This window comes from Onychomys torridus, chromosome 3 (assembly GCF_903995425.1).
Source record: "Onychomys torridus chromosome 3, mOncTor1.1, whole genome shotgun sequence".
In the NCBI taxonomy this organism is placed as follows: Eukaryota; Metazoa; Chordata; class Mammalia; order Rodentia; family Cricetidae; genus Onychomys; species Onychomys torridus.
In genome coordinates, this window is record NC_050445.1 from 115947149 (window position 1) to 116073542 (window position 126394).

A 126394-nucleotide genomic window follows, 5' to 3' on the forward strand; every position below is an offset into this window, starting at 1 on the left:
GCCTTTAATCCCAAGAAGTGAGCCTTTAATCCCAGGAAGTGAGGGCAGAAAGAAGAAAGGTATATAAGGCGTGAAAACCAGGAACTAGGCTGGTTAAGCTTTTAGGTTTTTTTGAGTAGCAGTTCAGCTGAGAGGCATCCAGTCTGAGGAAACAGATCAGCTGAGGAATTGGCAAGACGAGCTGGCTGTGGTTTGTTCTGTTTCTCTGATCATTCAGCGTTCACCCCAATACTTGGCCCTGGGTTTATTTTTATTAATAAGACCATTTAAGATTCATGCTCCATTTTTCTGTTCGTATGTCAAACAATTCCCATTTTGCTTAACCTGGCTTGAGTTGAAACACAATAATCCTATGACATCACTAAAGAAGACTCCGTCCCTATAACACTGGCTACATATCTTTATAGCCAGTGTTAATTTGCAATCACAAGCAGACAACCTAATTATGAAGCTTCCACTGAGACTAGCAGGAAGAAAAACGAAGAACGAACATAATGATATCATTGAGCCATTGCAGATCTTTACTAGTCTGAAGCTCACCCTACTTCTAGAATTACTGATGGGAGATGATACATATCTTTGTTTATATCAGGATCTTCTGTGACATAATCAGAAAGTATTCTGTGTTGTGGAATATTAGTTTAAGATGTATTACATTCATTTATTCTGTGGAATATTTGTTTAACAATACAAAGACGTATTGCATTCTTTTATGTCACATTTATTTAACTGTGTAAAGCTGTGTTACTTCACCTGCCTAAAACAGATTGGTCTAATAAAGAACCAAATGGCCAATAGCTAGGCAGGAGAGGGATAGGTAGGGCTGCCAGAAAGAAGAAATAGGAGGAGAAATATAGGCTCAAGAAAAGGGAGGATGGCAGGGGCCAGACACACATCCAGCCATGGAGTATGAAGAAAAGAAAGATATATAGAATAAAGAAAGGTAAAAGCCCATAGGCAAAACATAGTTAAAGAGAAATGGGATAATTTAAGTTAGAAAAGCTGGCTAAAAACAAGCCAAGCTAATATTGGGAATTCATAAGTAAGAATAAGTCTCTATGTATTTATTTGAGAGCTGGATGGCAGGCCCCAAATGAGTAAAATAAAAACAAAAAAACAAAAAAACAACTACACTGCTATGTTGCATAACTAGCTACTTGGAACATTTAACTCTTGCAGGAAACCACAATCTTCAGTTCAAGTCATCTGTGTGAAAGCAGCAGGTAAGACCAGAGTCTGCAGAGCAGTCTTTAGTGTCCTTAGAGTAACATGAACCTGAGTCAGTCACTAGCTTTGCTTGGCTCTAAAAGTTACAATTTCTGCCAAGCTAAATTAAGAAAGATCCAGGTCCCTCTGGTCAAGTTAAACAAAGGCAAATACAATTTGATAACGACCAGGTTTATAGAATGCACATTAGGAATGGAAGATGAGTAGACTGCTCCTTTTGACTTAACAGTGTCCTGAGACCTAGAGCAAAACTGGAGCCATTCAGAACACAGAGACAGCCCATTTCAAAGAGACAGAAGTGGCACTCAAATTCACTACTGATTTGGGGTATACTTATTCTAGAAGGCAGTTTAGTATAACAGAACCTTCTGGAAATGTCTCTGGCCTGATGCAGTAATTCTGTGGCTAGGAATTGAGCCTGAAAAATGAAGACAGCTAGCTATTTACATGGCCAGACTGGCAGTCGTGTCACCGCACAAACCCTTGGGCCTGTGTACAGGGCCAAAGGCAAAGCACTGAGGGTGCACCAGACAAAGAAACCAGTGTCTACCTTCATACATATTGGGCTGAGTGCAAACACTAAGCAGCAAGGACTCAGAAACTTGTTTGTTTGTTTTTTTTTTTTTTTTTTTTTTTTTTTTGCTTTTTTGAGACAGGTGTAGCCGTGGCTGTCCTAGAACTCATTTTGTAGACCAGGCTGGCCTCAAACTCACAGAGATCCTGACCTGACTCCCAAGTGCTGGGATTAAAAGCATGTACCACCACCATTGGCTCAAAAACTTATATGCCTTGACAGAGAAGTTTTGTGTCTGGGTTTTTTTCTAGAAAATTATTTTACTGTATTTCCCAAAAATATTGGTCTGTGAGCTGGGGAGATAGTTCTGTAGTACTTGCTGTTCAAGCCTGACTTGAGTTCAATCCCCAGCACTTTAAAAAAAAATAATAAAAGCCAGGTATGATAGCATAGGCTTGTAACCCAGTGCTCAGAACTGTAGAGGCAAGGACAAAAGGATCCTGGGTATTTTTCTAGTTTGCCAGCCTAGCCTAAACTTGCAAGCCACAGGCTAATGAGAGAGACTCTGTCTCAAAATATATGGTTGACAATTCCCAAGGAATAGCAGTGAAAGTTGTTCTCTAGATTCACACTTATTATATGCACTCATATACATACAAGTGCATAAATACATACTAGCATGAATAAATTTGTCTGAACTGGATTTTGTTTTTATATGGTCCTTTTCCACAGATACTTTCAGGCACACCTATAGAGAAGTTTTAAGAAGGGGTGCCTGACTGGATGCAAGGAAACTGGTCTGACCAAAGACAAAAGTACAGACTGGTATATTGGCAGTGAGGACACTAAGAAATGGACTAATGAGCTATTAGGAAGAAATGCAGTCTGATTTTGGTAGCACAACATCTGCAGGGAAGAGTGAAGAAAGTATCAAAGGTGCTTCCTCAGCTTATGGCTTACTTAGTGGGCAGAGAGTTGAGCCTTTTCATTTGATAGGCCACACTCATAGACTGTCAGGTTGAGGGAAGATTCGTTAACTCTATCATGCTTAGGTATAGAGAATCTGAAATGCCTTTGACACAAGGAAGCGCAAATGTAATGTAACTCATTTCATATAGTTTGTAAGTCATTGTTGGCTATAAGCCAGCGATGAAAATACTCAGGAAGAAAACACTGAGAAGATGTAGAGGCCGAGTACAGTGCTCAAGCAATACTTAATAACAATGAAACAAGGATTGATGTGCAGAAACAATAGAGGACAAACCACACAATTGTTTTATATCTATCTAATAAAATATTAACATTTTAGATGTGTAAGATAACTAATGAAGTTAAAATGTGTATGTTATTTTCTCATTTTCAAACAAAAGTCATATAAATGTAATTATATATTTCTAGGTCCATATAAAATGTCTGGTGTTAATGGGGGAACACGGAGGGGATTTTCCCTACATTCTTTTTGTTTCTACTTTCTCATTCTTTGTACTGATCATATTTTTACCCTGTGGAAAAATCAAAGGTTTTTTTTTTTTTAAAATTTCCAACTTGTATGAATTGAAGTCTACAGTTCTTAGATTAAAAAATGAGAGGGGAGGTATCAATACCTTGCCCATGCTGGTTATGAACTCAAATGTTCTCATCACTTCAGCCTCTCAAAAGTAGGCATCACAGGCATATGTCACTCAACCTGGCTAGATTTTAAATTTTATTGGAAACATATAAAGCATAGCAAATAAGAACCCTCGAGTCATGGCTAAAGTTTGCCAGAGTCACCTAAGGATTCTTTGGAAACAAAATCTCTCAGGTATGCTAAATTTGAATGTGTTTTTAGCCTTCATCCCTATCTCAATATGGACTAGCTATATATAAGAAAATAATTTAGCCGGGCAGTGTGGCGCACACCTGTAATCCCAGCACTCGGGAGGCAGAGCCAGGTGGATCTCTGTGAGTTCGAGGCCAGCCTGGACTACCAAATGACTTCCAGGAAAGGCACAAAGCTACACTGAGAAACCCTGTCTCAAAAAACAAAAAACAAAAAACAAAAAAAAGAAAAGAAAAGAAAAGAATTTACAAAATTAGAAAAGCATGAATGCAGCACATTTCACACCCACCTGGTCAAGTACAATCTCAGCTTGACTCTTAGTAATAACTGCTCCAGATGCTGGTTCCAAGCAAGATTACATTCTGAGCTTCTAAATGACATGAATTCTGACACTATTCAGCCTACTGCACCTATTGTCTCTGCTTTTGTGGTTGCTGATGTTTTACAGTTTGTGGGTGATCCCACCTAATGAAGTAAGACAAGAAGGAAATAAAAAGGTATGAAGATCAGAAATAGGATCATCACTCTGCAGACGATTTGACCATCTATGTAGAAAACTTCAATCTACAGATGTGGAACTAGAATTGATAATATAATTTAATGAAGTATCTTAATAGAAGATTAAATCACAGCCAGCAAGATGGCTCAGTGGGTAAAGGAACTTGCTACCAAGCCTAAGAGTCTGAGCTAGGATTCAAAGGCGGAAGAAGAGAACCAAATCCTGCAAGTTGCTCTTAACTGCTGAGCCATCCCTCCAGCCCCAACAATTTCTTATACAATACTCAAGACAAGCTTTGGGTTGGGGATTTAGCTCAGTGGTAGAGCGCTTGCCTAGCAAGGGCAAGGTCCTGGGTTTGATCCTCAGCTTAAAAAAAAAAAAAAAAAAAAAAACTTCAAGGGATGTTAATGAACTTGACAATTTAGAAGTAAAATTATTTATTAAAACATATAAAATGTAATGAAAGCTGTATGTTATGCCATATAGGATAATATGAATTTATAAAGAACACATACAAATCAAAAAGAATGCATGAAACACCACAACATAAAACGGACAAAGTATTTGAGTAGGAATTTCACAGCCAAAGAAATAAAAAATGGCCAATAAAAATACAAACTGCCTCATTAAGAATCAAGAAAAGCAAATAAAATCTCAATGAAAATCAATTAAGTCAATAGATGATCACTGAAGTCTGCTATGGACATCCTACTTGCTGTAAATTCCAGGTATAACAGTGGGCTGGACCTGCAAACTCCCCATTTCCCACCACTTTCCCCTGCAGAAAAAGCAGTAAGTTTAGGGTGGAGGAAAGGGAGAAGGAGCATGGAGTTTTAAAGGGTTGGACAAGGCAGGACTCACAGACAACCAGAGGAGGTGAGAGAGAACACAATAGGGATCAGAGGGTACAGATCTGTGCTCATTAGTTTTCATCAAAGCTAAGGTCACCTCAACTGAAAAACTGTCTCCACTAGTTTGGCCTGTAAGCAAGCCTGTGGAACATTTCCCTGACAGATGTTTGGTGTGGAAGGGGTGCTAGCCCTGGCCAGGTGGCCCTGGGTCATATAGAAAGCAAACAGCAAGTCATGAAAAAGCAAGCCAATAAGCAGCACTCCTCCATGGCCTCTGCTTCAGTTCCTGCCTTCAGGTTCCTGCCATGCTTGAGTTTCTACCTCAGCTTCCCTCAATGATGGACTGTGATTGGGAAGTGTCAGCCACATAAACCCTTTTTTTGTTTTTGTTTTTGTTTTTGTTTTGTTCTTGAAGGAAATCAAGACAGGCACTCAGTCAGGAACCTGGAGGCAGGAGCTGACGCAGAGGCCATGGAGGGGTGCTGCTTAAGGCTTGCTCCTTGAGGCTTGCTCAGCCTGCCTTTGTATAGAACTTAGTACCACCAGCCCAAGGATGGCGCTACCCACAATGGGCTGGGCCCTCCCCCATCAATCACATGGGCTTCATCCCAGAGATGCAAGGGATGGTTCAACATATGAAAATTGATCAATCTAATCCATCATATAAACAAACTGAAAGATATTCATCTCACTAAATGCTTAAAAAGCATTTGACAAAATCTAACATCCCTTCATGATAAAAAAAAAAAAAAGTCTTGGAGAGATCAGGGATACAATGAGCATACCAAAATATAATAAAAGCAATATACAGCAAGACAATAGCCAACATCAAATTAAATGGAGAGAAATTAAAAACAATTCCACTAAAATCAGGAACAAGACAAGGCTGTCCACTCTCTCCATATCTATTCAATATAGTATTCAAAGTTCTAGCCAGAGCAATTAGACAACTAAAGGAAATCAAGGCAATACCAGTTGGAAAGAAGTCAAACTTTCATTATTTGCAGATGATACAATAGTATACATAAATGACCACAAAACTTCTACCAGGGAACTCCTACAGCCGATAAACACCTTTAGTGAAGTGGCTGGATACAAGATTAACTCAAAAAAAGAATCAGTAGCCTTCCTACATACAAATGATAAAGGGACAGAGAAAGAAATCAGGGAAACACCACCCTTCACAATAGCCACAAACAATAGAAAATATCTTGGGGTAACTCTAACCAAGCAAGTGAAAGGTCTGTATGACAAGAACTTCAAGTCTCTGAACAAGGAAATTGGAGAAGATATCAGAAAATGGACAGCTTCCCCATGCTCATGGATCAGTGGGATTAACATAGTAAAAATGACCATCTTACCAAAAGCAATCTACAGATTCAACCCAATCTCCATCAAAATTCCAACACAATTCTTTACAGACCTTGAAAGAACATACTCAACTTCATATGGAAAAACAAAAAACCCAGGATAGATAAAACAATCCTGTACAATAAAAGAACTTCTGGAGGCATCACCATTCCTGACTTCAAGCTCTACTACAGAGCTACTGTAATGAAAACAAAATGCTATTGGCACGAAAACAGAAACACTGACCAATGGAGTCAAATCAAAGACCCAGATGTAAATCCACACATCTATGGACACTTGATTTTTGACCAAGAACCTAAAACTATACAATGGAGAAAAGAAAGCATCTTCAGCAAATGGCGCTGGCATAAGTGGATGTCAGCATGTAGAAGAATGCAAATAGATCCATATCTGTCACCATGCACAAAACTCAAGCCCAAGTGGATCAAAGAGATCTCAACACAAAACCAGATACACTGAACCTGACAGAAGAGAAAGTGGGGCCAAGCCTTGAACACATTGGCACAGGATACAACTTCCTGACTAGAACATCAGTAGCACAGACACTAAGACCAACAATTAATAAATGGGACCTCATGAAACTTAAAAGCTTCTGTAAGGCAAAGGACACAGCCAGTAAGACAAAACAGAAGCCTATAGAATGGGAAAAGATCTCCACCAACATCACTTCCAACAGAGGGCTGGCTCTTGGGAACCCAGTCCTCATGCTGGGTTGCCTTGCCCAGCCTGAATGGGGGGTGGTGGTGGAGGGGTGCTTGGTCTTATGGCAGCTTGATATGCCATGCTTTGCTGATGTCCACAGGAGGCCTACCCCTTTCTGGGCAGATAAGAAGGAGGGATGGATTGAGGTGTGTATGTGGGGGTGGGGACAGGGGCAAGGTGTTGGGAGGGAATGGGAGGAGAAGAGGGAGGAGAGGCTGCAGTCTGGAGGTAAAATAAAATTTTAAACAAGGAAAGAAAATGCCTTCCAGGCTTGCTTCCAGGCCCATCTCATGGAGGCATTTTCTTAAACGAGGCTCCTTCTTCTCAGATGACTCCAGCTGTGTCAAGTTGACGTAAAACTATCGGGCACACCAGGTGTGGCGCACACAGAGGCAAGCAGATCTTGGTGAGTTCCAGGCCACCCAGATTACACTGTGAGACCCTGTCTCGAAACAAACAAGCAAGCAAACAAACAACAACAAAAATCCCTAAAAGACATGGAAGTGGGAGGGAGGGGTCAGGGTTGATGGGAGGAGTAGAAGGGGGAGTTAAAGACAGGTGCTCCAGACAGTGATGGCACACACTCAGGAGGCAGAGGCAGGGGGATTTCTCAGTTCAAGGCCAAATAGTCTATAGAGCAAGTTCCAGGACAGCCAGGGCTACACAGATAAACCCCTTCTAGAAAAAGAGGGGTGGGGGAAGTTGAGTATGGTCAAATGCATCATATACATGTATAAAACTATCAAAGAGTAAATTTTTTTTTTTAAAAAAAAGACACAAAAAGTGTTCTTAATGACACTGGTTTCAATGGCAAAGTTAAAGGCTTTCTTGATTTAATACCATTTTCTAGGACAGAGTTACGGCAACATAGACGATATATTCATATACCACCAGAGTGCAGTCTAACTGAATGAGTTCTAGTTAAAATCTCTAAGTGGATGAACATCAGGAATACAATGCTGACTTTTAAACCATCACAGTGAGGGGCAAAAGAAATGGTTCAGTGGCTAAGAGCACTTGCTGCTTTTGCAGAGGGAGGAAGCAGGTTCTGTTCCCAGAAACCACATGGCTGTTCACAATCATTTGTAACTCCAGTTCCATGGTATCAAACACACCCTCTTCTGCCTTCCATGGGCACAAGTTATGTATGGTACATAGGCAAACACTCATACACATAAAATAAAATTTAAAAAAATTAAAATTGCCAGGCAGTGGTGGCACACGCCTTTAATCCCAGCACACAAGAGACAGAGGCAGGAGGATCTCTGTGAGTTCGAGGCCAGCCTGGGCTACAGAGTGAGTTCCAGGAAAGGTGCCAAAGCTACACAGAGAAACCCTGTCTCGAAAAACAAAACCAAACCCAAAATATTACAACATTCTTGTCTCAGCCTCTGGAGAACTAAGATAACAAGCATGTGTCACCACACCCAGCTTGGACTTATGTGTGTTTGTGTGTCTGTTGGTATGTGTGCACTGGCCAGAGGTCAGTCTTAGGCATGTCATCCTCAAGAGTACTCCACCCTGTCTTTTGAGACAGAGTCTTCCATTGGCCTGGAGCTCACCAATTAAATCAAGTCCCAAGGGTCTGCCTGTCTCTTTCTCCCTAGTATTGGGCTTGTAAGTGTACACCCACCACACCCAGCCTTTTTATATGGACCCAGGATCAAACTCATGTCCTCATATTTGCAGAGCAAGCACTTTACTAAGCTATTTCCTCAATTCCCTAAACTTAATTTTTTTCCATCTAAATAAAAGGTATCATAGTGTCAGAACGATTTAAGGGAGTGTGTTCTCTCCTCCCACCGTGTAGGGCCGAGGGACTGAACTCAGGTTATTGTCAGGCTTGGCAGCAAGTGCCTTAATAAACTCACTGAGCCATCTCACTAGCCCCAGGCTTTTCTTTTTTCTTACGTCAGGATCTCACCACCATGTAGACCTGGCCTAGAACTTGCTATATAGACCAGGCTAGCCTCATATTCAGAGATCTGCCTGCCTCTGTCTCCCACACGCTGGAATTAAAGGCATGCACCATTACACCCAGCTCTAGATTTCTGTTTTGTTTTGTTTTGTTTTTCCAAGACAAAGTTTCTCTATATAACAGTCCTGGATATCCTGGAATTCACTCTGTAGACCAGGCTGGCCTCAAACTCACAGAGATGCACCTTCCTCTGCCTCCCGAGTGCTGGGATTAAAGGCGTGCACTACCTCCACCTGGCTAGACCTTTTTTTTAATCATAGAAAACCTTCAGCAGTCCATTCATCTGGTGAAAAAAATCAGTTGAGGTAACTCTATACATGAATAGAAAAAACTTAAATTTTAATTCCACAAAATGTTACATTTCATGAGGTGCATTCACACTTTTTCACTCACCTAACCCTGAGAATAATCCAGTATAAGGGGCACTATTATCTCCACTTACAGAGAGAGGAACTAGACGCCAAAGGGAGTGATTTGCTGAACACCACACAGTAGCTACGGGCTCCCTTACCCACTGCATTACACTGCCTTCCTTGGTTTATGAAGGTTTTTTTTCTTCAAGATTAAATCTAAAAAAAATTTTATTGATTGAGATTATAATTATATCATTTCCCTTCCTTTTCTTTCCTCCAAACCCTCTTATATACCCTTCCTTACATGTCTGCATGAGTATATGTGCACCACATGCATGTAGGAACCCAAGGAGTCCCGAAGATGGGGTTGGATTCTCTGGAGCTGCAAAGAGCAAATAAGCATTCTTAACTGCTGATCCATTCTCCAGCCCTATGTTCTGAAGTTTTGTTGGCAGGGATCAGGGACTAGAGGTCATAAAATAAATATAAAGGGGTTGGAGAGATGGCTCAGTGGTTAAGAGCACTGGTTGCTTTTCCAGAGGACCTGGGTTCAATTCCTGGCACCCACATGGTGGCTCAAATCTGTCTATAACTTCAGTTCCAGAGCTTGACACCCTCACACAGACATACATGCAGGCAAAACATCAGTGATTATAAAATAAAAAAAAATAATTAAGTCAATATAAAAATATATTTTTAAAAAAGAGAGATGTAGAGAGAGCAAAGAGCTAAGGAGGCAATACCTGCTAGAACCCAAGAGACAGACATCAAACTCACCCAGCAACACTGCTCTTTAGCAGTGTTATTTACTGAAACAGTCTTGCAAAAACTAGCCAGAGAGCAATGGAACTAATGCATAAATTCTGCAAGGAGGCAGTGGTGGCGCACGCCTTTAATCCTGGCACTCGGGAGGCAGAGCCAGGTGGATCTCTGAGTTCGAGGCCAGCCTGGACTACCAAGTGAGTTCCAGGAAAGGCGCAAAGCTACACAGAGAAACTGTCTCGAAAGACAAAAACAAAACAAAATCTGCAAGGAACATTCTTAAACTTTTACTTTCCTCAGATCTTTTCCAAAACTCGTTTTTAAAAGTATTTTAGAGTTCTGTCGCCATCTTGTGGACATTCGAAGTGTTGTACTGAAAGCTTCATCTCCACTAGCCTGGGGCGGGGGTGGGGGGGAATCAAAGCCAATTGCTAAAACCGGTGTTTGATCTGTTTTTCAGATAAATTGTGGTCTGTAGCAGAATTGTTAGAAGTTCTTATTAATAAAATCAAACCTGAGGCCAGTTATTGGGGTGAATGATGGAAGATCAGAGACACAGAACAAGCCACAGTTTCCTCACCTCGCCAGTTCCTCAGCTGGTCTTGTTTCATCAGACTGCAAGCTTCTGAGTCCTCATCCCAATGGCTCTCAGCTCAAAAGCCTAAAAGCCTGAATGCTTAACCAGCCAAATGCTTCTAGTTTCTGGTCTTCACGATTTATATAATCTTTCCCTTTCTACCTCCACTCCCTGAGATTAAAGGTTGGGTTTCTGGGATTAAGGGCGTGTGTCACCATGCCTGGCTGTTTCCAATGTGGCCTTGAACTCACAGAGATCCACCTGGCTCTGCCTCCCAAGTGCTGGGTTTAAAGGCGTGCACCACCACTGCCCAGCTTCTGCTATGGCTTACTCTTCCCATTTTCTAGCCACCATGTGATGCTCTGTATCTAGTGGCTGTCTGCTCTCTGACCCCAGATAAGTTTATTACCTGCACAATACTTTTGGGAACACAATACCACAGTGGTCTATTGGTATTCTATTGGTATGTGAGTGTATCTACATCATTTTAAAAGCAAAGTGACAAAAACTGGGACACATCCCAGTCTATTATTGAAATACCAGGCCAGGACTGGCTACTCCAGGTTCCTTCTTAGAGGATGTCTGTGTGACTTTTCTGTTACTATCTGAAAACTGTCTAGTTTTTTAAGATTAGAGGTGTGTGTGTGTGTGTGTGTGTGTGTGTGTGTGTCTTATTGCATAGGTGAGAACTTTCTTTAGAGATTGGAGGGAGCCCTGAGTGAATTAAGTCCTGAGTGAATGTTTGCTGTTGGCATGCCATATCAAGTACCTCATTGCCTAGGGCTCAGAGGGATGGCAAAGCCTTCCTCAGGAGACCATGGGCTAGTGTTGACAGTGTGTGCAGAAAATGTCCACTATGCCTTCTCCTAACCTAGGATATTTACAACCTGAAGATTGGTCTCCTGCCTAGATTAGCTAAACTTGTCTCCTTGATGCAGCTATATACCCTAAACCCCACCTCCTTGTTTATCAGTATGTAACAGCCCCAACTCCTTGTCCAATTGTGTTCAATAACCTCGTGTTTCTGTTAAACTGTATATAATAAACATGCTAAGCTTCCATGGTACTGCACTTTCTCCATTAGAGCCCACCACCCAACCCCAGATATTCTGTGCATACCTGTGTCCATCTGTCTGTTTTTTCTTCATTCCCTCACCACCCCAGTCAGATATATCCCTGGAGTCATGCAAAGAACATGGTAACCTTCTACACCATTCTTGGTTGTGATCTCATAGGAAAAGCATCCAGGCTGGAGAGATGGTCTAGTCAGTAAAGCACTTTCTTGCAAGTATGAGGACCTACCTTAAATAGCCATGTGTGGTGGTAATCTTATAATTCCAGCAATGGGGAAGCCAAAAGGATCACTGGAGCTCATGGCCAGCCAGTCTAGCCTAATTGGTGAGCCTTCTCTCAATGGCAGATACTGTTTCTAGGGGTAGCCTGTGTTCTGAAAATGATACACAAGGCTGTTCTCTAGCCTTCACATATACCTGTGTGAGCACACACACACACACACACACACACACACACACACACACACACACGTGCGCGCACATGAAACAAGCATCCAGTATTTTACCATTCAGTATAGTGTTAGCTGTAGAATTTTTTTTTGTGGATTCATCTTAACAAGTTGGGAAAGTTCTCTCTTCCCATTGTTTCATTCAGGCCTAAATTTAAATTTTGTGTATTCTTTTTCTACCTTTTCTAATCACAGAAGTGCTAACTTTTTAACTTCAAAGGGAAAACATCTTATTATCTCAATGCAAAAAATCATACTTGATTAAATTTTTCATCTTTTCAAGATAAAAATGCTCAACAAAGCTAAGAATAAAAGCAAACTGCCTCAACATAATGAAGGCCATAGTTGAAAAGCTCATAGCTAATGTGTCACCCAAAGATGTAAGATAGGAACAAGAAAAGTATGCTCACATCTACCACTTCTATTTGACATAGTAGGTGAAGTTCTATCCAGAGTAATACACAAGAAAAATAATTTAAAAGCATCCAAATTCTAAATAAAAAGTAAAAGTATTTCTATTCCTAAATGATAGGATAGCATATAGAAAAATCCTAACGACCACACACCCTTCAACCCTCTACACCCTCCCCCCTGCCAGCACACATACCCATTCACCTGTAGAACTAATAAATTCACTAATCTTGCAAGATTTAAAAACATCAACACATAAAATCAACTGTATTCCTATACACTAAGAATAAGGAATTTGAAAAGAATTAAGAAAACGATGGCTTTGAATCTCTGCTTGGTGGATCACAAACTCAGGAGGCAGAGGCAAGTGGATCTCTAAGTTTGAGGCCAGCTGGGTTTACAGAGCAAGTTCCAGGATTGTCAGGGCTACACAGGGAAACCATGTCTCAAAAAAATCAGAGAAAACCAAAAGGAAAGAAAACAAGACTTTATAGGAGCATCAGAAAGAATACTTGAAGGCATGAACTTCAGCAATGAAGACAAAAAGTTGTACACTGAAAAATCACAAAACTCTGTTGAAAGAAATCAAAGACACAAATAAAAGGGAAGAAACGCCAAGTTTGTAGATTAGAAGATTTAATATTGTAATAGTAATACTACTCCAGGAAGGCTACATCAAAACCTATTTCCTCCAACATTTTACATATTTATTTGCCTGGTAGCATATATCATGGAAACTGCTTTCCCGTTTCTCTTATCTCTTGAAGAATCTTCAATGAAAAAATTTTTGTTAGAGCTTCGGGGTACATTTTGCTAGGGTGTGTTTGGACATGAAGAGATCAGCCAAGGCACCAGTCTGTGCTATACATATATATATATATATATATATATTTTTTAATAACACTCATTTTGGTGCTGCAGCACTGACATTCTGGTTCTGAGACAGATGTCTGCAGCCTGTGAGAAGCTGCCTTGTCCCCCTCCCCCGGCAGTGCTACCTTCCCCCTGGCAGTGCTACCCTCCCCCTGGCTCGGATGCAACTACAGCTCTGCCTTCTCAATTGTTCACTGTGTGCTGTCTTGTCATAAAAACATAGACTGGAGAGTCTGGCAAACTGTTGACCACAGAGCAAAAATCTAACTCCCTCCATGTAAAGTTCTCAAACACTTCCAAGAAAATGAAGAGGAACAAACTAGAATTATTTTTCTAAATCTTAATATGTAGATAGTGAATTACCACAGTTGATATATTTGGCCTTTTCCTTGCTCCTATTTGATCTTTTCCGGGATCAGGTAAGTATGGTGCAATTTACATTCCTCCTCTTCCTCCTCTTTTTCTGTTTGCTAGTCTCATTAGAAGAGAAACTGCTAGATCATGTGGTGATCCTATGCTTACTTTTTTTTAGTAACCATCATATTATTTTCTTTTTTAAAAAATCAATTTCAGCTGGGGTGGTGGTGGCACACACCTTTAATCCCAGCACTTGGGAGGCAGAGCCAGGCAGATCTCTGAGTTCAAGGCCAACCTGGTCTACAGAGTGAGATCCAGGACAAGTACCAAAACTACACAGAGAAACCCTGTCTCAAAAAAAAAAAAACCTCCACCTCTTGAGTTTTGGCATTACAGGTGTGTGTTTCCACACCTAGCTTACTCTGTTTTAGGAAGTTAGTAGTTTACATTTCCACCAGCAATTCCCAAGAGTTTCATTTATGACTATTTTATCCTAATTTCACAGTTTTAATTACTATAATTTCATAATAAGTTTTGAAATTATCAAGTGTGAATCCTTCAGCTTTGTTCTTTAAAATTCCTTAAACTGTGCAGGATTCCTTATGATTCCATATGAATTTTAGATGGATTTTTATTCCTATTTCTACCAAACTATCTACCTGCCTCTGCCTCCCAAGTACTGGGATTAAAGGTGTGTGCCACCTACCCAGACATCACTGAATTTTGATAGAGAGTACATAAAGTGGTATCCCATGGCATATGATACCAGACCAATAAATATGTAAAATGTTGAAACAAATAGACATTTTTCAAGTCTGTTTACTAAAACCACCATGATGAAATAATTTACCACAAGAAAATAGGTTTACTGCCCAAATTTAGAAAAAAAGGCAGAAATGTAATAGTAATTAAAATTATGTGATCACCACATTTTCATAGGCATCTGCATTGGTTAGTTTTATGTCAATTTGGCACAACCTAGAGTAATCTGAGAAGAGGAAACCTCAATTGAAAAACGTCTCCATCAGATTGGCCTGCAGGCAAGCTTGTGGGGCATTTTCTTGATTGATGATTGACATGGAAGGGTCCAGCCCACTGTAGGCGGTGCCCAACCGTGGGCAGGTGGTCCTAGGGTGTATATGCAGGCTGAGCAGGCCATGCAGAGAAAGCCAACAAGCAGTGTTCCTCCATGGCGCTTCAGTGTCTGCCTCCAGGTTCCTGCCTGAGTCCCTGCCTTGACTTCTGATGATGGACTGTGGTCTGTAAGCCAAATAAATCCTTTCCTCCCCCAAGTTGCTTCCGGTCATGAAGTTTTAGCAATAGAAAGCAAACTAAGACAACATCTTATCCAAGAATATAGCTAAGATTCTGTTATGCCTTCCATCAATGATGAGAGTCATAACATAAAAACATCCTGAGGAGCCACAGCAGTAAACCATATGACTGAAGTGACCAAGATAAAAGAAAACCCAGATGCCTAGAATCATGACACAGTTCAGACATGTCAGAGAACCAAGCATTTATAGTCATTCCTAAAACCTAAAATTTAAAAAAGTTAAAATTAATATCCAGACTGGGTGTGGTGGCTCAATTCCTATAATCCCCACACTGAGGAGTCTATAGCAAGAAGGTCACCTCTTGTACAAGGCCAGCCTGAGCTGTGAATTCCAGGCCAGCCAGGAATACATTGTGAGATCCTGTCTCAAAGAAAGCAAAATAGAAACCAGGACTAGCTCCTGATATCCTTGATCTAAAACAAAAAACCTGACATAATTTCCCTTTTATGAAGGCATCAGTGTGAACTCCTGTAGAGTTACATTGTATACAATTATACATTGCACAATGTATAATAGAGAATGCAGCACTGGGGTAATGAACTAAGAGTGATACACACACACACACACACACACACACACACACACACACACACATATATTGGGTTTTTTCGAGACAGGGTTTCTCTGTGCAGCTTTGCGCCTTTCCTGGATCTCGCTCTGTAGACCAGGCTGGCCTTGAATTCACAGAGATCCGCCTGGCTCTGCCTCCCGAGTGCTGGGATTAAGGGCGTGTGCCGCCACCGCTCGGCTAAGAGTAATATTTTTAAAACGGAGTTTCAGCCAGGTAGATGGTTCACTGGGTGAAAGCTCTTGCTATGTAAACCTAACTGCCTGAATTTGATCCCAGTATGTCATATACAATGCATTTATAATTCCAGCATTTTTACAATAAAGTAGGAGTCAGAGACAAGAAAAGCTAGAGCCTGAAGTCTAGCTAGCTTGGAGAATGCAGAGCAACAGTAGAAGACAGGTCTTGTCTCAAACTGAGAGAGAAGGAAAGAACTGAACAGAAACCTTACTGTGATACACACACACACACACACACACACACACACACACACACACACACACACACACGTTTGTTTGTTTACCCAAGTTTTATTTGAGAAAAGAACTGCTAACACAGATACTTTTTCAAACAAAGATGAAAGTTTGTCCGAGTTATTTTTTAAATTATAGAATTGTTTCAAAAACATCTATAAAATTCTGATGCTCTGTTAGGGATTTGAATAAGAAATGTCCCATATAGGTTCCTATGTTTGAGCACCAGTTGTTGGTGCTGTTTGGAGGGATTACAGAACCTTTAGGAGGTAGGGGCTTGCTGGAGGAGGTACATTATGGGAGTGGGGGGTACGGTTTTATAACCCAGTCCAATTTTCTGCTGTTTTTCTGCTTCCCGAGTGTGAATACAATAGTCGGCTTTCGCTGGGCGGTGGTGGGGCACACCTTTAATCCCAGCACTCGGGAGGCAGAGCCAGGCAGATCTCTGTGAGTTTGAGGCCACCCTGATCTCCAAAGTGAGATCCAGGACAGGCGCAAAACTACACAGAGAAACCCTGTCTCAAAAAACCAAAAAACGTCAGCTTTCTGTCCCTGCCACTGTGGCCCCACCCATGCCTTCCTGCCATGGTAAGCTATTAGGCTATATCCCCTCTAGAACTATAAGCCAAAAACTCTTTCAATCCTAAATTGCTTTTGTCAGGTTACATTGTTACAGTAACAGAAAAGTAACTAAGATGTGCTTTGGTGATAAAATATTTACTTTTTGGTGCCTTTACTTGTAAAGTTACATGCAATGGGTAATATAGATTCCACTCACATTATTATTGAGAATGCTGGTTCATTTTCATGAGATGTACAATCAGAGAGCCTGCTTTGGAACTCATTCTTTCGTTTGTTTGTTTATTTATTTGTTTTTCAAGACAGGGTTTCTCTGTGTACCTTTGAGCCTTTTTCCTGGAACTCACTTGGTAGCCCAGGCTGGCCTTGAACTCACAGAGATCCGCCTGGCTCTGCCTCCCAAGTGCTGGGATTAAAGACGTGTGCCACCGCCACCACCTGTCGGAAATCCATTCTTAAATCCTACCATTTTGAGAATAAAGTTAAGGCCATGATTTTTACTTCTGGGAACCATTTTGGACATACATACAAATGATTTATATTATTTCTTATTGAAATGTTTGCTCAAACATTTGTTTACTAGAAGTGAGAAAAATGGTTCATATAGATATGGCACTCATTATGAATGTTCCTTCTAAGAAATATCATCAGTATTTAGATAGGCTGTAATGTAAATGAAACACCATAAAGCTTCAAGCCATTCAACAAAGGTAAACTGAGGCAAAGAATGCTCAAATGTGTCTGGAGCACTGCACAAGGTCCCTCACATGGCAGGCTTAACTCTTCAACCTTTAAAAAGTATGCTTGAGCTGGGCTATGGTGATACACACCTTTAATCCCAACATTCAAGAGGCAGAGGCAGGTGGATCTGAGTTCAAGGCCAGCCTGGTCTACAACATGAGTTCCAAAACAGCAGGACTATTTATACTGAGAAACCCAGTCTCAAGATTTAAAAAAAAAAAAAAAAAAAAAACTTGAAGGTCAGCCCTTGGCTGATATCTTGAAACTCAGATTTCTGGAAGGTTTCCATTCCCAAAGAGAGAAGGATGGCTCACTGCCTCTAAACAGTATAAATCATAGACTATGTGTGAAATACCTGCGTTCTGGGAGTCCAGAATCCAGATACATACTACAGGTACCTACACTGCAGCCTCCAATATAAACCTTAGGCAGACGGCTTGTCACACCAATAGTCATATCCTGTGGAACTGCACTGAAGAACTTTTGAAAACTTGTGCCTTGTTTTTTTAAGGCTTCACTCCATGAATCTTTTCCTTTTGCCACATTTTCTCCACATTCTTTTACTGTTAAACATATTAGCTGGGAAAGAGTTTAGAATCCCACAAGTCCTCTTATGAATCTGAACACCAGGATGGTCATGGGGACTCTTAGCATATTCCCTTCAGTTGACCTGCTTCCAATATTGTATCCTGCACTCAGAGAACTGGAAGCTTCTCCCCAACAAAAACACCCTGAAAATTCAAAGAGTAAAAAGGATTTCAAATGACAGAAACAAAGAAATAAAAGAAAAATTAAAAATATAAAAATACAGTATTTTTTTTCCCAGACAGGGTTTCTCTGTGTATTCATGGCTGTCCTGGAACTAGCTTTGTAGGCCAGGTTGGCCTCAAACTCAGAGATCCACCTGCCTCTGCATCTACCTGCCCAAGTGCTAGGATTAAAGGCATAAGCCACCACCACCCATCAAGATACAGTATCTTTAAGGGCATAGAAAATATTCTACCCCTAAAATAAACACAAGATGCTATGAAAAAAAGAAGCAACCACAAAATATAAGAGAGTTCTACAAATTAAGACAATGATCAAAATGAAAATATTACAAGGACAATGATAGCATTTTAAAAAATAGCCTGGAGAATCTGGAAAACAATAAATATTAAGAGATAAAAAAAAACTGGAAGAATAAAAAATTTTGAATATTGATCCAATAGGTCAAAAATCCAACTTAAAAATAAAAGGCCAGAGTAAATGGAAAGGCAGATATTACACGGATGTCAATTTTAGCAAAGTACAGGAAAAGACAATGTTCTAGTTTGTTCTCTAGTCAATGATAAAACACGAAGCAAAACCGACATGGTGAGGAAAGGGCTTAGTTCTTCCCAGTGCATCAAGCTGACAATCAAACTAACTAGGACAAAGGGGATCTCAGAGTTGAAAGGACACCACCAAGTACAGAGCACTGTGAATAAAACAGAACAAAACACATGGTGCCTTCATACTTACACAATTTTATAAACCCAAAAAGGAGATACTAAATACTTGTTGAAAAGGAAATACAACCCATTGATAAAGGAGCAAAACCCACAAATACCAGATTTTTAACAGCAATACCAACAGCAGACACAGTGGAATTAATTCTTAAACATTCTGAAGAAAATTTAGACTTGGGCTCAACCAAACCATAATTCAAGTATAAAGGTAGAATAAAAAAACATTTTTAAGGGTTGGGGAGATAGGAAGAGGGAACCTCAGTTGAAGAATTGCCTCCATCAGATGGTCTATGGGGTATTTTTTGATTGCTAATTTATGTAGGAGAGCTGAGCCCACTACGAATGGTTCCATCTCTAGCCAGGTGGATCTGAGCTGTAAAAGTATCTGCGGGTGGTGGTGGCCCACACCTTTAATTCCAACACTTGGGAGGCAGAGCCAGATAGATCTCTGTGATTTCGAGGCCAGCCTGAGCTACAGAGTGAGTTCCATGATAAGCATCAAAACTATAGAGAAACCCTGTCTTGAACCCCACCCCACCCCCAAAAAGGGAAGTATCTGAAGGTGGGACTGGAAGTAAGCCAGTAAGTAGCATTCCTCTATTGTCTCTGCTTCATCTCCTGCCTTGAGATCCTACCCTGGCTTTAAAGATGGACTGTAATTTGTAAACTGAAAACGACTCTCTATGTGTCTTATTTAGGTTTCTATTGCTGTGAAGAGACACCATGACCATGGCAACTCTTACAAAAAAAACATTTAATTGTGGTGGCTCACTTATAGTTTCAGAGGTTCAGTTCATTATTACTGTGGCAAGGAGTATGGTGGCACACAGGCAGACATGGTGCTGGAGAGGTAGCTGAGAGTCCTACATCTTGCAGGCAACAGAAACTGGTCTAATTGTCACACTAAGGGAAGCTTGAGCAAAAGAGACCTCAAAGCTCACCCCCACACAGTAACACACTTCCTCCAACAAAGCCATACCTCCTAATAGTGCCACTCCCTATAAGATTAAGGGGGCCAATTACATTCAAACTACTACACTAAGCAAACATGAGGACCTGAATTTTATTCTCCAGAATTCTGTTGGGGAATATTATTTTAAGGTGCTGTGGATAACGCTCTGTGTAAATAAAGTTCTGATTGGCCAGTGGCCAGGCAGGAAGTATAGGCGGGACAAGAGAGAAGAGAATTCTGGGAGGTGGAAGGCTGGGTGGAAAAAGACACCGCCAGCCGCCGCCATGACAAGATGTAAGGTACTGGTAAGCCACAAGCCATGTGGCAAAGTATAGACTAAGGGAAATGGGTTAATTTAAGATAGAAGAAGTAGATAACAAGCAGCCTGCCATGGCAATACAGTTTGTAAGCAATATAAGTCTCTGTGTGCTTTCTTGGTTGGGTCTGAGCAACTATGGGACTGGCGGGTAAGAGAGATTTGTCCTGAATGGGCCAGGCAGGAACACTCTTAACTACATTAAGGTGTGTTACTTTTGTTTTTGTTGCATTTGTTTAACTCTGAAGCTGTGATACTTTGACAGTCTAAAACACCTGATAGTCTAATAAAGAACTGAATGGCCAATAGCAGAGAAGAAGTAGCCAGAGAAGGAGGAGGACTCCAGGGGCCAGCCACCCAGCTACCCAGCTAGCCATGGAGTAAGAGTAAGGTTTACAGAAGTAAGAGAACAGGGAAAGCCCAGAGGCAAAAGGTAGATGAGATCATTTAAGTTAAGGAAAGCTGGCAAGAAACAAGCCAAGCTAAGACTGGGCATTTATAAGTAAGAATAAACCTCCATGTGTGATTTATTTGGGAGCTGGGGGTGGGCCCTCTAAAGACCAAAAGCAAACAACAACATTTTGGCATCCAATGTGTAGATAGAGTAAAAGAGAAGCCAACAACATTTTGGCATACCATCGTGTTGTTTGAATATCCCTAGGGCCTGAAAAGCTGAAAAGAAAAAGAAAAAAGACATGGCTTCTTTAAGAGGCATTGCTGTTTAGTCAGCAGGCCAGAGAAATGTCAAGCTAAGCTAAGACTGCTTGTGGCAGCAAGTACAGGCTTCCACAGCTAGGAAGGTTGAATACAGTCCTTGGTCACCTACCTCTGACCTGGCCGAGAGTTTTAGGCTTGACTTTCACAACCTGAGAAGCTGGCAGAGGCAGCTGAGGAGCCGCTGTGTGGAGGATTTAAGTGTAGCTCAGCGGTTTAAAGGTTTGGTCACATGATCAAAAAAGGCTGAAGATGCCAGGAGGTAGTGATGCATGCCTTTAATCCCAGCACTGGGAGGCAGAGGGGTGTGGGAGGCTTTGGTTATTTTGTGGGTTATAGATGTTTGTTATCGTTTAGGGGAATATAGCATACTGATACAAATTTAAAGTTATTTTTGGCTGGGTGGTGGTGGCACTTGCCTTTAATCCCAGCACTCAGGAGGTAGAGCCAGGCAGATCTCTGTGAGTTCCAGGCCAGCCTGGTCTACAGAGCAAGATCCAGGACAGGCACCAAAGCTACACAGAGAAACCCTGTCTCAGAAAAAAAAAAAAAAAAAGTTATTTTTGTTACACTGTATATATGTTTCTACTCTTGTTTAAAGGTTTTTTTTTTGTATATTGATGCAAATATAAGGTTGTTTTTGTTACCACATATTGTATACATGTTTCTACACTTGTTTAAAGTATTGTACCTATGCAGTTCATTTAAAAATGTAAAGAAAAGTTCTAGTTTTTGAAAACTACTGTTATAAACTATATAGGGCAATCAAGAAACATAGGTCAGTCATTTATAACAAATTTGTAGGTATGTTAGGTATGTTTTCTAGGTTAAATAGATATATTTTTAGATAGATGGTTTTCAAATACTTCAAAGACTTATAGAATATGGTATTTAAAATGTTTTGTTAACTTAAAGTTTTTCATGACAATGAGACACATCTGCTCCTGGCAGCACCAATTTACTTCAGAGAAGATGATGGGCAATAAAGCAATTCCTTATGGAGTTTGCTTTCATTGTGGCAAGGTTAGCCACCAGGCAAAGAAACGGTTCTTGCCTTTGACTGCTAACAATGTACTGTGCAGACCGAACATTCAGGACACACAGGAAAAAGACTGCTGAACTTTGCCAAAACAAGGTAGGACAGTCCTTCAAATTTCCTGCTTTACTGAAAAGTTTGCCAGATATTTTGGGCCTGTAGGCTAAAGATGGATGCTCCAACATTGCAGAGGAACTTTGGGTGACTGTCCAGGCAGTCAGATGTCTCTGTCATTTCTAGAGTTTTTGGAAGTTATTTACAATGCAATTTTTGTTTACTTAAATAATATTACATCCTTCTGGGACCTTTGATGGAGTTGAAGACTAGGTATTTATAGTTGCAGTTTTCCTTAGATATGATAGAAAGTAAATTAGGTATAAAATTTTGGATTTACTAAGATAGGATAGATTATGGAATATTTTCTTTAAATTTACCAGACACAATGAATTGGAATTTGGTACACTATGGAATGTAATCCTTACTGGATAATTTTTCTTATTGTATACAGTCTTACTATGTTAAAGTTAAAACCTTTCATTTTTGTTTAGAAAAAAATGAGGAAATGTTGGGGAATATTATTTTAAGGTATGTCACTTTTGTTTATGTTGCATTTGTTTAACTCTGAAGCTGTGATACTTTGCCTGTCTAAAACACTTTTTTTTTTTTTTTTTGGTTTTTTTTTTTTTTTTATTATGTGTTTTAATCTTATACATCAGCCATGGGTTCCCCTGTCCTCCCCCCTCCCGCCCTCACCCCTACTTTCCCCCCAGCCCCTCCCCTCCATTCCCATGTCCTCCAGGACCAAGACACCCCTGGGGACTCATTTAAACCTGGTGGATTCAGTACAGGCAGGTCCAGTCCCCTCCTTCCAGGCTAAGCATGTGTCCCTGTGTAAGCCCAAGGTTCCAAACAGCCAGCTCATGCACTAAGGATAGGTCCTGGTCCCACAGCCTGGATGCCTCCCAAACAGTTCAAGCTATTCAATTGTCTCACTTATCCAGAGGGCTTGATCCAGCTGGGGGCTCCACAGCCGTTGGTTCATAATTCATGTGCTTCCATTTGATTGGCTATTTGTCCCTGTGCTTTTTGCAATCTTGGATTCAACAATTCACGCTCTTGCAGTCCCTCCTCCTTCTCGACAGTTGGACACCTGGAGCTCCACCTGGGGCCTGGCTGAGATCTCTGCGTCCACTTCCATCAGTTATTGGACGAGAGTTCCAAGACGACTGCTAGGGCTAAAACACTTGGTGGTCTAATAAAGAACTGAATGGCCAATAGCAAGGCAGGAGAAAGGATAGGCAGGGCTGGCAGGCAGGGAGAATATGTAAAAGGAAAAATCTTGGAGGAAGAAGAAAAAGGAAGTAGCCAGAGGAGGAGGACTCCAGGGGCCAGCCACCCAGCTACACAACAAGCCATGGAGTAAGAGTAAGATTTACAGAAGTAAGAGAATAGGAAAATCCAAGAGGCAAAAGGTAGATAGGATAATTTAAGTTGGCAAGAAACAAGCCAAACTAAGGTTAGGCATTTATAAATAAGAATAAGCCTCCATGTGTGATTTATTTGGGAGCTGGGTGGTGAACCTCCTAAAAGAAAACAACCAACAACATAACCCTTTAAAAAGGAGGTACTGTAATACCTCTGGGGATGCAAGAATAGACAAACCCCTGGTGTATATTGGCAAGCTTACCTAATCAATGAACCCCAAGTTCTAATGGGAGACCCTGTCTCAGAAATCAAGGTGAACAGTTCCCGAGAAACAACACAGAGGTCAACTTATGCCTCCACAAATACATCCAGGTGCATACACATGTGCATTCACACATACAAACATTTTTAAGACATGCAAGGACTAAGGAAAAACTATCTTTTCTTAGAAAGTAATGGGACTAAATGCTTCACCAAAACTAATGAACTAGGAATAGTGAGACAGATCAGTATTTGTCACACAACCCTGACAGTCTGAGATCGGTCTCCAGAACCCACAGTAGAAGAGAATTGACTCCAAAAGTTATTCTCTGACCTTCCTATATATGTGCACAAATACATACAAAATAATAAACAAATAAACAACAACAACAAAAATAAACAAACAAATGAGTAAACCAGCCAAGCATGATGACACATGCCTTTAATGCCAGCACTCAGGAGGCAATATCAAGTGGATCTCTGTGAGTTTGAGGCGAGTCTGGACTACAGAGTGAATTCCAGGTCAGCCAGGAAGTCACAGTGAAACCCTGTTTAAGACAAAACAAGCAAACAACAACAACAACAAAAAACCCCAGGATCAGGGGTTGGGGATTCAGCTCAGTGGTAGAGCGCTTGCCTAGCAAGCACAAGGCCCTGGGTTCAGTCCTCAGCTCCGGCAACAAACAAAACAAAACAAAACAAAACAAAAAACCCAGAATCTAACAGCAAAGGAATCATATCAGGAATGATGACAAGAACAACCCAAGACTCGGGCAGTAGAGACAGTTCAGTAGTTAAAAACATTTGCATGCTGTCCTTACAGAAAACTGAGCTCAGTTCCCAGCACCAACTCACAGCTCACAATGGTCTATAACTCCATTTCCAGGAGATCTGATGCCCTCTTCTGGCTTCATGCAAACACTGCATGTATGTGGTACATTTATAAGAATGCAGATAAAACACTCATACACACAAAACAAAAATAAACGTTTAAAAAGGAAGACACAGAACTATGGCTATGCTTCAAACCTAGACAACATTATTTTCTAGTCTTTTCATTCAGAATTCTGTTTTGATTTCCTAGAACTCTTGCTCTGTTGATTTCTTTCCATACTGCTCTATTGTACAAATCTATTTTCTTATCTCTTTAAAGATATTTGTCTTGAAAGAGCAGTCAAGAGTGTAAAGATGGGAGACATGAAGAAGCACTCTTTTAAAAAATGAAAACTGACAGAGCCCTGCATTTCCTGGCCTATTTGATGGCATTAAAACATTTGGAGGGGAAAATCAAAGAATGATGGAAAGTTAAATGAACAAAAGAAGCAGTCTCAGTTTATCATTTGACTCTAAAGCTAACCATAGTTACCTAGTCATAATAACAGAAAATCTGAATAAGCTTCTCATTTAACCAAACACCGAGTCTCTAGTGGTACTAACACTTCAGTGGAGAAAAACTGAAATCTTAATACAACCTATCAGGCTTTCCATCCACTCACCCCTAAAATTGCATATTCCATACTATTACCATTCCACAATTGAAAGCTGAGCATGTAGCTGTGGGTGAAAGCAAGCTGAAGGCAACTGTAAAAATAATAATGATCCTTCAAAACTGAGTACTGAAAGCATTAGTGTCCTAGTTAGCTTTGATTGTCAGTGACAGCTTACAGTCATCTGACCAGAGTGCCTCAGCTGAGGAACTACCTAGATCAGATTGGTCGGTGGGCATGTCTGTGAAGGAATGTCTGCAGTATTAACTGATGTAGGAGGGTCCAGCTCACTAAGGGTGGAATCATCCCTAGGCAGGTGGATTATATGAGAAGGTTAACTATTCATGAGCCTTTGAGCAAGCTAGAAAGCAAGACAGCCATCATGGTTCCTCCATAGTTCCTGCCTTGAGCTCCTGCTCTGACTTTCTTCAATGATAGACTACGACCTGGGGGTGTAAGCCAAATGAACCCTTTTCTCCCCAAATTATTTTTGGTCAGAGTGTTTATCATAGGAACAGTAAGGAACTAGAGCAACCAGGTATTTTTCATTTTTTGTATTTTTGCAATATTTCTTTAATGAAAGATAATAATACATTACCAAAAATATGAGAGCTCAAACTTACTATTTGGTAAACAAAAGTGAAAATGTTGCATTCCAGTGATTATCCTGACATTCAAAATTATTTTGGATGAGATACAGCATACTCTGTTATTCTACAAATCATAGTACATGTTTTAAAAACATCCAACTTAATATATTCTTTTTAAAAATTTAATTTTTAAAAATTTTATATACATTGGTGTGAGGGTGTTGGATCCCCTGGAGCTGGAGTTACAGACAGTTGTGAACTGCTATGTAGATGCTGGAAATTGAACCCAGGTCTTCTGGAAGAGCCGCCAGTACTCTTAACCACTAAACCATCTCTTCAGTATTGAAAAAGAGTATCAAGATGTAATTCTGGCTGTCCTGGAACTCACTATGTAGAGTAGGTTGGCCTTGAACTCACAGAGATCCTCTTGCCTCTGCCTCGCAAGTGCTGGAATTAAAGGCATGAGCTGCCACTGCCCAGTGACTTTTGCTTTTTTTTTTTGTTGGGGGGGGGGGATAGGGTTTCTCTGTGTAGCCCTGGATGTCCTGGAACTCACCCTGTAGACCAGGCTGGTCTCCAACTCACACAGATCCATCTGCCTCTGCCTCTTGAGTGCTGGGATTAAAGGCATGTGCCACTACACCCAGCTAAATACTTTTTTTTTTGGGGGGGGGGGGGTTGAGACAGAGTTTCCCTGTGTAGCTTTGTGCCTTTCCTGGAACTCACTTGGTAGCCCAGGCTGGCCTCGAACTCACAGAGATCCTCCTGGCTCTGCCTCCCAAGTGCTGGGATTAAAGGCGTGCGCCACCACCGCCCGGCTAGATTTACTTATTTTATATGTCTGTTTTGTAAGAGGATATGTATGTGTACCATGTGCCTGCCTGGTAACTGCAGAAGCCAGAAAAGAGCACCAGGTCCCCTGGAACTGGAGTTATGGATAGTTTTAAGCCACCATGTGGATGCTGGGAACCAAAATCAAGTTTTCCCAAAAGCAACAAGTGCTCTGAACTTCTGAGCCATCTCTTCAGTCCTATATTCTTTAAGTCATTCTATTCTCGTAAAACATTACTAAGCTTTCCTGATCACTGTAAACCATTCTCAGAAGCAAAGGTAAGAACATACTACATTTTATAACCTCCCTTTCTAAAATATGCTTAATTTAAATAGTAAGACACTAAAAATCTTGACAAGTAGGGACAGCAAAACATGATCTTTAAGCCTATGAGAAAGTTAGTTGAACAGAAAATATAAATCAAGAGGGGTCTTAGTTATGGTTTTATTGCCGTGAAGAGATACCATTGCCAAGACAACTTTAAAAAGAAAGCATTTAACTGTGGGCTTGCTTACAGTTACAAAGTTAGTTCATTATCATCACGGTGGGCAATAAACAGTCATGGTGCTAGGGCAGCAGATGAGAGCTTTATATGCCGGTCAGCAGGCAGCAGGCACAGATAAAGAGACTGGGCCTTGTGTGGGCTTTTGAAACTTCACAGCCTGTTCCCAGTGACAATACACCTCCAATAAAGCCACATCTTCTAATCCTTCCTAAACAGTCCACCAACTGGAGACTAAGAATGCAAATGTGTGAGGCTATGTGGCCATTCCCATTCAAACCTCCCTGAGAGAGCATGTTAATTTTGCAAGTAAATTCTGCTAAGGCAAGATTGGTTTTGAAAGGGTGCATTCAAAGTACTTAGTTTTTCCTACTTACTGAATAAAACTAGTGTTTGTACATTCCAGCTCCCCCCATAAGAACAATAACTGTAGTATTCCACAATCTCCAATATGCACTCATTTTAAAAGCCCATACTACCCTTTGAAGACTTCAGATTAAGTTACAGCACAAACAAACAAAAAACAAAACCCACCTAAGTAAGCAGTGGACTTCTCTGGTCCTTACTGGATAAGAATAGTCACTCCTTTTCACTCAGACCAACCCAGGGGCCTGAGAAAGGGCAAAACAGACTGAAACAGCGTCACCAGAACGTGACTCAAAAAACTGGTGCCAAGGATGACACAACACGAAAGCATCCCTTTCTCCACAATGCCTGTCATTCTCTCCATTCCCAAGAACTCACACAAAACCCTCCAAGTCTGGGAGAGCGCAATAGGATACTGTTCATCACCCCCAGCGTTCATTCAGCCAGCTCCATCCAGAAAAATCAAAGGAGATTCCAGCCAGAAGGGTAAACACAGGAGCTGACGCTTCCATTTAGTGCCCCCAACGCCTGCATGCAAGCAGTGTCCCTCGCGACTCAAGGGACACGCCAGTCGCTGCCCTGATTCGCCTCTGCTATGCTGAGTAGAGGGTCAGCTACTCCAACTACCAGGTGCCTCCCACTTTCCTCCGCTGGTGGGGGAGGGGGCGCTACTAAACACTCAGAATTCAAAGCTGGGTGAGTGGCAGTGGGTGAAGTAACACAAGAGGAAAAACAAAAACAGCCTTTCATGAACGTCCCAAATAATTGCATGGCTCCTTTGATTTTTTTTTTCCCATTCAATGTGTGTGTGTGTGTGTGTGTGTGTGTGTGTGTGTGTGTGTGTGTGTGTTAAAATGCTGAGGATGAAATTCAAGGAGCTTTGCGGACTAGGCAAGCGCTCCACCACCGAGATTCCACAGCAGGCCCCCAGAACTTACTTTGATGACAGAAGCCTGTTACTAACCAAATAAGAAAGCTCGAAAGTTTCTCTTTTCGAGGGGGGGGGGGGGGATGTGTCGGTCGGTCTTGCATTCGAACGTCTACAGTCTTGAGATCAAAAACTATTTTGGGATGAGCCACAGCAAGTTATGCAAGTGTCTTTTTTTTTTTTTTTTTTTTTTTTTAAGAGCAAGCTTTTCAAAGCCGAGCTCATCCCAGTCACCTCGCTGCACTGACGCTGCACGGCCACCCCTCCACCCGTCCTCTCCATCCCACCTCCCTTCCTCTGTCACGTGCGCTCCTTCGCAGAACCAAGGGCTTCGCGCTGAGCCGGTCCGGACTGGCCAGGGAGTGTGGCCGCGCCGGGGGGCCAAGGGCCTGTGCAGCAGCACAGCGGGTGGTGTCGCCAAGGGCGCAGGCCTTGACGTCCCCCGCTTTTAACTGAGAGCCACCTCCTACACACCCAGCGCTCGGCGCTGCAGCCAAGGAATGACTGACAGTTACAGGGCACCTGGCGGCCCGTCCCCTGAAGCCCTAGCGCAGGCGACTAGGGGCACCAGGGACGTGGGGAGCGCTCACCGCCTCAGGGAGTCCGACACCTGCAGCGCCCCGGGGGCCCCGGACGAGGGGCTGGGCGTCGCTGTGGGAACGCCGGCCCCGGGCATCTCAGTCCGCGCAGTTCCCAGCGCCTCCTTCACCTCCCTCGCCTCTGCCGCGTCCTCAGGCATTGAGCTCCGGGCAGGGGTCCGCCTACCAACAAGGCAGCCAATGGGCACCGAGCGCGGGAAGCCCGGGGCGGGGCCTGGCCAGCCGGGATCTCCTAAGTCGCCCATGGCTCACGGAATTTCAGGCTGGAGCTGACCAGCAGAGGTTTTAAAAAGATCTGTGTTAGCAACAGGCTTCTGACTGGAGGGCGCTTTCCTTTTTAGACAAATAGGTCTTGACTGCGTGATGATGGTTCATACTCGACAGGATCTAGAATCACCCAGGAGACCAACCTCTGGGCACACCTGTGAGGGGGTTTCTAGACAAGGTAAGCCGAGGGGATGCGACCCATCCTGACTGTGGGCAGCAGTGTCCCCAGAGCCCGGGGTCCTGGACTGAAAAGGAGAAACGGAACCGAACCCTAACTAGCATTATTCATGGCTCTGCTTCCCGAGAGAGGGTGAAATGTGACCTCATGCTCCGGATGCCTTGACCTCCATCACGACCTTCAAACTGTGAATCAAAATAAGTTCCTCCATAACTTGGCTTTGTCAGGCATTTATTAATTTTGAAAGATGTATTTGTTTTTCTATGTGTGAGCGTTTGCTTGCAATTACGTGCCCACAATCATGTCTTTATGTAGTATACCAACTTTCTGTCTGCTCACTGCTTTGGCTTATTTTTCTTTTTTAGTTCGGTATGGCTGAAGATTGTAAATGTCCCCCTAAAGCTCAAATGGAAGGCCTGGCTTCCAGCAGGTGACATTAGGAACTTTCCATCACAGTGCCCTCTCGGAAGTAGGAGGTCTTGACAGCCGCACCCTCCGAAGGTATTCTGGAACTGCTTCGGCCAGGGCTGCCATTCTCAGCACGGAGCCTAAGGCCACCAGAGCAAGTGAACATGAACCGGAGTTCTGACATCACAACCAAATAAACCTTCTCCTCTTTGATTTGTCTCCGGGACAAACATACACAAATCAATGTATGAGGGTGTCCGTTTCATCACATCTTTTAATCTTTTAATGAAATTTATCTACTTGTGTGGGTTTCCAAACACACATGCACATGTGCACAGGTACCACAGCATTTGTGTAGAGATCACCATGCTGAACTCAGGTTGTGAGGCTTGGTAGCAGGTGCCTTTTCCCACCTAGGCATCTCACCAGTCCACATTTTTGGGGGGTTTTTATTATTTAATTTTATTTTTGTGGGAGGGTACATATGTGTGTAGATTCTCATGTATGTGCGTGCAGATGTGTGGAGGCTCGACGTCACCCTTGGCTATCATCCCTCTGAAACTGATTACCTAATTTTTTGACCCAAGTTTTCTCACCAGACCTGGAGCTTGCTGATTCAGCTAGACTGACTGCCCAGCAAGCCCTGGGGATCCCCCTGTCTGCCTCCCCATCACTAGGACACACTATACACATATATATGTAAAAATTAGTCCATTGTGAATAAATTACCTATCTTTTACCCGTCTTATTTTTTGGCTCAATTTACTATATTTTGGCAAATGACTGTTTTCATTTTCACCTACTTATACTAATTGACTTTAAAATGTTTTTAGAATTTTTTTGTTTTTAACTTTTCTTAGAAAGTCTGTCATGGTTATTTAAAAAAACAGGACACAAAGATCTGGGAGGAGTTAGGAGAAGTTTGAAGTGAATATGATCAAAATATATTCAATGCATGTATGAAATTCTCCATGAATTAATTAAAATATTATATTTTGAAAAAGTCTATCACTACTCCCAAGATTCAGAAAAAGTATCCTATGGTTAATCTCCCAATAATCAATAATACATATTACCTGTAATAGAAATAATATGTGACAGTGCAAAGAAATAAATAGAGCAAAGGATATAAATGGATAATTGTAGATGTAACCATCTTGTTAAATAAGAAACACAGAGCCAATTGCAGAGTTAAAAGCCAAAAGGTCAGAGTAATAGCTGAGAGCTGAAAACCTTACCCTTCACTGCTGCTCTGTCTTTCCTCTCTGCAAGAGACCTACTTCCTGTGTTTTTCTCTTTTTTATTGACTTTCTGTTCTACCTTCTCGGTTGTAAACCCAACCACATGACCTCCTCGTCACTGCCTGTCTGTACAGACCTCCAGGTCGTCTATGGTTGGTATTGAGATTAAAGGCGTGTGTTGCCATGCTGGCTGTATCCTTGAACACACAGAGTTCCGCCGAGCTCTGCCTCCCAAGTGCTGGGATTAAAGGCATGCACCTCCACCGCCCAGCTTCTGCTATGACTTGCTCTGACCACAAGGCAACTTTATTAATATACAAATAAAATCACATTTCAGTACAAATAAAATATCACTATAGATAATCCTCTAGAGAAGATATACAAATGCCAATAAGCACATAAAATATGCTTAACGTTAGTAGCTGCTATGAAATATGCCCTATAGGTCCTCAAGTATTGAAGCAGTGTTTCAGAGGTGGGGAAATTGGAGAAGTGACTGACACAATTCACAGGCTGAACAATCAGGAAGTGGTACAACTGTGGAAGTGGGTACCTGGTTAAAAGCACTGGGTTCCTGAGGATGTTTTAGAAAGCTGTCTTTCCCTAACCCCTTCCTACCTCTTTTCTGCTTCCCAGCCATATGAGGTGAAGAATTCCCTGCTGCTGTAGTGTGCTGCCATGGTGTGCTGCCCCAGCTCATGGAGTCCAGGAACCATGGACTGAAGCTCCTGAAACCCTGACCCCGAACAAATTCCTCTTCTGAATTGTTAGTCAGGTTCTTTCCCACAGTAACAAAGAAAAATCAAAACAGTAGCCTTCAAGCAATGCAAATCAAAACTGTATCACCCACGGTGCATTGTATATCATTTTACATATACATAATATATAATAAAAAGATAACAATGTCATAGTGTATTTAATTTAGAAAATGTTGTAACAAGTGTCAAGTGTTATGGACTGAATTGTATGTTCTAACATTAGATATTGAAGCTTTAACCCCTGCCATGTGACTGTATTTGAGAAAAGGTATTAAGAGAGGTAATTAAGGTTAAATGACATCATAAAGCAGAGTCCCAACCCAATATGACAGCTGTTCTTATGAGAGGAGGAAGAGATAGACATAGGTGCACACAAAGAGAAGGCCATGTGATGTGAGGGTCGGCACAGTGATGCACACCTGTAAACCCATCTTCAGAGAGGCTGAGACAGAAAGATTGCCATGAGTGTGAGGCCATCCTGGTTATATAGGGAGACCATCATTCAAACAAACAGACACAAACAAATGAAACCATGTCATCTGCTGACAACCATCTTGAATGTCTACCCTCTAGACCTGTGAGAAAATAAAGTTCTCATGTTTAAGCCACTCAGTCTGTGGTGTTTTGTTTGGATAGTTCTAGCCAGTTAATACAACATATATGTGAATAAACTGGAGCTGATACATACTGGTATCTACTGATGATAAGAATGTACAATGGGATAGCTATTTTTCAAGGCACTGTAGTCTTTACTAGCACAGTTACAGAGTTACCAGATGACCCAGCATTTGCACTCTTACGTATATACACAATAAAGGCAGCACAGGTCCCCACAAAAACTGAATAGTCATAGCAGTATCGTGGACAAAAAGTGATGATGTTTCACACACCCATCCACTAGTACATGGGTAATAAAACATGTCTACATGGTGGAATATTGTTCAGTAATAGCAAGGACTGAAATACTGATGTGCTACAACATGGATGAACCTTGAGGACATGTGCTAAGTCATTCAGTAAAAATCACATATTGTATAATTCTACTTATAAGAAGCCTCAACACTGGCTGCTCTTCCAAATGATCTGGGTTTGATTCCCAGCACCCATACGGTGATTTACAACTGTCTGTAATTCCAGTTCTAGGGAATTTGATGCCTTCTGGCTTCTATGGGCATTAGACACACACATGGTGCACAGACACACATGCAAGCCCTTGTACATATAAAAAAGAAAATAATTTATTTAAAAAAAAAACAACAAAAAAAGAAGGCTCAAAACAGACCCAACTATAGAAAAAAGGTTAGCAATTGTTTAAGACCAGAAAAGGGGGGAACTGGGAAGAATTAAGACTAGAATATGGGGGTGAAGGGTTGTTTTGGTGTGTGTGTGAGTGTGAGTGAGTGTGTGTGTGTGTGTGTGTGTGTGTGTGTGTGGTGTTTTTTTTTTAGTTTAGTTTGCTTTGGTTTTTGCTTTCTGAGGGGAAATGATGATTAATCGTTCTAAGATTGCCTGTGGTGATAGTTGCACAACTCAAAATATACTAAAATTTGTTTAATTAAATATTTCACTGGAAGAACTAACAGTATTGTTTTAAGCAAAATTAACAGTCAGATTCTCTGGACAAGAGTCAAGGTTTGGACCAAAGAATTTGCAGAAGAAAACCCCAGAGAGGTAAACCTTGGAGAAAGTTTTTAACCTTGATGCAATGCTAACTGGACAGTATAAGAAAGACCATTGATGAAGCTAAGAAAAATGGATAAACACATACTGAAACAATTATTTAGCAGAATAACCATTTTTGAGACTGCTGTAGCAAAGTACAAGATCTATGAAATTACTCACCTGATCTATATTGGGAATACACCTACTCAAAATAACCCAAATGAAAGAAATCTATTTTTACACAATGCTTATAGCAGAACTATTCATAATGCAAAACAAGCTAAAACTGGAAACAATCTGCATATCTAATAATTGAGAAGATGTGTATTAAAGTAGCTTGCATGGACTACATTTATTAATGAAGAAATATACATAAAATAATAAACATGTAAAAATTGGTTTGGGTAGTGCAGTGGTGGCGCACTCCTTTAATCCCAGCACTTGGGAGGCAGAGGCAGGTGGATCTTTGTGAGTTTGAGGCCAGCCTGGTCTACAAAGGGAGTTCTAGAACAGCCAGGGCTATACAGAGAAACCTTGTCTCAAAAAACAAAAACAAAAACAAAAAAAAAAAAAAAGTTAGTTTGGAAATGTAGATGAGTGTACACTTTCATATAATGAGGGGAAATTTTAGTAACATAATAGCAGTATTCCTCTTATGGGCAAAAACTATCTTTGGGAAAATCCTCTGTTAAGCCATTTGGGAAAGAAAATGAGACTACATCAGTATGGGTATGGGAAATCCTAGCAATTTATGAAAAATTTACGTGCATGAAAACTTTAGAGAGGAGTTACCTTTGTTCCAGTAAGAAGGGGATTGGAGACACAAGGACAATGAGGAGCCTGGGTGTGTGTCGAGTGAGGGGCTCATAGGAAATCATTGGGGATAGAATAGGGAAATAGAATTTAAAGTTATCTCCCTTAACCTTAAAACTTCAGTGAAGCTTTGTGTAAATGGATTTTCCTTTTGAAAACACAGAAGAAACTGAAGTTGAAGCCACTGGAACAAGAAAAAGACACCTCACATGCAAACAGGCTCAGGTAGAAAAAATGGAAGACAATAATCCTCATTGGGGGTATGGTGCAGCCTTGTAAGCCCATCATTTGGGGCGTAGAAGCAGGAGGATCAAAAGTTCAGGGTCATTCTTGCCTGCATAGAGAGTTTTGGAATAGCGTAGGCTTCATGAGACCCTGATGAGACCCTGCCCTCCCCCAACAAAAAAAAAAAAGAAAAAAAAGAAGACCCCAATTAATTATTAGTAATTGGGGGTTGGAGAAATGGCTCAGCATTTAAAAATGTACCCACATCTGGTAGTTCACAACTACCTCTAACTCCGGCTCCAGGGCATCTGATGACTTTTTCTGGCCTCCTCAGACACCATATACATGTAGCAGATACATACACCTAAATAAAAATAAACCTTTTTAAAATAAAAAGCATGTAATCATGGGAAAGGATGGTCGACACCCAAGTTGGATGTTTGGGGTGAGTTCGGTTAGACTGCAAGATGAGATGTTGTAGCTGAAACTCGCATTACATGAAGAAAAGAAAATGGCATAATATAGATGTTTTTTTAAGGTCACCAGTCTTAAATATATGACTTTAACATCTTATTTGTTACAGACAATATTGATCCCCATCCACTGACTAACAATACAGGAATAAATCCGCAAAACTCAAAATCCAGTGTAAGCAATGAGTCCAAGTGCACCCTAGATAAAGACAGAGAGAAATGGAAATGAAGGTGTGAGATGGAAAATTTTCATTCCCACCCACCCACCCCCCTTAGTTTGAGAGAGGCTAGGACAGTCAAGTTTAATAGCCTCACCACATTGTGTCCTCTGAAGAAGTGATACTAGAGCAAAAGCATCAACTGTTCAAGAAGGCTGCTCTGTGAGAAAAGTTCAGAAGAATAAATGTGCAGGTGGTACTGTTAGGGAGCATCTTTAAGTTCTTCACCACCAACCTCCAGAAGTCAGGACTCCACTGACTCGGCCAGAGGAAGGTCACTAACCAGCCCTGATTTACAGATGGCAGGTTGGTGGCACAGGGCCTGGGAGTGATTTTCCCAAGGTTAGAAAGCAAGCCAGAGGGTGAGCTGAAAATAGCCTCGGAGCTCACACTCCCATGCAGGCTATACGATAACTTGTGTACTGTCAGCAAAGAATTGAGGGGTGAATGTCCTGGAGAGGTTAGCACATTTCTATGCCCAAAGAAGACTTGCTCAACAGTCACAAATGCTGCTTGGCATCAACAAAATGCCTGCCTAATAAAATTTTTATTAACTGTAATGTCCTGGACACATAAATACAAGTCTTAGTAAAACAAAATTCCTCTTCGATTAAAAAGAAGAATTCAAGTACAGCCTCACTACATAAAGCCATACTTCTGTAAGGCTTAAAACCCCACAGATAGTAACTATTCAATTCTGTGTTAACAGCAAGCTTATAGGACCTTGCAGGTGTGTCTAAATACTTTCGTAAATGCAGACTTTTCTAGACTCTTGGGCCCTCAACTGTAACTTTCTGTAAGTCTCTTTACTGAACTTACAGACCTGGAAAACTGAATGACAGTCCAAAAGATTTCACAAGACAGGGACTAAATTGACTTCTCGAGGTACCCAAGCCATGGAGATGGATCATCTAGCTCTTATGTTCATACCTGGTGATGTTTTAGGAAAATAACAAAAGTTGAGCCCACTGATAGGCAGATGTCCTCTGGAATAGTTTCCTATATTGCAATGATTTTGTCAACAGAGAGGATTCTTTTTGATGGTGGCTGTTTAAGGTGAGGTAATACTTCCTGGCCAGCCTTAAGTGGGAATATTAGCCTAGACTCTGGACTCTGGACTGCCTATTCCCTCCCATTTTTCTAAAGGGCCACTGTTACTGATTCTGCCCAGTTCTTTACAATTGTATTTTCTGCGAGGTCCCAGACAGAAAAAAATTTAACTGGACAGTAGAAGGAAGTGATGTACCCATTAGCTGCTCACGAGTTCTCACTTACCTGGTAGATGCCAAGCTTTTCCACAGCATAGCATGGTATCTGAGGAGCAGGACCCAGCTACGTGGACAAAACGTATGTTAAAAAGCATCCAAGTTACTAAGTTTTCTTCCCCAGGGTGTTATGGAGTAATTTTTAGATAACAATAACTACTGCAAAGGGGTAACATACACCTTGCAGAATTACTGTGGGGTTTAGGATGCACATGGAGATCAGAGAGGCACTGTACATCAGCGGTTGTCAACGTGTGGGTCACAAGCCCTCAACAAGTCTCCAGCAAAAAAAAAAAAAAAATTACATTCAGTTCATAACGGTAGCAAATTACAGTTATGAAGTAGCAATAAAATAATTTTATGGTTAGGGGGAAATCACCACAACATGAGGAACTGTATTAAAGGGTCCCAGCAACAGGAGGTTGAGAACTACTGCTGTAGACCAGGGCAGGGCGTTTACAGGATAGATGACCTTATGTTATGGCTCAGAATCTGGTAGAAATGCTACTGTAAAGAAAACACTTTTAGTTTTTTGTTTGTTTGTTTGTTTTGTTTTGTTTTTTGATACAGGGTTTCTCTGTGTAGCTTTGCACCTTTCCTGGAACTCACTTGGTAACCCAGGCTGGCCTCAAACTCATACAGATCCGCCTGGCTCTGCCTCCCGAGTGCTGGGATTAAAGGCGTGTGCCACCACTGCCTGGCTCACTTTTAGTTCTTAACCCCAGGGGAGTACCAGAGATGAGACATGAGGAGAAGGTGCCATGTTCTTCACTCAGCCCCCTCAGATGGTCTGACTCTGATAGAAAGGAGCTTGTCAGAAAGAAAGAAGAAGAATTAAAAAAAAAAAAAACCTGAAGTGTCAGCTTTGTGAAACTGTGAACAAGAAATGTTGATTGAGGACCCAGGTTACAAAGATTGACAGGAAGGTGAAAACAGACTTGTTCTCTCACTTTAGCTAAGATTAAAGTGTAACTATCCTTGTGTTTGTGGTTAGAGACTAAGAAAAAGGCTGCAGAGGAAGGAGCTTAAGTGGAGTTGATTCCCTGCAGCTTCTAAGAGCGAAGGCCAAGGACAAATATCAGTGTCAGCCAGCGGGATAGGTTACTGGCATCTCAACAGTTTTGACAGTTAAAGAAAGATAGGCATTCTAAGGGCAAAGCACAGCGAAGAACCAGAACAGTGGGGCCTGCAAGATGGCTCAATGGGAAAAGGAGCTTGCATCCAAGCCTGATAACCTGAGTTTGATCCCCAGGACCAGCACCTTGGAAAGAGAAAACTGACTTCCACAAGTTATCATCTGATGTCCACCACAATCCCTCTCTCTCTCTCTCTCTCTCTCTCTCTCTCTCTCTCTCTCTCTCTCTCTCTCTCACACACACACACACACACACACACACACACACACACACCATACGAGAGAGAAAGAGGGAGGGAAGGAGGGAGGTGGGAGGGAGGGAGAGACAGACAGAGACAGAGAAAATGAATATATTAAATGAAAATCTAGTAAAACTATTTTAAAAGATTTAGGACCATGAAAAAAGTCACTTTCTTCAGGAAAAGCAAGTGGTCTTATGTTAGGTAGAAAAAAGCATACAAATTGGTTAATTCTTCCAGGTCTGATTCAGTTCCCAGAACAATTATTCTCAAAATTCTTAGTGTTAATTTCTTTTCTGTGTCTTTAAAAACTGGGCTGAGGTTACAGCTTACTTAGTAGGATACGAAGCCCTGGGCCCAGTCTCTAGCACTCCAGAAGCAGAGTGTGGTGGCATAGGCTCATGCTCCTAGCACTTGGGCAGTAGAAGCAGGAGAATCAGAAACTCAAAGTCATCCTTGGCTACATACTCAGTTCAAAGTCAGCTTGGGCTCTATGAAACCCCGTCTAAAGCAAAAATTGCTACCTCCAAGAGCTTTGTTTACGCAGATAACATCTTTCAAATATTTTCCACATTCAAATTTTAAACACCAAAACCTAAAACATTTAGTTTTCATTTATCTAAAATAACAAAAATCCATCCATTAAATATTAGCATGAACAACACATCATATATATATATAAACTATAGCTTTAAAAACATAACAAAACTACATGAAAAGCATGATTCTTTTACACTGTGAAAAAACAAAACCTCTTTCATGTCCAACTTCATTAAAAAGTAGCTGGATTTTCATGCTAGTCTCTGTAGCATTCAGTTTGCAGTATCACTAAAAAGCTTCACTATACAGTTAGGAGAAAGTTGGTGAGAGTGTAAAGGCTAACTACGCCTTTGTGTTGTGAATTTATTTACCTCTCAGACTACAGGAAAGAGCCTCTGGAACCCCAGGGTCCCCAGATCACACTCTGGACATTGCTGCTAACCAGAGGCTGTTGGTATCACCAGGGAGATGCCAGAGTGTACAGGCATCCCGGTGATGCGAGCTTCGTAGTAGTATCTTGTGTCTTGTGTCTTGTGTGTTCTCCTAAGAACGTCACAAACACAGCAAGCAAAGCCTGACTTCCCAACTTCCCACAGCAAGTCAGCAGCCTGGCTCCAAAGCCTGGCAGATGACCATTCTGCCTTCCTGCCTCCCTAAGAGACAAAAGCCTGCAGTACACTCAACAAAGGCCCAAGTCATCCTGCTGGCCCGCCCCTTCTCCATCTTCTCCCTGCCTTTTCAGATTTCAATGCTCTTTTCTCTCCCTCCTGGTTTCTGAACTCATGTTTCTTTTCACTGTGCAGTGAGTCCTTGTCCACTTTCTGTTGTCCATTATTCCCAGCACTCCATAGAAACTGCTCTCTCCAGAGGCACCAGGGCCTTACAATGATGGGATTCAATGGCGCTTTGCAGTTTCCATCCTCCTTGCTCTTTGAGATGTGGGCTATTGACTACTGTCATTTTGATTAACAATTCTCCCCTTGCTTGGGTTATTCTGATACCGAATACTTCTGGGTAGTTGTTTTGTTCCACCTTTGAGATGTCTTTTCAGAAAAGCCTTTACCGGGCTCCTCTCCCTTGGCCTGTCTGCTGGTTTCTGGCCCTAGGCCATTCCTGTCTTTCATTCTATGTTTTCTTCTATAATCACACCATTCCTATGCATGACTTTAATTATTGGATACATACTACTGACGTAAAAAAATGCTATTTATAGACCAATCAGTTCTGTCAGGTGTGTTCAGCTGGCCTAGTCATTTCCTTGATACCCTAAAGATCAAATTACTTATCATCCAATTGTATAGAAAAATATGAACAGAAGGACAAATGAGCCCAGAAATATCACAACCCAGAGATAATCCATTATTGCTTTTTCCCATGCTTTTCTCTTTGACTACACTTGTACACATGCACACAGATGGAATTGTTTTTTCTGTTTTTTGTTTTTTTTCGAGACAAGGTTTCTCTGTGTAGCTTTGTGCCTTTCCTGGGACTCACTTGGTAGCCCAGGTTGCTCTCACAGAGATCCACCTGGCTCTGCTTCCCAAGTGCTGGGATTAAAGGCATGTGCCGCCGCCGCCGCCGCCGCCGCCGCCGCCTGGCACACAGATGGAATTTTTATACATGATGTTCATGTTTGAAAAGATGTCTTAGACACTTTGCATGCTAATATATCTAGACTATCATCTGTGTGCATATTATACACATGTGTATGCATCCATGTACACATGTCTCTGTGGTCTTTGCTTGTATATATAGAGAAACAAGAGGACAACATATATATATGGAAGAGGTGTATTCCTCTGTCACTTTCCACTTTTTTTTGGAGCTGAGGATCAAACCCAGGGCCTTGTGCTTGCTAGGCAAGCGCTCTACCACTGAGCTAAATGCCCAACCCATCCACCTTATTTTTTAAGACAAGATCTCTTACTGAATCTGGAACTCACAGATTCAGCTTGGATGGATGGCCAATGAACTCAAGGGATCCACCTGTCTCTACCTCCCTAGTGCACGGTTAACAGGCTGTGCCACCATGCCTCTCTTTTTTAGTGAGTTGGGGCTTAAACTCAGGGCCTTACAATTGCATGACAAGCACCTTACTAACTAAGCTAATGTCTCATCCCCAGAAAGGACAATTCTTTTTTTCTTTTGTTTGAGATCTTTGTTTTGCTTTCTTTGGGGGAGTGTATATGCATGTGGGGGCTAGAGGTCACTGCCAGACATCTTCCTTCATTGCTCTCCACCCCCCTCACCCTCCACCCGAGCCGAGACAGGGTTTCTCTGTGTAGTCCTGGCTCTCCTGGAACTCACTCTGTAGACCAGGCTGGCCTCAAACTCACAGAGATCCTCTTACCTCTGCTTCCCACGAGCTGGGATCAAAGGCATGTGCCACCCCGCCCAGCTTCCACCTTCTTTTGAGACAGTCTCACTGAACACAGTGCTCACAGTGTTGGCTAGGCTGGTTGGCCAGTGAACTCCAGGATCTGCTTGCCTCTACCCATTGTGTGCGAGGGTTACAGAAATGAGCTGCAACCATTCCTGGCTTTTGTACTGTGTGTTGGGGATCCAAATGCAGGTCCAGCACTTTACTGACTGAGCCATCCCTCTGGACCCAGGGATGACCATTTGACTGGGAGTGTCCCTCTCTTTCTCCCCTCTTCTTCCTCTTAGTCTTCACAAGCCTAGAAGTCTCCTCCTATTAATTCTCTCTGTCCGCCAGCCCTGCCTATCCCTCTTCTGCTTAGGTATTGGCCAATCAGCTTTTTATTAGACCAATCGGGGACCTCAGGCAAGGTAAAACAGCAGCACATTTGTTCATAATTAAACAAATGGAGCATAAACAAAAGTGACACATCCTTATATCATTAAACAAATGCAACAGAAACAAATGTAACACACCTTAACACACTTAAAGCAACATTCCACAGCATAACCAAATGACACATCTTTTCATATTTAAATATTACACAACAGGAAACGGTTGTATGACAAAACACACATGTCTACTCACCCCAGATAGGAAACCCAGGACATACAAAAGTACAGATACCACCAAAGTCCAATTTGACAAACCAATGAGTTTTACTGGGGTTACTTTATAGGAATATGGGTGCAGGATTACTTACAGTGCCAGAAATTACTCAAAGCTGCATCACCAAAGCCTACTCCAGCATGGGTTGGAAGGGTCCAAGAAAACGCTGAAGGAAGACCCCAGACTCAAATAGTATGCAAGAACAAAGAGCGTTTATCACCTGTACAATATGGTGATGACCCTGAGAGGAACGTGCAGGCCTCTTTGAAGCCCAGCTACGGGAATTTCAGGGACAGTTAGGCCATCTCAAACACAATTGGTTAAGCAAGCAGCAGTTATATTAGCATATTTTTAATTGGCTGAGGTTCAGTTTTACCATTTTTGGACATACTTGAGCAAGTTTGGGCAAATTGGGACATGACTCAGAAGGGGGCGGGAGCTGGAGGATTTGTGCTTGAGACATTGTAGGGCTGAGTCAGGCCTTGTGCTCTCTCCCTCATCCCTGAATGTGAGCGTATTGTTGTTAAATGGCTCTTTGTTGGGCCCCTCCTAGAGAACTGAAACCTAATTCAGTTATAAAAGCAGGAAAGTGGGAAAGTTTAAAGCCTTCAGGCTTCAGGTCACAAAAGCTGGGAACCTGGAGCACAATGCAAAAAGTCCGTTCAACAGACTAGAGAGTGTCCTTTCCAGGTGCCTCAGTTGGTCAGACTTTCCCAGCAGCTCAGCTCGGGTCTAGTCTTGGAGTCTTCTTTGCAGCTCAGCATCACCTCCTCTGAGAGGGACTCTCAATGTTTATTATTTACTCGGCAGGGCAGGCAGGTGGTGGCTAGTGAATCTGGTCAGTTTCAGGGACTTCCTAAAGCTATTTTGAGTTGTTTACCTTTCTGCTTAAGGAACTTCCCTGCTGGAAGGAATGTTTCAATCTCCAAACTGTTACACAATAGAAGAATTGAATGGCTAAGGCAGAGTAGCCTGAGCCCTTGGAGACCCTCAGACTTTCTTTTCTTTTATATTTGACTTTTTCCTAAACTATCTAGTTGAGACTTATGTTATTTGTCAGAATATATGACATATGAGTAGACACTTGGAAAATAACAAAGTATAGCTTTTGCCAGACCTGTTTGTTACCAAAATGTGGTGATATTTTATCTGTGTACCCCAATAAAGCTTATCTGAGGATCAGAAGAAAAAGCCATCCACTGTAGTAAACATAGAAGTCAGGCAATGGTAGCACATGCCTTTTATCCTAGCACTAACCATAAAGGTCTAGAGGTCTGTACAGACAGACAGGAAATGATGTAGCTGGGTGGAGAGGAAATGAGATGGCAGAAGAGAAAAACATATGTAGGTGTGGGTATACAGGAAGTAGGTCTCTTTGGAGACTGAGGTGTCGGTGAGGTGAGGTTGTCTGTGGTTTTTCCCTATTCCTCTGATCTCTCAGGTTTTTACTCCAATATCTGGCTCTGGATTTTTATTAATAAGACCATTTAGCAATTTGTCTTACACTTGTTTCTCCAGACCCTTAAGTCATAGCTCCGCCTGGGACAAATTCTCTCTCTCTCTCTCTCTCTCTCTCTCTCTATCTCTATCTCTATCTCTCTCTCTCTCCCTCCCCCTCCCTCCTTCCCACCTCTTTCTTTCTCTCTCCCTCCTTCCCTCTCCCTCTCTCTCCCCCCTTCCTTCCCCCTCTCTCCCCCTCTCCCTCTCTCCCATCCCTCTTGTTATCCCCCTTTCTCTTGCTCTCCTTTTCCTTCTCTCTTTGCAGCTCTAAGTGCTGAACAAACAGCCTATTTCCAGTGGGGAGAGAAGTTCTCAAGGAGCATTTGAGCTCTTGCAGTCCTGGCAGGGGAATGATACTATACAGTGAGAATCTACTTCCACAGCTGGAAAGGCCCCACTGGATTTTCCATGACAAGAGGGCTGAACTTAAAACCTAGAAGGGATCCTTGGCACTTCAGTTGTCAGAGTGTAATAGAACCCTTTCCATCTTCAGGGACTAGATGAGATTTGTGTTTAGTGTATATGATCTAATACTGTAAAAAGTAATGGTTTGCAAAGGATAAAGAGGTCATTAAAGTGTGCCCAATCTCCTGATGCCCTCTTCTGGCCTCCATGGGCACTGCGAGAGCGCACGCGCACACACACACACACACACACACACACACACACACACACACACCGAGAGAGAGAAAGAGAGAGAGAGAGAGAGAGAGAGAGAGAGAGAACACAGTGCTTCTCCTCAGCAGCTTTTGAAACATCCCTCTGAATCTTTCAGCTGCTTATCCTAACCAATTTAACCAGTGCCAATTTGGCCAACTATGTCATTGAGGTGTATATGGCCCCGTCAAGGGAGATGGGCATTTTTGCATTTAGCCCTTGGTGAGAGAGAGAAAGGAGCTCTCAAGCACCATTGATCTGCACTGCTCAGCTCGGTCATTCTCTCCTTGCCTCCTGAGGCTAATCACTGTCCCATGGACTCCCTGTCTCCCATGTCTCTGGGAGAGTCAAACTGAAGATTCACCGGACTATCCTTTTGGTGTTATACTCTAGGCTTCACTACAGAAAATTCTCTGCATTTTGGTTGTACTAGGGCAGTCTTAGTTCTGTTTTTTTTTTTTTTTTTTTTTTTTTTTTTTTTTTTTTTTTTTTTTTTTTTTTGTGTGTGTGTGTGTGTGTGTGTGTGTGTGTGTGTTTGAGCTGAGGATCGAACCCAGGGTGCTGTGGATATCGCTCTGTGTAAATAAAGTTCTGATTGGCCAATGGCCAGGCAGGAAGTATAGGCAGGACAAGAGAAAAGAGAATTCTGGGAAGTAGAAGGCTGGGGAGACACCGCCAGCCGCCGCCATGAAAAGCAACATGTAAAGACACTGGTAAGCCGCAAGCCATGTGGCAAAGTGTAGACTAACAGAAATGGGTTAATTTAAGATAAAAAAGGTAGATAACAAGCAGCCTGCCACGGCCATACAGTTTGTAAGCAATATAAGTCTCTATGTGCTTTCTTGGTTGGGTCTGAATGACTGTGGGACTGGAGGGTGAGAGAGATTTGTCTTGACTGTGGGCCAGGCAGAAAAACTCTAACTACAAATGGCGCCCAACGTGGGGCAAGAATTTCCACCTAAAACCTGAAAAAAAAGATTCTAAGACGGAGCTAAAAACAGCTTCCTAATTGTCTCTCTCAAGTTAGCGGCAGCCTGCAGGTTTGAGCTACTATGGCGGGTTCCTGGCGTGTGCGTCTGACCTGCAGTGTGGCGGGAATGAGGAGTCTACAAATGGCACTTTACTCTGCTGCGTGGTGGATTTAGCCTTTGCTAGTTAAAAAAAAAAAATAGATTTCTGAGCTATGCGCTGCTTTGATAGAACTGCTTCTGATAGTTGATGGTACACATGGCTCCAGACCCAGAGCTGGCAGTAAACTGTACCGCCACCATGTTGGGAAGCAGAGGTGGGCGGAGCCAGCAGCCACAGCGGTGTTTCAGTCTTTCAAAGATGTATATTACACAGAGAATCTGGTTTATATTGTCTTTGGGATTTTTAACTACAAAAAACGATTTGATCATAAAAGCTGTTGAGTTAAACAAATATGTAAATTTTAAAGACAGCTTGACTTCAAAATTTGGATATAAGGATATGTTGCTTTGGAAAGGAGTCTCTGCTTTTGTTTCTACAGAAAGCCAGAGGCTATGGATTTGTTCCAGATTAAGATATATCAGGTTTGATCAGCCAAGACCACCTGAAAGGTCTCCGATGACACCATGGCCCAGATGATCTGACATCCAAAATGGTTTCAAGGCAACTGGCTCAGAGGTTCACCTTAATGGACTACTCTATAATCCTAAAATTTTCTTTGTATCCCCATAAGATACAGCGCCCCCCCTCCAGCAGGAAATAGTAAGAGAAACTACGCCCACATTCCCAAAATTATCAAGCTGGCTTTGAAAATAAAATTGGCTCACTCCTTCTCTAAACCCAGACATATTGCTAAAAAAAAAGGTTAAGAGATTCTTGTGTTCCAAATCAAAAGAGCCCTCTGGTATGGGACAGAGAAAAACTAATATTTTTCTTTAAAGCAGGTTGATTATAAATGAGATCTAATTCTAAAGAAGAAAGGGGGATATGATATAGATATAAAGGATAAAAGGGTAGATTAAGGAACTTACTTCTAAAGAGCAACAACTTGTTTAAAATGTTTTACATTGGTATAGATTTTAGTCTATTGATACAAACTTAAAGTTAATTTTGTTATACTATGTATATATTTCTACTTGTGTTTAAGAAATTATGTTTGTATAGCTCATTTTAAATTGTAATGGATAATTAAAAATAGATTAATAAATAGTCATCTATGATAATCATACTTGTAGCCATGTTAGTTAAGTCTTCTAGATATACATAGATATATTTCAGATAGACAGGTAATCTTCAAATACTTCAAAGACCTACAGAATATGGCATGTAAAATACTTTTAAAATTTAGACTTTCTAGACAGTGAGACATATCTGCTCCTGGCAGCACCGATTTACTTCAGAGAGGAAGATGGGCATTGAAGACACTTAATGTGGAATTTATCTTCACCTTGACAAAAATAGCCATTTGGGCAAGAAACTGTTCTTGCCTGGACTGCTTGATCGACTGGACATACAGGACCCATAAAAAGGTGACCACTAAACTTTGCTTGACAAAATGGTCCTTCAGGTTCCTGCTTCACAGAGGAAACTGCCAGACGTTCTACAGGACACTGAGAGAAATGATCGAGAGACTCTAGCCCTGTGGGCTAACGACAGATGCCCCAACTTTACAAAGGAACATTAGGTGACTGTTCAGGCTGCCAGCTATCTCTGTCTACTCTTGCAAGACTCCCGAAAGTTGCTTGCATCCTTCTCCCTGTTCTCAGGTAATATTATATCCTTCTGAGGTCTTTGATGTGGTTAAAGACTAGATAGTTATAATTTCCTCAGTTATGATAAAAGATATGTTAGATATAAAACCTTAGACTCATAAATATAAGATAGATAGGATATCTTCTTTAATATTGTAACTGTAATTCTTGCTTGATAATTGTTTTGTTATATGTAATTGTACTATATAAAAGTTAAAACCTTCCTTAAAAAAAAAGAAAAGGGGAAGTGCTGTGGATATCGCTCTGTGTAAATAAAGTTCTGATTGGCCAATGGCCAGGCAGGAAGTATAGGCAGGACAAGAGAAAAGAGAATTCTGGGAAGTAGAAGGCTGGGGAGACACCGCCAGCCGCCGCCATGAAAAGCAACATGTAAAGACACTGGTAAGCCGCAAGCCATGTGGCAAAGTGTAGACTAACAGAAATGGGTTAATTTAAGATAAAAAAGGTAGATAACAAGCAGCCTGCCACGGCCATACAGTTTGTAAGCAATATAAGTCTCTATGTGCTTTCTTGGTTGGGTCTGAATGACTATGGGACTGGCGGGTGAGAGAGATTTGTCTTGACTGTGGGCCAGGCAGAAAAACTCTAACTACACCAGGGCCTGGTGCTTGCTAGGCAACTGAGCTAAATCCCTAACCCCACTCTTAGTTCTTAGGGTAACTATAAATGGCCAGATCTGGACATGCAGTCATCCAGGAATGCTAACAATCTGAAGGCCCATCAAAACAGCACATACATAGTTAGTCACTGTTCCTAGGCATGTCCAGGGGCGTACATTTCTTTAGAGGAGAAGGGGTACTATGTGGAGAAGCATAAAGAAAGACTACAGCTCCCTGAACCTGTATTTGCCTGACTCGGCAAAACAAAGCCTGAGATAAAATGAATCTACTCTTTGTAAAAGTTAGGAAGAAGAGGGAACAAGCATTGCTATGATTTGAGAAGGACAGAAAAGCACCAGAAAGCTATGGCACTCATATCGTCTGAGCTTTTTGGCTTCCCCAGCAGGAAGATCAATGGTCAAAGCACCTCCCAAAGTATACCTGCCTTCCAACCTGGATATCAGTTCTCCTGCTGTGTCAATCCCAGAGACTTCAGATGTACACTCATTTGAATCCCAGCCCTCTCCAGTATACATGTCTGCTTGACCCCTGTGCTAGACTTCCTGAAACTAACCAAGCAGCTGTCCTTCCTTCTCAGAGGTGGAAGTCTTTCTCACAGTCTATGTATCAATTCCTTATGTAGACCCCAGTGGCCTTTGTCAAAAGCTCCAGAAATGTCCATGATCACAGTATAGCACATCATCATATTAGGGACAGTGGATATTATTGGTGGTTCATTCACTCTTTTCCTCTTGTCAATACCATGAATAAACTCATTTAGAAGGGAGGGTTGATTGGTTTTGTTTTGTTTGAGATAGAGTTTTGTAGTGCATTCCTGCTGAGCTCCTGGCCTGGCTCCAGGGAGCAGCCCCTAGCCCTAATCCTTCCTTTGTTTAACCATACCTTTTGTTTCTCTTACCTTTTGTTTCTCTTATGTCCTATGTGAATCTTGTCTGAGAGTCAAGGATCAGAGAGTCCTCCAAGGATCAAAGGCCTGCGCAAAACTTGGTTCAGGAAACCCAGAAAACCGAGGTATATTTATTAAATGTAATTCGCACTTGGCATTTGGTCTCTGGGAGCTCCTTTTAGGTTGCTTTAAAGGTACAGAAATTAACTATCTAAACTGTAATAGAGAGTAATTAAATATGCCCTAGGTGAAGGGAAAGGCTTCAGTCCTTCGAGACTGGCCCCCCTGTAGCCATGAAAGGCTAGATTCATTCTTAAGATGCTTCTGAGTTTTCACTCCACGGACCTGTATGAACCCACACATCTGTGTCTTGACACAAAGATGTAGCCTTGGCTGTCCTGGAACTCACTCTGTAGACCAGGCTAGCCTTCAACTCAAGAGATCTGCCTGCCTCTGCCTTCTGAGTGCTGGGATTAAAGGTGTGTGCCGCCACCACCTTGCTGGGGGAATTGATTTTAAAATTTTTCTTAATTTTTTGTGTGTATGAGTGTTTTACCTGCATGTACATATTTATACCATTTGAATGTCTGGTTCCCTCAGAGACCAGAAGAGGGCGTCGGATCCCCCTTGTGAACCACCATATAGGTGCATAGGATCGAATCTGGGTCTTCTAGAACAGCCTTAACTGCTGAACCACCTTTGTAGCCCTGGCATGGTGATTTTTTTTTTTTTAATTTTATTATTATTATTTTTTTTAACGATCCCTCCAAGTTGCTCTATAATCCAGTCTGGAGGCTTTACCTTTCTCTTCTCTGAACTTGTCTGCACCAGTGTGGTGTTTTACAGACTGTAAGCTTGTACTAGTTACTTTTCTTTACTGTTGGGATCCCGTCAAAAAGTGGCGTAAAGGGAGGAAGTGTTTACTTTGGTTCATAATCCAAGGGGGATAGCCATAATTCAGGAAAGCGTGGCAGCTGGGGCTCTGGGATGCTGGGGGTGCCTGCAGGACTCCTTTACCGTCTCACATCTTAGAGGAATGGAAGGTAGACGGCAGACAGGAAATAATCCCTGGGCTATAACACCTCAAGTTCAGCCCCCAGTGGCCCTACTTCCTCCATTAAAGCTCCACCTCCTAAAAGTTCCATGACCTTACCAAACAGTACCATCAGCCGGGGAACTTGCTTAAATACAGGAACCTGTGGGGGGCACTTCACATTCAGACCACAAGCTCTAAGCTTGTAACAAAGTTTTAAGGGCAGTGGTATCCCAAAAGAACATTAAGTCTGTTGATGACAACTCTGGGGCCATTTCTCATGCAAACTAACCCTATCGGAGGTCACATACTATCCCAAGGCAGTATGGAGGTTAAAGCTTGTTGGTATTGTTCCTGAGGTCTCAGCAACGGAGGCTAGTTACACACATATCATTACAGGCTATGGCAGCTGCCCCACCTATGGCCTCTTCTTCACAACATGCCTCTTTCATGGTCAGAGTTTTCAGTCTTATGTATATTCTGCCCAAATGACCAGGTGGGCACTCTCCCAGAAGCTGAGGTACACGTGCCAGGGCTTCTGCTCCGTCACCGCGCTTCTTGACTAGTCTCCAATCGCAGCATCAAAAATGGACACCTTTCTGAGACTTCCACGCTGAAGGAAACTTGAAGAATTTTTGTATCATCTTTATTACCAGTACTTCCCTGGGTGTGTCTGACTCAACCCTCTAACAAGGTCATGTCCCATCCTAGCCAATGCTGTGGGTTGATTTCAAAATGTCCCCCTAACAGGCTCATGTTTTGAACACTCGGGCCCCAGCTGTTAGTGCTGTTAGGGGGAAGTTCTTGAAACTGGAGTCTAGCGAGAAGTAGGTCACAGGAGAGAAGGGGTCTTTGGGAGTGTCTTGTCTGTGGTCTCTTCCTGTCATGCTTACTACTTCCTGCTTACATGAACAGCTCTCCACCATAGCATGCTTCACCATGGGCCCAGGGTCAGTGGACCCCACCATGATGGACTAAACTCTCTGAAATGATGAACCAAAATAAAACCTTGCTCCTTGAAGGTGTTTCTGTCAGCTAGCCTGTCAAGGTGATGAGAAGTGACGGACACAGCCTCCAGCTGGACCTCTGTAATGACACATCCGGTCTTCCTCCACAGAAGTCTCCATCACTAGACTTCAGATCTGCTCTCTCACTCACCTCATGGTTTAGAAGGTGACATCTTTGGTCCATCTGAGTTCTGCCCACCACACACGGTGATGAAGAAAAGATCGTCTCACCCAAAGGCTCACATAGTGCTGCCATCGATGCTGTGCCTCCACGGAGCTCCTCACCACTCGGCCTACGCTCCACAGTCACCTCCTCTCTAGTCTGAGCACTTGTACCATGCTCCTACATTCCTCCTGCTACCACCCCAAAGTTCCGCTGACTCTTCAGTGGAGGGCTTCCAGCACGCCTTCCAAACCACCTGATCAGCCTGTGGATCAGAATGGACAGAACACTAAACACAAGTACGCTCAGTTCTTCCCTAGAAGCTGACAAGCGCTGCATTCTGTTCTCACAACCATCTAAATTTTCTCAGCTTTTAACTTAACAATGTCATCATTCGAGACTCTAATCCTGCTGCTGCTCTATGGATTTTCTTTCTTTCTTTCTCTTTCCTTTTTTGGGTGGTGGTGGTGGTGGTTTGGTTTGTTTTTTTTTCAAAATAGGGTTTCTCTGGGTAGCTCTGGCTGTCCTGGAACTCACTCTGTAGACCAGGCTGGCTTCAAACTCACAGAGATCCTCCTGCCTCTGCCTCCCAAGTGCTGGGATTAAAGGTGTGTACTACCGCCACCCGGCTGCTCTATGGGCATTCTAAATGAACTTGATTTTCTGGACTTGATCAAGTGCTTAAGGGCTATACATTGTGTTAACTTCTCTGGTCCTTAAGGACCTACGTCAGCCCTGTTGGGTTAGTAGTAAATAGTATATATCAACAGCCCAGAAACCTAAATACATGAGGTTACTATTGTCTGTCCATCTACATGACATATAGGGCCGCTCATTGTTTATCAGGGAATCCAGATTCTTGGAGACTCTATATCAACACCTGCTATGTGAAGGCTGTGCTAGGAAGTTGTGATATATGCTGGCCATGGTAGCTTTTACCCATAGTCCCAGCCCAAGGGAGACAGAGGCAGGAGGATTGCAACAACTTCTAGGCTAACCTGGTCTACATAGCGATTTCCAGTCTAGCCAAGGCTACAAAGTGAGGCCCTGTCCCAAGACATTAATTAGATAATTAATTAAATACCTCCTCAGAAAATAACGTATGTCTCTACTCACATTTTATGCTCATGCCTAACTTCAAGGAGGTAGGAAAGTACTGTGAGGTACAAAGTGGGCCCCACAAAGGGCAGTGCTGCTACCCATATCCTAAATGACAGTCGAGGCTCAGCTCAGGCTGGACTCCGATAGGGTAAAGAGGGTTATTACCTAAATTTAGCACTCCTCTGGAACCTTGTGAAGTGGGTTTCTGTTTGTGGTGAAAAACTATTACTAACCTTATCTGCCCCCTACAGCCAGCTACTTCCAGCATGGGCATCCAGTCACAGGTCAAAGTCACGGGCTGTTCTAGTTCACACACACACACACACACACACACACACACACACACACACACACTGCCCCTACCTGCTCTCCTAAACTGTCAAGGCTCTCCCCTTTCTGCTGTTCTCTCTGTCCGCTGACAGAGTCTGGCATTTTGATTCCCCAAGAATCCTTTCTTTCTACCCACAGGGTAGTTTAGTTCAGTAGTTGCATTGCACCTTTGCTTACAAGTACCACTTACTAGGAACAGAAAAACTGCTGGAAGGTTTGCAAATGGTCCAAATGAACAGGCACAGTAAGGCATGACCCACTACGTGAGCCACATCAGGGCCCACCCCAATGTCCGAGTCCTCTCTGCCACTCCTTGTTTCCTTTCTATTGCTGTGATAAAACACTCTGACCAAAAGCAATTTAGGGGAGGAAAGGGTTTCTTTGGTTCACACTTCAGATCACAGTTCATTCTTCAGAGAAACCAGGGCAGGAGCCAAACAGAAACCACGGAAGAACACTACTTGCTGGCAGCATTGTCAAGGCTCATGCTTAGCTAGCTTGCTTTTTTTCTTTTTATTTATTTATTTGGTTTTTCGAGGCAGGGTTTCTCTGTGTAGTTTTGCTCCTTTCCTGGATCTCGCTCGGTAGACCAGGCTGGCCTCGAACTCACAAAGATCTGCCTGCCTTTTCCTCCCAAGTGCTGGGATTAAAGGTGTGTGCCACCACTGCCCGGCTATTTTTGTTTTTTGAGACAAGGTTTCTCTGTGTAGCCCTGGCTGTCCTAGAACTCACTTTGTAGACCAGGCTGGCCTCTGAGAACTCAGAGATCTGCCTGCCTTTGGCTCCTGAGTGCTGGGATTAAAGGAGTGCGCCACCACTGATCAGTTTCACTGCCTTGCTTACACAGCCTAGGTCCATCTGCCCAGGGAAGAGTGCTGCCCAGAGTGGGTTGGGTCCTCCCACATCAATCAACAATAAAAAGAAGACCCCATAGACATACCGGCAGGCCAATTTGATCTAGGCAACTCCTTAATCAAGGCTTTCTTCTCAGATGACTTTAGGCTGTCTCAAAGCTAACTAAGACATTGTCTCTATACCTGGCTACTGCTCTTCCCATCAGTAACCAACTGTCTGTGTATGGTCTCTTTTCTAGCCTTTGATGCTGATCTCAACCCTCTGGCCCCATGCCATGAAAACATGGAAGAAGATATTTTTCTTTATAGGCCATGCCTGGAGCCCTTCAAAGCCAAGCTAGCTCTTCTTTAACCCCCATGTAATAGAGGAGACTTAGAGACTCCATGTTCAGGACTTATAAGTATAGAGGACAGATTCCAAGGCTCCGTCCAAGAGTGGACGCTGCTGAAGTGACTCTGCCAAACCAATCTGTCATGCAAGGAGCCAGAGGCAAGTAACAAGATCCTAAAACAAGGTCAGGGAGCTGGAAAACATGAGAGTGAATATTAGCAGAGAAGATCCTGCAGATAGAAACTCTGTAACCATCCCAGAGTCACACCTTGGTATTTCTCTATGGAATTGTATTTGGCCAAAGAAATAGGGGTAATTTGTAAAAATCAGTTGGCTTTATAAGGCCCATAATGAAAAATCACCAGTCTATTTCTTCTCCATGGAGGCAACTTTTTAAATATTTTTTAGCTGCTTCTTTTGATGATAGGTAGGTATATATATATATAGAGAGAGAGATAGATAGGTGATAAGTTGATAGGTGATAGACATTAGGTAGGTGACAGGTTGATATGTAGATAGATGATAGATAAACAGATGATACATAGATAAATGATTGATAGATCAATAGATGATTGATTGATAGAAGATATAAATATATATGATAGCTACATAGATAATAATAATAGGCAGATGATAGATAGATAGCCTCATACTTCAATAACATGTGTATATACTTACTGTTGTAATTGTTTTAGTTTTAAGCTACCTAATGTATCTATTGCCTTTCTGCAATGAACTATGTAAAGTGGGCTTTCTTATGCCACTCATAGTTTTCTATTCTCTATCCTCTCCATGTGGATAGCTCCAAGTTTTGTTATGTTCAATATGCACAAGATCACAATATGTAAACACTGCTACAGAGCATAGACAAGAAGAACTCTGGGCCTGGATGTCCTGATGGTCTGGCTTTTCCCCGGAGCTTCACATTGCATTTTGAGGGATGTTTGTGAAGAGATGACACATGCTGGGCCCCGAAACTGTGGAGATTTAACCAGCCAGTGTGGGGCAGACTTTGTATGTGTGCTTAAGTGTGGGGTTCTGAGCTGGAGAGATTATCTTGAGTTGTTGAGGGGGAGGAGGTCAGCAGCATCCTAAAAGTCCTTTCCAGAGGAAGGGAGAAGAGTCAGTCAAGAGGTATGAGGACAGGCAGATAGCAGAAGGTGAGAAGTCATTATATTTCTGTCCTTGAAGATGAAGGAAGAAGGCACAAGCCAAGGAATAGGAGGTAAACCCTAGATCGATGGTTCTCAACCGTTGGTTTGTGACCATTCAAGGGGGTCCACTGACCCTTTCACAGGAGTCACCTATCAGAAAACCTAGATATTTACATTATGATTCATGACAGTGGCAGAATTACAGTTAGCAATGAAAATAGTTTCATGGTTGGGGGTCACCACAACATGAGGGGCTGTATTAAAGGGTCACAGCATTAGGAAGGTTGAGATCTTGCCTTTAGAGGAAAGAACTGAGTTCTCTCTGAGAGCCTCTAGAAGGTATTCAGACCTGCCTTAACTTTAGCTCTTAGAACATTCCAAAAGCTGAGGATGTAGCTCAGTGATGGAGCGCCTGCCCAGCATGTATCAAGCCTTGAGTCCCACCACTATACTGAATGACAAACCCCAAAGCGTATGGATTTCTGCCTCTCAGACCTGTACAGGTGTGTTGTTTTAAACAACTCGGTGCTTCAAGAAGGAACTGGTGCACCGTGGGCTCTCTGTCAGGTGTATACCTTTACTCAGCCTCTGCGCTGAAGATTCCTTCAGCAAAATAAGCGGATAAGAGCGGTACACACGTTAATAAACTCAACACTTAGAACAGAAGGGCAGTGAGGGACTTGAGCCAGTAGTCCCAGCGTCAGGCAGAACAGGAGGATTGTACTGGGTTGAAGGCCAGCCTTACCTGTGTAATGATAACAGACCAGTCAGGGCTACACAGAGAGACCCTGTCTGGAAGAAAAGGGAATGCTTGGAGCTTGAGAGATCACCCAGCGGTTAAGAGTGCCTGTAGAGCACCTGGGTTTTCTTCCCCGCACCCATATGGCAGCTCACAACCTTCTGTAACTCCAGTTCTATAGCATCTAACACTCTCTTCTGGCCTCCAAGGATACACATGTTGCACATACATGCATGCACAAAAACATTCATGCACATAAAATAAAAATAATTAAGTATTTTTAAAGGAAATGTAGTTTCTCTCTTACCAGATTTTTTTCCAGTGTCACACATCACACTATACAGAGAATTAAAAATAGAGTCAATGTAATGGTATACATGAAGGGTCCCTGAGAGGTATATTCCCGGCTCCTTGCTTGTCGGGAAATGTCTTTATTTCACCCCCACCCTGCACTGATCAAGTGGTGCTCGGAAGAATCAACCCACAGAGTTTTGAAAGTATTCTCCCACTAGCTTCTGTCTTCCTGTTTTGGTTTCCTTCTGATTCCTGATCCTTTTTTTTTTTTTTTTAATTAAATTTTTGTTTTGATGTTTTAAGACAAGAGTCTTGCTATATGTCCCTGGCTGGCTTGGAACTTGGAAAGTAATGACACTGGCCTCAAACTGGCCACTGCAGTGGAGTGCTGACATTACAGGCATGTGACACCATGCCCAACCTGATTCATTTTTTTCATGTGGATGCATTTGTGCAGGTGTGTGCACACGTATGTAGATACACAGCTGTGCATGCCCACGTGGAGGATGTAAATTGACATCAGCTGTCTTTCTCAGCTTCTCTCCAACTTGAGTTTGTTTGTTTGTTTTTGAGTTAGTGCCTCTTACCAAACCTGGAATTCCTTGATTCAGCTAGACTGTCTGGCCAGCAAGTTCCAAGTTCCTCCCTCCCCAGGGCTGGGATTAGAGGTGCACACTAGCTTTTCCAAAGGTGCTAGGGATTTGAACTCAGGTCCTCAGTGCTTGTATAAGAAGCACTTTATGGAAGAAACCATTTTCCCCAGGCCCCCTGACTCATCTTTATTACACTGTTTCCTCTCTGGAAGCTTTATGAAGCTTTGACTTGAGTTGGAGCGACGAAGACTCTGACCCCTCTTACTCCCAAACAAGTAGGAAGTACTTCCCTTTATCCCTAACCCTCCCTCCTTCAGAGATTCTAATTTTGCAAGCATACCTATGAAAATCCTTGTGCAATTTCCATCTAAGCAGAATTAAACCTGAAGACAGTCACACGTCTTGTCCTCTCAGGGCATTTCTGATCTGCCTGGGAGCTTAGACACAGGAACTGTTGCTGGATTTATAGCACATCTCTCCATGCTTCTTGGTATGTGTGTAATTTCGTTAGTATGCTATCTGAATCCATTCCTCCTCTGTGGGAACACAGAGTGCCTTCAGCGGCATGATCTGTCTCAGCTTGGCTGTTTCTAAAGTGGACATCATCCAGCACTCCTTCTGTGGCTTTGAAGATGTAATGAGGTAATACATATTTAGTGCTTAAAGTCATATTTGACTGGTAGTTAAAACTGGTCAAGTATTGATCATTACTGATATAGGCCCTCTCAGCTCAAAATGTGTGGGTTTTGTTCGTCTGTTGCTTTGTATTTGAGACAAAGTCTCACTAGGTATTGCCTAGGATGACCTTGAACTCAAGATCCCCCTTTCTCGTGAGTTCTGGGTTTATAGTTGTGTGCCATCATACTGGACTTCTTATGGAGTTCATTTTAATAAGGGACTTAAGTTATTGTAGTTAAAAGATGTCTTCATTATAATTGTTATCCTTTCCTATTGGAAAGAAACTACTTTTTCCTACAACATTTCTCATAATGTCTCTCATATCTTCTGTGTAAGTTTTCATTTCCATTTTGCTCTGTGAGATCTTTAATCAACTTTATCTCCAAGTTTCAAGCTCTTTTGTTGTCTTCTACCCCCATTTTCCTCATTTTCCTTAATCGCTTGTTCTTAAATATTCCATTTTCTAGATTTCCTTGCAGCTAAGTTTGTTCATGATAACTAATTCTGGGTGATCTGTGGAAATGCAAGTTTCGAGTGAAACAGAGTTCTTAAAGTCACATCGTGTGTGTGTGTGTGTGTGTGTGTGTGTGTGTGTGTGTGTATTAAAGAGAGAGAGAGAGAGAAAGGTTCTCGTTCATTGCAGCCTGTCCTTGAACTTACTCACTATTCAGCCCAGGATGACTTTGAACTACTGATCTCCTTTTTCATCTTTACCTTACAACTACTGGGATTACAGATGTGTGCCACCATGCCTGGTCCAGGCAGTGCTGGAGGTGGAATCTAGGGCTTCACATAGCCTCCTTGTCTCTGTTGATGTGTAGGACATGGGAACGTGCTTTCTTCTTCGGAAGTCTTAGAGTAAAACAATGATCTAGATCCTGGGGAGTTTTCCAACTTCCAAGAACTCTTTGGTATTTTCTGAATGTTTTTCACCAAGAGCTTACTTTGTTGTCTTTAAAGAGTATAGAAGTTTGTCTCACCTTTTCATTGTTTCTGTTGGAGACAGAAAGACAGAATCTTTTTTTTTTTTTTTTTTTTTTTTTTGTGGAGCTGAGGATCGAGCCCAGGGCCTTGTGCTTGCTAGGCAAGTGCTCTACCACTGAGCTAAATCCCCAACCACAGAATCTTATATTGCTGTACAAAGCAGACTAGCTTTGAACTTGTGATCCTCCTGCCTCAAGCTCTCCGGTAACAGGAGTGAACCACCATGGCTAGGTTGTTACCATTTCCCCACACTGTCATGCTTTTATACACTGTTTCTGTCTCCACTGAGCTCATTTTTGTCTGTTTATCTATGCTTACCTTTGTCTTTCTGGTGATTGGTTTCCCTCAATTATCTGGCTGTCATTAACTATGTATATTATAGAATGGGGTACAAAGGGCTCCGGCATGTTCAGCAGAGCACCTACTTAGCATACATGAGACCAGAGTTTCAATCTCTAACAGTGAAAATAGAGCCAACAGGCATTATAAAAGTAAGTCTGTATAAAGAGGGTTGCTGACCCACTGACCTGTCTGTGAGGACTAAGGTGGCACCCAGGAGTTTATTGAAAAGCTCCAAATACTGCATCTCCAGGTCTTTTACATTGGCTTAGTCAATGTTGGTTAGTCAATGTCTCAGCAGGAAGATTCTGGTGGTAGAATCTTGACTGCCTAGACTTATCAGTGAGCAGATGAATGAATTATGGAACATCAAAAAGAAGTGTTGTAGGGAGTTGGAGAGATGGTTTAGTGGCTAAGAGTGCTTGCTGCTCTTACAGAGGTTCCAGGTTCTCTTTCTAACACGCACTACGCCCCCCCCACCATGCACTTCATGTGGCTCAAAACCAAGTGGAATGCCAATTTCAGGGAATATAATGCCTTAAGGACACCTGTATGCATGTGGAGCACATACAAATGCTCAGTTTCTTACACAAACATGTAATATCTCATAATAAAATTCTTTATTTAAAAAAGTTTATTAAAAACATATTCCCCCAGGGTTGGCAACCTGAGTTGTAATAGTCTTTTTGTTTTGAGTATGCAAGGGGGAAAAAAAAAAGGTCAAAAGGCTCTCCCTGGGAACCCACTACAAAGCCACATAATCTTGAGGATGTACTGCAAGGCCCCAGTGTGGCTGCACCTTATCCAGATCCAGTGAGCATCCATTCATGTCTTCATTTGACCTCTTGAGTTGATCTGATTTTCTACTAGGAATCTTGATGGATTGTGCAGCAGCCCAGTCCCCCCCTCCCCATGTGTGTGTGTGTGTGTGTGTGTGTGTGTGTGTGTGTGTGTGTGTATTTCTGAAATCCAGAGAGATTCTGGATTCTCCACTATAGTTTGAATCTTCATCTGGCTCAGCTATGCCGCTCCTGGGTACTGACCCCAAGAACTGCAAGTCAACACATCACAGACCCTTGCCCATCAATGCTCACTGCAGCACTATTCATCATAGCTAAGCTGTGGGAACAATCTAGATGTCCATCAACCGAGAAATGCATAAAGCAAATGTGGTATTCATACACAATGGCGTTTTGTCAGCTGTAAAAGAGAATGAAATTGTGTAGGAAAGTGGATAAACTGGGAGATCATCATATTAAACAAATTAGGTCAGTTGTAGGAAGGTAAATACCATATGCTTTCTCTATATGTGGTTCTTAGATTTTTATATAACCACATAAAATAATGCAGTTGTGTATGACATGAAAGCAGATGCAAAACTGTCTAGAGGACACAGGAGGCTATCTGGAGAGGGGGGTGGTAAGAAAGTAGGCAGGGGGAGGCTATGCTGGACATACATTATACACTTGTATGAAAATACCCTTGTGTAACACAGTATCATGTACAATGAATATATTACATGAAAACATTTGAAATCTTCATCAGGCTGTCAAATGGACCCTCAACTCTTAAGAGAGGGAGAAAAGCTCTGTCTCCACAGCAGGCTTCCCATGCCTTCCTCTGCTTCTTCCTTGGGTGCTTGTTGGTGTGTACTGAAAAAGGATGGTTTAGATGATCTCAGGCTCCCTGGGTCCACACAATCAGATACTTCTTAAACATTAAAGGCACTGTCAACAGACAAAAAAAAAAAATAAATAAATAAAGACAACCCAGCTAGGCATGATGCTACTGGCTTTTAATTACAGCACTCAGGGGACTGAGGCAGGAGAATTGTGAATTTGAGGATAACCTGGGAATATATAGTTAGACTCTGTTTCAAAAAAGGAAAAAGGGAGTGAAGGAAGGAATAAAGAAAGGGAAGATCAGGGCTACTCACAGAACAAAATATCTGCAAATAATGCATCTAAAAAGTAATAATATCTAGAATACATAAATAATTCTTAGGCAAGCATGGTGGCACACACCTTTAATCCCAGCACTCAGGAGGCAGAGGTAGGTGGATCTCTGAGTTCAAGGCTAGCCTAGTCTAAAGAATGAGTTCCAGGACAGCCAGGGCAACAGAAAGAAATCCTATTCTGAAAAACAAAACAAAATTTCTGAGTCAAAACAATCAGATTCTAAAGCAAACAAAGGATTTGAAACAAGAACGTCCATCATGGATATGAGCATTGCATCCAGCTTCGGAATACTGTTAAGCCTGAAAAGGGAGTGAACTACAAATACACGAACTTGGATGGCATTGAATTACAAAAGGACAAAGACCGAGTGATTTCACTTATATGAGATCTCCATGGTACTTAAGTTTACAGAAACAAGAAGTAGAATTGAGACAGCAAGCATGAGGCTAGTTTAGTATCTGCGACTCCACTTAGCTTGGGCTCTGCACACACCCCTCTTCTAACAACGCACCCAGGTGATGCCCTCTTTTAGCTTTGGTGGGCACCATACCTATGTGTACATAAACACACACATATATACACATAAGAGCAAGTTCTAGGACAGCCAGGGATATACAGAGAAACTCTGTCTTGAAAAACCTAGCTAGATAGACAGGCCAACAGACAGACAGACAGATCTTTTTTAAAGGAGTTAAGGTAATGGATTCCATGTACCCATGAAAACAGAGGGCCAACCTAAGGGACCTGTTCTAGCTTGCTTCCTGTGGCGGTGATAAAATACTATGGCCAAAAGCAACTTAGGGAAGGAAAGGATTTATTTAAAAAAAAAAAAAAAATTTATGTGTCTGAGTATTTTACCTGTGTACTATGTGCGTGCAGTACCATTGGAGACCAGAAGAGAGCGTCCGATCCCTGGAGCTGGAGTTAACGCCCGTTGTGAGCCACAATGTGTGTGCTAGAAATGGAAAATGCGTTGAACTGCTGATCCACCATTCCAGCCACCAATATTAAATTTCCTTCTCATGAACATAACTCAAGATTTGCATATCGTCAATCCAAAGGACAGACAAGGTTTTTTGTATGTAGATTGCCTTGTTTTTCTGAGACTTGGTCACATAATGTAGCTCAGGCTGGCCCAGTAATTTTTGATCCTCTTGCCTCAGCCTCGAGCCTGCTGGGACTAAAAAAGTCAAGTTTGTTTCTAAAAACGTGAAAGCGTCACTCTCCGTTCTTCCAGTTAGTCCCACTTCTTAATCTCGGGACCTAACACAGAGGCAAATCCCTGCTCTATAGCTTCTAAAACTCAGCTCAGCTAGTAGACAGCAGAGGAAATCCCTTAGAGACCCGCCTCCCTCTTCCTGAGTTACCGAAACAGGCGAGAATGACTGCCATCTTAGCCAATGGGCGAAGTAGAAGCCGAAGCCATTGTAAACAAACAAACCCGGAGTCGCTGCGTTCGGGCTCCTCCCCGACGTGCGGATGATTCATCCTAGGGTTGAAATCTAGGCGTGACCAGCGCTTTCTCAACCAATCAGAAATGGCAGTCTCCAGTGAGGGCGGAGCGAATGGACAGATGTTAAGACCAATCACAAGCTGGAACTTCTGAAATAGGTGGGCGGGCATTGTTTCACATTTAGACCAATCAAAACCAGGTCAATGAGCGGCATTCTCTGCTATCCAATAGGTGCATGGGGCGGTGTCCAGTAACCAATGACTGTCGCCAGGGGGCGGGGCGAGACGCGTGTGTGCGGCCGAGGTACCTTGAGCGTTTGTGCGCCGAGGCTCGCGCTCGGGGAAGGCGGCGCTGTGCTGTGATACAGACCTCGGGCCGGCGTTGTCCGCGCGGCCAGGTGGGTTCGTGCGTCAGGACTGGACCCTCGGCCGTCCGGGGACACGCACAGCCTCGCTCCTTTTGCGCCTCCCGGGAGCGCGCAAAGCCCCTGTCCCTCTCCCCGCCGGCTGTCCGAGAACGCGCAAAGCCCCTTTCCCGGCGCGGCCCGGGCCCAGCCCTCTAATGCTCTGGCGCTCGCCGGCCGGCTTCTCTCACCTCATCCTTTTCACCATCCTTGCTATGATCCTCCGCCTTCTCAGGCCGCTTCTCCTCTCTCCTGCCTTCCGTGATTGTCCCCCTCAACCTCGGGATTTCAGCCCCTTTTCCCCTGGAAACTAACGTCTCTCACTTTGCTTCTTGTAGGCACCTGGAAGGGTGAAGGCAAGAGAAGCAGATGACGACGCTGAACACTGGCTCTGCAAGGTATGGAACCGGAATGGGCTTGCTTGAACTACTTCTGCCTCCCTCCCTTGACATCGTCATTTGATCACTCTTCTCTTTTAGAATCTTTGTCCTCCGAAAGTGCTTTTGCTCAAAACTGCTGAAAATCCGGGTGAAAAGGCTTCCCAGCAGCAACCAATTTGAAATCTGTTACGTGGATGGAACTGGATTCTATTTGACAGAGCTAGCCAGAGCATGAATTTACCCTGTAAGGAAGGGCCTGGTCATCCAGGACGTCCATAAGATACAGGACATTTATCACACACAACCTCTGAGTGAATTACAACGGCTCAGAGACGACCTTCAGCATTGTCTTTTTACAGAGAATGTTTGCACCTTCATAGTATGGCAATGTTTGGTGTAGTTTGGTGGTAGTAGTTCTAGCCGTGTTTCTAGATGGTCTTTTACACTATCTTATACCCAAGTAAAATTATACCAGACATTTACTGGGGAAAAATTAGCTCATCACTCGTAATTTTGACTTGAGTTTTAGAAGCTGAAGAATACTGGGCAGTGAGGGTTTTATTTTGGAGCTGGAGGAAATTGAATATTGGAATGAGTGTCCAGTACCTTGGGCAGAGAGGGAAAATGAGAATATAAGTGTGTACAAAACTGCACTGTTCTCATGTCATTTCATGACTGTCTGGAGTTGTTTTTCTTAGCTCTCAAAAGAGAAGAATAAGCTGTGAATTTGGCATCAGAATCACTGTGTTTTGGAGTTTGTAGGCTTTTGTGGAAAAGGTTTACGGTTTTGCTTACCTGACTTGTAGCATACAACAATATAGTTCCTTGTGTTTTGCTGTGGTAAGATTTTAGTCTTAATAGAGAAAGAAGTAAGTCTGTTCCCGTGACTTAAAAGCAGTCTTTACTCTGAGGTGACAGCATTGTCTCATAAGCCATATGTCTGAGCCTTGTTAGTGAAACACACTGGAAGGGGCGGGATCTTATAACTGTTGTAATTCCTGTTAGTTGTGGTAGCTGTCAAAGTCATGGGCAAACAGCAGATCTCTGAGTTGGTCACTCTTGTACATTGTTGTAAGTCTGCAGTTGGAAACCAAATGTATGTGGCACGCGTCTGTACTTCGTGGTTACTTGTTTAGAGATTTAGATGGTAGCGTTTGCTTCCTTCCCAAAGATCTGACCTTGATCGTAGAGTTTAGTAGAAGGGAGACCTATAAGCCAAGGATTAAGTGCATAGAGGGTTCTGCAGTTCAGGTTGTGGGATGAGGGAGAAGTCCTATTCCTCTGTGTTCTAACTGCCTCTTTCATTGCTCTAGACTTCCTGAAGTGCATTTCCTTAACCTACCTAGCCCATGTGGATTTATAACCTTAAATCCTGGGAACCATTTTTCCTGCTAGATTTCTGTTCCCTGTATTTTACATAACAGGAAATGATTTTCAGAAGTGTGATTTGCCCACTAATAGGTGCCAGAGTTAAAACTCAAACTCTATCCGTTTAACCCCAAAACTACCCTCTACTGCCTCTGTCCTCCAGTTGTCTCTGTGTGAGCGCCAAACCAAGAAAGCCCAACCTTGCCTTACTGACCCAGTTTGGGACAAGCACAAAGAACAATAGACATGTGCTTCTATCCACATATCCATATGCATGACTTAGTTTTCTTTTTATGACAAATACCTAACAGAAACAGCTTAAGGAAGGGTTTGTTCTGGCTCACATATTGAGGGGTACAAGCCATCATAACAGCTGGAGCTGGAAGGAGCTGGTCCCATTGCATCCACAGTCAGTAAGCAGAGAAATGAATGCTCAGCTCACTTTTTTTTCTTCCCTAGTTTGGGATGTTGCTGCTCATTTTCAGGTTGTTCACATTTCCATGGTGATTCTAAATCTAGTCAAGATAACAATGAAAAATAACGATTACACCATGAATGACTTCAAAGGTACTACCAGTATTAGTTTGAGGATTACTTGCAAATTTTAGCAAGTAAAAAAATTTGCCCATAGAATTGTACTTGTGAATGATCCCTAGTCCTCATTTCATGGTATTCCATGCCTCCAAATCCATCTGGAACGATCCTTTGATGTATTGGGAATTTTCTCACTTATTCATTCAACAAATATTTATTAAGCACTTAATATAAGCTGTACTCTAGATGATAGCAAATGAGCAATAGATTAAGGTCATGTCCTCCAGATCTTGTATTTGAGTTAGAGAGAGAGACAGCTAAGGCTTGCATAGGTTGAAATTAGAGATTATCTCATCTGGGTTGATACCAAGTGTACTCTTTCCTGCTTCAAAGCCCAAGAGAAATTCCAGACCATTTCTACTCTTTTTCAGATTTTGAGCCTTTCTTCAGTAACCTGTATCTGTGTGTGTGTGTGTGTGTGTGTGTGTATGTGTGTGTATGCATGTATGCTGTGCACATGTGTGGGGGTGGAGGGGGGCGGTCTGTATGTGTGCATGTGATTATGAAGACCAGAGGTCAACCTTAGGTGTTCCTTAAGACCTTTTTGTGTGTAGGGAGGAAGCATAGGATTTCTTACTGGCCTGAAACTCACCAATTAGACTAGGTAGACTGGCCAGCTTGTTCCAGGGATCTGCCCAGCTGCCCCAGCAGGGCTGGTATTGCAAGCTCACACCACCATGCTTACCTTTTTAGGTGGGTTCTGGGGACCAGTAGCAGGTCCTTACGTTTCTAACACAAGTACTTTACTAACTAACCATCTTCTCACTTGTGGGATATAATGCTGACCTGTTCTTTGAAATCTGGATCTGCCATCTACTAAATGAACAGCTGTGGTACAACTTGGACTTTTGAACCTGTGTCCTAATTTCAAGATTGATGATGTGTAGACACTTTTACATTTCAAGGGAGAGGCATACACATGCTACCTGTGGTGATGGGGGATGAATATAGAGGAGAATGGGAAATCATTTCAGCATCCATATTGTCTAGACCTTAGTGCTTTCAAAACTGTAGAGTAGTGGTTCTTAACCTTCCTAATGGACCCTTAGTACAGTCCTCATGTTGTTGTGACCCCCAACCATAAAATTATTTTTGTTGTTGCTTCAAAACTGAAACATAGCTACTATTATGAATCATAATGTAAATATCTGATATGCAGGATATCCAAAATGTGACCTCTGTGAGTCATTTGACCTCCAAAGGGATTGTGACCCCCAGGTTGAGAAGCACTGATACAGAGCAACACCTTGGTGTTACTTAAGATGTTGTTTTAGTCCTGGATACCCACCTTCTCATGCTTTGCACACCTAACATTTTTATTTTCCAAAGGAGACTACCTGTTCTTTCATCTTCCAAAATGGAAGAGTCCAGTTGGGCAGAATTTGGAGTCAAGCCAGGTTCTTGGTTCCTGATCTCTAAGTTTAACCTTTTTGTCGTCTTTAGCTGAGATACTGAGTCCTGGTCTGGTCTCTCCTAGACAAAGAAAAGGGATTGTTTCGTGTATTTGTCCGTTTCACAAACTAGTATATTTGAATAGGGATTCTGGAGACAGGTACTTTTCTTCAGAGGGTAACTAAGGCGTCCTAGGATTTTGTGGGCTGTTTTGTTTTGTTTTGTTCTTGTTTTTCAAGACAGGGTTTCTCTGTAGCTTTGCGCCTTTCCTGGAACTCGCTTTGTAGCCCAGGCTGGCCTCAAACTCACAGAGATCCAGCTGGCTCTGCCTCCCGAGTGCTGGGATTAAAGGCGTGCACCACCACCGCCCGGCTTGTGGGCTTTTCTTTAGGCACTATCTTACATGATAATAGATACTGTTAGATAAAGCATCTAGCAAAATGGTTGGCACATGTCAAATATTCAATACATGTTCTTCCTCCTGGTGCTGCATCTAGTTGTATTGTGGTAGAACTACTTGTTCAGATGGCTGTCTTCCTTACTACCCTGTGAGCTCCCATAGCAGGCGCCACAGTTCCATCCTTCTGCCTTTGAGAATCTGATGTATGGCAACTGTTGCACAGGTGTCTGATCTGGGGACTTCTCAACTCCTGCCGAAAGGTTGGGGGGGGGGGGGCGGAAGGGAGCAGAGTTACAGGCTTCCCAGAAAAGGTGTCATGTAAATTGATTCCCCCCTCGTACTCAGCCACCTCTCCCAATCTTTTCTCCTTCGGCACATAGATCATCTTTCTCCTCTGCACTTCACAGAGTACTACGGTTTACATAGCCGTTTCCCTTTGGTGGATAACATTGTACTATTACAAGCAACCACACGTCCTGTTCAAGCTCAGACGCCCTTGGTGAAGCCTCTGGAATAGTTTAGATTAGATCCCCAACTGGTTATATGTTTACCTGGCTAAAAGATAGACCCATTCATAATTCTTATTATGTACAGAAACATGAAGCAAGACTTCTTCGGACAAAGCTTGTGTACACTTAATGGATGTTTATGTGTCTCATCAAAATGACTAAACACCAAAGATTAACCCATTTCTATTTTATAAGTGCATATATCTGTATGTAGACACATGAACATACAGAGCAAGTAGGACATAATTACTGTCTGAGGAAGGTGGCTCTATGTAGTGCTCTGTAGGCTCCCATCATTTTGTCTATCCTAATTTTTTGTGCTTTCCAATTTTTACAACAGTATGTGCTATTTCTGTACTATAAAACTGTAATTGGAAATACCGATTCCAGTGAAGTAGGACCCACTCCTCTTAACTGCATGTCTGTCTAGTACCTCTGCGTGCTCAAAGAGCGCTTCTCAGAAAGCGTCCCTCAGCAGTCTGCATGCTACTCATCATGCCTTCCCTTTAAGTTAGACTTCATTTCACTATTTCTTGTACTTCACATTACATGGTCAATCAGTTGTTTGTCTGTCTCTTGTTTGTCTGTCTCTTCGCTGGCTTGTAAGCTCTATGAGAATGTGTTTCATTATATTTTCACCACTTAAACAGTGTATGATGCATGGGAGATTCACAGGTAGTGAGCGAGTAAACACAATGTCACTGTGTTACAGACTGCAGAATTTAATGCCTGCATTAGTAAATTGTCACAGACCCTTCAGCCCCAACCACAGTTTTACATTCTCCCCCTAAAACTTGTATCTGTTGTAAGTTTTGGCAGTCATGGTTAATTCATTTGTACCATGCTCTCTGGCTGAGCCATTGCAGTTTTTTTTTCTCTTGAGTACATTTTCATTGTTTATTTTTTATTTTTATTGTGATTTGTTTCAATCTGCCAGCATGCTCAGGAAACTTCATCATCTTTTCATATCTGTGCCCCCTGCACCTGCTAGTCTCCTTGAAATGCTAATTCAGGGTTTTGTCTATCTAGAAAATGGTCCAGAAATAAGCTTGAGGGCTGAGTGCAGATCAGTGCTAGAGCTCACTTTCTTGTGTGTGTGTGTGTGTGTGTGTGTGTGTGTGTGTGTGTGTGTGTTTGTGTGTTTGTGTGTGTTTTAAAGTGGTTTGTCATTCCACTGAGTTGTAACAGTAAATCCTGAAAACCTTTTGAAACTAAAAATGGAACTCGAGGGAGGGCTCGGTGATTAAGAGCACTGGGTGTCTTCCAGAGAACCTGGGTTCAATTCTTAGCACCCACCTTGTGTCTCACAAATGTTAGTAACTCTACTTTCAGGACATCTAATGCCCTCTTCTACTCTCGGTGGCCATCAATCATGCATATGATGCACAGACATACATACAGAAATAATACAAGCACATATACAAATAAATAATTGAATATTCTTGAAAAGGAAAGAAAAAGTGAAAAATGAAGCCTAAGTCAGGCCTGACATAGAAGCTGGAAACTGGAGACATTACTTAAGGAGCGTGTGAGTGTGTGTTGCACACACACTGCATAAGTATATTATGTTTAGATACATAAATACTGTGTACATGTTTAAGTTTTTGTTTGTGGCTTGTTTTGAGATAGTCTCATGTAGCCCAAGCTTGCCTGGAACTCTGTGTTGCCAACATGTGCTAGGGTTGCATGTGTATGCCAGCACACCCAGCTGCAGATAGTTTTTAGATTCTTAGTGTTTGCCAGAGAAGATGGTACTGTCTGAACTGAGGCATCATATGCAGGATGTTTGGGTGAGGATAAGGGGAGCTCTGGAAGCCATACCTCTGTATAGAGAGTTTTGCTTCAGTGAGATTTTCTGGCCTGTCAGCTCTCTAATGTCTACTTACCTTCTTTCAGTCTCCCTTTTCAAATTAAGCAGCTAGGTCAACATGGACTGTGTGGACAAGTAGCTGCTATGCACAGTGGTTTGGTGCTTTCCTGAGAAAGCACATGCTCCCTTTGTTCCCTCCTCCCAGGGAACAGTTTGCGTGAGGAAAGGGAAGAGAGAATTAGATTCTATGCTAGCCACTATTCTGAAGTCTGGCAACACATCAGAAACAACACAGGCATTTTCTAAAAACCAGTGTAGGTTTCTGGGGCCTCTCCAGACTATCTGAGTTGTAATCCCTTAAGGTGGAGCCTCAGTGCCTACATTTTTAGAAACTTCAATAATTGTGTAAATGTGCCTGGATGTGTTTGTAGGCCACAGGTCAGCCGTTTGTTTGTTTGTTTGTTTACACAGTCTCTCTATGTAGCCCTGGCTGTCCTGGAACTTTCTGTGTAGATCCTGCTGGCCTAGATTTCACAGCAGTCCACTTTACATTTTGAGACAGCTCACACTCACTTTACATGGTTCTCACTGATTCCACTAGACTAGCAGTGAGTCCCCAGAGATCTTCCTATCTCTGCTTACCCAGTGCTGAGGTTAGTGGCATTTTACATAAGTTTTGGGGTTCATACTCAGGTCCTCATACTCAAGCACTTTGCCAACAGACTGCTCTTCCAGAGGACCTGGGTTCAATTCCCATCTCTTCAACCCATCGACCTAAAGTAATTTTATATAAATAAACATCTTAGTGCTAAATCTTGGGTCAGATGGTGCTAGTCTCTTGTGAACATTTTTACCAGCCTATAGAATAAGAAAAATGAGGACCTCAGAGTGCTTTTCATAAAACTAAATCATATGGCTTTTCAGATTGTTTTTTGCATTGAATTAAGGCTTCCCTACATTTTTCAATGCTAAATAGTCCCTTATAAAATGATATCAATGAGGAGATTTTTATATTTTGCAATGTAAAAAACTTGTAATCCTGTTTTACTAAAGATACTTCAATATTACTGGTTTTTGAGTTCCTGAAGATGGTAGAGTACCTCAGAAATGTAGTAACTCTCAGAAATGAGATCCTTTAGAAAGTGAATCTGTAGAGGCTCTGAAGCTTGTAAGGCCAGATGAGACTCAGTCTAGAAAGAAGTGACTTTGTGGTATATAATACTCTGCAGCTTCTTGGGCACCACTGTTAGATATGTTCATACTTCCGAGCAAACAAGAGTGTTTGTGCCAGGTGGGTAAATCAATGCCTCACATCAGTTGATCAGGTTTTACTACCAACTAAGTTCTGACATGAAACACATGGGGGAACAATTAAATTTTTGAAGCTTTTGGGATGTTAAGAGTTGCTTATAAAAGATTATAGGTGGGGGCTGGCAAGGTGGCTCAGCAGTTAAGAACACTGACTGCTCTTCCAGAGGACCTGGGTTCAATTCCCAGCACCCACATGGCAGTTCACAACTGCCTGTAATTCCAGTTCTAGGTGATCTGACACCTTCATACATACATACATACATGCAAGCAAAACACCAACACACATAAAATAAGAATAAATAAATCATTAAAAATGTTTTTTTTTAAAAGAGATGATAGGTATTCTGAAAGTATTAGCAAGCATCAGATTGAATGCAGCTTTGAATGTTTATGGTAAGGGATATTGTGTATTATAATTTAAACATACTAATGAGTAATGTGAGTATGTTCCTTTCAACTACCTCAATTCTCTTACCAAATAGCATTTTTCTTCAGCTCCTATTTCCTGGCCATTTGCAGTATTTGAAAAAAAAAATCAGTTTGTTTTTTATAGCTTTTCTGAAAGTAAATGGGTAGTTATTAAGAGCATAGGCTTATCAGGTGAGGTGATAACATGCAATTAATTCCAGATGCCCAGGAGGCTGAGGCAGGAGCATGGCAAGTTTTCGGCCAACGTGGACAACTTAACAAGACCCTGTCCAAAAAACAAAACAAGCCAGGTATGGTGTCTCAAAAAACAAAACAAGCCAGGTATGGTGGTGCATGTTTTTAATTCCTGCACTTGGGAGGCAAAGGCAGGCAAATCTCATTCAAGGCCAGCCTGGTCTACATAGTGAGGTCCAGGCCAGCCAGTGTTGACATACTGAGACTCTTAGGAGTTAAAAAAAGTACAAGTGAACGGAGCGTCAGTGTAGCTCCATGTAGGACACTTGTCTCCAGCGTGGGCTTCAGGAAAGAGAGGTCTAAGCTGAAGCCAGGTTCTGGCACTTCCGGGTGAATTAACCCCTTAGATAGCTGACCCTTAAAAGAGCCCGTGAGAAGAGGACAGTCGTCAAGTACCTGGAGGAGCTGCAACTCCATCCTTGTTCTGTCCCCGGATTTCGAGGGCCTGGCTTGGCTTTTGTTTGTTTGGTTTGGTTTTGTATATACTAAATTATTGGGAAGGGGCTTACTCTAAAAAGTCTAGTGCGGTGGTTCTCAACTTTCTTAATGCTTGTGACCCTTTATTACAGTTCCTCATGTTAATGGTGAACCCCCAACCATAAAATTATTTCATTGCTACTTCACAACTGTGATTTTGCTGCTCGTATGAATCATAATGTAAATATTTGATATGTGACCCAAAGGGGTTGAGACCCACAGGTTGAGAACTGCTGGTCTAGGGGAACTTGGATTAAATGCTTTCTTATTTCATAGTGATGTTAGTTCTGTTCCTACAGTTTACATATTCCAAAGCTCCTAAGCAGTTTTTCTCTCAAGTCCTGAGGTGTAGTTCACATTCCACCCCAGAAGCCTTTACCTCTCTAAAACCTGCCCATTCCTGACTGATCTTGTCTTCACTGTGCTGCAGCAGAGGGAAGCACCCTCCTCCTTCCCAGGGAGCAATTCTGCCCTGACCTTGGCCTCCTGAACAAGATTTCATCAGTAGTTAACTTTGAAAGTCTGTCCCACTTAAAATATGGCTCTTCCCAGGGAACGTGTGTGTGTGTGTGTGTGTGTGTGTGTGTGTGTGTGTGTGTGTGTGTCTGTCTGTCTGTCTGTCTGTATCTCCTACCTTTCTGTCTCATTATAATATATTTAGGCTCCCTTTTCCCCTCTTAGTTATGACAATCCTTTTTTTTCCCTCCCTCTCAAAATTGTATCAATACAATGGTTATTTGGTTGATCTTGGCAGTGTAGAATTCTTTTTGAGTTCAGATGATTCCACTGTGGTAGCTTTTATGTCTAGGTTTTAGCTCATGAGAAGATTATAGCCACTAATGTCATTGAGTGCTAAATAGTAAACAAAAACACAAACATTTCGTAAAAGTCAGCTTTAAGTAACTGAGTCTGTCAGAAACATTTGCATCAGTGTTGCAAAATGCAAAGTGATCAGATTCTTACCCTGAAAAGCACAGACATTCTTGAGAAGTCTAGAAATGACAGATTGTCTGCAAAATCATTTATTGAGGACCAGAAGGTGGGCGCACATATGTATGCTAGAAGCTGACTCTCAGGAAACCTTTAAAGTTACAAGCAGACTATTCCTAATACAAATAATTTGAGTCCTGTTTTCTCAGATGTGTGGTCAGATGTCAAATGGAGGTGATTACAGGGGAGATCCTTGGCAGAACTGTATCCAGACTTCTAAAGTGGGGAAGACCCCTGGCAGAGATGTTTCCAGACTTCTGTCCTATCATTTCTGACAATTCTGCTTTTGTTCTCAGTTGACAACATAAGAGACTTGGTAAGAAAAGTAACACATATTTTACATGTAATAACTGCCTCATTATTTTTTTATTTTTATTATTTCTTTATTTTGGTTTTTTCGAGACAGGGTTTCTCTGTGTAGCTTTAGTGCCTTTCCTGGAACTCACTCTGTAGCCCTGGCTGGCCTCAAACTCACAGAGATCCACCTAGCTCTGCCTTCTGAGTGCTGGGATTAAAGGTGTGCACCACCACCGCCCGGCTAAGAGTAATATTGGATGAGCTACAGTCACATCAAAACAGTAATAAATTAGTGGATAAAAATAAAAGAAATGACTAAAATACTAAAATTAGGAAGTATTTGTTAAATTGAACAAGACTTCTTAACTGTGTATTCCATGACTGTGTGTGTGCACATGTAAGCATATATAATTCCATGTGTGCACATGCAGAACTCAGAGGTCAACATTAGGTATCTTTCTCAATTGCTCTCTACCTTATTTTTTGAGACAGCATCTCTCTCTGAACCTGGAGCTCCTTGATTTCACAAGGCTGGCTTGCCAGCAAGCCTCCAAGATCCTCTTGTTTCCACTGCCCCAACCCTGGCATTATAGGTGCATAGCAGTGCATCTGGCTTCTTACATCGGTGGTAGGGATTGAATTCAGGTTCTGGCTTACACAGCAAGTGCTGTACCCATTGAGCCATCTCTCCAGCACTTACCTATGAAATTTTGTTTCAAAGTTTTCCTTAGACTAGTGTTTAAAGAATGTCAATTTGAGAATTGTTGTCAAAATTAGACTAATTAGAATTTCTGTTCCACATAGAATTTTGCCACTGTATTAAAGGAATGGTCTATAGTTCTCTTTAGTCTTTCTATCAGAATGATTTTTTGCAAATTAACAAGCAAAAATAAAAGTGTTGACTTAGACCTGACAAAGCAGAATGAGGAGGCCATGGAAATGCTTCCAGGTGTTACATTCCTAACAGAAAACCCTGGATTAGAATGTGCTTTCTTGATGCTTTTCAAATGCTTTTTTAAATTCTTTATGTTTTGTGTTCTTGGCCCTGCTCCAGGGGCAGAACTGATTGCTACCTTAAGCTTAAGGTGATGGTTCTTCCCAGAAGGTCTGCATCAGTCTGTCAATGTGGGGCTCTTTATAGATCTATAATAGGGTGGAGTGTAACATCAGCAAAATGGTTGTATTTCATTTACATTGTCTTTCTAATCTGGGAGTCTTCACTTTAAAAGCTGCCTCTGTAATTCTTTGTTTTTTGTTACATTATACTCTTAGGAATCACAAAAGTGATTTTTCTGTTTGTTGACTTTCTCATCCACTAGTAAGTAATTCTTTGTTGTTTGGGGATGTTGTGGTTTTGTATTGCTGTATGTATAAACCAAGCTAACCTGAAATTGGCTATCCTTATACCTCATCTTCTCTGGAGCTGGGATTACATTCATGTACCACCACAGATATCTTAACTAACGCGTTTTTGGAAGTTGTAGTTTTTTTATTTTGTTTTTTGTTCCTGTTTTTCAAGACAGAGTTTCTCTATGTAGCCCTGGCTGTCCTGGAACTTGATCTATAGACCAGGCTGGCCTTGAACTCAGAGATCCTCCTGGTTCTGCCTCCCAGGTGCTGGGATTAAAGTTGTGTTTTTAGTAATTCAGATTGAACCCAGGGCCTTTTACATGATAGACAAGGCTCTATCACTAAACTATATTCCCATTCCTCTTTATACTTTTTAAAAAAAATTTAGAGATGGTATCTCACTAAATTATTCAGTCTGATCTTGATGTCACTATAGTCCTGGCAGGCCTTGACTTCCCAATCCCCCTGCCTCAGCTTTCTTAATAGCTGGGTTACAGGCCAGTACCACAGGCCTGGTTTTGTCAACTTGTAATTACAGGACAACTGAGTTTCCTATGTTTTTGACAAGCACATTAACAGTGTGTTTGTAAGTGCTGTTTTGTATTAGGTGGAGGGTATTGGAGTATTTGTGTCTTGTGGTCAGCATAGGAAGGCCTAACAGGATAATTCCATACTTGTTTTCTGCTAAAGTCTAAGCAAGCTCTCATAAAAATGGAAATATGGAAGATAAAATCATTCTAATTAGAGGGTATTTGAGACTTGGTTTTTCGATCTCTGCATATATATTCTTCTGATCCTCCCCACCTACAGAAACAAGCCACCACTCCTGCTTTAGTCTTGCCTGGCCCCCACCAAATGAGGAGTTTGTATACTTAAGAAAGAAAGGTTTTGTCGAATATGATGAGAGAGAAATACACATAGTATGAAGTAAAATATCTTCTGCATAAAAGGCTTATGAAGTTGTGTGTTACTGTTTGTTTGAGACAGTGTCTCATTTTGTAGCACAGGCTTGCTTCAAACTTATGATCCTCCTGCTTCTACAGTGCTGGGATAACTGTGTAAGCCATCATACCAGGCTATAAATTTGTGTTTGTTGTTTTCTTTTAGTACCACAGATTGAACCCTATATAGTATAGTCTTTCACCAGAGAAGATGAAGCAGGTGAACTTCAAGTTCAAGGCCAGCTTGGGCTACATAGTAAGACCCTGTCTCAAAAAGAAAATGTGTGTCCATGCAAGCATGTATGTGGGTATGACCCTGGAAATAATTAGGAGAAACCAAAAGATAAGCAGGGAGCTGGAGTTTGATGGGGGCCTCTGGCAGCTGTGTAGCAGCACTACTGCCACAACTTGGAGTGTCTCGTGTGGCTCTATAGTAGATGATCTCTCTCTACATGCTCTTCCTCTTATTCTGATTCATTGCTCACCATGACACCATCTGTTACTAGTATGAATTCCAGGCATTTGGACTTTAGATCATAGGAATAGCTGAGCTATTCAAAAGTAACAGATGGGCCAAGCATGGTGGTATACACCTTTAATCCTAGCATAGCAGGGTAAGTTCAATGCCAGCCTGGTCTATATGGTGAGTTTCTGGCCAGTCAGAGCCACAGTAGTAATATTAATGATGATGATGATGATGATGATGATGATGATGATAATAATAGTAATAATAATTGTTGTTGTTGTTATTATTAGCAGCAGCAGCAGCACCATAGCTACCTCCTTTCCCAGGACCTAAACTATCTTTTATTTCTTCTTTCTCCATTAGAGCCTCTTACTGTCACTTAATATGCACTGCCGGACTTTACCAGCATGAAGGTAAAAGTTTCTGCCAACCTCTTGACCCTCTAGGTCCCACAAAGTCCTCCTTCCTTTGGCAGCTCCCTGCAGTTTGCTCCACCACCATCTGGCTTTGTCCTTTTCTCTCTTCTGAAGACTGCTCTCATTTAGGTCTTAAGCATCTGCATGTTCTTGCCTTCTATAGATACTCCTCAGCTGCTGCTTGTTCAACCTTTCAGCAGTCTTCAATATCCATAGGCACTTGACTGGGCATGTATTAGTGTCTTATAGCTGCTCTAACAAAACTACTATAAACTGGTGGCTTAAAACTGATTCTCAGGTTGGGGATTTAGCCCAGTGGTAGAGCATTTGCCTAGCAAGTGCAAGGCCCTGGGTTCGGTCTTCAGCTCCGGCAAAAAAAACAAAAACAAAACAACAACAACAACAAAACCTGATTCTCATAGTTCTAGAGGTGTGTAATCTGAAATCAGTGTATCTGAGCCCCACAGTCCTGATTCCTTCAGGTGCTGGCACACATCAGACCTTTTGCCGTCTACTTTGCTCTTTATCTTTAGATACTGTCTTTAATTACCATGTATATAAATGACTACTCCACCTGTATATAGCCAGGCCACATAACATCAGCACTCGAGTGGTTTAGAGGCATTGCAGATTTAACATGTCCAGTAGAGATCATCACATTTTGTAACTGGGCTCCCCCTCCCCCACCACCTCTCAAGAAAGCTTTGCTTTTCTCAGAGTTCTGTAGTCAGTGAATGACTACTGTCTACCTGGGTCTTTGGCAGTTCCCTCACCCTGACCTCCCACACCCAGTTCAATGCAGAAACTCCTCAGGTGGTTTGGGATCTGCTGCTTCTCCTTTTGTTGCCACCATTGTAGCCCAAGCAGCACCAGGGTCAGAGTGTTAGCTGTCTTCTGGGTCTCATCCTGTGCTCTCAGCTCTCCTCAGTGTCCACACAGCAAAACAGAATTTGAGCCATTTTACTTTGTGGTTAAGGATTCCTTATAGTGGCTTCTTTGGTTTTAAGATAAAGCCCTAGATATTTCTTTGGTCTCAGATCTTGTAAGTTCTAGCCATGTTTGCCTTTCCGTCTTGTCTCTTTCTTCTTATCCTCCTTCTGTGTGCACAGCTCTCTTCTTTGAGTTCTCAAAACTTCTCTCCTGGATGAGTCTTTGAACATGCTTTTCCCTGCTCTTCCTCATTGGTAACTAACTTATATTCTTAGGTATGAGTGAGATTGCCCACTCCCCAGATTGTATAACCCACCTTGAGTGTTCAGATAGACCTTTTTACTTCTCCTTTTACGGCACAAACTACAGTAATTCTTTTGTAGACAGAGTTTTGCTACAGGCTGGCCTGGCACTCATGGCCTTTCTTCCTCGACCTCCTGGGTGCTAGAATTGCAGGCATATGCCACCATACTTGACTCATAATTACTAGTTATTTACTCATTTCCCTCTTGAAAGAGTGTGAGTACCACTACAGGAGGAACTGCACACATTGCCAAGACAGTGAGGAGCCTAAATAGACTCAAATTTGAATGAATGAATGAATGAATGAAGCTACAAACTTGAACTGCTAAAATGTAATTTAAAAGGGTGTATTTGGAGCTAGGTGATGGTGGCCCACACCTTTCAACCCTGCATTCGGGAGGCAGAGGCAGGCAAATCTCTGTAAGTTTGAGGCTAGCCTGGTCTACAGAGTGAGTTCCAAGATATCCAGGGCTACACAGAGAAACCCTTCCTCAATTTTTTAAAAGTGTGTGTGTGTGTGTATGTGTATGTGTATGGAATGAAAGAGAGAGCAAGAAACACAAAATCTCACTGTGTATCTCTGGCTGGTCTAGAATTTGCTATGTCTTCTCTGCCCCTCCTTTCCTGGTCCTGTGCTGGGATTAAAAGCATACATCACTATGCCAACTCAAAATAAAATGTAGCTAGCTAGCCTGATTGGCGTAATGAAACTGGAAAATAGAATAACGTGTGTGCAAGTGCTAGTATGTGCACATGCATATACTTTGACATAGGCTCACATGCAACCCAGGCTGGCCTCAAATTTCCCAGATAGCCAAAGATTATCTTGAACTTCGAATTCTCCTATCTATCTCTTGAATACTGAATTTACAGATGCATACCACTGCACCTAGTTTTGTTTTATGTGATGCAGATATTAAGCCCAGGATGCTTAATATCACCCTGCATCTCCTGTGCTTTCCCAGTTTTCTCTGTAATGACAGGTACCATTTTCAGCATGTTTCCTTTGTTAGAAAATATGCTACTTTTATTAACTCTTTAGTACACTTCATTAATAGTAATTCATTCAAAAATCTTAAATATTCTTCACAGAGAAATTGTGAACATGGACATGATGCAGGCTATAGCTCCTGAAAAGCCAGGGACACTGCTCAGTTAGTACAGCATTTTACCTGGCATGTTAGAGGCCCTGGGTTTGTTTCTATAGTACCACATTATAGATGTGTTTGTGTATGTGTGTATATACATACACTAAATTTGGTTCAGAGAACAGCCAGATTTGGATGTTAACATATTGATCTGTGGGTTATATAAGTTCATAGTGTTGAACTGACAAAGCATGTATTTTTAAACGGTCCTAGATACATTAACAGTCCTGAAGCACATTATGGCTGGGAATTGAGACCCCTATTTAAACTCTTGACTGTGAGCATTCAGGTCTTGTGCAGCCTCCATGCTCCTGCCTCCTGTGGAGAAGGTTGCACACCCTGCATCTCCTGTGCTTTCCCAGTGGTCTCTGTAATGACAGGTACCATTTTCAGCATGTTTCCTGTTTGGTTTGAATGTAAAGTGTATTCCAAAAGGCGTGGTTGCAGAGTTGGTCTCCACCTGGTGTCACTGTTGAGGTCATTAGATCACCAGGATACTAACTTCATCAGTGAACTAATCCACTGTTGAGTTTACTGATCATTGGGCTGTTAGGGCTTAGAGGAAGTCAGTCACTAGAAGTGTGCCTTTAAAGGGTTTGTCTTAATCCCTGTACAACCCAACTTCTTTCTGTTGACTGGGTGCCATGAGGTGAGCAGCTTTCTTCAACCATGCCCTGCTTTGGTGTTTCTATTGTGGCATAGGCCTAAAAATAGTGGAGCCAATTGGCAGTGGATTGAAACCATGAGCCAAAATAAATCTTTACACTTCTAAGACATTTGTCAAATATATTGTGACTACATCAAAAAAACTAATGTATTTCTTCTGCCTATTTCAGATGCAGAGGAAGAGTAACTTTTAATATCATTCTTGGATTTCTGTAGTGCAGTGTAGACCCAGGCTGGACCTGAAATCTGATCTTGAAGCACTCTTCAAGCACTTTCCTGCTCCACACTTACTTGTTACCACATAGTACATAGGAATTAAAGCAGCAGGTATTTACTCTGTGGGTGAGGAATCTGGGAGCAGCCTAGCCCTGTGCCTCTGCCTAAGACTCTGTCATGAAGTTGCAGGAGGGCTGTCAGCTGGGGCTGTGCTTGGCAAAGCTTGATTGTGGAAAGATGTCCTTCCAAGCTCACAAACAAGCGGCTCACTTCCCTGTCACAGAGACATGTGGCATGGCAGATCTGACATCATGGCAGATACCCTAATTCTTAATCCTGTTTATGAAACTGAACATTTTTAAAAAAAACCTGACCCTCTAGATGTATTTTCTTCATCCGCACTACATTAGACTTTCAGAAGAAGTGCCTAGGTATGTGGAGAAAAGGGTCATGTTAGATACAGCAAACTGACAAGGTGGAATGACCAGAAGCAGCTCAGTGTTGAAGCATTTGGGTGGTAAGCTGGGGAAGAGCTGTGAACAGAATGTTACATAAAACTGGCTCAGAAGTCAGTGATGTTAAGGGGTAGTGATCCTCCATCATCACACATCTTCCCCACACTGAAACATCTATGTGCCTTCCAAGGAGCTGCCATCTCCAGCAGAATCTCCTGTTCCCAGCCAGCTACTAAACAAAGTTAGGGACACATTAAGGTACCAGTTCCCACTCACCCAACAGTGATTCTTAAACTAACCTGTAACACAGAAAAGTGCCTTAACTCCTCAGTCTGGTGCCCTCCCTGGCCATTTCGCTGTGTGATACTTTCTCTTACATTGCAGTTGAGGGCTGGAGTGGTAGCTTGTGGTAAGGGATCTATCCACCATACACAGGACCCTGGGTTCATTCTCCAGCTCTGAAAAAATATTAAATATTGCTGGATAGATTATGTCTAGTCAATCAGAATATAGATTTGATAGTACTTCATTTGTTTTTTAACACTATACAGTTGCATGGTTGTGTTATATAGTTATATAGATTGCTGCTGTTTGGAAAAGACAACTTTGCACTTAGTGGAAGCTGCAGGTTGAATGTAAAGTACAGATCAGTACTGTAGAATTGCAAGAATTGTTTCTGTGTTTTCCATTTTTTTGAAGTATTTATACTTAGTTCTATAGCCTGATGATACTACAGGAAAACGAACCCAGTTTCTACTACTGTGTGTTTGCAGCAGAGATCACCTCTTTGATCTCAAAGTGTGTGTGCTTGTCTCCCTCTAGAAAGTAGTCTTCTTTGTAGTAGAAACCAGTTGGGCAGTTTAATTCTGGCACTGTCTGCCAAGAAGTAATGTCAGGTTCCACAGATTGAGAGCACAGTCCCAACACATAGCTTCCTCACTTCAGACACCAGTTGAAATTTCTAGACCTCTGAAACTTACGACCAACTGGCTGTCAGTTGGGGTTCCCAATCCCCCATCCTTGGGTTTAGCTTGCTGGTCAGTTCAAACTCAGGGAAATACTGATATTGACTAGTTTAAAGGGTATTTTGTAGGAGACAAATAGCATAGTGTTTGGACATGCCTGTAGACCTAGCATCTGGAAGGCAGAGTCAAACACAGTGAGGTAGGGTCAGTCTGGTCCACATAGCCAGTTTCAGACCAACCAGGGATACATAATGAGACACCCATTGCAAAAATAAAGAAGACAACAACAACAACAGGACAGATAGCCCAACAAAGATGAGGTTTGGAAATATCCTGGGCCCAGGAATTCCCATCCCTGTAGGTCTGGAGTCACCCCCTCCCAGGTCATGAATGATTTCTTATTTACTTTTCTACAAGTTTCCATGTGTTCAACTATGCAGAAATGCTCCAAACCTCATCTCTTTGGGTTCTTTATGAAGTCTTCATTATAAAAGCATGATTGAAACAGGATAACCCGGTAACACTATGACCAGACCTAAAGGGTGTGGTCTAATGCTAGAAGACTGCAAAGGGAAACCCAGCAGGGCCTGTCTATCCAGATTTTTCTTGGCCTCTGTGCAACAGTCTGTCCTTCCAGCTATGGGCAGGACCTCTACTGAAGTGGAGTTTTATGAGCATTCTATAAGATCAGAGAATTTGTTTATGGGCAGTCTGAGACGGAAAGAGAGGGGAAGCTCAGAATATATCTTTGTTTATTACTTGCCTAGGGGAAAAGAAATGTTAGTTTCTATGACCTTCTGGGAGGAGAAAGAGGCAGAGGACGACTGTGGTTTCTGAAGCCTAAAGTACCTCAGCATTACAAGAGACTGTCCAGGGCAGGGGTGTGGCTCAGTGGTAGAATGCTTGCCTACATATGCAAGGCCCTGGGTTCTATCCCCAACACTGAGAAAAAAAAAAAAAAAAAGAAAGAAAAGAATAAAGGACTGTCTTCTACCCTTATTAATAGGTTTTCTGCATACACCCCCCCCCTCCCCATAATAGGTATCTCCATTGATGCAGTAAGCCAGATCAAACCAAATTGAAAAAGTATAACAAGAAGTTTATTTGAGCAAAGCAACTCCCTGCCAGGTTCTCCAGTCTCAAAGATGGAGGTTGGAGAAGCCATATGCCCAAACTAAAGCAGGGAGATTATATAGGTTGTAGTTGAGGGGTGATGTTGTGTCAGTCACAAGCTGGGTTTGTGCCGGAGTATGGTCAAAAGTGGACCACTGTAGCCGGCCGGCAACTTGAGGGGAAGAAGCTGCAGCAGCTGCCAAGAATGCACAGCTGGGCTTTTTGGTGCCTTCCCTTTGTTTGGTGGAGTTTGGAGAGACAGGAATGGGGCTTCTCAGACCATGCAGGAGTGGACTGGAGCTTCCAACAGAACACTGATTTGAAGACAGATTAAACCAAAAGGCTGTGGTTCTATGAGCCAGAAACCTTTGATGAGTCCCAAGTTGGGTCTGTCATAAAAATCAAAAGCCAACACACGAGTGTTGTGCTTGGTTTCTATTCCCACTCCATGAACAATTGTATCTTGGAATTTACTGTGTTCTGCCTTGCTTTGCACCACAGTTTTTCTTTTACTGCCCTTTTTTAAAGGTACTTTTTATCTGTACAATCATGGTGTACAGGGTTTATTTATTTATTTTGGACAAGGGTAGATTTTTTTTTTTAGAAAACTAAGCTTTGCTTCTCTGGATGGTTTCTGTATGGTGGGCAGAAATAACTGCCACCTATAAACAGCTACCAACTAAGGCCTTGGGAACGACAGCCCAGCACAACCTGGGCTAAGTGAGGTGGGAAGATCTACCCTGAATGTGCGTGCATAGCACTATCCCGTGGGCTAGGCATTCAGGACCTGGTCATAAAAAGGAGAAAGAAAGCTGAGCATCAGCATCCATTACTCACTACTTCTTGACTGCAGTGCAATGTGATTAGCTCCTTACTACTTGTCACCATGCCTTCCCCAAGATGGACTGTATTTCTTTTTTTAAACATTTATTTATTTCATCTGTTCAGAGAGCTATGTTTTACTTAAGTTGTGTAAGTGCAATTCCTAGTCATCTTCCCCTTCACTGTTTGATTAACAGCAGACATTTTTCTATAGGCTAATCCATAATCTAAAAAGATTTTAGCCTCCCCTCCTGAAAGCATTGCCAGCATTTTCTTTCATCAGCTTGATACAGTACAAATTCTTATCCTAATAGTGAAATGTTTCTTTAAGCTTGCCCAGTGATTGGGTGAAACCAAAACTTACTATAAGCCACAGTCATCCTAGGGTCCCTCCTGCTAGCCTTCCTGGATCTGTGGATTGCAGTCTGGTTGTCCTTTGCATTATATCTAGTGTCCACTTATGAGTGAGTACATACCATGTTTGTCCTTCTGAGTCTGGGTTACCTCACTCAGGATGATATTTTTCTAGTTCCATTCATTTGCCTGCAAATTTTATGCTGTCATTGTTTTTCTCTGCTGAGTAGTACTCCATTGTGTATATGTACCACATTTTCTTAATCTATTCTTCAGTTGACAGGCATGTAGGCTGTCTCCAGGTTCTGGCTATTACGAATAATGTTGCTATGAACATAGTTGAGCATGTATCTTTGTGGTATCCAAAGTATATAAAGAACTCAAAAAACTAGACATCAAAATACTGAACAATCCAATTAAAAAATGGGCTATTGAGCTAAACAGAGAATTCTCAAAAGAAGAATCTCAAATGGCTGAAAGACATTTAAGGAAATGCTGAACATCCTTAATCATCAGAGAAATGCAAATCAAAACGACTCTGAGATACCACCTTACACCTGTCAGAATGGCTGTGATCAAAATCACTAATGACAGTCTATGTTGGAGCGGATGCAGAGCAAAGGGAACACTCCTCCACTGTTGGTGGGAGTGCAAACTTGTACAACCACTGTGGAAATCAATATGGCGGTTCTCAGAAAATTGGGAATCAATCCACCTCAAGACCCAGCCATACCACTATTGGGCATATACCCAAGGAATGCTCAATCATACCACAAAGATACATGGGGTATACTTTAAAACCCTTCCTTTATCAGGTATTTGGTTCCAGCAGTATGCAAAGTAGCTAATAAAGAAGCCAAAGTAAGCAATTATAGACATTTGCACCTTAGTTTACTTGTTAATTTTGCCATGCTGAAGATGAACCACTGCACTATAAACTCAGCCCATGTATGCCTTTAAAAGCTATAAACAAAAGAGCTGGTGAGATAGCTCAGTGGGTAAAGGCACCTGCTACCAATCCTAATGACCTGAGTCCCATCTCTAAGACCCACATCATAGAAAAGAACTGATTTTTACAAATTGTCCTTGGCTTTCACATGTGCCCCATAGTGTGTATGTGTATGTATATATGCATGCACACATACAAAATAAAGTTTAAAAAGTTTTAAAATCTATAGACATGTATGATATTGTCAAAAAATAATTTTTTTTAGAAAAAGTATACACAAGATAGACAAAATTAAGATTGATAAAAGTGCTGCCAGCCAGGCAGTGGTGGTCCAGGCCTTTAATCCCAGCATTCGGGAGGCAGAGGCAGGTGGATCTCTGTGAGTTCAAGGCCAGCCTGGGTTACAGAGCTAGTTCCAAGACAGCCAAGGCCACACAAAGAAACCCTGTGGCAAAAAACTGCCAAGAGTTGAAAGTAAAGAAATAGGCACTACTGGTAAGAATTCTTCTTTTAATCTCTCCTCCCAACCCCATCGTGTGTGTGTGTGTGTGTGTGTGTGTGTGTGTGTGTGTGTGTGTGTGTGTGTTTAGAGAATAACTTTCGAAGTTACTCCTCTTCCTTCCACCATTTGGGACCCAGGAATAGAACTCAGTCGTCAGGTTTGGCAGCAAGTGCTTTTACCCTCTGTGCTGTCTCGCCAGGGTGACAACAAATCCAGAACTTGAAAAAAGTGAATATAACCAACACCTAAGCAGCTGTGGTTCTGGGAGATAGTCTAAGGAAATCAGTAGGAAAGATGGACAGAGGCCCTTTCAGACTGTGTCACGCAGAAACACTGGACTCAGTTCCCAAGACAGGTTTGCATGCTAACATGGGACATGTTGAAATGGTCCTGTCATCATACTAGTGAGGAAAGAAACTGGAGAATGTATGTAGCTGCACATATTAGGCGTTTAGGTGTAAGAAGGCTGTGTGCACCGTGTTGCTCATTGTTTTTAGCTGTAGATGGTTGAGGAGCTGGTGGATTTCTCTCTCTTTTTTGCTTAGCAATATTGTGGTTTTTTGTTTTGTTTTGTTTTGTTTGTTTGTTTGTTTGTTTGTTTGTTTGTTTTTAAAGACAAGATCTGGCTACATAGCCCAGGCCTCAGAATTACAGTAATCCCTCCAATCTCACCTCCCATGAATTGTGTTATTTTTGGAATACATTTTAAAGAGAAATAGAACTTGATACTCAGAATAAAGAGCAGGTGCTTACACTGGTCATTAACAGTGTGTTTCTAGGATGCTGGAAAGATGGCTCAGTTGTTAGAAGCACTTGCTGCTCTTGCAGAGGACCCTAGTTTGGTTTAGTTCCCAGCTCTGATATCAGGCAGTTCACTACCTATTACTCCACCTCCTCCAAAGGTGATCTGTTGCCCTCTCCTGGTCTCTAGCATCCTTACACTCACAGACACATATACATAAATGAAAATATTCATAGATAAAAATATTTTTAAAAAGAACACATTTCCTCTTCCTGTTTAAATATTAAAGAAGTTGATCTGCAGTAGGTTCTAGAATGTTTAGAAATTTGGCATAGGAAAGTTTCTATTACCGCATCCTTTGGCTTTTGTTTGGGAAAAGTAAGCTTAGACATTTTTTTCTTAATCCCTTGTGTTTGTTTTTCATTTTGTTTTTGTTTTTTGTTTGAGAAAGGTTTTACAATAGCCCAGGCTAGCCTGAAACTTGAGGCAGTCTTCCTGCTTTGACTTCTGAGTGCTAAGATGACAGGTGTGAGCCACCATGACCATGGCAACTCTTATAAAAGAAAACATTTAATTGGGTGGCTTACATTTAGTCCATTATCATCATGGTGGGACATGGCAGCATGCAGGCAGACACGTTGCTAGACCAGAAGCTAAGAGTTAATACATTTTGACTTGCAGGCAACAGGAAATGGCTTGAGCATATGTGAGACCTCAAAGCCTGCCTCCACAGTAACACACTTCCTTCAACAAGGCCACACCTCCTAATAGTGCCACTCCCTTTGGGCATTTTCTTTCATACCACCACACCACCATACCCACTCGTCAATTCTTAAAGAACTATACATCAGTATAATTGGTAACTGTATAGATGTGATTGATATCGTAACACTTACAAACTAGTAATCGTGTTCATTTTCATTAAAGTTATTGGCCTACAACTTGAGAAGCATCTGGAAGGACCTGGATGTTTTAGATTTGGATTTTCTTAGTCCTTATCTTCACGTTTTGCCTTCTTTTATCTGTTTAGAATCTCCATAATGAACGGATCCAGTGTGGCAAGGACATCACCCAATGTGAAATGCAAGGAGGACCAAGGATTAAATGGACAGGAGGAAAAGGAGAACCCATTTGCAGAATACATGTGGATGGAGAACGAAGAGGATTTCAATAGACAGGTAGGCAAAGGGAGAACGCAGTCATCATCCCTGTGAGCTACTGTTATCTTTTGCTCTACTTAACTTGTAGGAACAGGGTGGCTCTTCTAGTGTTGATAAAGGCCTGACACAGAGAACAGTGGTTCCACATCTTAGCAGCCAGTGGCATACAGCTCAAATTAGAGTCTATAGCTCTGGGTTCTAAGCTAAGGCCTGACCCTCAGGACATAGTGCAGTCCTCTGCTCTAAGTAGCAACAGTCAGAGCTAGCCAGGATTAAAGCTCCTAAATCCTTCTAAACCCTCAAGGACCTGTAGTCTCCCCCTCCTTCTTCCCTTCCACCCTTTGTGAGTCTGTATTTCCACCCCATTGTCCTTCATTGTCTGTGCTGCTTATGTGGAGTCCTTCCTTGCCCTCTTGCCTCCACTGACATTGCTGCTATCATTGTCAAGGTGGTGGCTACAACACTTTGCTGACATGCCCTTATTGCTGTTGTGTATCTCATTCTGGAAAGTCATATTAAAATTGAGAAGACAAACAATAAGGATTTAAGATGCAGTTTAAAAAGTTGATAAGACAAGAAGATACCAGCCAGGCGTTGGTGGCACACGCCTTTGATCCCAGCACTTGGAAGGCAGAGCCTGGCGGATCTCTGAGTTCAAGGCCAGCCTGGTCTACAGAGTGAGATCCAGGACAGGCACCAAAACTACACGGAGAAACCCTGTCTCGAAAAACAAAACAAACAAACAAAACAAAACAAAAACAAAAAGACAAGAAGATACTATATCAAGATTTCCAGTCAGGCCACAATTTCTGTACCATAAGATTCAAGTCAAGGTGCATGGTATGAAAAACATCTTATGGGGCCTGTGAGATGGCTCTGTTGATAAAGGCAATTGCTACCATGCTTTACAACCTGAGTTAAATCCTCAGGGCCCACAGAGTAGAAGAAAAGAACAAACTCCCACAACTTGTCCTCTGACCTCCAGGTGTGTGCAATGATACATGTGCACCTTCCTCCAACAATAAGTAAACAAACATAATAAAAACTCTAAAGCTGTAATTCCTAATACTAGTATCGATTGTCATTGGTTGGGTGGGAAGGTACACATCCTCATGTACCTATGCATGTGGAGGCCAAATGTCAATATGTGTCTTCCTCTATCAGTCTCCACTTTAATTTTTGAAACAGAGTTTTCAGTGAATCTGAAGCTGGTGATTGGCTAGACTGGCTGGCCAGTGAGTCCTTAGATTTCCTGTCTCTGCCGCTGGACACTGGGATGACTGACATACACCACCACACATAGCTTTTTACACAAATTCTGGGGATCCAAACTCGGTCCTCATTTTTGTGCCACAAGCACTTTAATGATGAATCATTTCCCCAGACCTCTTTGGGGAAAAATGTTCACTGAAAGATGGTCATGGTGGTGCATGTGTGTAATCCCAACATTAATAAGAAGAAGCAAGGGGATCAGGAGTTCAAGGCTCTGTTTAAAAATGAGAGAAAAAAAAAAGGTGAACAAATATGAGGCTTTTAGAGCTAGATTGAAGGGGAAAAGACTAAGACCTAAATAAGGCAATATCACTTGTTTGAGGTCTCAGCAAGTAGTGGCATGTGATGATACATACTTTTTATAGTTTACTTTTTTTTTTAAGATTTATTTATTTATTATGTATACAGTGTTCTGCCTGCATGTATGTCTGCAGGCCAGAAGAGGGCACCAGATCTCATTACAGATGGTTGTGAGCCACCATGTGGTTGCTGGGAATTGAACTCAGGACCTTTTGAAGAGCAGTTGGTGCTCTTAACCTCTGAGCCATCTCTCCAGGCGATACATACTTTTAATGACAGCACTGGGGAAGTAGAGTCGACAAGAACAGTTCAAGGTCGGCTTCTGCTACCTTTCCAGCTTGAGCCTATAAACAAGCACATGACACCCTGACCCAGATAGATACTAACAACAAATGGAATCTCAAGAAGTATATAACTCAAGGGCTGAAGAGGCAGCCCTGCAGTTTTGTGCCTGCTGTTCATGCACAGGACCGGAGTTTGGTTTCTAGCACCTCCGTGGTAGCCCACGACCATCTGTAACTCCAGCTCCAGTGGCCCGGTGCTTTTCTTCTGGCCTTTTCATTCACCTGCACTCGTGTGCACTCCCCCCCCCCCCATTAAAAATAATGTAAGATTTTTTAAAAGAAGGATAACTCAGGAAAGGGAAGGATTCTTTTAAGAAGAAACACATTAGTTCTATTTGTGAATGATTTATATTCATACATAGGTAATTTTAATACTAAAAAGAGAAGAGTTTTGCTAAGTGGGGGCAACCACCAATTCTATGCAATTTGTAGGATGTGTTGCCACTGGCGAGGTATGACATGGAATGTGAGAAGATCAAAACCACTTAGTTGGGTGTCAGGGATCTTTTACAAAGATATTCTCTAACTGAGTTTTTTGTTTTTGTTCTTCTGTGAGCTCCTATCATTTCCCCATGGGTATCTAATAACTAAAGGTAGAACAGACACAATACTCATTCATGCCTCAGAGTTGAGACTTAGGATCTTTTGTTTGTTTTCTTTTCTTTTTGTTTGTTTGTTTGTTTGTTTTTTATGTTCTTAGTGCTAATTCCCAACTCTTTCACAAAGAAAACAGACTATTGCTGTAATAAGAGAGACAGACTCCCATGGCAAGGTCCTAAAGAAAGAGCTGTAGTAAAATACTCGAGCAAGGGAGCATGTGAGAGTGGAGAGCAGGAATATTGTGGCTTATACCTGTGGTATAAGACTTGGTAGGCTGAGGCAGGGGGATTGATGTGAGTTCACAGCCAGCCTGAGCTATATACATAGTGAGTTAGTCCAGCTCTGTCAGAGAGAAATAGAGAATGGATAAAGCCAAACATTTCAAATACAAAGCTATAAAATCTTATGGCTTAGAAATACTTTTATAGTTTCTTAAGAGCTTCATAACTATGTAATTTATGAGATTTAAAAGTGTTTGGGCAATTACACATTTAAGATACTATTCTTAAGCTGGGTAATAGAACATGGCTTGATCCCAGCACTTGGGGGGAACAGGCAGGAGGATCAGAAGTTCAAGGCCAGCCTCAGCTACATGGAGAGTTCAAGACCAGCCTGGGATATATGAAATTCTGTCTAGAAACAATAGAAACAATTAAAAAGTTGCTATTAACATATGAGGCACAGTTGAGTGACTTCTTGTTGTTTTGATGATGTTTGATCTGTCTTGTAGAGGTAATGAGCTGTGAACCTGTTACCTAGCAGGAGGTGGGAAAGAGATTTGGCAAGTGTGGAGCAGCCAATGAAGTCACAGAAATCTGCCTAGTAAACACTGTCTGCAAAGGACTGGAAAATCCTAGATCTCTTTACTTCAGTTTGTGACAGTGTTTAGGAATTACGGAGTAGTTTAAATTATTGTGTTCTTGCTTTAAGAGAAAACTGTATTGTGACATATATTTCTAGTAATGCACCAGAAAGTGTCCTTTGTATCTCTCTAAGGTTCTAAAAGTACTTTTCTGCCTTGGGGTCATTACTTAAAAAGTGGGTCAGGAGCTAATATTGGTTTTGATTTAGTTTTCAGTAACCAAGAAGCAGACCAGTTACATACTTCCTTTGTCTTTTACATGTTCCTTGTAAAGTAGGAAATTTAAGAATTTTGTTTTCTTTTGAATCAGGGTTTCACTATATGGCCCTGGCTGGTCTACAACACAGACCAGGCTGGCCTTCAACTTACAGAGACCCACCTGTCTGTGCTTTTTAAGTACTGGAATAACAAGCATGCTGCCACATCTGGCTAGAAAGAATGCTTTTCACAAGATCAAGAATTCAAGCTATAAAATGATTTTTCCATACCATTGTAAAAGTAGAGAATAAAAAAGCAAGATAAAGAATCGAAAGTAATAATTAAAAAATGTCCCATAAAGATTTATGAAGACCTGAAGTTTCTGCCATTTTGAATAACTAAAATCATGTTTTCTTTATGTTTATCAGATCAGTTACTTGTCTGTTGCTGTGATAAAATACCATGACCAAAAGTAGCTTAGGGAAGAAAAAGGTTTATTTTAGCGTGCAGTTCTAGGGGAACTGGGCTGAGCAGCAGATAAGCATTGGCAGCAGGAACAAGAAGCTGGCTGATCACATGTTATCTGCAGATTGGAAGCAGAGAGAAAAAACAACGGGGTATGTCCATAAATCTCAAAGCCTGCCTGCACTGACAGACTTTCTTCATCAGGGCTCTACCTCATAAAGGTTCTGTGATGTCCCTAAATAGCATCACCAACTAGGGACCAAGTATTTAGAAACATAAGCCAATTGGGAACATTTCTCATTTAAAACCACAATAGTCCTTAGAAGCATCATTAGCTCTCCTACCAATAGTTCTGAGTTGCAGAGTGAGGACCTCTGAAGGGCTGAGGACCCCAGAGGGATCATCCTTTGGGATAGTACCTCTGAATATTCCCCTCTCTTGGCAGGTAGAGGAAGAGCTGCAGGAGCAAGACTTCTTGGACCGCTGCTTCCAGGAGATGCTGGATGAAGAAGACCAGGACTGGTTCATCCCAGCACGAGACCTGCCTCAGGCTGTGGGACACTTACAGCAGCAGTTAAATGGACTATCAGTCAGCGACAGTCACGAATCTGAAGACATTTTGGTAAGAGCCTTCAGTAGTTCCACGTGTGACATCCTGTAAGGAATATAGTGTTTGGAGTCGTAGATGCCTGTGTGGCCCTACACCCTACATCAGATCTCTGGAGCCTCTCAGCTGCCATGTCTTCACCCCTTAAATGGCCTCCAGCTCTGTGAAACTGTAGTCATCAGCCTTCATTTACCCTGATGCTCTGTACTGGGATAAGATTAGAAGTCTGAGTTGGCCTTCAGTAGCACCACTTGGTAATTGTCTTTCTCTTTCACTATCTGTATCTAATGTACTCTTGCTCTGCTAGGAAAACTGTTCCTATTAGAAGGAACACATTCCTGACAGGCCAGTTTGTAGTTCATTTGAATCAGAGAAGTGAGTTCCTTGCCTTTTATTTTGATGTGGCTGGAATCCTGTGAGCACTGTGGTTCCCACATAGCTTGTGAGTGGCTCTGCCTTGCAGTGAGCCAAGACTCAACAAGACCAGCAAGGGGCACAGAAAGGTGAGAAAAATAGAGGTTCTGGTATCCCAACTGGCTTCATGGAATATTGTTTTTTACCATGTTAATAATCTGTTCAATGGCTTGAAGTGCTTTTTTGGAATGAATATCATTCAGACATTCAGGGGAATATCCTGAAATGGAGTGGAAGAAAGAGGGAGGAGCCTCTGAGAATAATTTAGTGACAGCCTGGGGTGTTAAGAATCTTCCTTCTTTCCCAAAGCTTACCAGGAAGAGTACTGTGGTGTGGCTCAGTTGTGGAACACTTGCTTAGCATGTATCAGAACTGCAAAACAAAGTTTTAAATGATTTGGTATTTTTCTCCCAGTCCCTGTCCCCTTTCCCTTCTCTTTCCCTGTACTTTCATCTTTCTGCAGGGCTGGGGATTTGAACCTTGTACATGCTAGGCAAGTACTCTACCAATACATCCCTAGCCTGAAAATAAGTTTTAAAGTATAATATGACATGAAAGTAGAAAGATGGCCATCGGAATGGAGAGGGATAAGAGGCAGGTATCAGCAAGTCAGTGTATTGCATATGTATAAAATGTTATAGAGAAACTCAATATTTTGTATGCTAAATTAATTTTTTTAAAGAAAATTCTCTTTAATGATAGCATACATCCATCTCCAGCTAATGCTAAAAGAGAAGTCAGCCTAGAAGAGACATTGTATTCGACATAAGCTAATCATCCTCGTGACAGTCAGGTTCAGTCTTCAGGTTACACTTTCAGCAATGTAATAGGGACAGAAGACTGTAAGTCTACCCAATTAGACAGATGGGAGACATACACAGCAAAGACATTTCCAAAATTATTTCTTAAGTACCCCAGTGATGTGAAACAGCAGGATCTTTTTCAGTGACAGGGTTCTGAGGAGAAGGTCACAGGGGATGAGAAAGAGAGGAGAAGTATAAGGTAGAAAAGATAAAAGCTGGGGTGTGGAGGTCTTACACAAGCTATGTCTCATGTCACCTAAGCTTCTTAAGAAGAATAGCACCTAGCATACTACTTCCAGGGGTGAAATGAAAGGAAATGGGGAACTTCTAGGAAGTCAGCACAGTGGGGCAGACTCAAAAGAGGAGGCTAATCAAACAGTGCTGCACAAGGGGAAGCAGGGTATCTCAAGAACATTACTGACTAAACCCACATTGATCTGTGGGCTGATAAATATAGCCCCATGTGGAAGAAAGAGTTGGTTTTTCAGGATCTGAAGTAACCCCACCACAAACACCCTGGTTCCAGACCATTGCTAGTTCTCCAAAGCATATTCCTGTTTATTAGGAAGAAACTATATTATTATCAGTACCTCCAGGCCCTTAGGGAAAGCTTCCTAGCCCTAAGTCCAAGGTTATTACTAGCTCCCACAAGAAGTTTCCTAATTCTTGCCTCAGGGCCTAAATGAAAGCCTTACTTCATCATCAGACAACTCCTTAACAAATTAGTGTTTTACTTTTCTTGTACCTTTTTCTTTTATTCTTATTTCCTTTTCTTTTCTTTTCTTTTTTTTTTTTGTTTTTGTTTTTGTTTGTTTTGTTTTTTGTATTTTTTTTTAAGACAGGGTTTCTCTGTGTAGCTTTGGAGCCTGTCCTGGATCTCGCTCTGTAGCCCAGGCTGGCCTCGAACTCACAAGAGATCCACTTGCCTCCTGAGTGAGTGCAGGGATTAAAGGTATGCACCACCACCACCCGGCTAATGTTTTACTTTTCAAATAAGTGGACATATTTGTCATATTGCTTATCTGGCAGAACTATGCTTTTCTCAAAAAGAAAACTAGAACTTTATGGCACGTCAGGACTTAAGATTGGTTGTTACCCTGTAATGCCTCAATAAGCAGCTTGTTAGAGTCCTTTTCTTTGATTTGGTGCCTTATTTTAAATAAGCAGTGGCTCCTTTCTGATGTTTGGAGCCAAACAAATGTGTATCCTACTGTCCTAATCTCTAACAGGCCTGAGTACAATGAACTTACCTTTGAGGTTTTTTGTTTTTTGTTTTGTTTTTTGTTTTTTTGAGGCAGTCCTCCCTCAGCTAAATTCTATTGTGTGAGACTTACTATCTCCAAAGAATTAGTAAATCCTTTATATCACCAATTCTACTCTTCTACTTCTCACCTTAGTAGTGGAGTGTTACCGAACACATGAGATGCCTTTTACAACCTCTACAAAATTGGCTATAAATGGATCTTACACATGAAATTTAAATGCAAATTGCTGAACCTCTGAAAGGTACTGGAAGGCACTCTCCATGTTTGACAACCTGCTTTCCATGAGTGCACCAATAGCATGTCAAAGCTCACTACAAAACTTTTTTTTTTTTTTTTTTTTTTTGGAGACAGGGCTTTTCTTTGTAGTTTTGATGCCTTCCCTGGATCTCACTGTAGAGCAGGCTGGCCTTGAACTCACAGAGATCTGCCCGACTCTGCCTCCCCAGTGCTGGGATTAAATGCGTGTGCCACCCTCACTCAGCACAAAGATGTTTCTACACAAAGCTCCTTGCACCCAATTCTGTGAGCAGATTCATCCCACAGAGCAAAGTTATTCAGAGGCCTTACCCTGAGTTCAGGGTGTTTCAAGTACCACATGGAACTTCACAGGACAGGGATTCTGCAGGAGGGTTTGTTAGTTAAATTGGTGCTGCTGGTGGCTGGCTGTGAGCCATGGTTACCTTTCTAGAGCTTTATTGAGGGGGGGGGAGAAGGAGAGAGAGAAACAGAGAGACCGCATGGAGGTAAGAGAGAAGTGGGGGCACAGAGGGCCCGCCTGCTTTTTAGGCTGGCCCTTGTCCCAGGATGATGATGTAATTAAGGACAAAACCCTTACATCCCAGACTTTCACTTATTAAAAAAAAAAAAAAAAAAGCAGGTAGCACGTGCACTCATGGTTTTGTGGTCTCGCTGGACGGTGGAGGCGGCAAGTGGCAGCAGTCAGCAGGTCCTTGGTTGGTGTATATCCGAGTCACGGCACCAAATGTTGGTTAAAGCAATGGCGCTCCTGGTGGTTGGCGGCAATGCGGACAGAGGGGTATGCTGGTTGGCAGAAGAATCACGAGCCGTGGTTACCTTTCTAGAGCTTTAGTAAGAGAGGGAGGGAGGGAGGGAGAGAGACAGAGACCAAATTAATTTTTTTAATCATGAAAAATAAAATAAAGTACAGCTTGCTTTGAGATATGTTTTCTTTTGATTCTTATTTCAGAGCAAAAGTAACCTGAATCCAGATGCCAAGGAGTTTATTCCAGGAGTGAAGTACTGAGGTGTTGGAAGCTTCCAGAAGGACTTGTCTTGTCCCCGTACCTGGGGTCAGCAATGCACAAAAAGGCATAGCTGAAGGGGGGTGGCAAGGGTGTGTGGCCAGGGCGGGTTGGGTTGGGAAGGTGGTTTAACTGAATACTGTGACTGAGTAACTAATGTGCGAGGTACTACTCTCCAAGCCCTCTGAACTTGGCTCTTCTGTTCTGCTGACTTGTTCAGAGCAGTTTCCCATTTTATTTTATTTTTGAGAAGTTCTTTGGAGTTGTTTTTCCCTTCTAAGGAATGTTCTGTCTGCATTCGAGCAAAATAAGCTGACCAAGGGAAGCAGTATTTAAGAAGTAATCTTCCCTGCTGTGTACCTACCAGGAGCAGGGTATCTGGAGAGCTTAAGGCGTTTGCAGCTGGGTGGTAAGAGGGAAAAACAGAACAGGAGATGTAAACCAGATGCAACACTCAACCTCTCCAACCCCTGACATTTCCATAGTGAACTGGGGTACCATTGGCCCACAAAGCCCTTGTCTCCTGGCCTGAACTCTACTCAAGAAAACACAGATTTGGAAGTTCTTGGGTGAATGTAACTTTGGATTGATGCAAGTTGTACATCAGAAGAACAGGGCTGGATGGTGTCTGTCATGTAGTTGTACATCAGAAGAACAGGGCTGGATGGTGTCTGTCATGTAGTTGCTGCTGGCCTGGTGTTGATCATAGGTGTGTAGCTGTCACCCGTCATTTACAAGTCAAGGTCACATAGAGTCACTTTGCCTTCATGATCCATATGGGGGCTACTCCTGGCTTCTTTCCCTCACAGCTCTAAAAGACACGGTTAGCCGAAGTCTGAGACAGGCCTTTCATTGGGTTAGTTGCATCTTGAATCTTTTTGGACAGTTTTGTTTTATTTTCTTTAGCCCCATAAATATCTGGCTTTTATAGTGTCTTCTCTCAAAGATTTCTGGTTTTTGTTTTTTTCAAGGAAATATGTTTTTCCAAACACTAGTATGCTCAGCTCAGTTTGGGTGCTTCTCCTGCCTTACAGAGTGATTCCCAGAAACTAAGCTACTGAGGAGTCCTGCCTGAGAACACAACAGAGCTCCTTGAAGCTGTTAAAAAAAGCTGGGTATTATTGCTCCCACAAACTAGCTTTTTTTGTCTTCATGGGCCTGGCTGGGTGCACTTAGTTTTCCCTGTAACTCACTAGGGTTTTATTGATGCTCTGTGGAACTGAATTCCTTTGGGAGCTGCTGTTGTGAATAGAGGTGAAGGTGGTAGTGTTGAAGGTGAAAGAACAAGTGTCCTGTCCTGTTCATACTCCCAGGACAGGGGTTTGGAGAGGCCTGAGAGTGCTGTCCCTGTGCTGTGTGTTAGGTCTGGAAAGATCATGTAGCTTCCATTCTATCAGTTCAGCATGTGGATGTGGGCAGAGACTGGAAGAAAGGATTGAGTCTGGAAAGTTGGAACTTTTTCCTTTTTCATGAGCTAGTTTTCTGACTTTCTATTTTGTTTTGGTTCCAGGGATAGAACCCAGAGTCTCACTTTTGCCAGGTTAGTCCTACCCTTGAGCTGTTCTTAACCCTCCCTTGTTGACTTGTAAACAGCCCCAGCAGTTAAACAGAAACTTCCCTGTTTTTCCTGTTAAAGTTTCATAGGATAGCATCTTGTGACAGTGGCCTTCCCCTTTAGGTCACATCATAGTGAGTAGCTCAGGGAAATTGTATGTCCAGACACATACTGACTCCCAAAGCTTCTCCCTCAAGAGAATAAAACTAGGAACTCCTAGTCCTCTGGGAGGACTCTATTCCTGCTTCAGCTTTTAGTTTGGCTTGCCACTTCTAATAAGGAGAAGGGTATGGGTAGGGCATAGAAGATTCTGCTGCAGTCTCCACGAGGCTGTTGGAGTTCAGAATGTATCAGGATTGCAGGAATATCCTTGAGAATCTTCGCCTGAATATAGTGCACCCTTCTTTGAGTACAAGTGCAAGCCTGAGGAGGTTTTATTCCATCCTAAAGTTTTGCCCTTTGGAAGCCAAGCTGCTAGGTGTGGTCCCAGAGGCCTACCTCCCCTCCTGCTGTGCTGACTCATTTTACTTGGATGTTGATATCTGTCTTGGTTTCGAGGGTGCATTTGGTTAATACTACTAGAGTGCTGTGTACCTGAAAGCAAGTGCTGGTGTGTTGGGTCCACCTCAGAGCAGCATGCTGACTCCAGGCTTGGGATACAGCCAGTGAGGTAGGTGGTCCTTAGTGATTGTGGAATGATTTATTCCTGTGACCCAACTCTCCTATCATTCAATGTTGTGAAGTAGCATAATTGTGCCCCAGACTACAGGCTCAGCCTTAGAGTTTGCCAGCTTAGCAGAAGAGTTTTGGGTTTGGGAGGGTTTTGTTTCCCCCTTGAGAATTTATACAGCAATAGAAAGTGTTCTTAATAGTTCCTGGTCTGGCTGGTCCCAGTCTTCATTTATTAGACTGAGTTCTAATTGTGATTATTTGACTCATTAACTTTCCTTTTGTGGAGGGGTTAAGGGATAAAGGAATGTCTCTTCAGGCATTTTGGACTGCATAAGAAATTATGGAGGTAGCCAAAGCCTGGGTACTATTACTATAGCTCAGGGTCTGGGGCCAGTTTCTAACTATAGTGTACCTGACTTTTGGTTGTCATATAAGCAAGCCAGAAAATAGTCTAAAGATTGGATCTTTTTTATTGAACTAAGATCTCACATGTGCTATGCAAGCACTACACCAGGCTGCATTCCAAACCTGTGAGAGAGGCTGGATCTTGGGAGCACCCCTATTTCCAAAGTCAGAAGAGCTGTGATTGCTTCATTAAGATTGTAAGGCTAACCATGTCTTAAAAATAAATGTTTTAGTGTTTTTAAAACTACTAAGCATTTTTCATATTATTGCTATGTCAAGGGTTTGTTTTGAGTTTCAAGAAACTAAGATGCAGGTAAACAGCTCTGCAAGTCAGCACCTTCAATTGAGTGAGCTGGGAAAGGGGGACAGCCGAGTGAACCTCTTGACTGGGGCTGTGGTAGATAAGCATGTGACTGTCTGGCTTCCTGAATTTGTCCCCTGTTGCTAGAGGGAAAAGATCTCTTCAGTAAGAGTCTTGGTATTACATGCTACTAGTCTAGGTTTATAGGATGTCAAGAATAGGAGTTTGACTAAAAGTTGGAGGTACCATCTGGTGGAAAAGCTTATGCCAGCCACTCTCCTCTGGGAGAGAGAGCAAGGGTTGGAGGCATTAGTTTTGTCAAGTAGGGAGAGTAGAAAGGATGCTGATATGTGAAGCAGGGACCCTGAGTGACCTGTCTATTCACAATTGCCATGAGACTCATTGCCCCCAGGAATGGTCAGTTCTGGGATAGCTCAGTGCAGTGGGTGTGAGCACCTTCCAAAGTTCATTCTGCTACCTGGAGGATGTAACCAGACTTAGAGAGTCACAATCTGGAAGGAGTGGGTTTCTTTTTCCCATGTTTAATCTTCCAAGAAGTCGCTGGTAGTGATGGGAACAGAGCAGGAATCTGCCCAGGGAAACATTAGACTGCATACTACCTGCCCTCTGCCCTCATCAGCCAACACACTGCTGAACCCCAGACGTTTCCATTCCCTGGGAGTCAGGACTAGGTTGTAAGACACACTACTCTCTTCAAGATGTCAAGCTTAGGAGACACACTTCCTTTCCTGTTCTTGGAGAACAGGAGGAAATTCAATAAAAATATAATTTGAATGGAAAATTTGCTGAGCTTTCCTCCAAATTTACCTGACTGCCTTTATTTTAAAATGAATAAACATTCCAGGTTACTTAATAATATTAAGATTTTGTTTTTTCAGGGGGAGGGGTAGTTCTTAGGATCAAACTCAAGACCTCACACAGCTAGGCAGCATTCTACCACTGAAGCAATCCTTACTCTGGTTAAGGATATTTAAAAAAAAAAAAAATTTTTTTTTTTTTTTTCGAGTCATAGTCTTGCTCTGTGGTCCAGACTAGACTTGAACCTCTGATCCTCCTGCCTCAGCCTCTTCAGTGCTGAGATGATAGGTGTGGACCACCTGGTTGTCCTAAATAGCTTAATATTGTACTGTTACCAAATCGTCTTTCAGCGCTGGGGGTTAAATGGAAGATGTCGTGCACGGGTGAGGAAGTGTTCCAACAGTAAACTATATCCCTTAACTATCATATGCATTTCCTGTAAAGTAGTAACATGTTTTGCTTTATAAACACACAAACAGAATTTTGTCCTGCCAGTTGTGAGCCTTCAGAAATATTTAACAGCAGATTGTGGGCAGTACTCATCTTTCATACCAGGATTTGAGAAGAGGCAGAGGCAGGTAGATCTCTAGTTTGAGGCCAACATAGAGTTCAGACTAACCAGGTCTACATAAATGAGACTTTGTCTATAAATAAGTTAATAAAAATAAACTAGTACTTGAAAAGTAGAAACAGCTTTGAGCTGGGGTAGCTCCTTAATGATGCCTATCAGACAAATCATGAAACTCACTGGGTTTAAGTGTCTCTAAGTCACTGAGTTTAAGAATTTCCTTTAGGGCTGGAGTACCAACCACCGTATTTGTTTCTCCCAGTCAGCTCTCTCATATGCTGGTCCCCAGGCCCTGGTGTGATTAATGCACCTTTTCTGGACATTGCATGTCAGTGGCATCAAATTAATTTATTTATAACTAGAATTAATTTATTTGGCACTTTTTTTTAGGTGTTCTTTCAGTATTGAGCTGTTTCCTGTTGATGAATATGCTGTACTTTTGTCAGCCCCTTAAGCTTGGGTTTCAGCCTCCTCAGCTCCACTGGCTCTCCACCTCTACTTTGGCAAGTTCTCTGTGACCTTCGAAGCATCTGAGGCCCATTTAATAATGAGCACAAGTGGACAGGGATAGAAACTACACTAGTGTTTCACTCAGAATCAGTGCTCAAGACTGCAACTTTCTAGTCATGTCCCTGGGTATTAGCGTTGTCCACCATGCTGCTGGACTCTTGAGGTGGTGATGTACACAGGAGGAAAGAGGGTCAAAGTAGAAATGGAGGAGCCAGAGGAGCCAGTGGAGCAAAGCAGCCTAATGATGCCCAGGCTGCCTGGCTCCTCCAGTAAACCTAGGTCTAGAGTAGACTCTTGTCCCTGTTGCAAATGTTTAAAAGCTCACAGGGCCTTTAAAATCTGAAAAACAAGCTGGAGGTATGGCTTAGCAGTTAAGAACATGTTTGCTCCTGGTTCAATTCCCAGATGGCTTACAACCATCTCAAACTCCAGTCCCAGACAGGACTGGATTTTTTTCTGGTCCCTGCAGGCGCACACACAGTGTACATAAATGTAGGCAGAACACCCAAACATAAAATTACCACAGAATCCTTAAAACAATTTTCCTAAAAACACCAAAAGTGGGGGGGAAATTGCTTAAAATTTTTGCTCCACAAATCAATAAATGTACTTGCTGAAGTGCTGAGGTAGCACCTTCCTGACTAAACCTGGCTCCCTCCTTCCACATGTATGGACAGGTATACTGTGCAGGAGTTGAAGAGAGGGAAAACAGAACCCAGAGGTTAAAACTAGCATTGTGCACATCCAGACCTGGTTAATCTTAGTTGCCAACTGGTACTGGGAATGACAGTACCTCTGGGCAATTCAAGAGTTTTTCCTAGAAGGATTAGCTCCAGAAGAACAACACCCCCCCCCCCCCCCCCCCCCGGCTGGCAGCAGCAGCCTAGCTATAAAGATCTGAGAGAGAAGTGTCCCACTATAACCAGAGCCAGATGAGCAGCAGTGAGGAACAGGCCGGCTACTTGGCCCACAGGGATTCATTCAGACAAGAAACAATAAAATGCCTTGTGTACCTACAGCTGCCAAATCAAAGGTTAAGTCAAAACTGAGACTAGGATTGTACTATCCCTAAATCCTAATGGGAACCTTGGGAGAGGGTGTGATAGATCTTGAGTCATTCCCCAGGAGGTAGGCATGGATACAACTTAATTCCATCATAAGAAATCGTAACTCTGCCAAGAGGAAACTGGGTTCCAGCTCCTGGCAGCCAAAGCATGTGGTGTAGAAATGGGAAGTGCGGAGCCATTATATGCTTAAAAGCCTGGTAGGTGCATGTACCAGAGCAATCACCTGGAGTGTATCTTTCAACACTGAACCTGTTAGGCTAACCTGCTGGAAGTGCTGAAGACATGCACAGCAATGTGTTGATCCCATCCTACTGGGGAGGGGGTAAAGTGCATTTATTTTCTTCTATATGTGTTTTTAACAACAAAAAAAGCTCCTCCTTCTAACACTCACTGTCAGCTGGATGGGGGAGGGAGTGCAGGCCCTAGAAGGTATAGGAATAGAAGGCAATAGCGTTGACGCTATAGTCCATAGGAAGCTGGTATCCAATGTGCTTGGCTCCTAGGCTGGCACCTCCCAGTGCAGAAGAATGCTGTAGCTTCATCAGGGTAAAGCTGGAAAAGGATTTCTGGGCCTGCAGCTCTCGACCCTGAGTCAGTGCCAGGAGAAAGCCTGGAGAGAAGAACACAGGGAAGAGATCAGCAGCTAGGACTTCAGTGGAGATGCTGGAGACCCCATGCCCAAGCATCCAGCACAGAGGCACCAGCATGCTGTGGGTCCTGGGACCAACAGCCCAAGGAACCTATACTCAGTTCCAGAGCATGCAACACCCACACTTATTGGTGCCAGAATCTAGTAGGGACCCTGAGCTGTTTCAGAGTCTAATGTAAACCCTGAAACTGGCTGAGCTGAGGCTGCCATGCGAAATTCTTTCTGACTAGAATGGTGACTAAGGCTACCACAGGTTATCACACACTGGGCTGATTATCACACACTGGGCTGAGCTGTAAGGGGATGGCTCCATGGTTAAGGGTATTTGCTGCTCATCAGAGGACCTGGGTTCAGTACCCAGCACCCACATGGTGGCTCACAATACCTGTAACTCCAGTTCTAACAACCTTCTACTCCTCCTTGGGTACTGCACACCTATGGTGCACAGACATGCAGGCAAAAATACCCACACAACATAAAAGTAAATGAATCTTATGTTTTGGTTGTGAGCCTAGCTTGCCAGGCGGTGGTAGCACACGCCTTTAATCCCAGCACTCAGGAGGCAGAGGCAGGTGGATCTCTGTGAGTTTGAGGCCAGCCTGGTCTAAAAAGCGAGTTCCAGAAACCCTGTCTCAAAAAACCAAAAAAAAAAAAAAAAGGTAACTAAATCTTAAACAGTGATTAATACATCATTTAGAATAGAACATCTTTCCACCAGCTCAAGAGCTAGAGCTGTACAGCTCTACAGTAGAGCACAGGTTTAGCAGGCACATACCCCAGGAGGGGTCACAGGGGCTGACCCTACTTCACCCTCCTTTCCAGCTGCACCTGCCCATGCAGACTCACCGTCCTTCAGCATCTCCCAGCTCTTCCACACTGAGCCCACACACACAATGGGGAGGCCAAGCTTCCCTTGGAACAAGACCTGGAAAGAAGGCAGAAATAGGATGCTGCAAGCTGACCCTAGACCTTGTCAGGGCCTCAGGATGTTTCCTCAGACCAACTTCAGTCCAAGACACTCTCCCTTTAGTGGGGAAACTGAAGGTGGACTGGCGGGGGAGGAGCGGCAAGGAGGAAAACATGAAAGTAAGGCAGAGAAGAGGAAAGGAATGGTCAAGAGGAAAGGAATGGTCAAATGGGAGGATGTTGAGTAGGAAGATAGAGCGCCTAGAAGACAAGCACCACATGAAGTCAGGCTCTACAGATCAGATGCATCAAAGCACATAGAGTTTGATGGGACAGTCTCACCACCCTAGGCCAAGGGCCAGACCTCCTCCAGCTGCCACCCACCTTTGTGTCTTGCTTCAACTCACCGGATCAATCACTGGCAAAACTGCCACAATATGTTTGCCCAGTATCTCCCCAGCCTTCTTGAAGATGTACCTGCAAAGGAGATCTCCCTGCTGTGCACCTGGAGCATGGAAGAGGAAGGGGCTGGAGAATACAGGAAGCAGCCTATCTACTTTAGCCGCTCTCTCCCTTCCGTAGGGCAGAGGCCAAGTCAGTGTTAGGTTGGATGCCCACATTGGTAAAGCAAGCTGCTTCCTACCATTCCAGGTACCTCCTCTTCTAGTGCCCTGCCCGAAGCAGCTCACTAAGCTTTGAGAAAATCCTCCCCCACCCCACCAGAGCAGTAGGACTAGACTCCAGTGAATATTAAACCATATTGCTGTGTATCAGCCCTGCAGACAAGGGACCCTGAGAAGACTGCTGATAGCCCTGTTGGTGACCAGCACTCCCAACAGTGTGCTACTGGCCAGCCCCATCTTGGCTGGTATTTCGAGCCTTAGTTCTGAGATAAGTCCTGGGGCCAAGGAATCCAAGTTAAAGGGGGGCAGACCTCACAGTGAAAACATAAGGTGTGACAGGCAGGCTCTTCCCAAAGCCAGTACAAGCTGCCTGAACTTTCCAAACCCTGCTTCTGTGAACTTGCCCAACAGACACACTTCAGGTTCTCAACCCAGGCCTGTGGATTGCACCAGCCACATGGCCACCAGGGAGAGAAACACCAGACAATCCAGTGCTGTCTAGTCCCATCTTCGCCCTATCCACCACACCAAGTTGAGCCACAGACTCCAGGGTACTTGGTGAGACAGCCACCACCACACAGGCTTAACCACGCACCACCCTCCCACTAGACATGCTTTTGTGGAACCAAGCTACAACCAAGCCGGCACCTACTGTACCTTCTGCAATTTTCTGGCAAAACCCAGCAAACTTGGATTTATCAAAGTCCCTATACAGGTGGGTGAGGATTCCTAGCCGATCTGGCACCTGAGGAACACAAGAGTAGACACAAACAGTCAACAGACACAGAAAACCCCTAGTTTGTCACCCCAAGCGGCCTTGCCAGTGTGTCCATTGGAATGACCAAAATATTTTGGGACTTTTTTAAAGCTTTAAAAATTACAGGAATTTGAGATTTATCATTTGAGTAGTTTTGTCTTCCTCAAGATGGAATTCATTGAAGAAATCTTCAAAAGACTGCCTGAGTTAAAGAGCAGTCCCCTACAGTCCCTACTTAAGAGGAGCAAACCGGAGGTTCTGAGAAGTGCTGCAACCAAGAATAGACTCACCTCCCAAACTGTCTTCCTCCACCACCTCCAATCTAACACATCACCCTTCTGAGTCCCCAAAAAATACAGATTCTCCAGAGTACATTTTAGTGGGTGTGGGATAAATATATCTACAGAAACATTACAAAGTGTTTTATATTCTTGTCTCATTTGGCTTTGTTTAAATGTTTGCAAAACTGCTGAAATTCCTAAGAGGCACACTGCCATACTACTATGAATCCTGTCCTTACCCTGTCACTTCTCCATGTTACTGTTCTGACCCACCTGGAGACCCCCACCCCCTTCTCCTGTGGATCCCCCAGTACCTGCACTAGGTATACATGACTGTGGTAGGCAGTACCTGGAAATAGTTGAACATGGCCTGCTTGACATAGCCAATATCATGAGGAGCTGCCTCCAGGTTGTCCATAGAGTCAAACACAATTTTCACAGCTCGGTGTGAAATCCAGTAGGCTGCAGGAGCAGAGAGCAAAGAAGACAGCCAATCATCAAGAAGGATTCTCAAGCCCAAGAAGTCAGTGATCGGTCAATCAGTGGCCCCCAGTAGGGAGGGAGGCTTTTAACCAAACTATGTGGCAGACCCAGACAAGGGAAAGCTGGTGGGAAGACTGAGTAGGTAAACTTGTCACATTGGCTCCCATTCTAAGACAAGGGTGGTTAGCTGTCGTACACAGCTGCAGATACATCATGAGCTGGACCCAGAAGCCACCAAAGACGTGTACATGCTGCCCTAAAAGTATTGTCAGTGGGCAGTGTTTCCAGACCCCCTTCCCATTGGCAGAGAGTCTCTGGACAGCTATGGCCTTAACCTTCAGTTTGAATCTTTCCCTTAGGTCTCCTAAAGTCAACAGAAGTAGGCTGCACCACCATGCCATAAACTGAACTCTGAGCATGAGAGGCTACTAAGGAGCAAGATGGTAATTCTGTGATTCTCCTAATACTACCCTGTACTCTGAAACAGGTTTAAGAGCTATTTAGGGACCAAGAGGGCAGGGAGAGGGCGGGGTATGCTCAGGCCCTGCATGTGCTCACCCGAGCCCTCATCTCCCATCATGTGGCCCCAGCCACCACAACCGTTCTCGGAGCCATTGGGGTTGACAAGCCTGCAGTTGGAGCCAGTTCCAGCGATGAGCACAATCCCACCTGGGGAGAGGGGATGGGAGCTCAGTGTGGCCAAGAGCCTGCATAGAGCAGCAGCTTCCCACTGCAAAAGATAGAAACCAGCCCCACAGTAGAGGGATCACCACCCAACCAGAGCAAACAGCCTACTTGTTTCTGTCCAGGGGATGAAGGAAGAACACAAATCTGCATTTCTTCAAGGGAACATGGCTCCCTGCCAGCTAGACTTCAAATGATCTTGGTTTACTGAGTACCTAATGCCAGAGACTATGGCAGACTCTGTTCTTACAGTGACCATCAGCACCCTAAATCATTCAGATAGCCACTCCCACTTCTACAGAAGCGAAAACCCTTCCACAACTTCTCAAATATGGAAGGCCTCTCAAAAATCAGAGCCTAAGCCAGTTTCATTTTTGAGATGGTCTCATAAGGTAGCCCTGGCTGACCTAGGACTTACATAGAATAGGCTGGCCTTGAACTTGCAGTAATCTGCCTGCCTCTGTCTCCTGAGAGACTCAGTTATATACCAGCATACTACCATACCTACAGAGTCCTACACTTCCTCTTTAGTACTCGCCATCTTCTGCCCCCATAGATTGCACCCCTCACTTCCCACCCAGACACTTATTCTGCCCTCCTTCCTCCTATGTGCCTGGTCCCTGGTCTAGCAAGTATTTTGATATGCCCAGGAAAGGACAGCTGGGACAGAATAACAATGGCTGCCTTCCAAATGTTTGTAAGAGAAGTTTTGCCACTTGTAGTTAAGGGGCTTTCTCTATAAGACAGCTCATTCTCAACCCCATCCCCGCTTCACATCCTCACCATTTGGTGTAGCTGTGGCGATAGAACCTGCTGCATCAGTGGTGATTACGTAACTTTCACTCAGGTGGGGAAATCGGCCCTTCAACTCTTCTATCAGGAGCTTCACTGCATCCGCCTGCTCCCCACCACTGAGGGACAGGCCCTAGGCCACAAGGGAGAGCGACACACTGAGCAAAGAAAGGAGGAAGCAGCCCCAGATCAGCTCTTTTCTTAACCCCTCTCCTCCTGATACCCACATCCAGCCAACCACCCCCTACCACCACCACAGTAAGCCCTTAGAAAGCCATGCCTGCACGGACAGCCTGGCCTAGGAAAGAGTGAAAGAAAGGGAGACACAGGCCAAGAAGCAAGGTGAGAGGATACGGAGAAAGCAGGTTGGCTTGATATTCATGGGATCTGACTGCCTGCATATCTCCCTTGTACATCTGAGAAGTAGCCACAGTCACGGCAACCTGGGAGAAGAAGAGCCAACGTTTAAAGAGCCTTCCAGGCTACAGGGTGCTGACCGTTTTGGAATACAATCTCACTATCTCACTTTCCCAACAACTCTTAGTATCTGTATTTGCAAAGTGAGGACACTGAGGCTGAGAGAAGGTGACTGACTTAAGGGACACTATACTGGGTAGCAAAGCTGAGATTCAAATCAAGGTACCAATGGGTCTCTGGAGCCCCATGCTCTTACAAAACATGCTCTATAAAAACATTATAGATGACCCCTGAAACCACAAGAATAGAGAAGATTGAGGGTCCTGGCCCTAGAGACCTTTTCCTCTCATTATCAAACTCATCTAACCCTGCTGGCCACCTGCTTCAGCACTGCTGACGGCTCCAGCTGCAGGTGACTCACCAGGCTTCGAAGGGGTACCTGAGGATCCACTCCAGCCTTCTGTTTGGCAGTGGTCACCATCTCGTTGATCCTCTCCACACACTTGTCTGTGCCAATCAGCTGGCCCCAACAGGGAAGGAGGGTTAAAAAGGCTTGCAGGACCTGTACAGCCCCTACCAGCTGCTAAGAGGCCTAGCCACCACCTGAACAGGAGTTACAGCACATTAAATAAGAAGCAAGCTCTCTGGTCCCCTCAGGATGGCTTTTTACCCAGTGGTTTGTGCTCAGTCCATCTGCTTCTGACAGGATCTTCCCATCCTCAGAAAGTAAAAGGGCTTTGGACCGTGTGCCTCCCCTATAAAGCACAAGCGGGGAGGAGACTCAGTCCTGCTAAAACTGCAGACAGAACCAAGCTTGCAGAGTAGTCCCTTATTAGAGTCTAGGGTAGAGACAGCTTTAGCAAACCCAACCTCTACTTCCAAGCCTACTTGTTTAGTGTCTGCCACACTCTTCCCCTCCCACTCACTCAACACCTAGACCTTCCAACTTGTCTGATGTGGGCTTCTCCACACTTTAGTAAGCCCCAGTTAGCAGGACTGCTCTGAATTAAGAGTGCATTAGGTTGTTTCGTGTCTGCTTCTCATTATGAGCACCACTAGGTACTACTCTAGATGGATTCCCTAACCTAACCGGCCCAGGGTCTGGCCAAAGCAACTTAAGAGTAAATACATCAAAGGAGAAGAGCAGACCTCTGCTCCTCTCACAACAGCTGAGAGCCACTCCTGTCACGCTGAGACCCATCTCCTGTCACCAGGGTCTTCAGTACACTTATGAGAAATGATCACCAGGCAGGGAGAAATTTATACAGACCTCAACAACTAAACCCACTAGGGTTAAACTCCTGGGGTACGTGGCATAGAGGAAGAGTGACGTTCGGAACGGTGATGTCCTACTGATCAGCACTTCCTGGAATGTGAAACTCGAAGATCCAACTCAAAGAGGAAATCAAGTTCGGAGGAGATATTAACGAACGAGACAGCAGACTAAGAATCCAAAATCACTTCTTGACAAATGAGGGAAAATTAAGCTCTACCTTCCAGATGACTATAACAAGACTAAGTGCAAACTCCTACATTCTGCTAAGGGTTTTTCCTTGTTTGTTTTTAAGGTGTCACAAAACAAAAAACACCAGAGGCCATCAACCTTAGCAATTCACGGAGACACACACCCCCCCTTTATTTTTTTTGGTTTTTCGAGACGACCCTGTGTAACTTTGCGCCTTTCCTGGAACTCGTTATGGAGACCAGGCTGGCCTCGAACTCACAGAGATCCGCCTGCCTCCGAGTGCTTCCCAGGATTAAAGGCGTGCACCACCACCGCCCGGTTACGGAGACACTTTAAGGGTAAGTCAGCAGTAAGCTGTTAAGATACCAGACCCTCCTCCTAGCATGTCCAGGTTTGACACACCCAGATCCACAAAAAAAAAAGTTTATCATGCGCAGGGGACAGGCCAAATCACCATCTTGCTCACCCTTGTTCTTGATTTACATATGTGGCAATTGAGGCCCAGAGCGGGCAGACGTCTCACCCAAAGCCATGACGGGCAGAGCTACTTCCCAAAGTCCAACAGACCAGTTTCTGAACAGGAGACTCTGGGAACCAACAGCAGGGGAGGGTCCCAGTCACCAGGACAAGACAGTGTCTGGGGGCACCTGCTCAGCTCCCGGCTTAGCCTTGGGCATAAATCTCAATCTGGGCTTCCGCCTCTTTCCTAGGTCCACCCGCGCGCGGCAACTTCCCACCTGACCCCAGCTCTGTACAACCTTCTTCCCGTGGACCCAGACGGCGAGAAGGTGGCGGCCGGGAGGGGCGTGGTCGCACCGTGGAGCACAGAGGCTCGGGACGTGGAGTAGGCTGCCGCCTCGCCCCCTGGCCCGCCGCTCCCTAACCCAGCGCTCACCCTTCCACGCCGCCATAGAGCTTGGCCATGCTACAGCTGCCACGGCAGGTCCCTCGGAGGCAGCCTCCCTCTCCCTCGGTGGATTCTCTCTACCCACCGCGCACCCGCCCCGTGTCATGTGACCTCGGCGCGCACGCGCAGGGTGCCAATGGCCCAGCTTCTGTCGCTAAGGCTGGCCAGTACTAGCCCGCTCTGTTCCAGCCCTGAGCTTCCTCTCGGAGGCCAAACCGCAACCAGCGAGCTTGGGAAGGTGTGCCAGGGAATGCCGGAAGCAGCAGGCAACCGAACGGTTAATTATGGGGCGCGCACGCGCAGACGCAAGCCGAGGCTTGCTCAGAGCCTGGCGGAAATGCCTGAGGACTAGGGCCGGGAACCAAGGTTTAGTTTCCCTGGAGCGCAGCCTGGGGTCTGCGCTGCGCTGAGCACTGAGCCGGTAATGGGCAGAAAGGCCCCAGGCTGCTGTCAGCATCGGTCTAGCGGTGGTGGAGCTCCATAGAGCCCAGGGTTCCGTGCGTGTCAGGCAACCGCTCTACAGGTGAACTGAGCCTAGCCTGTTCTTTTTGGGCAGTATCTCATCTGTGTAACCCAGACTGGCCTGGAGCACAATTCTGGCTCAGCCTGCAAAAAGCTGCCATTCATAGACCCGAGTTGACCTTCTGAACACCACCCTCCCCTATTCTAAAATGTGCAATGGAAGAGGAGCAAGAGGCCATCGGGTCTGACAGGAGAGTGGCTCCCTGTGCCACCTCAGGCTCCTCCAGGTGGTTCTTGGCCCCCTTCTCTCCCCTCTCCTCAATAAACCTCTCACGTGGGCCCTGTCGTATGGTATGACTCCTGCTCTTTTGTTGTTGTTGTTGTTTGGTTTTTGGTTTTTCAAGACGGTTTCTCCGTGTAGTTTTGGTTTCTGTCCTGGAAGTCACTCTGTAGACCAGGCTGGCCTCGAACTCACAGAGATCCGCCTGGCTCTGCCTCCCGAGTGCTGGGATTAAAGGCGTGCGCCACCTACACCCAGCTGTGACTCCTGCCGTTTTTAAAATACAGCAGCTAGGGGCAGCTTCGATAGCCAAGAGACAGCAGATGGAGCCTCCATTGGGCTAGCATGCCATCTGTCCAACCTCTGCCCTCCGTGCCTGCCTCCTTTGGAAAAATCTCTAATTAGTATCCTCTTTCCCTGACAATTAATTGGCTCTGGTTGAGTTTTGGTGTGAATAGTTGGTAAGGTGGACATACATTGTCTCATGTATTCCAAACTAACCTCAAACTCTGGCTGCGGCTGTGTTTAAACTCCTGATTCTCCTGCCCCCACCTCCCAAGTGCTGGGATGTAAATTTTTGGTGTAGGCATTTTTTTTTTTTTTTTTAGTTCTTTCTTTTTTTTTCCTTTTTTAAAAAAATTTATTTATTATGTATACAGTGTTCTGTCTGCATGTGTCCCTGCATGCCAAAAGAGAGCACTAGATCTCATTACAATGGTTGTGAGCCACCATGTGGTTGCTGGGAATTAAACTCAGGACCTCTGGAAGAGCAGTCAGTGCTCTTAACTGCTGAGCTATCTCTCCAGCCCAGGCATACTTTTTTAAGATTAGTGAGTGGATTCTGTAATTTATTTCTTACCTATTTGAGTCAGTAAAACACCAAATAACTCAAGAATAAAAACAGTATTGCTACCTGATAGAGAAACTAGAAGGAGGGTCTCAATGCCCACTTGAGACATTTCCATTCACAGTACATCAAAGCTGGAAAAGATTTCATCCAACAACAATTTTGGAATCACAGCTAATTGCATTGGATGCAAACTGAACAGAGGTTTTAGCAGAAATGTGAAGTTGGTGAATTTTGAAGAGAAATTTCCTTTTTTGTGCTAGTGTAATGAGGGTGGAGATCTATTTGTGATAATACTCAAGTATGCTTTTGTGTTATTGTTTGGATTTTGCCATTTTTATTTTATTTTATTTTAATTACATTTTTTCATTTATTTTATATACGGAACAGTTTCCCCTCCCTCCTCCCCTCCTGGTAGCACCCACCCTTCCCATCTACTCCCTCTCCTTCCACTCCCCCTTCATTCAGAAAGGGGCAGGCCTCTCATGGGCTTGCAAGTTTAGGTAGGACCAATCTCTTCCCTGTTGTGTGATATTTTGATTGTGTCTGACAAAGTCTGCTTGGAGTTAGAGGGTGGAGCCAGCCACTAGCTGACCAAAATTAACCATAGAGGTTTGGAGGACTGTAGACAGAGAGGAGACAGGAAGTAGTAAGGCGGGGCTGAGAGAGGATTTAGGCCCTTTTAGACAGAGGAGTGGTAGAAGTAGAGAACACCTGGTGGCTGCTCCCTGCTCCTTTGATCTTTTAAGTTCTTACCCCGATATTTGACCCCCAAGTTTTTATTGTTAAAGATTAATTAGATAAATGCTTTATCTGAGGTGCAATTCTTGGGGCACAAATTCATGAGATAGTCACTTGCCTGTGGCTTTGCAGCTGCCCACACCTGCAGGAGCTGCATGTGGGAGCTGCACCTGTTGCTGACTGGCTTTTCCTTTTCATCCCCAAGCCTTCTAAGTGAGTTTGGGATTTATTCTGTTGCAACCTCTCTACAGCAAACTCCTCAAGCCCCAAACTCCACAGGTGCCTGGGCTCCAAACACCACTGGAGTCAGCCCCTCACTGCCAGCCAGCTCTGCCTTCAGGAAGCTCCGTGCTCTCACTTCCCACCAGTCACACATGCTGCTTTCACACATTCCCATTTCTGCCTTTCAGACAGCTGACGCTTTGGCTCCTTTTCACAGGGGTTATGGGCTTTCCCTGGACTCCTCCTCAAGCTGCTGATGCAGGATCAGAAGTGGCTATCTTCAGCCAGGCTGTGCACTGCCTATGTTATCCACCCAGATGTGCTATACATGGACAGCTAGCCTTACACTTCATTGTTATTGTCAGAAGATTTGGTGAGACAACTTGGAATTCTTAAAAGGGGAATTAGTTGAAAAAAAAGAAAAAGGGAAAAGAGGTATTCCCACGTTAAAAGTAGGAAACAATATTATGATGGAGGGAGTTAGGTCTCTGTATGATTCCACAATGGATAGTTTGAAAGTGGAACAATTAAATGAGGGGATAATTACCATAGCTGGGACTTAGATAATGTCAATTATAATCATTATCTATTTGGTAATTCTTGTTTTAGTCCTTAAAAAATTGGTTGATATCAGTGTCAAGATACAGGTCTTAGAAAAGGTTACTAAAGGAAATAATGCAATTTTGATTGCTAAGTTACAAGCTTTAGAAAAACTTACTAAAACAGATAATAGAGATATTTAAATGAAGACAAAGGAATTTGAAGGAAAACCAATCTCACCATTACATTATAAAATTAGAGAGGGGTGGCTCAAGGTTATTAGAAAACCAACCTTATTTTCAAGGAGAAGTTAAATGTAATCCTATAGAAATATTAGATTTGAGGAGATTTAATGAAAATGTTGTTTCATATGGTATACATTCACCCTATGTGAAGTGGATATTAAACTCATGATCAACTCAGAACAGAATTATCCCTCGAGACTGGAAAGATTTGGCATCAGTAACATTAGAAGCTGGTCCGCAGTTACAATGGCAAATATGGTGGAAAGAGGAAGCTAGGGCCATAGAAGAACAAAATAGGGCTAGAGGTATTAATATTTCCCAAGATCAATTCCTAGTTGAAGGTGGGTTTGCTGAATTGCAAAGGCAATTTGAATTTGATGACCACACCTTGGTGCTATGCCAGTTAGCAGCCTTAAATGCTTTGGACAAGGTTAAAGAACCAGAAAAGAGTTCTGAATCATTTACTAAAATTATACAAGGCCCAAAAGAAGCCTTCACTGATTTTTTTCTTTGCAAAGATTGACCCTTAGTTGTAAATAGAATAGCATCAGATTCAGAAGTCGGACAACTATTAATTGAATCTTTGGCTTTTAAAAATGCTAATTCTGAATGCAAAAAGGTGATCAGGTCACTAAAGGCAAGACTGGCACCAAAAGATGAATGAATTAGAAATATGACTGATGTTGGATCTCATACTTATGATGCAACTTTAATAGGAGAAGTAAGCTCTAAAGGTTTTAAGAAAAGACAAACTGTTAATGTCTTGGCTGTGGCAAGCAAGGCCATTTCAATAGGGATTATAGGCAAAGCATTGCTAGAAACAATATTTTTTTCTGGATATAATTAAAAAAGAATGTCTCTGCTTTCTGGAGTATGCAGAAGGTGTGACAAAGGCTGACATTAGACTAATGAATGCAGATGAACAAGGGAAAATGAAACCGTTTTTTGCTTATTATAGTATAAAGCATCTTACAGGTATACCACACAAACCTACAGAACAAACAGTTATAGAAAGATCTAATCATACATTTAAAATGCACTTATTAAGCAGAAAGGGGTAACAGAGACCCCCCAGAGATAGATTTCACTATGCTTTATTAACTTTAAATTTTCTAAATGCTAATGAGAAAGGAATGATGGCTGCAGAGAAACAATGGATAATAGAAAAAAAAAAAAAAAAAAACCACTGCTGAATTAAATCAGTCTGTATACTTTAAAGATGTGTTGACCTCAGAATGGAAACCAGGATATGTGTTATATTGGTGAAGAGGTTTTTCTTTTGTTTCCATAGGAGAAGAAAAGCTATGGATACCATCAAAATTGATAAAGATTAGATTTGAACAGGAGAGACCTTGCTTAGAAGAGGTGATAGTTCATCAAACAGCATGACCATTCAATTTAAACTAACTTACAAGACTAACAAGTGCTTTTCATTTGATTAGATATAACCGGCCCAAAGGGAAACTCCCCAAAATTAGGATTGGGGCAGGGTTTTGTTTCTGTCTTTCCAGGAGAATGAAGGCATCCAATTAAGGAATCTGAAGACCACTGGACACATGAGACATCTAAAGAAAAAGGACAAATCATCCAGAGAAAAATATCCCAAGGAAAAGAGTAAATTGGCCTGTTGATACATCACATTTCCAACAGAATTACAATTCATAAATCTTCACAAATATTTGTTTCTGCTGTTCTCTATAGACATGTAATGCAAATGTTGTTTTTGTAGCCCCAGTTTATTTATTTATTTATTTATTATTTATTTATTTATTTGTAGCTGAGGATTGAACCCAGAGCCTTGTGCTTGCTAGGCAAACGCTCTACCACTGAGCTAAATCACCAACCCTGTAGCCCCAGTTTAATTGAAAATTAAATCTGGCTTTGGAGTTGCAACATAGCTCTCTCCTATAAACCCAGACATGCTTGTTAAAGGAAAATCCAAAATCTCTGTCTCATGTCAGAAGAGCCACCTGATATGGGACAGAAGAAAAACCAAAATTAAGGGAATATTCTGTTGCCACTTATCTCATAATCCTTTGATTTTATTTGGACTCTTTAACACTTTTTAAAGGCATAGGTATTATCTCCAAATTTACAAAATTTATATATATATAAAACTTTTTGTCATGATGTTAATGGACATATAGAGTAAGTACTAACTAATTCTAGAAAAGGCTTCATTCATCTAGCTTCCTGTATGTGATTTGGAGTTTGAGTAATCAGGTAACTAGGAATTAAGTTTTTGTACTCTGGGTGTATATAACAAATTATGGCCTTTAACCTCTTCAAGATTACTGATAGTTTAGATATGATATGATGAAAGGGTAGATTAATGAACCTAATTTTAAAGAGTAACAACTTGTTTAAAAATGTTTTACATTGCTATGGATTTTAGTTTATTGATACAAGTTAAAACTTTAATTTTGTTATACTGTATATATATTTCTACTCTCGTTGGAGGTTTTATGTTTATATAACTCATTTAAATTGTAATGGATAATTAAAAAATACAGATTAATAGTCTTCTATGATAGTCAAATTTGTAGCCATATTAGTTAAGTTTTCTAGGTATACATAGATATATTTCAGATAGATAGGTAATCTTAAAACACTTCAAAGATCTACAGAATATGGCATTTAAAATACTTTTAAAAATTTAGACTTTCTGGACAGTGAGACATGTCTGCTCCTGGCAGCACCGATTTACTTCAGAGAGGAGGATGGGCACTGAAGACACTCTGTACAGAGTTCATCTTCTTCTTGGCAAAAAAGCCATTTGTGCAAGAAACTGGACTGCAGGAACCATAGGAAGGTGACCACTGAACTCTGCTTGGCAAAGTGGTCCTTCAGGTTCCTGCTTCGCAGAGGAAACTGCCAGACATTCTATAGGACACAGAGAGAAGTGACCAAGAGACTCTAGCCCTGTGGGCTGAAGACAGATGCCCCAACTTTACAAAGGAACATTAGGTGCCTGTCCAGGCTGCCAGCTGTCTCTGTCTACTCTCATAAGACTCCCAAAAGTAGCTTGTGTCCTTCTCCCATTTCTCAGGTAGTATTATATCCTTCTGAGGTCTTTGATGTAGTTGAAGACTAGATAGTTATAATTTCCTCAGTTATGATAAAAGATAAGTTAGATATAAAATCTTAGACTAACAAATGTAAGATAGGTAGGATATCTTCTTTAATTTTGCCAAATACAAATAGACTTGATATTCTGGCTATAATTCTTGCTTGATAATTGTTTTGTTATATGTAATTTTGCTATGTGAAAGCTAAAACTTTCCTTAAAAAAAATAAAGGGGGAAGTGCTGTGGGATGTTCTCTATTCTGTGAATGTATTGCTATGATTGATTGAAGTATAGGCCGGACTAGCAGAGAGGAGAATTGGGGGAAAAGGAAGGCAGAGTTGAGGAGATGCTGCCAGCCACCATGATGAGGAACAGGATGTAAAGTACCAGTAAGCCATGAGCCATGTGGCAAAGTATAGATTAATAAAAATGGGTTAATTTAAGATAGAAGAACTAGATAACAAAAAGCCTGCCACAGCCATACAGTTTGTAAACAATATAAGTCTCTGTGTTTACTCGGTTGGGTCTGAGCGGCTGCGGGACTGGCAGATGAGAGAGATTTGTTCTGACTGTGGGCCAGGCAGGACTGGAGAAAACTCCAGCTAAACAAGATCTGCTGTATATGACATTTTAAATGTTTGAGTTTTCAGCAGGGAACTGTGACCATGCCTAACAGTGACCTTTGAAGTCTCCAAAAGGAAGATGAGACCCTATAGTGACAATTACTCTAGGATTGTGGTAATACCACTAAGCTGACAAATTCCACTCAAAGATCAGCTTTGGACTACAAACTACTCAGGACAATTTCAAGGTAGCTAGCTAAGATAGTCCAGCATCACAGACTACTCTAGCCAGGACTTGAGATAAGTCCTGCAATTTCCCATTACACAGAGACTGGACAACAAATGATACACCTAATTCTCCCAAGACTTGACAATTCTCCTGATTTTTTTTTCAGGGTTCCCTAAAGATGCTATTGACTACCCCCCCCCCCAGACAATGGGAAGTAATTTTAAGATCACAATGCCCACATTCCCAAGAGGTGGGGTGGGCGGTTTTTTTGGTAGTTCAGTGGGTTATGGATATTTGTCATCATTTAGGGGGTTGGTTACAAGTTGTTACTGTTAATGATCAAGAAAAAAGCTGACCCCCCAAAGGAAATTAGATTCAGGAATCTTGTTCTGAAAAAAAAAAAAAGGAGATATAGAAATGATAGGATAAGAGGATAGATTATTGAATATAATTTTAAACCAAAAAAGCAACTACTAGTCTTAAATATTTTATGTGGGTATGGATTTTAATATGCTGATACAAATTTGAGGTTATTTTTGCTATACTGTATGTAAGTTTCTACTCTTGTTTAAGATATTTTTGTATATTGATACAAAGGTTAGAACATACTGTACATACATTTTTACTCTTGTTTAAGGTATTGTACCTATACAGCTCATTTAACAATGTAATGTAGCTGGGTGGTGGTGGTGCATGCCTTTAATCCTGGCACTTGGGAGGCAGAGCCAGGGGGATCTCTGTGTGTTCGAGGCCAGCCTGGTCTACAGAGCGAGATCCAGGACAAGCACCAAAACTACATTGAGAAACTCTATCTCAAGAAAAAAAAGAAGAAAACAATGTCATGTAAATTGCTAGTCCTTGAAAGTTATTATTACAAACTACTTATGATAATAAAGAAATGCAGGTTAGTAGTTAGTCACCAATTACAGTCAAACTTGTAGTCTTGTTAGGTATGTTTTCAAGGTCAGACAGAGATATATTTTAGATAGATAGTCTTCAAATACTTCAGAGATCTACAGAATATGTCATTTAAGATGTTTTAATAACATAAGGTTCTTTTTTATGACAATGAGACATATCTGCGCCTGGCAACATCAATCTACTTCAGAGAATATGATGGGCATCAAAGAAACTCCATATGCAGTTTATTTTCTTTGTGGCAAAAGTTAGCCACTGGGCAAGAAACTGACCTTATCTTGACTGCTGACAGTTTCTGTCCAAATTGGACATGCAGGACACAAAAGAAAATGACTGCCAAACTTTGCCAAGACAAGGTGGGACAGTCCTTCAAATCCTGCTTTACAGAAATGTCTATCAGGTATACTAGGCCTGTAGGCTGAAAATGGATGCTCCAACATGGGGAACCTTGGGTGACTGTCCAGGCAGCCAGCTGTATCTGTCATTTCTTAGTTTTGGAAGTTGTTTGCTCTGCACTTCCTGTTTACTCAGGTAATATATCCTTCTCAGGTCTCCGATGGATTTGAAGACTAGATAGTTATAGTTTTTCTTGTTACAAAGTTGAGAAAAGAAACTCACAGAGGTATAAAATGAATAAGGTTGAAAGACATAAAAGATAGTTTGGGGTTCATAATACAAGTTAGGATAGAAAGTGAATTATGTACAACACTTTGGACTCACCAAGATAGGATAGATAATGGAGTATTTTCTCTGAATGTATAAAATGCAAATGGACTGGACATAGTTAATTTAAGTGTTGCCTGTATATATTTGTATATAGTTATTGTATTTATTGTATATAGCTTTACTATGTTAGTTAAAGCCTTTGCTTTTTGTTTAGACAAAAAGGGGGAAATGTTGTGTGATACTTTTATTGTGTTCTGACAAAGCTTGCTTGGAGTCAGAAGGCAGAGCCAGCCACTGGCTGACCAAAATTAATCATAAAGATTTGGAGGACTGAAGACAGAGTGGAGATGGGAAATAGTAAGGCAAGACTGAGAGGGGACCTTAGCCCTTTTGGATGGAGGAACAGTAGATGTAGGAAGTGACTGGTGTTGCTCCCTGCTTCTCTGATCTTTCAGGTTCTTACTCCAGTATTTGACTCCTGATTTTTTATTGTTAGAGATTAATTAGATAAATGCTTCACCTCTCCTTGAATCAAGGCTGAGCAAGATAATCCAGCATTGGGAACAGATTCCCAAAAGCCAGCTAAAGTGCCAAGGACAGGTCCTGATCTCACTGCTAGGAGCCTTACAAAAACACCAAACTACACAACCATCACTATCACACACATGCAGAGGGCCTAGGTTGGTCCCAAGGAATCTCCCTAACTGTTTGGTCCAGAGACCATGAGCTCAGTCAGCTGTTTTTGTGGGTTCTTCCATCATGACCCCCTTGGTTCATACAATCACTCCTCCCTTTCTTCAGCAAGACTCCCAGAGCTCAGCCCAGTACTTGGCTGTGAATCTCAGCATCTGCTTCCATCAGTTACTGGATAGAGTATCTCTAATGGTGTTTAGGGTAGTCACTAATCTGATTATAGTAGATGGCCAGTTCAGCCATCTTCTCCACTATTGCAAGGAATCTTAGCTGGGTTTATCTTTGGATTCTTGTGGGTTTCCCTGGCAATAGGTTTCTCCCTATCCCAGAAATGCCCACCCTCATCAAGAAGTCTCTTTCCTTACTTTCACCCTCTGTCCCACTCCAATCCACCCTCCGTACCCAGACCACCTAAACTGCTCCCTTAAGTTTCCATCCTTCTATCACCCCCTCCCCTGGCCCTCTTTACCGGGAGATCTCTTCTATTTCCCCTTCCCAGGGAAATCCATACATCCCTCTTTGGGCCCTCCTTATCTAAGTTCCCTGGGACTGTAGATTGTAGGTTGCTTATCCTATACTTCTAATATCCACTTATGAATGAGTAATACCATGTTTGTCTTTCTTGGTCTGGGTTACCTCACTCAGAATGATTTTTTTTTTTTCTATTTCCATCCGTTTGCCTGAAATTTTCATGAGATCTTTTTTTTTTTTTTTTTTTTTACATCTGAGTATTACTTCATTGTGTAAATGTACCACATTCTCCTTATCCATTCTTTGGTTGAGGGGCATCTATGTTGTTTTACATGTTCTGGCTATTATGAATAATGTTGCTATGAACATAGTTGAGCAAGTGTCCTTGTGTTATGATTGAGCATCCTTTGGGCATATGCCCAAGTTTAGTATAGTTAGATCTTGAGGTAGATTGATTGTCAGTTTTTTGAGAAACTACCATATTGATTTCCAAAGTGGCTGTACAAGTTTGCACTCCTACCAACAATGGAGGAGTGTTCCTCTTGTTCCACACCCTCTCCAGCATGAGCTGTCACTTGTGTTTTTTATCTTAGCCATTCTGACAGGTGGTATCTCAGAGTTGTTTTGATTTGCATTTCCCAGATAGCTAAGGGTGTTGAGCAATTCCTTAAAATTTTTCAGCCATTTGAGATTCTTCTGTTGAGAATTCTCTATTTAGATCTGTACCTCATTTTCTAACTGGATTATTTGGTATTTTAATGTCTCATTTCTTGAGTTCTTTATAAATTTTGGATATCATCCCTCTGTCAGAGGTAGGGTTGGTGAAGATCTTTCCCCATTTTGTAGGCTGCCATTTGTCTTACTGACTGTGTCCATTGCCTTATAGAGCTTTTCAGTTTTAGGGAGTCCCAATGATTAATTGTCAGTCTCAATATCTGTGCTATTGGTGTTGTATTCAGGAAGTGGTCTCCTGTGCCAATGCATTCAAGGCAACTTCCCACTTTCTTTCTATCAGGTTCAGTGTAACTGGATTTAAGTTGAGGTCTTTGATCCAGTTGGACTTGAGTTTTGTGCAGGGTAATAGATATGGATATATTTGCATTCTTCTACATGCTGACATCCAGTTATGCCAGCACCATTTGTTGAAGATGCTTTCTTTTTTCCATTGTATAATATTGGCTTCTTTGTCAAAAATCAGGTGTTCATAGGTGTGTGGATTTATGTCAGTTTCTTCAGTTCAATTCCATTGATCCACATGTCTGTTTTTATGCTAATACCAAGCTATTTTTTATTACTATAGCTCTATAGTAGAGCTTGAAGTCAGGGATGGTGATATCTCCAGAAGTTCCTTTATTATACAGGAGTGTTCTAGCTATCCTGAGATTTTTTGGGTTTTTTTGCTTGTTTGTTTTTGGAGCTGAGGATCGAACCCAGGACCTTGTGCTTGCAAGGCAAGCGATCTACCACTGAGCTAAATCCCCAACAAGATTTTTGTTTTTCCATGAAGTTGAGTTTTGTTCTTTCAAGGTTTGTGAAGAATTGTGTTGGCATTTTGATGGAGATTGCATTGAATCTGCAGATTACTTTTGGTAAGATTGCCATTTTTTATTATGTTAATCCTACCTATCCATGAGCATGGGAGATCCTTCCATTTTCTGATATCTTCTTCAGTTTCTTTCTTTGAAGACTTAAAGTTCTCATCATATAGGTCTTTCATTTGTTTGGTTAGAGTTAACCCCAAGATATTTTATATTATTTGTGGCTATTGTAAAGGGTATTGTTTCTCTGATTTCTTTCTCAGCCCATTTATCATTTGTATATAAGAGGGCTACTGATTTTTTTTTGGAGTTAATCTTCTGTCCCACCACATTATTGAAGGTGTTTTTCAGATGTAGGAGTTCCCTGTTAGAATTTTTGAGGTCACTTATGTATACTATTATATCATCTGCAAATAATGAAAGTTTGACTTCTTCCTTTCCAATTTGTATCCCCTTGATCTCCTTTTGTTGTCTTACTGCTCTAGCTGGAACTTTGAGTAGATTGGAGAGAGTGGACAGCCTTGTCTTATTCCTGTTTTGGTAGAATTGCTTTGAGTTTCTCTTCATTTAATTTGAAGTTGTCTGTTGGCTTGCTGTATGTTGCTTTTGTTATGTTTAGGTATGTTTCTTGTATCCTGATCTCTCTAAGACCTTTTCCATGAAGGGATGTTGGATTTTGTCAAAGGCTTTTTCAGCATCTAATGAGATGATCTTGTGATTTTTCTTCTTTCAGTTTGTTTGTATGGTAGATTCCATTGTCAGATTTTCATATGTTGAACTATCCCTACATTCTGGGATGAAGTCTACTTGGTCATGGTGGATGATTTTTTTATGTGTTTTTGGATTTGGTTTGCCGGTATTTTATTGAGTATTTTTGCATCAATGTTCATGAGAGAGATTGGTCTGTAATTCTCTTTCTTTGTTGCATCATTGTGTAGTTTGGGTATCACAGTAACTGTAGTCTCATAAAAAGAATTTGGTGCTGGGAGGTGGTAGCGCATGCCTTTAATCCCAGCACTCGGGAGGCAGAGGCAGGTGGATCTTTGTGAGTTTGAGGCCAGCCTGGTCTCCAAAGTGAGTTCCAGGAAAGGTGCAAAAGGTACACAGAGAAACCCTGTCTTGAAAAACAAAAACAAACAAAAAAACAAAAACCCCGAATCCCCAAGGGAGTCTTGGCCCTGGAGGAGATGGGAATGGAGGGGAGGGACTGGGGGGAAGGTGGAGGCAGGAGGGGGGAGGACAGGGGAACCCATGGCTGATGTGTAAAATTAAAATACAAATATAATAAATAAAAAATGGAGGAAAAAAGAATTTGGCAATATTCTTTCTGTTTCTGTTGTGCAGAACAATTTGAGTATTGCTATCAGCTCTTCTTTGAAATTCTGAGCTGAAACCATTTAGCCCTGTTTATTTATTTTTTGTTTTTTGCCGAGAAACTTTTTGTTTTGTTTTGTTTTGTTTTTTGTTTTACAAGACAGGGTTTCTCTGTAACTTTGGAATCTGTCCTGGACTAGCTCTGTAGACCAGGCTGGCCTCGAACTCACAGAGATCCACCTGCCTCTGCCTCCTGAGTGCTGGGATTATAGGCGTGCACCACCACTGCCCGGCCCAAGAAACATTTAATAACTATTTCTTTTTCCTTAGGGATAATAGGTCTATTTAAGTTGTTTATCTGATCTTGGTTTAATTTTGGTATGTAGTATCTATCAAGAAAATTATACATTTCTTTTAGATTTTTCTAATTTTATGGAGTACAGGTTTTTGAAGTATGACCTGATGATTCTCTGGATTTCTGTAGTGGATAGTCATCCCAGCATTGGCCTGAAAGTTCCAACCTCCATTGAGGCTTCAGTAATGATCACGCCCACAAGGCGGGGCAGAGGAGGGAGCGGAAGACCGAGGAGCAGGAGGAGGTGGCTCTCTTGGTTCCGGGACGCTGGACGCTGGAAGTAGACCGAGCAGAGTTTTCTAGAGAACACCACCGGACTGCCCTATACCTTTGCCAGACCCTGCAACCTACCCCTCCATTTCTGATTTTGTTAATTTGGATATTTGCTTTCTGCCTACAGTTAGTTTGGATAGGGTTTGTCTATCTTGTTGGTTTTCTCAAAGAACCAACTCTTTATTCCATTAATTCTTTATATTGTTCTCTTTGTTTCTATTTTATTGATTTCAGCCCTGAGTTTGATTATTTCCTGAAGTCTATTCCTCCTGGGTGAATTTGCTTCTTTTTGTTCTAGAGCTTTGAGGTGTGCTGTTTGTTAAGTTGCTAGTGTGAGATTTCTCCAAATTCTTTATGTAGGCACTTAGTGCTATGAACTTTCCTCTTAAGAGTGCTTTCATTGTGTCCTATAAGTTTAGGTATGTTGTACATTTATTTTCATTGAATTCTATGAAGTCTTTAATTTTTTTTTCTTTATTTCTTTCTTGACCTAGTGATAATCAGTTGAGAGTTGTTAAGTTTCCATGTATTTGTAGGCTTTCTGTAATTTGTGCTGTTGTTAAATTTAAACTTTATCACATACAATCTGATAAGATACATGGGGTCATTCTAATTTTTTTGTATCTGTTGAGATCTGCTTTGTGACCAAGTACGTGGTCAATTTTAGAGAAGATTCCATGAGATGCTGAGAAGAAGGTATATTCTTTTGTGTTTGGGTGCAGTGTTCTGTAGATATCTGTTAAGTCTCTTTGAGTCGTCACATCTGTTAGTTCTCTAATTTCTCTATTAATTTTGTCTGGAAGACTTGTCCATTGGAGAGAGAGGGGTGTTGAAGGCAGAACTGAGACTTCATCTTGATGGATGTTTCCTGTGATGAATATGAAATGTCCTTCTTCATCTCTTTTGATTAATTTTAGTTTGAAATCTATTTTGTTAGATATCAGGATAGCTACACCAACTTGCTTCTTAGGTTCATTTGTTTGGAAAATCTTTTCCCAACTCTTTACTATGAAATGATGTCTGTCTTTGAAGTTGAAGTATGTTTCTTGTAAGTAGCTGAAGGATGGATCCTGTTTTTTGTATCCATTCTGATAGCCTGAGTCTTTCTATAGATGAATTGAGTCCATTGATATTAAGAGATATTAATGATCAGTGATTGTTATTTCCTGTTATTTTTTGGTTTTGGTGGTAGTGGTAGTGTGTGTGTGTTTCCCTTCTTTGGGTTTTGGTGGTGTGAGATTATCTATTACCTGTGTTTTCGTGGGTGCAGCTAACTTCCTTGGGTTAGAGTTTTCTTTCTAGTACTTTCTGTAGGGCTGGATTTGTAGATAGATATTATTTAAATCTGATTTTGTCATAGAATATTTTATTTTTTTCTGTCTATGATGGCTGAAAGTTTTGCTGGGTATAGTAGTCTAGGCTTGCATCCATGGTCTCTTAGTGTCTGCAAAATGTCTATATAGGACCTTCTGGTTTTTAGAATCTCCATTGAGAAATTGGGTGTAATTCTGATAGGTCTGCCTTTATATGTTACTTGACCTTTTTCCTTTTGCAGCTCTTAATATCCCTTCTTTATTCTGTATGTTTAGTGTTTTGATTATTATGTGGCAAGGGAACTTTTTTGTGGTCCAGTCTATTTTGTGTTCTGTAAACTTCTTGTACTTTCATTGACATATCTGTATTTAGGTTGGGAAAGTTTTCTTCTATGATTTTGTTTATTGTAGACTGTTAAGTCCTGCTCCATGGCTACAGACCAGGTTCAGAGAAAAGATCCACAGCGAAGCAAAACAGGACCTAGGACCTTTTTATCTGAGGGGTATGGAAAATTTCACATACCATTTGTCCAGGTCATGGTCTTTATTAATCTGCTCACTTCAACTTTCCATGGTATGTATATGTGTGTATACACACACACACACACACACACACACACACACACATATACACACACACACAATCAAACTTTGGCAGTAAAAAGGTTATTCAAGGCCATTTTCTCAGGGTGATAAAGCATTCTTATAGATATGATATGAGTCATGATATGCCTATCAGCTTTGATTAATTGCAGCCAGCAGCTGTGGTTGTAAAAGTAACCTGGGCAGCTACAAGAGTTACAAAGGGAAGAAACTAAACCATTGAGATATCTAAGGAAGAGGCAAAGAATATGTGTGCTATTTTACATTTCTTAAGTGTGATTAATAATATCCAGACACGGTTCATCAGTTAAGAGCCTTTTCCTATTAATCATCTGAATCTCAGGACCTAAATATAAATGGTTAGTCTACTGAGTCTAAAATCTTGCATCAAAAACTGGTGTAGAAATATATACAAAGTGTCAATTGCTCTTTTTAAGTCAGAGCAGGGAGGTGCCAGTGGAGGAAGCTTAGTGGAACATAGATCGCTATTCATCTCTTAAAGGACTATGATATAACAAGGCCAGACACCTGCAATATTGCCTTAGTTTGCCGTAAATCTTCTCAAGGACCTTGATCCTACAAGGCCAGATACCTGCAATTCTGCACAATGAGTAAGATTTGTGAAAGTTCTATTTGTGATTTGTCCAGAAGGACATTTTGTTTGGCCAGATTGCTCTGTCAGTAAGCCAAGGACAGAGAACAGGCTTCTTAGTTTCTCATTGTAATGTGGAGAGTTTGCTTTATTTATCAGAATAACACAGAATAGAGAAGAGTCATCTTCCTGACCATCCATAAATATAAGTGCCCATAAGATTGAGATGTAATCATGAGATTACATGTACACATTACATGAAAATGCATGGTAATGGAGAGATATCACAGCTGTATTTGCATAAAAGAAGCTACAGATAGGAGCAACAGTTCTCAAGAGTCCATGGCCCTGCAGCCCTGCCTGACAGGGTTCCTCCAACAGAGAATCATCTGGTGGGTTGACATCTGAATTATCAATTGCTACCTGCTGTAATTGCATCATGGCCCATAATAGCTTCATGACAAACACTCTTGACATTTGTTGAATATATTTTCTGTGCCTTTTTGAGCTCAAATTCCCCTTCTTCTTTTTTATTATTCTTAGGTTTTGTCTTTGCATGGTGTTCTAGATTTCCTGGATATTTTGTGTTAAGAATTTTTTGGATTTAACCTTTTCTTTGACTGATGGATCTGTTTCCACTATTGTAACTTCAACATCTGAGCTTCTCTCTTCTGTCGCTTGTGTTCTGTTACTTGCTTCTGTAGTTCTTCTTCACTTACCCAGATTTCCCATTTTCAGAATTCCCTTGGTTTGTATTTTCTTTCTTGCCTCTATTTCAATTTTCAAGTCTTGAACCATTTCCTTCACCTGTTTGATTTTTTTTTTCTTGGCTTTCTTTAAGGGATTTATTGATTTCTTCCAATTTTTTGTTTGTCTGTTCCTTGATTTCTTTCAGGTATTTTTTCATTTCCTCTTTAAAGGCCTTTATCATCTTCATAAAGTTATTTTTCTTTTTTTAAAAGATCTATCTATCTATCTATCTATCTATCTATCTATCTATCTATCTATCTATCTGGGTACTGTGCCAGCATGTACATCTGCACACCAGAAGAAGGCATCAGGCAGTTGCGAGTTGCCATGTGGGTGCTAGGAATTGAACTCAGGACCTTTGGACAGCAGTGAGTGCTCATAACCACTGAGCCATCTCCCCGGCCCCTCATAAAGTTATTTTTGAGGCTGTTTTCTTTTGCTGCATCTGCATTGGGATGTTGAGGTCTTGCTGTTGTAGGAAACTGGGTTCTGGTGGTGCCATATTGCCCTTTATATTGTTGCATGTGTTCTTACATTGGCGTTTACCCATCTTCTTCCCACTGGAGTAGGTGGTGCTTGTGTCTATAGGGCTGCTGCTCATTGGTGGATTGTTAGTGAAGAGGAGGAGGATGGGGTCGGTGGGTTTGGGCAGCAGAGTGGGTTACAGGGTTTACAGAGTCCAGTGGGTGTTGCGGATGGTGTTGCAGCCTGCCCACAGATTGCTCACCTGTTGGCCAACTGCTGGGTACTCTGGATGTTTTTTAAATGAAGTCTCAAATCACCAAGGCTGGCCCTACACTCCTAAGGCTGTCTTTGAACCCAATCCTCCTGCATCCATTTTCCAAATGCTAGGATTAAAGGACTGCACTGCCCTCCCAACTTTATATTGTTTGTTTAGAAAATAATACAAGGGAGAAAGCTTGATTTGAAGACAAGTTTGAATTCTGAATTTGATTTTGCATGAGAACTATATATAATTGCTGCCAGTTCTCATCTTCAGAATAAAGATGATAAACTTCAGCGCCAAACTGATGGCTCAGATAGCACCTGCTGCTCTTGCAGAGGACTGGAAGTGAGTTACCAGCACCTACCTCAGGTGCTTCCCAAACCCTGTAACTACAGCTCCATGGAACTCAATTCTGTCTTCTGCCCCCCTTGGGTACTCCAGTAATTCACGCATATAGACTACTTAAAGTTAAATATAAAAAAAGATTACAAACCTCCAGAGATCCAGTAAAACAGATCTCATGTAGCCTAGGCTCACCTCAAACTCCCTGTGCAGACAAGGATGACATTGAACTTCATCTGTTCCTGCCTCAACTTCCCAAGTGCTGGGATTACTGGTAGGTACCACTATGCCTGGCTTATTTAGTGCTGGTGATTGATCCCAGGACTTTATGTACTGTAGATAACCTATCTACCAACTGAATTGCATCCCCAACCCTATAGCTAATTTTATTAATATCCAAATGTAATTTTAAATACTTGAAAATACTCACAGGTTTAGGTATAAAAACATAAATAAAATACTAACTTCTATATGAATTCCATATTGAAAGGATAACATTTGGGATATAGTGAGTTAATTTTTTGTGTCATTTAAATTGACTTAGCCAATTTTTTAGCTTTTAAATTAGAACAATGTAAATTAATGTTTGTGATTTACATTATGTTCCAATAACCGTTCTGGGTCTTGTCTTCTGTCCATCCTGACCAGATTATTTCAAAGTCACTGAATTGCCTATTTTTATGAAACATTTACTAGCCATATTAACTTAAAACAGTATATTGAATAAAAGATTGATAAGAACACTGTCCATTGCACATAATTCTTTTGTGATTTGGTTTTGTTTTTGTTGGTGGTACTGGGGCTTGAGCCTAGGTTTTACCTATGCTAGGCAAGTGCTGTACCACTAAGCTACATCCCTAGCCCATGTTAATAATTTTTTAATCTTTGTATGTACCTTTGTTTATCATGCTTAAAAAAAAAACTGTGGGAAATCACAAGAGATTCTAATCACACTTTACAAGGGGGAAATTGAGGCTGTGTAATCAAAGCAATTAGCCTCAGATCACACAAATTATAGGCGCTTGTTGTAGATGTGAGTGGTTACAAGACTAAGGCAATAAAGATGCTGCAGTACAAGGTGTTCATTTGCTTTGAAGTGGCTTTGTAAAGGTTTAATGCCCTCTGCCCTCAGCTTGCAACATCCCAACAGCTTTGATTTGTAATGTCCTGAAGAGAATCTGCAAGCTACAACTGTTGTCTTCTCTCCGCTGTCCCTGTGACCCCAGGGAGGCCTTCACTGCAGAAGGAGCAGGATGAGGGTGGGGAAAGGCACAATGGAAAGATACCTCCATGCCAAATTTACTCACAAGGAGGGATCAGAGGACTCCTGGCCCAAGGTCCGTCCTTAGAGGACTACGTTGATCTAGTGTGTGGGACACTGCCACATCTGTTGTTAGGCAGTGCTGTTTCCCTCGTT

General features: G+C 42.2%; 3 protein-coding genes and 1 long non-coding RNA gene across 15 annotated transcripts in view; 1 reads left to right on the plus strand and 3 right to left on the minus strand.

Annotated features, from left to right (window-relative positions):
* The window catches only part of Znf638 (zinc finger protein 638), a 136482-nt gene extending 107341 nt beyond the window's left edge, over positions 1-29141 (minus strand). For 4 of the 5 annotated variants that reach the window (XM_036182011.1, XM_036182010.1, XM_036182012.1 and 1 more), the window contains exon 1: positions 29007-29141. In XM_036182011.1, coding sequence (XP_036037904.1) covers positions 29007-29092 — 86 coding nt within the window. In that variant the 5' untranslated portion in view covers positions 29093-29141. Of the gene's footprint in view, positions 1-27656; positions 27677-29006 lie in introns of those variants that run through there. The other variant, XM_036182014.1, reaches the window with a different exon arrangement.
* Positions 29142-61154: 32013 nt separating this feature from the next.
* Positions 61155-94472, plus strand: Paip2b (poly(A) binding protein interacting protein 2B). 3 transcript variants are annotated; one of them, XM_036182736.1, is made up of 6 exons: positions 61620-61681; positions 69677-69766; positions 71327-71493; positions 84843-84990; positions 89459-89635; positions 93310-94472. In XM_036182736.1, exons 4-6 carry the CDS (start codon positions 84853-84855, stop codon positions 93364-93366), a joined length of 372 nt encoding a protein of 123 aa, XP_036038629.1. In that variant the 5' UTR covers positions 61620-61681; positions 69677-69766; positions 71327-71493; positions 84843-84852; the 3' UTR covers positions 93367-94472. The 3 variants fall into 3 exon arrangements, with proteins under 3 accessions (XP_036038626.1, XP_036038629.1, XP_036038628.1); XM_036182733.1 differs by lacking the exons at positions 69677-69766; positions 71327-71493 and adding an exon at positions 61155-61277 and having other exon boundaries at positions 61622-61681; XM_036182735.1 differs by lacking the exon at positions 71327-71493.
* Positions 89026-92790, minus strand: LOC118580779. Of its 3 annotated transcripts, none has more exons than XR_004944559.1 (3): positions 92670-92790; positions 89433-90406; positions 89026-89131 (listed from the first exon to the last, which is right to left on the minus strand). It is a non-coding gene; the product is annotated as an uncharacterized LOC118580779 (long non-coding RNA). The 3 variants fall into 3 exon arrangements; XR_004944560.1 differs by lacking the exon at positions 92670-92790 and having other exon boundaries at positions 89433-89668; positions 90349-90379; XR_004944558.1 differs by lacking the exon at positions 92670-92790 and having other exon boundaries at positions 89433-90502.
* Nagk (N-acetylglucosamine kinase) lies at positions 92967-107484 on the minus strand. 4 transcript variants are annotated; one of them, XM_036182730.1, is made up of 12 exons: positions 107214-107484; positions 106842-106905; positions 105524-105608; positions 105275-105373; positions 104428-104569; positions 103519-103629; positions 102827-102939; positions 102097-102184; positions 101224-101321; positions 100757-100835; positions 99653-99871; positions 92967-93186 (listed from the first exon to the last, which is right to left on the minus strand). In XM_036182730.1, the coding sequence occupies exons 1-11, from the start codon at positions 107329-107331 to the stop codon at positions 99684-99686; spliced, it is 1185 nt and encodes a 394-aa protein (XP_036038623.1). In that variant the 5' UTR covers positions 107332-107484; the 3' UTR covers positions 92967-93186; positions 99653-99683. The 4 variants fall into 4 exon arrangements, with proteins under 4 accessions (XP_036038623.1, XP_036038622.1, XP_036038624.1 ...); XM_036182729.1 differs by lacking the exon at positions 92967-93186 and having other exon boundaries at positions 99555-99871; positions 107214-107483; XM_036182731.1 differs by lacking the exons at positions 92967-93186; positions 106842-106905 and having other exon boundaries at positions 99555-99871.
* Between the last annotated feature and the right edge of the window lie 18910 nt (positions 107485-126394).

Bases quoted from the DNA above. Each gene is read 5' to 3' on its own strand.
- Paip2b (XM_036182733.1), top strand. From the start codon at position 61,653: ATGACGACGCTGAACACTGGCTCTGCAAG. The intron at 61,682-84,842 runs GTATGGAACCGG...TTATCTGTTTAG, and splicing joins CTGAACACTGGCTCTGCAAG to AATCTCCATAATGAACGGAT. The intron at 89,636-93,309 runs GTAAGAGCCTTC...TTCTTATTTCAG, and splicing joins ACGAATCTGAAGACATTTTG to AGCAAAAGTAACCTGAATCC.
- Nagk (XM_036182730.1), bottom strand. From the start codon at position 107,331: ATGACACGGGGCGGGTGCGCGGTGGGTAGAGAGAATCCACCGAGGGAG. The intron at 102,940-103,518 runs GTGAGCACATGC...CTGCTCCTGCAG, and splicing joins GATGGGAGATGAGGGCTCGG to CCTACTGGATTTCACACCGA. The intron at 101,322-102,096 runs GTACAGTAGGTG...TCCATGCTCCAG, and splicing joins TTGCCAGAAAATTGCAGAAG to GTGCACAGCAGGGAGATCTC.